General features: G+C 50.0%; 2 protein-coding genes, 1 long non-coding RNA gene and 1 pseudogene across 5 annotated transcripts; all 4 read left to right on the top strand.

The window, feature by feature from the left end:
- The first annotated feature begins 42,843 nt into the window (after positions 1-42,843).
- Positions 42,844-44,940, top strand: LOC143441222 (uncharacterized). The gene is made up of 3 exons (XR_013108450.1): positions 42,844-42,899; positions 44,265-44,340; positions 44,742-44,940. It is a non-coding gene; the product is annotated as an uncharacterized LOC143441222 (long non-coding RNA).
- Positions 44,941-47,431: 2,491 nt separating this feature from the next.
- Pmepa1 (prostate transmembrane protein, androgen induced 1) lies at positions 47,432-98,511 on the top strand. Of its 2 annotated transcripts, none has more exons than XM_034494619.3 (4): positions 47,432-47,553; positions 90,757-90,911; positions 96,711-96,761; positions 97,020-98,511. In XM_034494619.3, exons 1-4 carry the CDS (start codon positions 47,550-47,552, stop codon positions 97,539-97,541), a joined length of 732 nt encoding a protein of 243 aa, XP_034350510.1. In that variant the 5' UTR covers positions 47,432-47,549; the 3' UTR covers positions 97,542-98,511. The 2 variants fall into 2 exon arrangements, with proteins under 2 accessions (XP_034350510.1, XP_034350509.1); XM_034494618.2 differs by lacking the exon at positions 47,432-47,553 and adding an exon at positions 48,264-48,428.
- Positions 98,512-106,422: 7,911 nt separating this feature from the next.
- On the top strand, positions 106,423-119,880 carry Zbp1 (Z-DNA binding protein 1). 2 transcript variants are annotated; one of them, XM_076930328.1, is made up of 8 exons: positions 106,423-106,615; positions 110,049-110,281; positions 111,202-111,390; positions 114,059-114,226; positions 115,634-115,837; positions 116,832-117,041; positions 118,582-118,758; positions 119,356-119,880. In XM_076930328.1, the coding sequence occupies exons 2-7, from the start codon at positions 110,110-110,112 to the stop codon at positions 118,755-118,757; spliced, it is 1,119 nt and encodes a 372-aa protein (XP_076786443.1). In that variant the 5' UTR covers positions 106,423-106,615; positions 110,049-110,109; the 3' UTR covers position 118,758; positions 119,356-119,880. The 2 variants fall into 2 exon arrangements, with proteins under 2 accessions (XP_076786443.1, XP_034351732.1); XM_034495841.2 differs by having other exon boundaries at positions 110,045-110,281.
- LOC117703942 (tax1-binding protein 3-like) lies at positions 107,286-108,055 on the top strand (annotated as a pseudogene).
- Positions 119,881-142,516: the final 22,636 nt, after the last annotated feature.

Below are 142,516 nucleotides of genomic sequence, written 5' to 3'. Positions count from 1 at the left end.
TGGGTAAGGTAAGCAGTGAGGGAAACAGCTAGCCACACCCACCAGACTCTCCCACCACGCGCCCACCCTCTGAAGCAAACCAAGAGGCTGCCAGTGTTCCACCAGGCCTGTGCAAAGCCCTGGAGCTGCTCTGAGGGGATTCACTGAAAGTGGCAGTACAGCCTTCCCTGTAGGAGCAGCTCCCAAGGGACTGAAATCACCATGGCCTTTGCTTTCCTTCAGAGCCACTGACCTGAATGCTAAGGTCTGTGGGGGGGGGGCGGGGGAGGTTCATTTGTATTCAAATGAGAGGAGGAGGAGGTGCCCCAAGGATTAATTGGCTCTAGCAGTCATCTAGCACATCTAATGGAGGGTGCCTCACTGTAAAGTCTCCGGGAACTCCAACACCAGAGAAGACATTAAGTTGGCTTCTCCACAGAAGGGCAGATAGTTGTTGGCTCCTGATGCAGCCAGAACCAGGAAGGAGAAAGCAAAGAAGACAGGCAGGTGCAGGATCATCATAGGTGGTGCAGACCTATAATCACAGCAGTTGGGAGGCTGAGGGTGCAAGATGGAGCCAGCCTGGGCTACTTAGCCTAGGCTGTGCATTTTCTTCTAGTAGTTTCTTTGTATCAGACCTTGGATCCATTCTGAGTTGGTAATTTCCTCCCTTCTGTGTGTAGATATCCATTTTCCCCAATATTGTTTACTGAAGAAACTGTCCTTTCTCGGGGCCTCAGCCTGGAAGGTGACAGATGTGAGTCCACTTCTGGGTCCAAAGAGAGGTAAGCATGGCCAATAACCAGGGTAGAATGCTCACAGCACCTCCAACCCACAAGGAAATACAGGTTAGAGCCTCCATGATAGCAAGCTTCCAGCTTGTCAGGATGGCTGTCCTAGTGAGGGTTTTACTGCTGTGAACAGACACCATGACCAAGGCAACTCTTATAAGGACAACATTTAATTGGGGCTGGCTTACAGGTTCAAAGGTTCAGTCCATTATCATCAAGGTGGGAGCATGGCAGCATCCAAGCAGGCATGGTGCAGGCAGAGCTGAGAGTTCTACATCTTCATCTGAAGGCTGCTAGGAAAAGACTCCCACATGGTAATGAGGAGGGTCTCACTGTCCACCCCCTCAGTGACACACTTCCTCCAACAAGGCCACACCCCCTAATAGTGGTGCCACTCTCTGGGTCAAACATATTCAAACGATTACCCCCTGCTCCACCATATCTCAATCCATTCCAAAAAAGCCTTAGGCTCTCCCGCACATTCACAGTAAGACCAGTTTGATGCCTGAGAACAGGGTTCAGAGTCAGGGTCCCACTTGTATGACATCCATTACAGAAGAGACATCGAGAACACTCTATTAGGCAAGGCCTCATCTCCAGCTTTATATGGATATGAACCCACAAAAAAAATTAGACAGATGTTCAGTCCTCTCTAGCAATCAGAGGAAGAAAGACAGGCCAAGCTCCCAAGACCTGTGTAGAGCCATTGAGGCCAGGCAAGACAGATGGGGCAGAAGTGCACGCAAGAATGGGCCAGCAGGCATCGAGAAAGCATCTTCATGGACAGTGAGTCTGAATGAACCACAGCCTCAAGCTGCCTGCCACCCACCTGGCACTGCCTGCCATCCACCTTTGCCCAGCCCATGCTCTGGGCCTTGAGTCCACATTTCTGAATGGCTGGGAGCAACTCTAGTGACCTTCGACATCCAGCTGTGTGGAAATCATTTGGAGCTCGGATTTCACAGTCTAGACATCAAGTTCTGTGGCTCAGTGCCATACCCGATTGGTGCCACATACTATGGCTGCTGTCAGGCTCTGTTGTAATAGAGCTGTGACTGGGACCCAGGCTGTCCTCACACAGAGCCCACTATACAAACCTCTCTGAGCTCCTGCTCTGAGCTCTCAGGGTCCACGTGGTTCATCTTGTTCTCCCTGCCTTTTGAGTCTTCTGAAGACATGTGAGGAAGGGAAGGAGCAGGCGACACCGATTAAGCTACTGCTGCCTCCCAGGGCACTATGAATCCTGTCTCCATTAGTTCTCAGGCACACCGCACTTCCCCTCAACCCTGACACAGCCCCCTCTGGATGTGCTGGCTGCAGTCCCATTTTACTGACAAGGAAAAGGTGAAAAGGTTTCTCTGAGGGAGCCAAGCAGGACTCTCACACAGAGCCCTCTGGTCCCAGAGCCTTTCTAACTCTGCAGACAGCTGACCTTTGAACCCTGAAGCCTGGGGAGACACCACTCCCATTCAGGAAACTCTTGGCCTAGAGATGATTCACTTTTGAACCACAAGAACAAACCCAGGGTCAGAAGCCTGTCTGGCCAGGCAGCTCTCACTTGAGGGTGAGGAGAGGCGTGTCCAAGGGACCTGAATCAAAGGGCCTGGCCACTGACATCTGTGGCCCTGAGGCAGGGGACAGCAGATGCTCCTGACCCACCCTAACCCAGTCTCAGTAGCTCTATGCACCTTAACTCCCTGGAGCTGGCTGCCTCCTGGGGAACATGCATATACACACACAAAAACATACACACATGTATACATACATGTACACACAAAAATACACACATATATACATACACACACATACACACACTAACACACACGTATACATACATGCATACCCAACCTCAGGGCTTACCAGCTCTCTCCACTGTACCTCGAGCCAGCTGGGTGAGGCCTCACATATTTTAGCAGCTCCAATCCAGCCGCTTGGGGAAATCAGAATCTCAATAAATAAGCAGTCGTCTTTCAGTGTAACCATGAGCTCAGCGTGTCCCAGGCAAAACTGACATGGTGACTCCAAAGAAGTGTCTGGCGCTTACCGGATGTCAGATCCCACTGGAAGCCTGGATTTGACCTTGGACCCCACGGGACACCTTGAACTTCATCCTTCTCAACTCTCCCTCCCAACTGTGCTCCACCCCCTGTGACTTTCCATAACCTTCTAGAATGTACCGTCCTCCTTCCACTGCAGAGCTGTCCAATGGGTCCTTGAACCTCCTCCTCCTCTAGTCCCTTCAGGTCCACCCGGCCAGGTCTCGCCATCATCCCTCACCTCCCAGGCACATCGCACTCCTGTTCTAAACACACATACACACATGTATACTCACACACACACATGCACACACACAAACATACACATACATGCACACACAAGCATACACATACAAACATACATACACATATACATACACATACATACGCACATATACATACATGTACACATAAATATACACACACTTATGCACACATGCACACACAAACATACATATACATACACACAAACATATATACAAACATATACATACATGCACATATAAACATACACACACATACAAATGTATATACAATATACACACACATGTACATATACACATACATACATGCACACACAAACATACACACAAACATGCACATATATATACATACATATACATACATGCACATATAAACATACACACCTGTATACACGCGTATACACACAAATGTATACACACATATATATACACATGTACATACATGCGCACACATACATATATACATACATATATACACACATACAAACATACATGCATATATGCACATGCAAACGTACACACACCCATCTAGTTCTACCCTCAGGTGTGAAGCTATCAGGCTCATGTCCAGCTCACAGGTTTACTTTTTTCGGTTTTTGAGACAAAGTCTCCTGTAGCCTAGCATCCTGATCTGTCTGCCTCCACCTCCTGCTGGGGTTTGGTCTGTTGTTATCTATTGTACGCTAAATTCTGTACCCAAAGGTCTAGGCTTACAAGTGAATTCTCGTGTTTACCAGCTTTTGATGTGCAAACCTTGTTCCTTAATTGAAAACTATTAGTTAAATAAAAATGGTTACAGCCAGTTACTGGAGGGATGAGAGGTTGGAGTGGAGGAATGGAGTGAGTTACCTGGTTGGGGTTGCAGAGGAGAGAGAGAAGAAAGGACACAGAGAGAAGAGGAAGCCACCATGACAGGAGATGGACCATGAACTCCTGGCCAGGAGAAACAGCCAGTTTGGGGGGAACACCACTGGGGAAGTAGCCAGGCCAGCAGTTAGAAAAATAGATTAGGGCTGACCCACCAGTGATTGTCAAAGCCAAATAAAATAAACACAGTCTGAGTCTCGTTCAACTGTAAGCTAAATACAGAGAAGTTTAAACTTGTTCAAGTACAACCTTCCAAGTGTTGGGGTCACAGGAGGACACCAGCATACCTGAACCTCGTATCTACTGTCTGTTTGCTGTTGTGATGGAGTCTGAATACCCCACGTAGACCTTGAACTCTCTACGGCTACAGCTGAGGTTGATCTTCAACTTGTGGTCCCCCTGCGCTGCCACCTGTGTGCTGGAATAACAGAAACGGGCCCCTGTTTCTCATGTTTATGTCCACTCTTTAAGGGCAGGACCCCGTCTGTCCTGCATGTCCCCTACACACTGACAACCTCGGCTACAAGTGCCCTCTGAGCAGACCTCCAGATCCAGGATGGTAGAGACAGGTGGGGACTGTCTCCAAACTCCATTCCACAGTAGAAACAGGTGGGGACTGTCTCCAAACTCCATTCCACAGTAGAAACAGGTGGGGACTGTCTCCAAATTCCATTCCATGCCACCACTTGCTCAGGAATATCTACAACATTCTCCTTGGTCGTGGCCTGGGGAAGAGCCCACTTTGCTTAGCTGGTCTAGGGAAAAAATGTATGACCATTCTAAATAAATAATAACTCTTGGCTCTGAAAGATGTCTTTTTAACCCCTCCCCCTTTTAAAAGAAAATGTCGAATATACACACACGGTTCACTGTGACACTTTCACACATGGTTATATTTCAGTCATAGTCACCCTTTTCACCCTCTCTGGTCGCCCCCCCCACTCTTGCCAATCCCCTTCCTCCTCCTGACTAGCTCTCCTCTCCTGTTTTGTGTACACATATGCAAGAGCGTCCATGCAGGCACCTGCAGAGGACAAAAGAGGGCCTAAGACCTTGGAGCTGGAGTTTCAGGTGCTTGTGACCCGCCTCTGAGAAGGTACTAGAGACTGAACCTGAGTCTTCTGAAAGATCAATGCACACTCTTCCCCAACTTCCCTGCTGCAGCTCTTGCTATGTCTGCCCCTTTTGGCATGTTTTGAGACACAAATGGGTGACAGAGAGACCCCATTTGCAAGAACATCGGTTTTTATGGTTTCCTTTTTCCTAACAGGAGAAAAGGTTTCTCTCTTGAAGCTGTCCATTCGGAGAGCTCACATGTCAGGACAACTGAGCAGTTCCAGCACTGGGGCTCTGGATCCAGCATCGTACAAACACCTTGTCTCCACCTTCATGCAGGCCACACCCTTGACACCAGTCCCACAGCTAAGGAAATGGGCTAGCCTGGGCTCCCACAGCTAAGGAAATGGGCTAGCCTGGGCTCCCACAGCTAAGGAAATGGGCTAGCCTGGGCTCAGCTACCCAAGGCCATGTGACTAGAAACAACACAATCAGGTTGACATCATTCTCTCTCCCAGCAAGTCAAGATGCATAGAACACTCAAAAGATTCCAAAACTCAAGCAGAGATTCCCCTTCTGGTCACTGATGGCATTTGGTGCAGTGTTCCTCTGAAGAACACACGAGGTGCTTGAGGCAACCTTGATGTTGTAACTGAGATGTCATCCATGACCTGTAGCATGTAATTATTAAAACAAAAAAGAAAACAATCCACGCTATGCCCAGCTATGCGCCGGCAACGGCAGTCTCCCTGTCCCCATGGTTATCCCCACGCGGCAGCCCGCCTAAGTTCCCTCGGTTAGCTGTTGCCGAAACGCGTATATTTCCCCAGCCATCCCAAGCCATTCGCCTCACTGGCTCTAATCCCCTCAACCCCCAAAATGCCCACACAGAGAACTCAAAACTCCATTGATATAGACACAAGCTGCACACCTAGATGAGGCAAATGTACGCTACGTGTGTTGCCCTTCTATGGCATCCATTGCTGCCTGTGGCTCTTTCAGGCCACGTGGTTCTCATTCCTCCTCCTCCATCCTCTCTCCGTCCCCATCTTCTCTCTCTCCATCTCTCTGCCCTCTCTAAAACTTTCAGCTCCACCCCCTCCTTCCGCTGTCTAATCACAGGCTCTAGTCTTATCTGACTAAGATTTCACCTGACCTCACCTGAGGCAGGCGCCCCTTTTGAGGGGGCAGAACAAACAGACAGCGATTCACAACAGTGACCTGTAAGGAGGTGGCTAGAAAGCCACGCCCGTCTGTGCTCCATAAGACTCTGCGCGGCGGGCAGTCAGCTTTGAAGCCTCAGGCCTGGAGCTGAGTGCTGCTGGCAAGCTGAGCTGGAGGCTGCAGGGACACCTGAGGGGTGGATACTGTTACGTGTTGGATGTGGAATATCACACACAAATTCATAGGTTAGAACACTTGTTCCTCGGCTGGGAGGTCATGAAGGAGGTAGGTTTAGACTGCACCCCTGATTCAAGTTCTTATCTTAGAAGATGGGATGAGGAGAGGGGCTGGGGTGATGGCTCATTGGGTTAAGACCCCCTTAAGTGAGCATAAGGAGCTGAGTTCGATTCCCAGAACCAGAGTAAAAATATCAAGTGATTGATATGTTTATAAAAAGATAAAGAGAGGAGGAATATGTTTGGTGGAGGTGTAGTCAGGTATGGGGGAAGGGGGTGCCTCAGCAGATCCATGCTGAGGCATCTCTTCCCCCTGAGGGACCAGCCAGGGGTGGGGTGGGGTGGGGTGGGGTGGGGTGGGGTGGGGTGTAAGGGGCAAGGGGACAGAGCAGGAGCAAGAAGGCAAGAGCAAGAGAAAGCGGAGGGGGCAAGCAGCCCCTTTTATAGTGAGTCAGGCACACCTGGCTAGTGCCAGGACACTGTGGGGCAGACTTAAACAATATGCTAACAGTGGTCATGCACACCTTTAACCCGACATGTGAGAGACAGAAACAGGCAGGCAAGATTCTGAGTTCTAGGTCAGCCTGGGCTATATAACAGGTTCTAGGCTAGCCAGCGATGCATAGTGACACCCTGTTAAAAGAAAGAAGAAAGAAAAACAGAAAGATGGGAGGAAGGAAAGAAGGAAGGAAGGAAGGAAAGAAGGAAGGAAGGGAGGGAGGGAGGAAGGAAGGAAGGAAGGAGAGAGAAATCAAATTAAACTTACGTTGATTATAAAAAGGAAAAAAGAAAGCTAATAAAGTCAAAAGCTAGAGTTTTGAAAAGATTAAGAAAAATGAAAACAGGATCTGACTACCTGTCCCCAACATTCAGGTTGAAAAGACACGGTAGATATTTCCAGATCTATAGATTTACCAACAGAGATGAAATAGACAAATTCTTCTTACAATGATTCAGCTCACCAAAACTGACACTGGAAGAAACAGAAAGTTTCCACAGAACAGCGCACATCTGTGAAGGAAGCAGGCCCACTCACAAGCCTTCCCACAGAGGTCACAGCACTGAATGAGGAAGTAGACCTCCATCCCCAACCAAGAAGCTCTCTCCAGTCAGGAACTTCTCAAAAAGGAAAATGTAGTTTCTTCAAGGGAGTCTTACTAGGTATACAAGCCACTTTTTTTTGTTTGTTTGTTTGTTTGTTTTTCGAGACATAGAGTTTCTCTGTGTAGCCTTGGCTGACCTGGAATTTTTTTCTCTTATTGCTTTGTTTGGGCTTTAGGCTTTTTATTTTTATATTTATTTGTTTGTTTATTCATTTATTTTTGCCTTACTTGTCTTTTGTTTGTATGCTATACTTTTCAATTTTTTTTGGGGGGGGGGTTTACATGTGCATGTGAGTGTGTATGTTGTGTGTGTGTGTTTCTCTTTTTCTCCTTTTTGCTTTCTTTCTTTCTTTCTTTCTTTCTTTTTTTGTTCGCTAGTTCATCCATTTTGTTTTATCTTTGCTTATTCTGTCTTTTTTATTTGCCTGTTTGTTCTCTTTCTCTTTGAGAAGAAGATGGGGAGGATGTGGGAGGGTGAGGAAAGAGGGGAAATGGTGATCAGAATATATTGTATAGAAATTACTTTCAATTAAGAACAAAAACAAAAAACCTTCCCCACAATGACATCCTGAGGAGGAAACCAAACTTTACCTGAAGGCTACTGACCAGAGCCAGCTTTTCAGCAAGAGTGAAGCAGCCCTCCAGGGACAGTGCTCATGAGTGACGTTGGTGGCAGGAAGCAAATGTGTTCCTGTTTCCTGCTCCAACTCAGCACAGAGGCTCCATCCTCCTATGGAGCCCAGGAATTCAGTGCTAAATTATTACCCACTTCACAGGTGAGAAAAATTACCACAGAGGGCAAGTGACTTAGCTAAGGTTAAATATTTTAATGTGTGTGTGTGTGTGTGTGTGTGTGTGTGTGTGTGTCTGTGTCTGTGTGTCTGTGTGTCTGTGTGTCTTTGTGTGTCTGTGTGTCTGTGTGTGAGTCTGTGTGTAGGCACAAGTACGTGTGGGTGCCCTAGGAAAAGGCTTAAGATCTCCTGGTCAGAAAAGGGCATCAGAGCCCCTGCAGCTGGAGTTCAAGGTAGCCACGAGCTGCCTGGCACGGAGGCTGATACCAAACTCCGGTCCTCTGCAATGGTAGCGGGGACTCTTAAACAGTGGGCCATCTCTGCTGCCCAGAACCTTACTTCTTGACATTCCTACAGTTTAAATCCAGCACAGACTTAGGACCAGCTATTCACTCATCCCAGGAATCACTGGCTCTGCTTGCAAGCAAACCTGCCTCTCTCCTTCCCTCCCTCCAAGAAAAGATGGGATACCACCCGCACCTGGAACGGAGACCTGGAACACTAACTCAGCTGTCACCTTGAGTCTCCTTACAATATTGGAGCGGAAGAAGCAGCCGGATCTGGAGGGAACTTTAGGTGCTACTGGGAAACAGAGATTCAAAGAGCCAGGTGTTCCTCTCCCTTCTTTCCTGCCTGCCTCCCTTTTTTCTCTATTTCTCCCACTTATTCTGAAGGGGATTGGGATGTGCCGGTGAGTGGTGAGTAGCACACAGAAAGAAGTCAGAGGACAGCTTACCGGTTCTTCCCTTCTACAGGGATTGAACTGGGGTCTTTGGGCTTGGCAGCAAGCACACTGACCTCCTGGGTCACCTCACTTCCCTTCATATCCTTTTCTTTTGCAATACTAGGGACTGGACCTACAACCTCATGAATGCTCTCTCTGCCACAGAGCTACCAGCCATCTTTTATTTGAAGTTTTTATTTCAAGTCTGAGTCTTACTGAGTCACTCAGGCTGGCCTTGAACTCACTATGTGAATCCTCTGCTGTTGAGGTTTGGTCTGCCTCTACGTATGTAACGCCAAATCTTACACCTGAAGGTCCAGACTTAGGAGGGACTTCTCAGGTTTACAAGCTCTTGTGCAAACCTTGTTCCTTGATTTAAAACTATTGGTTAAATAAAATTGGCTGTAGCCAATCACTGGGGGGATTAGAGGTAGGTGGGTTAAGAGTAACCTGGTTAGAGGAAAGAGATGAGAGAAGGAGGAGGAAGGATGAGAGAGAGGGTGGGGGAGAGAGAGAGAGACTGCCAGGAGGAGAGATGGACTGTGAGCACACAGGCAGGAGAAACAGCAAGTATCTGGGGTACACCGCTGGGGAGGTATCTAGGCCAGTAGTGGTTAGAAGAGTAGATTAGTGCCCCCCCCACCCCCCAGTAATTGTCAAAACCAGATAAAATAACCATAGTCTGAGTCTCATTTATTAGCAAACTAGTCAGAGACAACTTAGATTGGTTTTACTACATCCTGCCTCAGCCTCCCAAAGCCCTAGGGATTAGCAGACCCCGGCAGCATGAATCATTTCCTGTCATGCTTCCTTTGGTTCAAAGAGGACAGAACATTCTGGAACTCCAGAACTCCAGTGCAGACAAGAAGGCTGCATGGACCCCCCACCCCCACCCCCACTGCCTGCTAGCAGTCCAATGTGAGGTAAGGAGGGCAAGCTCTCTCTCTCTCTCTCTCTCTCTCTCTCTCTCTCTCTCTCTCTCTCTCTCTCTCTCTTTCTCTCTCTTTCTCTCTCTTTTTCTCTCTTTCTCTCTCCCTCTCTCTCTGCCCATGAACCGCTGACCAATTGACTGTGATCCTAGGCCACCCAGCAGAGGGACCCCACCCTTTCCACCCACATCCCAGGCTACAATTCTGACTGTGAGTGAGTTAGGGCCACAGTGACCGGCAGTGTCATGATTTGAATGTGAAATGTTTCCAATAGGCTCCTGAGTTTTGACACTTGGTCCCCAGCCAGTGCTGTTGTTTTGGGAGCTTATAGAATCTTTGAGAAAGATCTTCCCAGAAGAAGCTGTGGGGGAGGGAGCTTAGAACATGCACACGCACATGCACACACTGCTGGTCTTGCTCTCTGATTTCTGGTCTGCCAGGATCTGAGAGGTCCCAGCTACATACAGTTTTTACAGCCCTGACCTCTACCACACCTTCCTTGCCTTGGCAGACTATACCCACAAAGCATGAGTGAAACCCCTCCCTCAATTGCTTCTTGTTAGGTATTTGGTCAAGGCAGCAAGAAAGCACCTGTTGTGTTCACTGTGTTCACCTCTGTCTCCACACGGAAGGGGCCATGTGTATTTAAGACCATCCCAACCCCAAGAGAGGGTACAGCAGTTTAGAACACAGCAAAACTACCCTGAGTCACATATAATAAGTTCACGTCTTGTAGCCTTTCCCTTAAATGGAAACCTTCCCTGTGTAGAAGTTGGTATCGGGGAAAGAGTGTGACATCACACTGATTGTGGAGTCGTCACAGTCTTCTTGTCTGTGCTACCCAATGTCTTCAGTGGTTTCACAGGTGCCAACAACACTGACGCCCTAAGGCTGTGCGGATCAGGGAGGAAGCACCTGCAAATGCCCATACTTTTACAGAGACTGTCTGTAGAACTTCCCAGAGGTCACCTTCTGGTCCCCAGAGAGTTCATGATGCTGAGGTCCGTCAGCATGGGTGACCTTTGGCTCAAAGATTCTCATCCCAGACCAAAACCAGTGTAAGGTATACTCTCTGCTCAGGCAGCTGTACAGCCTGCCGGCATTTCAAACAAGTCCCTGGTCCTCCCCTCTGGCTGTGGAGCCTGTCCTCTGAGTCCAGCCTGAACCCTCCCCAGAGCCAGTCCCCCCGGACTCCTGGTTTGCTTTTAACAAATAGAACGAGTGGAAGAGAGAGGCACCTAGACCCTTCTTGAAGTTCTCTTTGTACTGCTGGCCCTGGAGGGAGACATACCGTACCCCGAGGATGCCACACACCAATGACGATGTGGAGGGGATGGGGTATATCACACAGTTGAGGTGAGATTTGTGCTAGCACTGAGGGATGCTAATGGTTTTTGTGGCTCCTGCCCCAAGACACGTGACTTCTGGAGACACCATAGGCCATGACCAGGACAGGAAACAGCAGGAGAGAAAGAACAACAGCAAACAAAACTAAACCACCACCACCAAAACAGCTCGTCACTCAGCTCTGCTGGTAGAGATGGGCGATGCTCTTGGAAGGGCATCTTGGTCATGGAGGATGGCCAGTGCCCTGCTCTGACCCTGGAGTGAGAGCACTTTCACAGTCACAGAAGAGACGCAGTCTCCAGAGCCAGAATCACCCCAGTGGAGAGCCAGGACTGTGAGTCAGTGAGAGAAAGAGAGGAGGAAGAAGAGGGAAAGAGATGAGGAAGAAGAGAAGAGAAAGGGTGAAAGGGAGAGAGGGAGGGAGGGAGGGCCGGAGGGACGGAGGGAGGGAGGGAAGAATCTCACATCACTGCTCTGAGCTTTAGGGGCTAAGAACCTAGATGCACTACCAGCAGGAGACTCTGGAGCAGTTTTCCTGGCCAAGATGGCAATGGAACTGTGCTTCTCCTGGGTGGGCATTGCACTGCCTGGGAGGGTACAGACCAAGTCTGCAAGACGATGGTTACCCAGGTATGCATAAATACGCATGCGTGTGCACGCACACGCACAAACACACACAAACATGCACACACACATACAAACACATGCACACAGACACTCACAAACACACACACTCACTGGGCTGCACCAATACAGTTATTGATTTTGCTCTAGCTCCGCAAGACAGAGCATGCCAGAGAGAAGACGCCATTGCCCAGGCACCTGAGTCTCCAGTACTCCCAAGGAGCCTCTGGTAAAGGTGAGTAGTACCAGCAGTCACTGACAGCTGCCTTCCTCCAAGCCCCCTCATCTCCCTCCACCACAGAGACACTCACATACTACCTCTAGCTTAGACCTGTCCTGTGCTCATTGTCTCCAACACTTATCCTGAAGAAGCACCAGGGGAAGAACTGGCCAACCTCTGTTCTCCCCTCAGCTGAGCCACGTAAGGTCGCCATACCATAAGGAGACTGGAATTGCTGGAGGCGCCTGTGCAGGCCGCCTCAGGAAAGTCTGTAGGTTAAGCCAGCCCAGGAGGCAAACACTAGTGAAGAGCCTTCTAGAAGATGGAGGGCTAGGTGAGCCACACCAGACCTGCAGGAATCCCAGGTGCAAAATCAACAGGTTCCATTAGGATCTCAAACTAAGATGCCTCCAAATGCTAATTGGTGGCCAGCTGTCAGGGCTTGAGATACAATTGGAAGGGTTCTAGTTCAACCATGGCTAGACTTGTTGGTGGATCTGTAATCTGACAGCATTGCTGTGAGCAGGACTTTTCCTGCCTACTGTATTTGCAACAGAGCTCTACCATTGGATACAGAAGAGGTAGGCAGAGCTAGGTGTTGGGAGGAGGAAGGAACGAGGAGGAAGAGAGAGAAAAGGAGAGAGGAGGAGAGGCAAGATGGCAGGAGATGTTACCCTCATGTCTCTAGCAGTTCCTCATATCAAGGTTAAATAATTTGGGTTAACAATTCTATTGTGTGGTCATCTTGTGTATTGAGTATTTGTTGATATATAAATCTATTTGGTTAATCTTTAAGCGTTAAGGGTCTTCTTTCTACCGGGTACTGCGAGGATGGCGGTTATTGTCTGGGATTGAGTCGAGCACTATGAGGCTGGTGGAGTTGGCCCAGGGCCCATGCATAGAGCCATGGACTCCACGGAGCTGACGGGCAGAGGCAGCAGTCACGCCAACGTCTCATAGGTCCCGGGCTGGTGCCACTGGCCAGCTGGTGAGGCCATAATGGAACATGGCGGTCAGGCCTGGAGCTAGCATGACCACCCACTTTTTCTAATACCTCACACAACACTGCTGGGCAATGCTAGAGCCTTGGTGCAGGGAAAGGGGTCCCTGGTGCTGGGTCTTCGCTCTTATCACCAGCCTCTCCACAGACCTGCTTCATAGCAAGATGTTTAATGCCAGGCCAGAGCGGGTTACAGGAAGACACTCCCGAACCCTGAAACAAAATAAATCCTTTTCCCTTAAGCTGTTTCTACTTAATGTTGACATTCTCTTTCTGTCATGGTTGTATCTGGTCTCAGTAACTTTTTCTGTCACCCTGACAAAACACCCACAAGATGTAGCTTAACATGGAGTGATGTTTGTGTGGTAGGGAAGATGCTGGAGAGGCTCTCCTGAGGCTCTGGAAGCTTGTGGAGCAGCCATGGCGCTGCATCTGAACACCAGAGAACTGAAGCGGCATCTTAGGATTTTACTGCTGTGAGCAGACACCATGACCAAGACAACTCTTATAAGGACAACATTTAATTGGTACTGTCTTACAGGTTCAGAGGTTCAGTCCATTATCATCAAGGCAGAAACATGGCAGCATCCAGGCAGGCATGGTGCAAGAGGATATGAGAGTTATATATCTTCATCTGAAGGCTGCTAGCAGAACACTGGCTTCCAGATAGATAGGATGAGGGTCTTATAGCCCACACCCACAGTGACACACCTACTCCAACAAGGCCACACCTTCTAACAGTGCCACGCCCTGGGCCAAGCATATACAAATCATCTCAAGAAGGAACCAAATAGCAATGTTGCCTTCAAGACCTACGCCTGATAAACCACTCTCCCTTCAGCTAAGCCACAGACCTGAAGGTTTCTCAACCTTCCAAACCAGCCACTAGCTGGAGACCAAGTGTTCAAACACAGGAGCCTTTGGGGGGCATCTCAGAGCCAAGCCTCAGCATGAACCCACACACACACCAGGGTCAGTATAGACAGACAGCAAGCCCGTGAAAAGACACTCAGCCATGTAATCAGAAGAAAAATTCTAAACAGAACCTCCAGGCGGGTCAGGAGAGAGAGAGAGAGAGAGAGAGAGAGAGAGAGAGAGAGAGAGAGAGAGAGAGAGTGTTGAGGCAGAAGAAAACCTCAGGCATTGTTTACCTTGAGTGTTTTTTTAAATAATTTTTTGAGGTTATAATATAATTATATCACTTTTCCTGTCCCTTTTTCCCCTCCAATTCCTCCTACAGACCCTCCTCCTTGTTCTTGCTCTCTCAAATTCAAGACTTTTTTTTAAAAATCTAATTGTTGTTACATGTGTGTGTGTGTGTATGAGTGTGTATGTGTGCATTTGTGTGTGTGTGTATATGTGTGTGCTAGTGTGTGCATGTGTGTATTTGGGAGTTTATGTGTATGTACTTGGGTATATGTGTGTGAGTAGTGTGTATGTCTGTATATGTGTGTCTTGGTGTGTGTTAGTATGTGTGTGTGCATTTGAGTGTGTATGTGTACGACTGTGCATGTGTGTGTTTGAGTATGTGTATGTATATATGTGTGTTAGTGTGTGCATTTGAGTGTGTATATGTTTGTGTATATGTGTGTATGTGTGTGAGTAGTGTATATGTGGGTATATGTGTGTTAGTATGTGTGGGTGCGTTTGAGTGTGTATGTGTGTATGCATGTGTGGGTGATAGTGTGTGTGTGTGTGTGTGTGTGTGTGTGATAAATGCATCCTGCTCAGTCCATGTGTTACTTGTATGTATGTTTTCAGAGCTGACTATTTGGTATCAGAGAACCGGTTCTGCCCTTCTCTGGGGGAAGGCTCTTTCTCCTCCTTTTAGCATTCTTTAGTTTCTTGTAGTCCTTAGTGTGGGGCTGAGGGCCCCTGGGCTCGCCCCAGCTCACATGAACATGTCTAGTGGTGTTGTCCTGGTCAGGTCATGGTTAGACAGCCATGTTGGTGAGACTTCAAGGGTTTAGCGGCTGGCTTTCCCAGGAGGCACACTTTCCTGTTAGCGCTAGCACACCCCCTGTGACATGGGCTCCTACGATCTTTCCACCCTCTTTTCTGTAAGCATCCCTGAGGGTTCTGTGAGGCGTTGTGTTGTAGATGTATCCGTTGGGACTCCACAACTCTGCATTTTAATTGGCTGTGGTTTTCTGTAATGGTGTCCGTATGTTGCACAGAGAAGTTTCCTTGATGAGGGGTGAGAGTTATGCTTACAGGGTAGAATAAAGGTCACCTTGTCTTTGGAGACAGGTCTCTTACTGGCCTGCAGCTTGCCAAGAGGGGTGGGCTAGCTACCCAGCATGACCTCAGGATCCTCTTGGTCTGGCTCCTGAGTGCTGGGCTTACAGGTGAGCGCCAGCAGACCCAGCCTAGAATTCCTTTTAATGGACAGACAGTAGACTGGTGAGACCGTGAAGACCTTGGTTCACTGTTCCACACTGGTAAGCTTATAGAGCAGCCCAGCTGTTTGGGAAGCAGCTGGTGGGTCCCGGAAATGTACCTACAGGATATGATGGTTACATGGAATGTAACCATGCATGTAACCATGCGGAGTCACTGAAAGTTACTGAAGGGTGAACTTTAAAGTTTATTTACATTATACTAATTGCACTCTGGTTATTAAAAATCAGTAGGGCTGAATCCTTATCCTGAGAAATCAAAGGGAAGCTATCACCTAGGTGAGGATACAGACCTGCCTAAGGAGGCAGGTCTCCCTCTATGGCATGGCCTCCAGCCTGTGGGGCTGCTGGGATGAGGACAGTGAGCCTTTTTGTTAACTGAAACTTAACAGGAAGTGAGGTCATTCAGGGGCTTGGCCTTGGGGACACTGGCTCACACTCCCGCTTCTGAGATATGCCATGACATCCCCAGAGACAAACGGATGAAGCTGAGCAACCAAGACTGGGCTCTCTGAAAACTACCAACCACACAAACCTTTCCTGCTTTTAAAGTGTTTACCTCAAGTGTTTCGTCACAGCAACGTAACGCTGACCCACACACCTGTCTCCGCCACGATTTATTGCTTGGTACTGATATCCAACAGCGATTCCATCCTGTGACAGTTCTGCTGGTCAGAAACCCGACACGGGGCAAGAATCTTCTGGAAAGTTATTCAATCGCATACCTGGCTCCTGGGCCGGGTCACATGAACAGGACCCAGCTGGGTCTGGATGCACAAACGCCTGCCCAGGAAGAACTTCAGCTCCTATTTCTTTTGGCACGGTGACCCTCGAGTGCCCAAGTGTCCAGGCAGAAGCTCTATGGCCACTAAAAGCCCACGATGCCACAGTGCAGCTGGCCGGCCTCACTCTGCCAGGCTCATCCTCCACACACTGAAATTCTTGCCTTCCATTTCATCTTTCTCTGTAGTGGGACCTTTATTATCACAATGAATTTAGATTAATTAATATTTCCTGTCTTGTGCAGGAGCCGCTAAAGCATGAACTTAAAGACGAAAGGTACTGTTTTGTACATGAGAAAAGAGAAGCTCAGAGAAGTTAAGCCCCTTGCCTGAGGTCACACAGCTGGAACTCGTGGAGCTAGGATTTTAACCTGCTGGTGCTGGTCTGGTTCTTCTGTCAGGTTCTGGTCCTCTTACCAGCTGCCTTTCTTTCCAGATAATGACTCATTCTGAGACCCCCAGGCTCTCAACACCCCCCTTTCCCTCCTGCTCCCTCCTTCCTTCTTCTCTCCTCTCCCTGCCTTTCCTCCGGAGATCTCCTAGACCGGCCTTGAGGAAGGTCAGCTTCTTCTGAGCAGACAAAGCTTATTTCGCTGGCTCTGGTTTCTGGAGGAAACCCTGCTCCCAGAGCCTTTAAAATTTATTTATCTAATTAAAAAAAAATCTTTCAGCAGCCAACACGCTTGGAGAGTTCATATTTAACCAATAACCCATCAGGAGTCCAGGAGCATCCCGCCTGGTCCTTGAGGGGTGGGGCGGAGACCAGAGCGTGCATCCATCACTGAGCTGTCTCTAGCTGTGGGCACCCCGGGCAGTGGCAGCCTCCGCAGCCAGCTGCGTTTCCGGCCAACGAACCTGCCGCTCAACGTCTCTTTTTTTAATTAAGTCTATCTCAGGCGGCCGGAGCACGTGGGCAAACTTCTGTCTCCTTCACCGCGAAGCCCAAACATATCCCCATTCCCTTTCTAAGAATAGAATCGGGAGATGGAGGGGAGGGAGGAGGCTGGAATCTAAAAATGAATTTGAAGCCCAGAGCAAAACAACCAGGCCCTGAAAAGGTAGAATAAGCTGTACGCACAAGTGTACACACACATACACACACTCGCACACACACACACACACACACACACACACACACACACACACACGGGGGCTGTCTGCTGCCATCCAGGCGGGACTGGCAGTCAAGCCTGGCATCCTGCCCAAGTGTCTGGCAGGGATGGGGTGGCGGGTGGCACTGTTCATGCCAGGAGCAGCAGCTGGGGATCCCGGGGGAGTCGGGACTGTCTTCTGGGCTGATTGGTTTCCCCAGACAACAGAGGTGAGTCACAGTGTAGTGGGCCCGGCTCAGTGGGGCCTGACAGCCCCAGATGTAGCTCAAAGTTCCAAGGACTCTGCTTCTAAAAATGGGTTGAGGCTCAGACACCAGGAGATCCCACCCTACTAGGCTGTGTAGAGGGAAAAGAACGAGCCAGCACTGTTCAGGGACACTAGAAGCAATTGATGGCACTCTTAGCTGCTGATAACCTTTCAGAACTGAGGATATGATGTGCTTGTCCAGTCTCAGGAGGCCCTGGTGGTTTTCTTAGCACCACACCGAGCAGGTGCAGCAGGCAGGCCTGTAACCGCAGCAGGTGGGAGGCATAGGCAAGAAGATTAGAGGCCCAAGGTCACACTCAGCTACATACCTAAGTTCAAGGCCGACCCAGGTTATACATCGCCAGCTCTGGGGCTCAGTTTAGACTATACGAAACCCTGTCTCCAAAAAACAAAATGGGGTGAAAATCAGTCTCCTGGAGAGTTCGGAGAACTGACACATACCTGTAACCCTAGCACTCTGGAGATTGAGGCAGGAGGATTAGAATTTTAAGGAAATCCTCTGCTACATATAAAGTTTGAGGCCAGTCTGGGCTACACACACACACACACACACACACACACACACACACACACACACGTACACACACATACAACATTTCAAAAACAATACTAATCTTGAGGCTACGGTTTTCTGCAAGACCACTCTGCCAAGCACTGCGCTGGGTACTTCCTTTGTATATTTTGTCTCAGCCTTACAGTGAGTCGTGTGTTCTTACTCTGCTGTGAGGAAACTGAGCCCTAGGGTTTGTGGCAGGCTCAAGTTCACACTTGGACTGAGGTATACCAGGGTCTGGACCACTGGTGCACTGTCCTCAAAGCCTGTGATGGCACATCGTGGTTGTCAACTTGACCACATCTGGAATTAACTAAACCCCAAGATGTTAAGCATGCCGGCGGGGGGGGGGGGGCAACTTTTAAAATCAGATTATTTGAAGCAGGAAGACCTATCCCGATCTGGGTCACTCCTTCTGGTGGCCGCCCACAGAAGAGGACACAGAAGACAGAAGTTTTGCTTTGTGGCCAGCTTTCCCCCAACTCTTTGCTAGCAAGTCCAACAATCCTGTCACTGCAGCCAACACTAAATCCAGTTTCCCTCGGATTCCAACTGAACCCAAGCAGCTCCTCAAGAATCTTCCCGGCTCCTGAACCAGGATGGAACGGCTGAGATACCCAACCTTGTGGGCCAAATGACTAAAGGATCCTCAGTGTTGGTTGTAAGACAGCCATGTTGGACATACACGGCCGGTGTCTCAGTCAATAAATTCTCTTTTATCTGTTCTATACAAAGCCTCACTCCTCGCCACCCTTGCCTGCACACTGGATGACAGACAGGCTGGTGTGAGCCCTGTAGGATGCTCAGGTGGCTCCAAGCCGCTGCACACCCATAGACAAAAAGTTCCTCCTCTTGCTCTCCTCTAATGCCCAGAGAGCAGCTCTGGGTGTCAGCTCCATTATCACTCCCAGAATCCTCCGGGAGTCCTTAGTCCAAGCCTGGCCTGCCTGGGCAGCACTGCCCCACGCTGTTCTGTGTCAATTTTCCCATCGGCAGCTTCTCCTGTAATGTAGTGACACAGAGTTCACAGTAATACCTGTGGGTAGAGCCATGCCACGTCCAGGATTTGCTTTGAAATAATCAGGAATTCTGGGTGAACGAGGTGGAGAGGAAGTGATGTCAACCACAAGAGGAAAGCTTGAAGAGTTAATATATCCATAAAATAAACAGAGATCTCCCTTTCACATGACACATTCTGCATCATTACAATCTATACATGTGGGTCTCATTCTCCATTTTATATGATACAGGCCATTGCAATGACCCTGAGGGTGTTGGGGGTGGAACCCAGGCCCTAGTGTGTGTCTGCTAGACAAGCACTCTATGACTGGTTTGAACCCTACCACTCCTAAAGCTTCTTCTAGTGCTACACAAAAGTGTTTTAAAATTGTCGTAAATCCAAGGTTTGTGAGAAATACGTCAGGGGACAGTGACTGTGACATCATATGTAAAATGTAGCTGACAGGTGGGGGTGTGACCTAGGCTGGCAGAAGAATCAGGTCAGGACCCTGTCTGTCCCTCCTCAGCACGCCTTGTGACCCTGCTCTGTCTGCTGCGAACCCTGTGGGACTTCCAGGGCAGGGCAAGAAAGGAAGCACACGCCCTGCTGCCTTCTTTCAGTGATTTCAAAGAGCGGTCTGGCTCACACACTTCCTACCTCAAATTCCAAACACATGAGGAAAAGTAGGCCTAGAGCCTACTTTTCGTTCACAGGCTTGTCTGCTGGTCTTTCTGTGGGGAGGACTCAGGCCTCCTTGTCCACCCAGAGTCTAGCACCTAGGAGGGTGACCCCATTAGGAGAACCTCATGGAGGGATGTGACTGGACTGGCTGGTCTTCCAGCAGCCCTAGAGATGGCCCCCTCAGCCATATGCAGCTTCTTACATGACAGCAGGGTGTTTGAACTCTTAGCCACTCAACCATCCTCTACTGAACCAGCCTCCAGCCCCTGTAAAACATTGACTGTATGTTGAAATATAGATATCTTAAGTTAAATATAACCCTTGGGGGTTTTTTAGTTTTGTCTGTATTGTTTTGCTTTAATAGAGACAAAGTCCCAGAAAATAACCCAGGCTGGCCTCAAAACTGCAACTTTCTGTCTCAGTTTCCCTAGTGCTGGGATTGTAGAGTTTGTCTGTCTGTCACCACACCCGTCTCCGAAGCATAACTTTATTTATTTATTTATTTTAATTTATTGCTTGTAGAGATCCTCTCCTGTGAGACACAATCTCGCTGCAGACTTCCTGGTTCTCTGGCTCTTCTAATATCTCTGCCCCTGAGCCTTAAGTAGGGGTGTTGTGCTGTAGATGGATCCATTTGGGGCTCATCACACAACAATCAACTGATCTATGCATTTAGACCAGTCATGGCTCTCTGAAATGGTCTCTGTGGCAAAGAGAAGTTTCTTTGATCAGGGGTGAGAGTTACATATATGTGTGAGTTTTAGAGTGTGGTTAGAAAGTATGCTGGTTTAGTCACATGTCGCAGCAGGCAAAGATCCCTGGCCTCTCAGTAGCTCACAGGCTACAGCACCCTGCATGGTTTCCCTCCTGTTAGATGAGTTACTACCAAGATATGACCGCCACTACTTCACTTTTAAGGATATCTTCCCTTGCTGGACGTTACTGCGTAGGACTGGTTGTCATAGCTGGGCAGGACTACTAGCTGCTTCCCTCCCTTGGAAGTCTGTGGAGCACCTCTGGCCTATAAAAGCTAGTCCTCAGGGAGGAGTCTTTCTGGTCATGTCCAGCTCGTATCTTCCTCAGAGTCCTGACTCTGAAATGCCATCTTCAGCAATAGGGACTTACCTTCTACCTCAGGGAGGCAGCCAGGGCAACAGCAGTAGCCTATAGGATTGGGGGTGTTTCTTGAGCTACCTGACCAACAAATGAAAGTAAGTTACTTATGCAAGACAAGGAAAAGTGCACAGGCCCCTTGCAGAGAGTCCCTATCTCAGAGACTCTGAGACAGAGGCTGTGGGGGAAAGGGGCGGGGCTGTGGAGGAGGGGGCGTCTAGCACTGTCTTTGTTGTTTGTTTTTATCTATTAAAACATAATTTTAAAACTCATTATTAAGCCGGGCGGTGGTGGTGCATTCCTTTAATCCCAGCACTTGGGAGGCAGAGGCAGGCGGATTTCTGAGTTTGAGGCCAGCCTGGTCTACAGAGTGAGTTCCAGGACAGCCAGGGCTACACAGAGAAACCCTGTCTCAAAAAACCAAAAAAATAAAAATAAATAAATAAAATTAAATTAAACGCATTATTAAAACGAGTTCCACCTGCATTACTTTTTTCTAACCATGGCCACTGGAAATGTTTGAATGCAAATGTGTCTAGGGACATTTTATAGAAAGGACACTAAGGTCACAGAAAGTCAGTGGGTCAGTACAGGAGGCAGCTCCAGGGGTCACCACAATTACACTTTGCACAGTTCCTAGACCTGTGCAGAGAGCTTCCAATCGCTGGAGGTGATGGGGCACACTGAACACTGCAACCTAGAGGAGCCTGTAGGGCTGAAGTTCAGACCCCGCCCCCTCCTCCAAAGCCCCGCCCCTTTCTCCCACAGCCTCTGTCCCAGAGTCTCTGAGAAAGGGACTCTGCAAGGGGCCTGTGCAGTTTTCCTTGTCTTGCAATCTCCCTGGACTACTCTTTGTATGGTCTAGAACACTCCAACCACCTTCTAGTAGATTCTGCATTCTTTACTTGGGCAAAGCAGCCTAATTAGAAAGAGTCTACAGTGGGTGGGAATATTATTAAGGCACTTAGAGGTCCTTAACACCTTCCATGAGCACGCTGTCGCCTGTCGCGCCTAATCACCTTACCGCCATTACAGTTGCATTAGCAGCCAGCCTGAGATTTTGCACTGTGAAATGTCAGTATGTTGAGAAAACTCATAGAATACACAGCTGAGAGTCACAGCTACAGAGTCAACTCTATTCCCACTCTTACAGACAGATTCTAGTGTCCGCCATCCCCTCACACTGCCATTTAACATCCCCACACCCCCGCTGGTAGATATTCCCGTTGTTTTCCAAGCCTGACTTTTCAGTTGGGTTTCTAGAACACTGGCTCGTCTGGACTTGTGCCAGGTAGATGTGGTCCTTCCATTTGCATGCTGGGTAATGGTAGAACACATCATGGCATGGAGGTAGATGCCCAACACAGAAGTTGAGAGGGACAGGAAGAGATCCCGTCTGCTTGAACAAGACCAGAAGCAATTCCAGAAATGTGGTCTTCTCAAGGTCCTCTTAAGACATGGTATGTAGTAAGGAAACAGGTTATAGAATTAAACTTCACAGAACCTAGAATCACTTGGGAGACAGGCCTCTGCTTTCTCGTGTGGGAGATTATTGTGTTTAATTGAGCTGGGAATTCCTGCCCACTGTGGGTGGCGCCATTCCCTAGCTGAGATCCTGGACTGTTAAATAGAGAAAGGGAAATGGGTAGCGGCATGTGTTTATTGCTCTGCTTCCTGACTCTGGATGTGTTGTCGCTTCAAGCTCCAACTGCCTCGACTTCCCCTCCACGATGGGCCATACCCTGGAACTGTGAGCCAGAACAAATCTGGGTTTCCTTGGGATATTTTTGTCAGTGTATTTTGTCACAGCAATAGCAAAGTAATTAACACAGGGTCCATGCTTCATGGTGGGGTAAGGAGGGGTCCAAACCATCTCCTGTACCCTGCCTTAATTAGCTACAACCATCTGGCTGCATTCCCACAGGGGTGGAGGAGCAGAGAGACCCTACTGAACTCCCCAGATCATAGACCAGGGCTTCATCTGGCCCACAGAGCTGGCTCTCCACACTTGATTTATTTTAACTTACTTTAAACTGGTTGCCAAAATTGAAATATCAGGACATTTCACATATAAATCAGGATTCTGTCTTCTTTTACATACCCAGAAGGCTGAGAAGTGTGGCTCATATCCCCATGAAGGGCACAGACAACCAGTAAGGCCTACACTGGAAGCCCTGCTGTGCGTCAAACAGCCCCATGAACTCGGACACGGGGGGGGGGGGGGGGGGGGGGGAGTGAGGGGGTGGCATGGTGCGAGCATATGGAAACCAGAGTTTGATGTTGGGAGCTTTACTTAATCGATCTTCTGCCTTATTCACTGATGCAGGGTCTCTCCCAGAGCTTGCTGACTAATCTCACTGGTCAGCCTGCTCAGGGGATCCCCTAGCTTCACCTTCCAAGGCTGGAATTACAAGTGGGACACCACACTCACCCGTATTTATGTAGGTTTTAAGAATCTGAACTCCGGTCCAGACGAGAACTGAAGCTCAGAGATCACAGAAAAAAAACTGCCACAGACAAGACAGTTGTTAAGACCAGCACAGACCCACTCCACGGCCTGGGTTCTAGAAAGTTAGAATCCTTAGACTGCCGGTTCACGTGATCTGAGCACGTCCTTTGAAGCAGCAATCCCACCCAGAGGGAGTTAGGCCCTGACTTAGACAGCCAGGTGCCTAGGGATGGCTGCCCTAAGGACCCCTGCTGCCAAATGCGCATGCTCCGGCCCAGAAAGATGACTATCTACCTGTGTTCAGTGCCGTGGAAAGCTGTGTGGTTAAGTGGGGAAAAAAAGCAATCCGCTAACCAGCATTCGTAGTATGGTTCTATTTTTGCTTCAATATATATTTAAACACACACAGAGAGAGATACCCGTGTGTGCAAAGCTGCATAGAAATGAGCCTGGAATAAAAAAAAAATACAGCAAAATGTTAAAAGTAGCATCGCTGGGCAGTGAGATCCTGGATTCTTTCCACTCTCTGTCTCCTTATAATTTTCTGTTTTGTCTATTTTTTGCCACGAGCATGTACTGCTTTTATATTTGGGGGCGGGTGGAGATTTAAAAAAAAAAAAACAACTTAGCTATTTTCATTTTCAGAAATGTGCAATTCACTTTCCGTACTTAGGACAAATCATGGCTCTCCAGAACCACGGGGTGCAGTCAAGGCCCCTGGACCTCTGCTGCTCTGCACTTCCGCAACTGATGCCCAGGCTTGTGGGGGGAGGGGAGGAGCTGTGAGATGCTCCCCCATCTAAAGAGGGTGATTGGGGGCGGGGAGTGGGCAGGGAGGGAGCAGATGGGCGGGTAGGAGGCGTAGGCCTGACTGTGGGGCCGAATGTGCCAAGCAAGGCCCGAGGAGGAGGCTCGGGCTGGTGGCTCTTGCCCATCCACAGCACACACTCTCCTCAAGTCCACAGGCTGGACTAAGACAGCCGCGGCAGAACCGCCACTGTCTCCCTTTAAAGCCATTCTCTTCAAGGATGAACTCTAGGACCCAAGTCTTACAACCTCCCCCCCCCCCACCCCACCCCCAAACAGCCATTCTAACCAGCAGCCCTTGTTCTCATGGCTTGTGTGGTCTGGGAACTCAGGGTGGTGCAGTCGATGATCTGATCTCAGGGCTTCTGACAACGGTGCCAGACTGCTGCAGCTATATGCAGACTACACCGAAGTTCAAAGTCTCTTAAAAGACCCAAGGCGGTCTCTTCACTGCGAGTCCTTGTAAAATCAAAAAGTAGGTTACATCCTTCCAGTACATGGTGAAATAGAATAAGTATTTCCATCGCAAGAGAGAGGAATGGGGGCAGAGAAAGGAAAGAACAGGAACAGAACAGAACAAAACCCAGCAGAGCAAGCCCCAAACCCTGCAGCTCTGTGCCAGTGTCCTGAGGACTGCAGAGGCACCGTCTGGGCACCAGCAGGCTTGGACAGGACCCTCCCTACCTCAGTGCCATCACCTATAGCACACCTAGTCTCCCTTGTGAGCCACTTCTCCTCTGCTTGTAGCTTTCCTCCGTGGATATCACATGGTCCTGGCATCTCCAACATCTTAGGGTCCCCACTGTCACCTGAACTTCACCTTCACAGCCTCACACAGTGACCTCCTAGGACCCCCTGCGGGAACTCCAGCCCTACATATATGTCCTGGCCCCAGACATTTTCCAGAACCTTGGTGCAAGTTTCCATGACCCTTGGATTTGTGTACACCTGTGAAACCAACATCTGTGAGGTTTAAGACTCAGTTTCGGTCTGAGATGTAGCTTTGTCCCCTTGGATTACAGCTGCAACAATCTCTGGGTATCTTTGCCACCAGACTAAGGAAAACACTTCCATACACGCCATTCTGGAGCAGAGATTCCCTATGGTGTTATTCTCATTTCGGGCTCTCTCTTTGCAAGTGAATCTACAGTTTTATAAGCAGAAACCTTCTACGGGTAGAAGCACAATGTTTATCTCTGTGCAGATTAATACCATTCCCCTTAATGGTATCTGCTTTGTTTTTTTTTTAAAACAATTGTAGTAACCTCATCTGCACCCAGTCCGTCTGCCCTGTCAAAGATTTTAGTATCGCTCATGCCCACTTCTTACCAAATGGCACATCTTCCAATCTCCCTGCTTTGAACTGTCACCATAAGCCTCGATAAACACAATGAGCGGTAGCCAGGCCGTAGCCTGAATGCAATACTGTCTGCATTTCCTGTCAAACAATCTAGCTCATTACTTTTGAGCTCAACCTCAACCAGACTTTCAGGATGTATCAGGAGGCAGCAGCACCCAGGACAGAAGCAAGTGGTCTTCAGCCTGGATTCTGCATTCTTGTCCCAACCCACCCCCACCCCCACCCCCACCCTCACCCTCCCAAGTACCTTCTCCTCTGCCTACGTTTCTCTTGCCACTCCCATCTTCCAGACTCCCACCAGGACAGCCATGATGATATCTAATGGCGTCTCTGGTCAAATCTCCAAACTTCTCCACATTCCTTCTATAAGCCAGTCCCAAAGGCCCGTCATAAACCGACAGGTCTGTTTCAGCAACCGACCCATCCCTGGTAGCAAGTTTCTGTATCGGTTCCTTTTCTCATCAGAGTGACCAAATATCTGACAGAAACCTGCTTAAGGGAGGGGCTTATTTTGGCTAATGGGTTTAAGCAGGAACTCCTTCACAGTGTGGAAGACAGTGGCAGAATTCACAGCCTCAGGAAGATGAAGCTGGTACTCCTCTGTCCGGACAGACTGGGAACAGAGTACAGCAAACACTGGTCTTCCGCTCACTTTGGCATTTCATTTTGTATTCGGCCCAGCACCCCAGACCCCGGTACAGTGCTACCCACATCCAGGGTGAGAGGCTTCCCTCATCAGTGAAGCATCTCCGGAAGCGAGCTCGCAGACATCCCCAGAGCTGTGTCTCCTAGGTAGCTCCAAATGCGGTCAGGTTGACAGTGAACATGGATGTCACAGCGTCTAAGGCAGAGTGGCCTCCTGAAGCCTAGCATTCCTGCAAGTGACCACCGGCAAGACCGTGTGACTCAGAGGTTCCTGGCAGTGAAATGGTGACAGAGAAAGGGTGGACGAGCTGGTGGGGCAGACGGAGCTGTTGCCTGAGTTGAAGAGGGAGCAGTGCTTCAAGCCCACGCTCTTTCAGCAGCTGCACAGGGTGTGCAACTGAGCTTCAGGCTCTGCTTAGAGAAAAAGAAGAACGATGTTTCTTTCCCAAGTAAGAAAGCTCGGGAGGAGGGGCACAGCTCTTGGCAGGACAGACCCTAAGGTCCTGTCTCCTGCTGGTCAGAGTCCTCTTTGCTGTGGTCAGGTGACCTGGGGCTTGCTACTCAGCATCTGACTATGGCAACCCTAGAGATGAGTATACAGTGCCTGTCTGTGAAATCCTGTCTGCTGCACACATTCCCACTATATCCCTTCCTTCAGTGGCCTTGGATAAGCCAACAGCCACAGAGACAACATCTTTCCAGGAACCCAGGAAACTGAAGATTGGTTCTTTCCTGTCCTACAGTTCAATGTCAGGGAAGCCCACAACCCTGGCACCATCTTGCTCTACCTAGTAGAAGGACCTTCATCATCTTGACCCCTGGCGCTGACCCCTCACTTCAAGAGCTCAAGGACCACAAAATCATGTTCTACAAGCTGCGAAGTGCATGGTAATTTGTTACACGGCAGGAGATAGCTTATACAAACTCAGACTTAAAGATTTGTCTGACATCTCTCTGCTGGGTAGGACTATCAGAGCCAGCCAATCAGAACACATGATGTCCAGTTAGTTATAGGTTTCAGTGAACAAAGAACTGTTTTTTCAATATAAACATTTCCCATATGACATTTGGCACACACTTATACAAATGCATTACTCATCGATCAACTGAAAGTCAAATGTAACATGGTGTCTGGTATTTAATAACCACTTAACTGAACGTCAAATGTAGCGTGGTGTCTGGTATTTAATAACCCCACCACTAGACCTCTTGATAAAGATGCCCAACCAATTGGAAAGCTGAATATAGGCTATCTCTGGCCACATGGTCTTGTGAGCACTTCCAAGGACCCTAAAGATGATTGTCTAAGCCACGTAGGGAAAGTGTACCATGTCTGTATCTCTGTGTGGATGCCTCCCTGGACATTAGATCTCCAGTACTCCCAACAGAGGACTGAAGCCATTGCCTACCCAGTCCTCCTGTCCTCTGGGACCACACCAGCCACAGCCACATAGCTGCTGGAGACCTGCAGCTCCAGCTCTGGGTAAGATACAGTTAGCCATCACAGGCAGAGGACCCAGCAGAGGACAGGGAAAGAGAAGGAAGCTGGTGAATCCTTTCGCTTCTCTCGGGGCATCATGGGAATTGTACACAACCAGGCTGGGAAATGAGCAGACGCTTCCTGGAGAAAGTGATGGATAAACTGGTGCCTTCTTACTTAGAAGAACACAGCAATTTACCAAAAATTCCCACTCTCATGGTTCTTGGACCTTGCTGGATCCCAGGGGTTGGTAGAACGGATGGTGTTCACTTAGAGAAGACAATGAGTGGGCCACACATTGAGCACCGTTGTCGACTGGTGAGCCAGTGAACATGGATCCCTGAGGGCCAGAGCTTTTCAGCAAGACCCCAAAGCCACACAAGCACCAAAGACTCAAACCCACAGGCTATGCCTGGACACTTGCCAGGGGATGATGCCAAGGGTAACAGCAGGACAGGTGACTTTCCTGCACCTATGGTCCAACTTGCAATTGTACAAGGTTTAAGAACCAGAAAAATGGCAGGCGTGGTATGCATGTCTTCAGTCCCAGCAGCCAGGGCACCATGGGGCCACAGGACATGGCGATTCCCTATGCTGAGGAGACAGGGACAGTGCTCATTGGAAGACACTGTGGGACTTACAGACTCTGCCAGGCAGAACTGGGACTGTTGGTCTGAGATGCAAATATGGATGTGGGTACAGAGAAATTTAGGGGGGTCATTTATCCACAGACAAAGCCACTGGCACCATGCCTGTAGTACCCATTTTTCTCGGCGACTCCACCACCACCATCAGCATGCTCAGTCCTTCAGGCTGAGCCAGGTCCTGTATGCCATCCCAGCTTTGGAGATGGGGTGTGTCTTATGTTTGGCCAATCAGAACACTCCCTCCCCACAGCTAGTGACTGAGTCAGGAGTGGGTGTGTAAGTCAATCCAGGCCAGTACATACCAGCCCTGACTCTGGGTCATAAAATGAACAGGGTATTTTCAGAGTCCCTCAGCCCACAAGGGACACACACAGATCAGACCCCACGTGGCCCCGCCCGGGCTTCATTCCTGGCCTGTGAGGGTGGTTCCCCTGGATGCTGGGCTACCCTTGTTCTTGACACCCATCTGTGGTAAGAAGCTGGCTTCGCCTTACAGGTGGAGGTGATGGTGTCTCCACAGTCTGTGTGTTCATGTCTCGCAGCCCAAAGACCATGGCTTCTCAGAGTCACGGCTTTCTCCATCTGTGATGGCTCACCCAGCTGACGTTTGGTGAGTGGCAAGACTGGACTCTGATGTCAGAGGGTGGCAGCTGGGCTCCGCTCCTCCCCTGGGTTGAGTGGCCTTGGGTGACCAAGGTGATGAGGTTGGCTCACATCTGGACTGCAAAGCAATTCTAATCCCATGAGCTGTGTGCATGTGACATGACAGGTGCCTTGGAACAGGAGGTGGGGACTGGAAGGGACAGAGGTATCGCAGGGTGCTGGGCACATTGGTTCTGTCTTTAAAATAGTGTGTGTGTGTGTGTGTGTGTGTGTTATACATGTGTGTACACAGGGGAGATGCACACCAATGCAAGTGCATGCAAAGGCAGAGGACATGAAGTGTCCTCTTTCCCTATTCTCCACTTTCCCTCCCGAGATGGGGTCTCTAAGTAAAGCTGGAGCCAGGCTGGTGGCCAGCGAGCCCCAGGGATTGTATTTCCACCTCCCACCCAACACGGGTGTTGCAGGCTTCCGTGGATGGTCCCAGTTCCTAATGTGGGTGCTGTGGATCCATCTGGGTCCTTGTGCCAGCACACAGTGCTGTTATGTGCTAAGCCACCTTCCAATCTCTCATGGTGCCCTTTCTCTGGGCATTCGTTATCCCAGGTGTTCACTTGAAGGAAATCCACTCGCCTGGCTGCATGTGTGCTGCATCCTGTATGGATGGTAGACTCAGACAGAAACCTGTTGCATGGCAGGAGGCTGTGGTATACCCTCACAATGGGAGGCTATTTTGAAATAAAAGCAACAATGTATACACCGGCACGAGCAAAGCTTAGAGCAGTTATGGAGAAGAGAGAAACCCCAAGCAGTGCGTACTGAACAAGCCCACCTTGCTGAACTCTAAGGAGTAAAGTCAGCTGCAGCTACAGTGTCACAGGAGCAAGCCAGTGGTGGCTGAGAGAGTCAGGTAAGAGGAGAGCAGGGCCCTCAGGGCGTGAGGAACCTTCTGGAGGTTACATCAGTGTGTGGGATCATCTTTCCATATTGAGTGCATATGGTATGCCTAGACCAGAACTTACCAAACTGTACAGTTTAGAGGTGGACAGGGCCCCAGGAATGCTGCTTAAGGCAGAGGTAGAACCCAGGGTATGTAGACAGGCAGCAGAGTGGGAACAAGGGGGAAAAAGGAGGTATCAAGAGGACCCCAGATCTGTGGACCTAGGGACAGGGGAAAAGGGGGTGACGTAGTCACTGTCATAATGTTGTGAAGAGACACCGTGGTGATTCATAAAAGAGAGCACTTGATTGGGGCTGGCTCCGCTTCAGAAGTTTAGTTCACTGTCATCATGGTGCTGGAGAAGCTGAGAGTTCTACATGTGAATCCACAGGCAGCAAGAAGGGAGACACGCTGGGCCTGACTTGGGCTCTTGAAGCCTCACATCCCATCCCCAGCAAAGACACTTCCTCCAACAAGGCCACGCCTACTCCAACAGGGCCACACCTCCCAATCCTTCCCAAGTGGTGCCACTTCATGATTACTAAGCAGTCACATATATGAGCCTATGGGGGCCGTTCTTATTCAAACCACCACAGGGGATGTCTTTAAACACAGAGCTTATTTACTGCTCTCCTGTCTCTGTTTATCTGGAGACCTGTCACCTCACAGAGTCAAGGCCTGGGTGTGTTTTGAATCACTGTTGTCCCCCAGTGCAGGGCACAAGCCCAGGAACTAGGACTCTTCAGTAAATGCAAGCTCTCCATTTGTGTTTCTGTAGGGCACTGGCCATACTGTCATTCTTAAGGTGTTGGCCTGCGTGTGTGTGTGTGTGTGTGTGTGTGTGTGTGTGTGTGTATGTATGTGTTTCTGAGTTCAGGTCACCTGAGGCAATCCAGGATACTGAGCAGAAGAAAGTGGGAGAGAGAAATGAGGAGATTACAAAGTTCCCGAGCCTGCATCGCAGAGGCCCTTAGAATGTGCACCAGAGACCAGTAACTCGCATCGCTGAGCTCTCTGCATGATGTCACACTGCTCACAGAGCCCAGGATTGCACAGCACAGGCCCTGAGAGTGCGTGCATTTGACAGGAATGGAAACTGAGGCTTGTGGCTTGTGGTTAAGAATTCAGGCTCCAACGTGTCCTGGAGCCACATGCAGCCCTTCACTCCTAGTTGATACCAGCAAATAAAAATACGGGGTACTCAGTTAAACCTGAACTTCAGAGAAACTGTGAATTGCCTTCATAATACAGATGTGGGACATACATGCCCTGTACTAATGAATACTAAGAAGCATTCATCCTGGGTGCAGATGTAACCAGGGCTCTCGTGTTTCATCACACAACTCTAATCCCCAAGGACCAGTGATGAGGTAGGGAGACATTTGGTCATCACACTGAGAAGGAAGATGGGACAGCAGGCTTTGGCAGTCAGGAGAGTGACCACCCAGAGAGGAGGTCTGTCCCCAATATCAAGAGCTCCAAGGTTCACTGTCATCTCACAGGCTGTGGCAGAGAATGTGATAATACTATGTCTCAGGAAAATAAATAAATAAATAAGGAAGGAAGAAAGGAGAGAGAGAGAGAGAGAGAGAGAGAAAGAGAGAAGAAGAAGAAGAAGAAGAAGAAGAAGAAGAAGAAGAAGAAGAAGAAGAAGAAGAAGAAGAAAGGGGAGGTGATGCAAAAAGGAAGAAGCAGAGGAAGAGATAGACAGTGATGTCAGACATCTGGGTGTCTCACTTGTTAGTCACAACAGGATCTCCTAGGTTAGGATAAAGTGTATAAGAGATGCCATGCAGGATACACAGGACAGACATGTACCATACATGATATACCACACATGCAAACACCATGAGATAATATACAATGCCCAGGATGTGATGAAACAGACACCCTGACAGCACAGAGATCCCGTGCAGGCACACGACGACACACAGCAATACACACAACATATCAAATGCTCACACACAGGTAGCTCAGGCAGGTAAAGGCATGCGCCTCCAAGCCTGACACCTGGAGTCAGATCCCCAGCCTCCACGTGATGAAAGAGAAATGGCTCCCATAGGCTGTTCTTTGACCTGCACACGTATGTCATGACAAGCACACACACACAATACATAAAAGTAATAAAAGTCTAAAAGCTCCTATGCACCCAATGCAGAAACACACAAACACAGGCACAATACACAACAAGCATTCACATGGCCCACATACACAGCACAAAACATGTCACATACAAAACATGAAAACAGAAAGACACACTCAGAGGCCAACATACGCAGCACACAAATACACAGACATGTGACACATACAATTATAACACACATGTATACAGAAAGAGCACACAAACATAGCCTACACAATCCATTACACACAACAGATAGCACACATGGAACAACACACAATACAAAACCACACAACATAACACATACATATATGCACAGTGCCAACAATATATAGCACATACATACAATAAATGCCTGTATATCACACATATGACACACTATTCAGTGATGCAAAACTCACATTGCATACCATATATACCATACATACACAATGTCAACAGTACACACACATGCAACACATACACATACAAAAACATATATACCTACAAAAATCATGCTACTATAACAGACACACAGTATATACAACATGAAAACATATAGCACATTACATAGCCACATATAAGCACACAGAAATAGGCACAGCATACATACCACATACAATCAGGGACATATATATGTATATAACCTATAAATCTGTATCCAAAAGCACATGCATATAACGCTCACATACATATAAAACACGCAGAGCTCACACCACATATGCGGACATAGGCACACGACTTCAGGTCTGCACATGTGTGTCTGGTGGTGGCATTTGTCAGGAAAGTGTGTAAAATCACACTCAAGGTCTAAAAACAATTAAATAAATACCAGCAAGAGCAGAATTAGATGTGGGATGGTTTTAGCGTGGAGACTGGGTACAGCTTGCTCTGGGCGTCCTGGTTTCCTTGGAGATGTTGGCCACACGTTAGCTGTCTTGGGCCAAAAATAAAAGATTTGTGTAGAGAAGCCACAGGACGTTGCTGTGGCCACTGCTGAAGCATTTGTCATCTGCAAAGCAGACCAGTCTCTTCTCTGGGCGCCGAGTGCAGGCACGAGGAGCCCTTGGGTGCACAGAGAGCAAGAAATGCTTGACCGGCCTGGGGCTGCCAAAGTCCTGGGTGAGGATCTCTGCCCGAGGTGGCCGGTGGCAGTGGCAGGGAGCAGGTTACGGAGCCACCTCATGTCTCAGAGGGTGGCCTTCTGTGCTTAGCAAAAGGAAAAACTCACCCAGCTGAAGGACCCTGGAGGTGAGCACAGAGCAAGCTTCCAGGATGCAGGAACCACTTTAACCATGGTCAGCAAGTAGGCCCAAGATCAGTGCACAGCAGCTGCAGGCCTGGGCGGTCAGCGCTGCAGGCCCACATGGAGACAGCTGCCCACCATCATGGTGGCTGTGTGTGCATGCTAAGGAGATGTGAGGCCTGAGACAGCCTGCACCTGCTCACCTGTGTGCCTGCCCACCTGCACACCACACCTGTGTGCCTGCCCACCTGCACACCACACCTGTGTCTGTTCCTCCAGCAACCCCACAGTCCAGGCATCAGTCAGCCTGGTGCAGGGCTCAATGTGACACTGGTGTCCTGTGTGCACTCTTACGGCACCCATGGCAAAGAAGAGCCATGGCTTCCAGCAGCTTCTGAAGCAGCATCTAACACCCTAGATGCCCACTAGAGTCTTCTGGAAACTCTTTACATCCCAGGTCTAGGCTACACCCTTAATCAACCAAGTAAGACTTTTTGCTACCAGCTCCTAGGCACCATGTATGATGACCCCTGTGGGTAACCACATGTGACCTATGGGTCCAGCCTGAGAATGAAGCAAGATTTCTTTAAAGGGCCAGAGAATGAAACCATTTTAAGTTCTGTGTGCTGAAGAGTCTTTATCACAATGTTCCTCTCCACCACCTAGAACCTGAAGGTGGTGTCAGGGGGGGACACGGGCTCCCCACAGACATGGGCTTCCCACAGAGTTGCCCACACGCCAGTCTCATGGGGGCATTTTCTCAAGTGAGATTCTCCCTTCTCAAATGACTCTAGATTGTGTCAAACTGACATAAAAACTAGCCAGCACACCACAGAGACAAAAATCAGGACACGTCTATGAAAGAATTTCCAGATGGGTTAGCTGAGATGGGACATATCACCAGCACCTCATGTGCTGGGTCCCAGTCAAAGAAAAAAAGAAAATGTGAGATGAGCCCCATATTCTCCCCACCCTGACTGTGGGTGCCTCAGGCTCCTGCTGCCAGGATGGACTACACCCTCCAACAATGAGCCAGGCACAGCCTTCTTCCTGTGAGTTGATCTCGGCAGAGACTATTCAGTGGCTATAACAAACTGGGTGTGGAGGCCACACCTTTGATCCCAGCACTTGAGAGGCAGAGGCAGGTGGATCTCTGTGAGTACAGCCAGAGCTACATAATAGTGAGACCCCATCTTGAAAAGAAAAAAAAATGGTCCTTAGCACCCATGACAGGTGGTTCACAACTGCCTGTAACTCCACTTCTGACTTCTGTAGGTAGACACACACACACACACACACACACACACACACACGTGCATGCGCACACATATATCTTTTTAAAGAAAAGTAATTATACATCCTGAAGATAACTTCTCTAAATCTAAAGACATAAAACATAGCTCAGGGACAAGCTAGTTTGCCCTTGTCTTGGTAGGGCAAATCAGCTAAGAATCCAGTGAAGAACGTTCTGGAACAACTGGCCACTCTTCACAAGTCTGCGCCTCATTCTGTAAATGAGTTTCTGTTGCAGGCACTGGCTATTTGTTGACATACTGTCCATGGTGATTTTGAATTGGGGGGACAGGGTTCCTGCTAAGACCACGAAGGATGGGTCAGCTCATGGGACCGGAGAAGGAGCTGTAAGTTCTACGCCTTTATCTTCACACAGGACAGAGCTTGAGCATGAGATCTCAAAGCCCGCCCCTACAGTGACGCACTCCCTCCAACAAGGCCACACCTCCTAATAGTGCCACTCCCTAAGGCCAAGCATTGAAATGCAGGAGTCTACAGGGGCCATACCTGTTCAAATCACCACACCCACCATCTTTGCACGCTGCGTTCTGGTTCCAAATCTGCATTTTCTACTAACAGACCAGGGCGTCCACACCCGCTGTATGCACCTATTCATCTGTGTATCATTTTTGCGGTGTTTACTCCGTGACTCCGTGCACAGCACCCAAGTACTCTGCCATTGGAGTGTCTGCCCAGGTCCCTCCATGTTTTAAATCAGCTGCTTGAGTTCAAATCCTGAGCTTACTCCCCTGGGACAGTTGTCAGAGCCTCTTCACATGGAGAGCAGGGGACGTTATTAGGACAGCACATGGCACACAATAGGAACCAAGGCTGGGTGTCCACTGCCTTTGTATTGCTGCTGACGCAGGCAGACACTTGGTGCAGCCCAGTGTCAGTCTCAAGGAAGCCACTGCCGGTTCCCCAGTCTCTTTCCCAAGTGTGGACTGAGTGATGTCAGGAGACTCAGATGTCGTTGGCCATGAACTTGGAGAGCCTGCATGGCTGCATGTACTGACACAGTGTTGCTTCTACACAGAGAACTCCGTAGAAAGAACCCAGCATGCCTCATGCCACAAAGGCAGGTCTGTACACCTGTCCCTGCAGTGCTGGAGAAACACCCCAGAATGATCCAAGAAGGCACTGCAGTTGGCTGCCCTTTGACGCTGGTGCCTTCCTCTTATAACTGTTGTGGGACTGGGAGGAAACAGAGCTGTACGGATCAGAGGCAGGTGTTCAGACACCGAGCTGCAGCCCCAGGCTTCTTTTTATTTATTTTTCTTTACATTTTATTTGACACAGGATCTCATTAAATGGCCCACACAGGCCTTGAACTTTTGATCCTCCTGCCTCACTGCCATTGCAGCTGCAACCACAGGCCTGTGCTAGCAGCCCAGACTTGAGTCCTCTCTTCTAAAGAAAGAGGATGTTTCCTACCAGAGAGACACTTGCAGCCCTGCTGACCTCGGAGAGAGCTGTCTGTCATCTCCCCACACAGGCTGCCCTGGTCACTTTTGGAACCTGGGACCTCACCAAAAGGAGCCAAGGCAAATGGCACTGTAAGTGTGGGGCGTGAAGGCCTACTCTCTGGGAGATGACCGCACATGGAAATGGCTTCCGAAGAGGCCGGCCCCTCTCATCAGAGCGACCCCCACAGCACCTCCACTAAGCCTTCTCTGCGCTGGGTTGGAAGCTGGGGTGACAAGGGAACCACACAGGTTCTTGTCTCCATAAGGGCTAAGTAGGGTGAAGGGAGACAGCAGGCTCGTGAACAAGTACAGATTCTTCTTGTACCCCAAGGAAAAAGAGGGGATCCCAAGCCAGGGATGCTTGAAAGGCTTCTTGAATGAGAACATTCCAGGCACTCACTCCAGAACAGAAGACAGGCCTTGGAGAGGAAGCTGGCCACACTCATGGCCATTGTCATTACTTAAAAGAAGATAGGAGATCAGGTTGTCCAGGGCTGGGTGCTGGCACCCTGAACCCCAGGCTTGTGGTTGGGGACATCATTTAAATCTTGGGGGCTCTCTCTGGGTCACCTGGAGGTGTCCTTGTCTGCCTCCCAGATGGCAGTCAAATCTGATTTGTTTCTCAGCAGGGGAAAGGTGACCTCATCTGTGGTCAAGAGGTAGAGTTGCTAGCTGTTTGGGGTAAGGAGAAGATGAGACAGGGTTTTCAACGGAGTCAGGAGCAGGAAGTTTCCGCTTTGTCTGTTTTCTGTTCTCAGAAGGACAAAGGTCCTGAGCATTCGGGTTGGTGGCATGAGCGACCACGTCTGGTTTATAATGCTCTGGGGACCGAACCCATGGCCTTGTGTTCACTAGGTGAGCACTCTTCTTGTGATTTCTGAACAGAGCCCAGGTTGGTTTTCGTCTACATAAAGCTCCACACATGTAATGTTGAGCTAGACCCTCCATTTCTAGACTGTTCTGTGGAAGAATGACACACTTGTGCCTCTAGGGGTTCAAAGTTACAGAAGGTACGAAGCAGGCCGAGGTAAGAAAAATATTGGTTTTGAGCATCTGCTCTGTTCAAACCCAGCTGCATCTAGAAGAAGGTCAAGGAGCCACTGCGGAGCGTCTGCTGCGTGCCAGGCACCAGGCCACACCCCCTCTCTCCTCCCAATAAACCACAAGGACAAAACCAAAACACTTACTTAGCAGAGGAAAGAAAAAAATCAAGGTTCAGCAGTGTTACCTCAATGCACAGATGCAGTTTCAGACGCCAGTTATGGCTCTTACATGTTGCAGCTGTCACCTACGTGACAACAGGGTTCAGTGGACATTCTGAGACTCCAGGTCCAGACAGGACAAGGCAACAAAATGAAGACAATCACAGCTTGCCCCTGCAGAGGTGTCTGTACCACCTGCAGGCATTTTTCCTAGGTACACTAAGGGACCCAGAGTCCCTTACCCAGTCTCATACTCAGAGTCACTCAAGATGGAAGAGTAGAGACAGATAAGTGTAACAGGAAAATTCGGGTAGTAGCAGCTTATTAGAAAGAGTTTAAAAGAAAAAAATTTTTTTTTGAAAGGCTCACTATGTAGCCCTAGTTAGCCTGGAATTCAGTATGTAGATCAGACTGGCCTCAAACTCACGGAGATCCACCTGCCTCTGCCTCCTAAATTCTGGGATTAAAGGTGTACAACCACCATATCCAGCATGGAAAAAATTTTTTTTTTTAAATCATGCAGGCAAAATGCAAAGCATGTGTGCAGACTGTCCCCAGCCACCAGCTGGTGACTGCCAACTGACACTCCCCTGGTGGGGAGGGCCAGGCTGTGTGCCGGTCATGTGTCCAGCATAGCATAGCCCAGCACGGGCCTGGCCTGTGGAGGTCTGAATCTGGGGGCAGTGGCCCAGCGGCAGCCAGTCCCCTCACACGCCCCTGACCATCACCTCAGCGGAACCTGCCAGTTCAAAGCAGCTGCTTTCTCATGTCGTAGTAGCTCAGGCTGATTCATTAGGACGTTTCCTGCGGCCTTAAAAATGTAGAGCAATGCCGTGGTAAAGATCAAGGGTACAAGCTTATCACATTGGCACTCCGGAGGATCACAAGTTCAAGGCTCCTGGAACTATTCACAAGAAGGAGCTCGGCGAAGGCCAAAAGCTGTTCCTGGGTCCTCAGAAAACCTTGCTGATAGAAACAGCCTCGGCCAGGCTGAGTCACCTGGCTGGGTTCCTAAGCCACGCTGGGGGAAGCAAAGCCGGGAGCTGCCTTGGTCTGCACCACCATCACTCCTGGCCCGCTTCCTCAATTGGACCAGAAGACCGGCAATTGTATCCAATTGAACTAGCCTCTCTCAGAATCCGAGCTTGGGATTGGTCCTCCCCTGTGATGTCATCAGTGTCTGACTCCCAGCCTTTTTAAAGTGTCTTCACGTTTGTTAAAGGAGCCAAGGGGAGAAGAGGCTTGCTTTAGTACAGTTAAGTAGCCTCTAAGTTTTTTGTTTGCTGTGTCCTGGAATTCCTGGTGACCCTCCCTCCACCCTCCCAGAATTAGAATTACAGGCATGTACCACCACCAAGCCAAGGACTTTGAGCTGCAAGCCCTCTACCACATCTGTTTATTTGTTAATATTTATAAAAACAAATTATGATGGTGATGGTGATGATGGTGATGATGGTGATGATGGTGATGATGGTGATGATCCACCCCTGACTGCCCTGAAACTTGCTATGTAGACCCGGCTGGAACCAAGCCTTTGTACATGCTAGGCAAACACTCTCCCATGTATTTATTTATTTGACAGGACTTTACTGTGTAGCCCAGGCTGGCCTGGAACTTGCTTTTCAGGCTAGGCTGGGCCTAACTGACAGAGATCCTCCTGCCTCTGCCTCTAGAGTACTGGGATTAGAGATGGGGCCACCATACCCTGCCTACCCTTTACCACCTTTGAAGTTAACATTTGTCACACAGAACAGAACAAACACTACATTTGAGAGAATAATTCTCATTAGTCACTATTTCTTCAAAATTATTTGTTTTATTTTGTTTGACACAGGGTCTTGCATATCCCAGACTGGAACTTGCTGTATAGTGAAGGCTGATCTTGACCTCTTGATCCTCCTGCTCCCTCTGCCCAAGCACTGGATGACAGGTGTGCACCACCACACCCAGCCACAGCTTTATCTTTGGCTTTCTTTATTCAATTATTCAACTCTTGCCTACCCCACACCCTTTATCTTGAATTTTTTCTTTTACAAATGAGTAGATTCAACATTCTTGTCTTTTGAGGTAGATAGGAAGCTTTAGTCTGGGCCCTATCTATGTCACTTTTCTGGAGGAGGGGGTGGTTTGACACAGGAATTCCCGTGGTATCCCCAGTTGGCCTAGAACTCTCTACCCAGACTTACGTCAGAGCTGTGAAAGCCCTCCTGCCTCCATGTCCGGAGAACGTGTGTTGCTGGCGTGTTCGGGCAGGCCTGTCACAGAGCTACGCTGTGTTCCTTCATCACTCTTTACTGAGCCCTGTCTTGTCCTAGGCACTGTGAAGAGCCACGCAGGCAGCAGAGAACAAAGCAGAAGCTGCCTGCCCCTGCTTTCTAATGCAGCACCAACTTCTTTGTGAGAGCAGAGCCTGGCTATCCTTTCCCAAACTCCGCACTGCTCTCCGACTGAGAGCAGCGTCCCTTTTCAAGAGGCTCCTGCTGCAGCTGCAGTGCCTGGCATGCTGACCTGGCACCCACACTCTTGGGAGGAAGGGGTTGTTGGGGTACGAGGGTGCCGTGGTGCCAGATTCCTCTGGTATTCGGGAGGCCTTGGGAACATCTAAGCTGCTATTCCTGGGACTAAGGACAGGCAAGGACAGCCAGCTGGGGCTAAAGACACAGAACAAAGCACATAGCAAAACCAGGAAAGATGCGGTGAAGGGGACAGGGAACCTGCGGCTTAGTGTGTCTTGCATGGGGCTATGAGACTTTTCTCCAAAGCCTCTCCTAGCCAGGCCTGGCAGTCGTACATCAGTCCCCACTGAATCCTAACAGTGGCCCTTCCAGTAAGTGGCACATTTCAGAGTTCATGTTAAAAGAGGAAACTGAGGCCCAACATCTCCAAATAAGGCCACACTGTTAGTCGTAGTAACAGATCCTTATGTAACCTCATAGTTCTTGAAACTCAGAATCAACGTCTGGGAAAGGAGCCCATGAACGTGTGAGCCCCTCAAAGGGTGAGCTCTGCAGAGGCAGAGCCTGAGAGACAGCTACAGTCACTGTACTGCACCCCCGCCCCGCCCTGCCCCACCCCACCCCCTAAGCCTGGTGCAGAGCCTGCTATGTGGTACAGCCTCACTTGTGATTTGTAGTTTTGTATACTTGAACCAGGCCCTGGCACCCTGCATGCATAGGGGAGACTGAGGTAGGATTAAGACCTTGAAACCAGCCTGGAGAACCCATCTCAAATGAATAAGGGAGGGAGGGAGGAAAGGAGGGAGGGGGCAAAGGGGAGGGAAGGAAGAAGCCACTCATATAGGTGAGAACCACTTTACAGTATTAACCAGTAACATGTATTACTCTTGACAACAGATGCAGATGTTTTTGCCAGTACTTCTGACCCATGAAGTCAATTTGATGATAGTTCTTTCAGGGAGTGTTTTAGATGCAGGTTGAACATCTGGACTCTTTCAGGCAGTCTAAGGCTCAACCTTCGGTATAAAGGTGTTGACGCTAGGCTACTGAAGACCAGCAAGGAGCCTGAGCGGTTGGATCCAGAGCCAGGAGGGGGCCTGGGCTCAGCGCTGGTTTTCAGAACACCTTGCCTAAGCTCTGGTGTCCCTCCTGGGCCTCAGTTTGCTCCTGAGAAGACAGGACTCTCTGAAAGACCCCCTTCTCATCCTCTCTCCTCTCTGCCTCCTGCCTTCCTGCTGCAGTTCCAAAGCCTGTCTTTCATGGAATCCGCTCTCCTCTGGAGTGGGAATGCTGTCAAGGACAGGGACAGACAGATGACATTGTCTTGGGCCTGTGCATAATGGCTATTGAGCCAAATGTATTAGGACCTTAAAACACTGTGACATGTGCCCTACAGGGAAATCCTCATGTTTGCACCTAGCATGTATACACAGGGAACACTCTGCATGAATCTGAAGATGCACACATGCACACGCACACACGCATGCACATGAGAGCAACATGTGTCCACAAGCTCATCACACATGCACACGTACACACGCATGCAAATAGATGCTGTATTACTCCATCTTATAACCAGGCAGGTACTTGTTCTTGGTAGGTGCTGAACAGGCTTCTAGGCACTTGAGACACAGTAACTGGAGAGTGGAGATGAGGCGACAGGGAAGAAGGACCGTTAGCGAGGAGTTACCAAGGAATGAAGTTGCCCCCACTATGATCGGTACGCTTATGTGACCGACCGTCCTCAGACTCCTACTCCTCAGAGAACCACAGAGCCTCTACAGCTCCACAGAGCTCAGTCAAGGCCATGGGGACCCACAGGGAAGAAGCTATATGGGCTTGCCTTCCTGAGACACCCAGGCATGTGCCAGCAATCAGGACCTCACAAGCGTATATAGGCTGCTTCTGCAGGGTTACTATTCTTTACCCTTATTGTGAAATTCTGCCCCACTGCCACCCAGGTTTGGCTAGGTGAGGTCACTGGGCCAGGTCACTCACGCGGCATCCAGAAGTGTCTGTCTCTTACTTTACCAGCTGCTCAGGCTTTGCTGTAGACACAGCCATTCTGTCTTCTAGATAAGCTTGTATAAAGAAGGAACCATGGAGAAAAGTGAACGGAGATTTTGGGGTCTAAGGCTGACCTGAGATGTCTAGCACTACCAAGGCAAAAGGGTCTGGTCAGGGGAGGGATGCAGAAGACCATCATTACTGAGTCCAGGTACACCCTGCCCCACTGTGGTTTCAGACTGAAGCAACCTGCCTTCAAATCTCCTAAACCCACCCTTAACCTCAAACCCAGCATCCCTCCGCTGTCAAACGTGAATAGACTCCAGATTTTGTGGGGCCCAGTGCCTCACAGTAAGAACTAGCTCCCAGTGGGACCCCAGGCATATTTATGGGATTACAAGGAAGAATGTGTGGGGCCGGCGGGCCCAGCTCAAGGCAGGTCCCCGATAAACATTAAGTAAAACAAGCCTGGAGAAAGTCCAGAGAGACTAAGCCGGGCTCAAGGCATGCTGGGAATGACCTGGGGGAAATGCCTCAGCTGGAAGGACTTTCAAAGGTCATAAGCCAGGAGTAAAGCTGAGGTGGGAGTCACTAAACCACCTAAGGCTGCCTGGGACTGCTTCTTCAAAGGCAGCTTGGTCCCCCTGAAGGGGGTAGTGACCAGAGGTAAGGGGGCAGGACCAGCCCCAGTGAACCCTCTCACAGCAAGCCCTTTGTTGACTGAGCCATGACTTTCCAGAGTGGCCAGCCTCTGGCAGCCAGTGGGTACCATGAAGATGTTGCCAGCCTCCATCAGACCCAGGCGAACCCCATGCTGACTCCTGTTCACCCTCATCTGGCAGCTGGTATGGACCTGGCACCTGCACAAGGCTGGCCACAGGATTTTTGAAGGCCCTTGCTCAAAAATTATTAATGACCACACAGTTTGAGACAACAGGGTCAGAGGAGGCAGGAGCTGAGCACAGGATCTTTGGAGTGAGCCTGGGGTCCTGTGAGTCTGTGGTGCTGGGGGATCAGGGGAGGCGGCGGGGGGGCGGGGGGGTAGGAGCCTACCCTGCAGCTGGCTTCACACTGTGGCTGAGAAGAAAGCAAAGCCCCTCAAGGCCAGGACAAGCCCTTTTCTCTCTGCCTGTTTCGCTGGAGCATATCCAGCTCAGAGGTAGGGCACAGGGCCATGCTGTCTGGAGTCCCTGAAAGGCCTGTCCCGCCAGTTGCCTGGGGACACAAAACCGTTTCATAATTCTGTGACCGTAGCTGGATTGGGAAATAGATCCCCAACTCCAGACTTCCTGAGACCAAGAGGGCCCTTAGCTCCAATACCACCCACGGCTTTAAACCCTGGTTTTTGCTGCCTGTGTCACTCACACCTGGCTCCGGCTTCCCAGAAAGGCTGACCCAACTTACTGGCCACAGTCCTGCTGTCTGATCTTCTATCGCATCTGTCTCTGAGTTACCACCAGATTCGTGTTCATACACGTACAGTCTAGTCTGTCTCACTTCCAAGAATATGCACCCCAGGAGGGCCAAGTCCCAGTACAGGATGGTTCCCACCTGGCCTTCATAGCAAGAGAGCCTCTCCACATATGTACCCCTTGGGCCTTGGCTCCAGCTTAGCAGCCATGTCTGTGGTCTCAACCTGTCTTGCTTTTCAGTCCTATGCCAATGATCCCCACGGAGCCCAGCATAGACTAGGGGGGCAGTTTATTATCTAATGAACAAATAAACACAAATAATGAACAAGTAAACTGCCAGGCATGATGGCACAGCTCCTTCAGAGGCAGAAAGATTGCAAGTTCAAGGCCATCCAGGGCAACATAGACCTATTTTTTTTAAAAAGGGGGGAGGGGAAGGTTTTTATGGATGTGGCTCAGGTATTGCAAGGAGAGATGTCAACCCCGGGTACCTGACAAAGGGAGGAAGGAGGGAGGCACACCACTCCTGGCAGAAGGAGTCCCTCACCTTCACTTGACACCATCTTGACACTGCCCCACTCCCTCTGGACAGAACGCACCCATCCGGACAGTGGACCCTGGCCTCACAGTAAGCTCTCAGCACACTCAGATACCAACAAATAACAGCCATCCAGGAAATTTTAAGCTTTAACTAAGACATACATTTTAGGATAGGTGTGACCCAAATACCATGAGTGAGATATTGGTACGGCACAAGATGTATCTGAAATTCAGATTTAATCCCGTGTCCTGGATTTTCTCAGCAGCCCCCACACCCGAAAGCGGCCTCGAGTGCAGCCCATGTTCCTCCCAGAGCTCTTCCCTCTCCTACCAAGGGCCTGTCCATAGGCAAGCCATCAGTTTGTTGGCCTGAAAAATGGACATTACTGACAGCAGACTCCTCCCTCCCCAGGGGTGCCCTGAAGCTTTCAGTGAGCAAGAATTGCTGTGTCAGGCTCCTGACCCCAACACTCTCTCTCTCTCTCTCTCTCTCTCTCTCTCTCTCTCTCTCTCTCTCTTCTGAACTCCCTGAGGCCCGTTATGACCTAGCCATCAGCTGTCCCATTTTGCAGAGGAGGAAACCAAACTAAGGTGAAACCACTTGACTGAGATCACACAATCATGCTCACTGTGCTTGATGCCCTGCAGGTAGGCCAGACACCATGACAATATCCAATCTCATCTTTTAAAAGAGATTTAATTTATGTATGTGAGCACACTGTTGCTGTCTTCAGACACACCAGAAGAGGGCATCAGATCCCATTACAGATGGTTGTGAGCCACCATGTGGTTGCTGGGAATTGAACTCAGGACCTCTAGAAGAGCAATCAGTGCTCTTAACCACTGAGCCATCTCTCTAGCCCTCCAGTCTCATTTTTACTGTGATGGGTGTAAGGTCACACTGTAGCACCCAGTACATGGTGGTCATAAGCTGTCACCTCAGACAGGTCAATGGGAGGTCAAGGCAATGGGAGGGTTGGTTGTTTCCCAACTCATTGAATTTACTGGTTAGTTCTGTCTGCTACCATTTAACCTCCTCTGCTGTGTAGAAGCTACCTCATGGGCCAGAGAGATGGCTCAGTAGTTAAGAGCAGGAATCGCTCTTCCAGAACACCAGAGCTCGGTTTCCAGCACCCACATCAAACTGCTTACAACCACCTGCAAGTCCAGCTGCAGAAGATCTGACGCCCCCTGCTGGCCTCCCCAGGTACCCCACACACACTTAGCATTACACATAAAAAGCCAGAGATTCTCAGCAGGTGAAGGAATTGGCTGTCAATCAAACCTGAGGCCCTCAGTTCAGTTGCAGGGGACCCACATGGCTAGAGAATCAACTTTTGCAAGCCAGTTTTTGACCTACACTCACGTACATGTGATCTAAATGAAAAATAAATAAACAAACAAACGTGAAAGGAAAGAACAGGGCTGTTCCTAGGTAGGAGATCCTTTATTAGAGATATGTGGGAAGCATAGCTGAAGGGAGACACTTTAGGGAGAGTCCAGAATGGTCATGACCTTGAATCATTAGGGAGAGGGGGAAAGGGAAGGGAAGAGGGGAACCAAATAGAGCAGCCAGGAGGTCAAAGGTTCAAAAGGAGGGCAGGGCAGGTAACTAAACTGTATATGCATTATATAGGGAAAAGCCTCTGGGGGAAGGGCTGGAGAGTTCAGGGTAGAGGGCAGGGGTATTGTCCACCATACTCTGTAATGGGTAGGGACTGAGGGATGCTGGGAGAATTTTGAAATGTTAAACAGGCACCTCAGCCTCTTGTCCCGAGTTTGAAACACACGCACATACATGCACCCGCACATGCACATGTAAAGACTAAATTAAAAGCTGTCTTATTTCCAATATAACCAACGGTCAAGATGTTTCCCATGGATGGACTAGCCAGATCTCCTGCAAGACCTCTGAAAGACAAGAGCTACACCACTGAATTCCTTTGCCAAGGTCCCAGGCTCTCTCGGAGTTTGTTGATGGAACGAATTACCGGAAGGAGAGTGAAGCCAGAGCGATCTCCATTGGCCCCGTGGGGGAAAAAATGTTTTGTAAATATTTTTCTATAAAGGTAGCCTGCTAGGGGTCAATATTCCACAACACCTCCCTCAAACTGAACACACACACCTTGTAGGAACTTTTATACAAAGGAATTCAAATCTTTAAATCCATCCAACTTACAAAAAATGTTTTGGTAAATCTCCCCCACCTTTTGTTTTGGCAAAGCCTCCCTCTGACCTCCTTCCCAGAACTGTACAGCCCTGGCGCAGCTGAACCCGCTTCCTCTCCTTTGCCAAGATTCTTTTAAAACTAGCCAATCTTGAAAGGCTGTGAGGCTGGGCGCCCACCCATGGGGGAAAGACACAGTTGCCACCTGTGTTAAAATAAGAACAAATGAATCCCCGGCCCTAGTTTGGGTCATGGTCCAAACTTTTTGGAAAAAAAAAAAATGCCTTGGGAGTTACTTTCAATTTGTTTTTTTTTTTTTTTTTTTTGTGCAGCAACTGAGGTGGGCAGGCCTGGGCTAACCACTTGCAGTCCACCTTCTCCGCACCCTCCCAGGCAAGATTACTTAGAATTTCTCCTTGGGTTTTACAGGAGTCAAATGTCAGCCAGACCTTCCCAGGCCAAAGAGAGAAGATACTGGTGCTGGGACAGAGGCAGCCTCTCATGGTGAAGACACAGCCCTGCCCTGTCGTGGCTTTAAGACTGAGCTTGTAGCTGCAGCAGTGGCTCAGCCTTTAACGGTATTTACGGTTCTCCCAGAGGACCTGGGTTCAGTTCCCGGCACCCTCACGGTGGCTCACAACCATCTCTAACTCCAGTTCCAGAGGATCAAACGATGGCTTTTCGGCTTCCCGCATAAAGTGCGGGCAAGGCTTGCAGACATACATACATAGGCAAAGCATTCATACATACATAAAAAAATAAATATTAAAAACAAAAAGCGAGATTGAGCTGCTATTTCTAACAAATGGACCAGAGCATCTTGGAATCTCCCTCTGAATGGACACTGGACTCCAGGGTGGCTCCTCAAGGAAAGTCCCTGAAGCTTGGGCAGAGGAAACCACTTCCTGGGCCGCTCCGCATACTATTCTCTCATCTCAGCGTCACCTTCTCTTTCCAGTCTACTAAAGACAAAATAACAATGACTTGTAAAAGCTTCCCCTCTCTAAAGACAAGGGGCACTGCATGAAGAGCCTTAAAGTAGGATCATGTGTGGGCAGAGACACGGACTCCATCAGCCTAGGCAGAACTTAGGTTCCTCAGCCTGTGCTTAGCTGAACACTTTTCCAGGCTGTAAAATGAAGCCAAATAATATTTCGTCTCCCCAAGTTGCTATGGGAGACATGACTATCTGGTGTGTTTCTGGCACACAGTAGGCGCACCACACGACCGGAAGTTCAAGAATGTGTCAAAGAGGCACACTTCACATTTGAGGCTGGCTTTGCACTAGGGATGGGAGGCCTCTTATGTAACGGTTTAATATCTTTGAGTCAGAGCTTTGGGTTTCCATAGCTCTCCAGTAATTAATTAAAACTTAATGAACAGAAAGCACACTCCCATGACCCCCTTTTACACTCTGAGCCACACAACCCAGTCAGTCGGTGGCCCTTGGGATCGCAGATAGAGGGTGAGGGTGTGTAACTGCTTGGGTGTCCCATAATAGTGACACCCTCCCCCACTCTCACCCCCAGTCCTGGGCACTAATTTACAAGGCAAGGACCAGGGGGCGCTTCTCGGGGCGTGTCTACAGAAATCCCAGTCTATCCAAAAGGCCCAGTTAAAGAGGCGCGCAGGGGAGCGTGAAGCGAGATGGGGCTCAGGACGAATTCTCAGTCTCCGGAGAAATACTGCCATGGGTGAGTCTTTACTCCGGGCTCTCCATGCTCTGATTTCCATGCATTGAACTCTTCCAAGACGCCCCAGAAACCTTGTAGTGTCCGGGTGCCCCTAAAAGCCTAGCTGATGGGCCCCAGGGGCGGGAGTTGGAGAGGAGAACACCTTAACTTTTTGTCTTGATTTTGGTTTTGGGTTGTGGCCACCGCAGACACGGGAGTCCCCCGCGGACCTGGACTGCGGACTCCCGAGGGCGCCGGGTCTAGCCAGCGCCGGCAACGGGTCTACAGGGACGCGAGGCTCGGGCCCTTTAAGAGCCCGCCCCGCGCACAACGGGCCCGCCCCCCGGGCCGAGGAGGGTGCGGGGGCCGTCGGCGGGGATTGGCGCAGCGCGCGCCCCCTCCGCGGCCCCCGCGCGGTGGGAACCGGCAGCCCCGTCTAGCGCTGACGTCAGACCGTCTGCCTGCCTCCGACCGCGGGCGCGCGGCGCAACCCGATCTCCTTGGACTTGAATGAGGAGCGGGCGGCGGCGCTCAGCTGCGGATCGGCCGGCGCGCAGGCTGAGCCCGGCGGCCCCGTGCCCCGGCCGCCCGCCCGTGCCCCGCACGCCGCCCGCGGCCACGGCTCGCCGCCCCGGGACTCCCGGTCGGCGGCCGGGGGACCCAGCTCGCCCCGGGGACCTCGGCGGCGCCCGGAGCCCGCTCCGCGCCGCTCGCTGTATGCGGGGCCCGAGCCCCGCGCGCCGGCCGGAGCCGCCCCCGCGCCCCGCGCCTCGCGCCCCGCGCCGCCCGTGACCGCTTGATGGGGGTCAACGGCACCGCCGCCGCCGCCGCCGGGCAGCCCAATGTCTCCTGCGCGTGCAACTGCCAGCGCTCTTTGTTCCCCAGCATGGAGATCAGTGAGTGAGCCCTGTTCCCCCCGGGACAGCCCCGTGGGATCCCCGGCCCGGGACATCGCGATCGCGTGGGGACTCGGGGGCCGCGCGCCTGCCTCGCCCAGCCTCCCCGGCTGCGCTCGCCGCGCCCGGGGCGCGCCCTCCCGGAGGCTCGCGGCAGCTGGCGGCCAGCCCGGCTTTGTCCCGCGGCGCTGCGAGCCTGGCACGGTCCCCGCCGCGCGCGCCCCGCCCGGCCCGACTCGGACCCGGGGCTCGGCGGGGACGTCGCACCCCTCGGGAGGGCCAGGCCGGCCGGGTCGGGGAAGTTTCCATCCGGTTTTCCCTTGGGGCCGCGGCGATGGAGCAATTAGGCTCTTTATCAACTTTGGGCGGGGGAGCGGGCGGGGGAGACACTGTCTGGCCCGGGAGGTGTCTGGGGCTCCTGGCGTGTGTCTGGAGTGGCCATGGCGATGCGCCCCGGGTTTCCCTGCGTGTGTAGAGTGCGCTGGTCCGTCTGTCTGAGTCTCGGCGCGTCTCTAGGTGTCTGTGGATCAGAGTCGCGGTTTGTGCCGGCGGAGTGTGTGTCCGAGTGTCCCTGCATCGCAGTGTCTGATTTGGTGTGTGTGTGTGCGCGTGGCGGGGGTTGGGGATATGATCTGAATCTAGCCGGATTTAAGGACCATTTGTGTTCAGGTGTCTGAATCCAGTACTCAGCGCTGGCGCGTCTAGCCCACCGCGGATCCCCAGTGTGTGTGTGTCATTGTGAATGTCTGTCCCGGACTCCTATAAATAGCCTCTGTCTGGACTGCTTGGTTCACTCTGCCTGGGACGGTGGTTACAAATGAGTCAAAGTTTTGGGCATGTTTGTGTTGAGACCTCCTTGAGGTGGTAGACCCGGGGTGTTGAGTGTCCTGCTTGAACCTCAGGCTGTGGCTGGCGTCCTGCACCTCCAGAAGTTGAGATCAGAGAGCATCTACTTCTTTCTGTGGCCCACCCAGGTGGCTGTTGGCTTGGGTGGAGAATTGAAACCTCGTTCTCTGCCATCTGCCTCTAATGTGCACCCTTCCCCTAACCCACTTTTTTGGGCAGGATGGGGCACCGTTTGCCTTTCGGTTTAGTTTCTCCATCCTACCCCAAAGCACTTCGGGCAAAAGGGCACAGAGCTTCCCCCAACCCAGACAGCCTTCCTCTAGTGGAGCCCAGGGGCAACTGCCACAGAACTGGGCAGTCGCTAGGTGACTCATGAGCTGGTTTCCGCAGGCAGCTGCCACAGTTTGCACCCACCCCAACACCCCGGTATGTACAGTAAAGCTTAAGGGGTAAAAATAGCCAACAACCGGCCCCACCTGAGCAGGGGAAGTAGGTGTGTGTGGTGGGGGTCCTCTTGCTGATTTGACTCACGGTCTCCCAGTCTGGAATTGAAAGTCTTGTTCTCCTCAGCTGCCTGACTGCCCCAAGACAGGAGGTGTCAAGAAAACCTGCCAGGAGCTGGTGTTTGTGATCTTTCCCTGGCACCAAACTCTATGGCTTCCCAGGAGCCCCCGTGAGATCTAGAAAGGTTATAAGGATGTTAGTTATCTGCACGTGTCTGGGGAGAGGCTGACCTAGCTCCTGGATTCCTCTTGTCTCTCTCCTCGCTGGCTCTGGCTCGCTGGAATTGCCCTAGGGAACCTCCCATGGAAGCAAGAGACCCACTTCATATGACAAAGACTTCGCACAGTGGGACATTCTGGTCTTGTCTTTTCTCTGCTCTCTGGACTTTAAAAAACAACAAAAGACTTCATTCTTAATTTTGTCCCTTTGAATCAACTCTAGTGCCAGCAAAATGCTGCCAAGCCTGACAACCCGAGTTCCGTCCCTGGAACCCGCAAGGCGAAGGAGAGAACAGACTGGTAATCGGTCCTAATGATGTCTTGGTTGAAGCCAAGATGGCTTGAAGCTCTTGGTGGTACCGGGTGTTTGCCCCCATCAACATTGGAATAAGAGGCTTGCCCAGGGTTAGTGCCTGGAAATACCCTGCCACCACCTCCGTTAGAACAGGATGGTCCCCACAGTGTGTATGCATAGTCTACTTACAGAAACAGAGAGTGAAACAGTGACAGGCTCACTTTAATAATGTAACAGTTTATTGCTAGTGTTCTGTGAAAGTCTGGGTGGAGGAAGCCTTAGGTTGGTGTTTTCTGGAATTTCTTTGTTTCAAAATATAGGAAGTGGGTGGGAAGAAAGACCCGAGAGGTTGTTTTACCTAATGGAATACAAGTTAGTACCTGCAAGGGCGTTCTCCCTGGGACTTCTCTTCAGGACACTCCTCTAGAAGGGACTCTAAAGCCTTCCGTGGCTAAGTAAGGTCCTTCTGATTCCATCCTTGTGCTCAGGCTTCAGTTGCAGTGCTGGTGGCTTCCCTCTGGCCCATTGCTCCATCCCCCTGTGTACTCCTCAGATGTTCTACTGTTTCCCACCCGGGAGGAGTTGAGTGAGCTTGGAACTCTTGTGCTTCAGGTAGACATGAGGTTGGAAGCTTGGCCGAGTTGTTTTTCTTCTTGGACCACATGTGCTGTGCGTTGAATTTGGAAACTTGGATGGCAGGGCTTAACGCCCACAAGAGTTCTTTGGGAATCAACCCGAGTCCACAGCCCATGGCTCCCACAGCTGTTTTGAGGAACCTACCACTTGCCTCAGACACACATTTCTTGGTATTTCCCCCCTCTTTCTCAATCTATAATATCTCAGAGTCTGATCCTGGGTCTCTACTTGTGGCTTGCAGAGCAGACACCCTAAGAGTACTTTCCAGACCGATTGGGGCCAGTTGGTTTTCTAGAGGGTGGCCCTGGTCTGGGCTCACCCTGGTGGTAGGAGATGTAGAAACAGCTCAGCTTGTTAAAACCACTGTCTGACAGGGGGTCCTCTAGCCACCCATCCCTTCCCCAGCCCTCACTCAAACCATCCCAGGGCTCCGTGGATAAAGTGCTTCCAGAACGTACCTGAGGTTGGTGACAGACCCGCTTTGTAATCCCAGTTCTCCGGAGGTGGGGACTGAGGGGGTGCTGGCCAGCCATCCTAATCTGATAGTCTAGGCCAGTGAGACAAACTGTCTCTAGAGAAACAAAGTAGGGGCTCTGCAAAATGGCTCAGCAGGTAAAGGCAGTGGCCACCAAGACTGATGATCCAAGTTCAAGCCTCGGGACCCATATGATGAAAGGAGAACCAACTCCCCAAAGTTATATGTACACTCACGAACCCACACACGTGCACACCCACACACGTGCACACCCACACATTCACCCTCTAAATAAATAAATAAATAAATAAATAAATAAATATTTTTTAAAAAAACATTTGATAGGTAGACAGCACCTAGGACTAATACTCCAGGTTGTCCTCTGGCCTCTACATGCACTCACCCCACCCCACTCACGGGACATCCGGTTTTCCCTCCCCTGGTTTGTCTGATGCACACCATTTGTGTTTAACACTGCTTGAATCCCGGGTGACTTAGCCTCTAGACTGGGCCAGACAGCTCTCCTGTGAGGGGGAAGGCCCTGTGCAGGTGGCCTCTACCCACCAGATAAATGTCAGTACCTTTCTCCTAGTTGTGACACACAGACTGTCTCAGGCCTTCTGCAAGTGCCCTGCTGGGAACCACAGGTTGCTTCAGCAGAGACGCCTAAGAGCTGGAGAGGGACCTGTTCAGAATCAGCTGCTTTTCCTTGAAGTCGACACCTGCCACTCATCCGCTCAGCTTTTATTGAGCGCCCAGTGTGTACCACAGAGGAAGGAACAAGGTGTCTTCTGGAGACGGTTTCAGCCTAGGTGTGTTTGGTGAAGGTTCTGGCTTCAGAGCAGACTGGTGTTTCTGGGTCCAGGGTGAATGGCGCATACTGAACTGCAACTACATCTTCCCTCTGCACTGGGACTTTTAACCCACAGGTCTCCTGCCACTGGGACTTTTAACCCACAGGTCTCCTGCCGTCTGGGTTTTAGGTCATTAGGCAGCAGGGGAGCTGTGTGTTGTGACTGTGGTCTTGGCCAGACAGGCCAGTTTAGTGTTTGTCAAAGTGCGAAATAACCGTTTGCACAGTTGGGGATGAGCTCACACTTGTGCGAGGGTGTGAGCTCACAGGCATAGCAGGTCCCTTGCTGCCTTCCCTCTGAAGGGGAAAGTGGGGAGGGTTCCGTCATCCTAAAAGTCATCCTATAAAGAGAAGAGCAAGGTGACAAGCCCCCAAAGCCAGGGCTTCAGGGGAGGGAGGGGCTGAGGCTGGCCAACCCAGAGCCCTGACTTAAGTGGGTGGCCGGGCCACCAGTTGTTTAAAAGTAAGGAAATGTCCTAGAGGCACCTGCTGGTGGAAAAATCAAAGCAGAGCGCTGTGTGGTGTGTCCACCTCTTCTCGGGTGTCTGACATTGGAACTTGAGAGGCTAAGTCCCTCCCCCACCCCACCCCTCACCACCAGGATCATCTTCTTTAAAGATGCCCAAACTGAGGGCAGGAGTTTGTCAGAGCCGACCTGCCAGCTTGCTTTCTGAAGTCATAGCATAACACAGGCGTCCCCCCCGCCCCCCCCACACACGCACACGTGGAGCTCCGTGTCTGCTCTCTTGTGTGTCCTAAGGAACCCTGAAGAAGGTACTATGCTGCCTCCCAGGGGGCCGACAGGCTACCAGAGACCAGCATAGCTCGATTGACGGCCATCACGGGTCACCCTGTGTCGTACGTAGTCAGGGAGTTAGAGAGCTGGGAAGCATGTCCCTCAGGCCACCGTGGATTGGAAGTGTAGCTCAGTGGTCAGGTACTGGGCTGCTGTGTGAAGCTGTGGTTCTATCTCCAGCAGTACAAAATAAGTGCGTAATTAATTAAGAGGCAGGTTTCCCAATTCCACTCAGCCCACCCGGCGGCACATGTGTGTGTGTCCGTGTGGACCTGACCTTTCAATTACAGAGGGCCTGAGTGGTGAAGTGGCATGAAACTCCTGGATTGATTAATGGGCTGATTTTTTTTCTGGGCTGAGGGTGGAGCGTACCACCAAACCACAGGCTCAGTTGCTCCTGGGTTCAAAATGCTGGCAGCTTTTATTTTATTTTTTTTCTTTCACCAAGAACACCTACAGAACTCACCCACAGACATAGTCTACCATTGAGTGACCTGTCCTGCAGAGTGACCAAAAGTCAGAGGGACGGATGAGCCCAAAGTCATCGCTGCCTTGCCTTCTGTCACGTGACCTGTCTGAATATGGTGGCAGAGCACCCCTGTAGTGGAATAGGGCAGAGATCTGGTGGTCATTGTCTCTTCTCAGGAGAGGGGATGGGAGTGGGCTTAGATGTGACTATTTTGCTCTGTCCTCTGCCCGTCACAACCTGGCACTCTGCTGCCTTAGAAAGCGTTTGCCAAAGGCAGGTTTCCCCCTCCTCAGACCAGCTGGGAGCTTTGGAATCCACAGGCCCACTGGGATGCTGCCCTTGAATGCGGGTAATTGAATATTGGTGTCATAACCCTACTCTTTGCCAGGCCCAGTGCAGATGAGCTGGCGGAAACCCCAGCATGCCTTCCCTGGGCACGGGAGGCCCAGACAGTGTCTTAGGGCTTGCCAGCAGGGTCTTTTCATCTCAGAAGCTTTGGGGTCCGGATGCCGGGGCAGAGGCAGTGCGGTGGCACTAACTTGGGCCATGAAGTCAACACCTCCCTGTGACGTCCAGATACCCCACGGGGTCCAGTTCTAGGACTGGTGCCCTAGGGGCGGATAAGAGACCCACAGTTTGAGAAATCAGGGTTCCTACTTAGCTTTCAATACAGTCTTACATGCTCCACTGGTGCTCTGGGTGGGAGGGATAGTGCCTCTGTTCTGGTTCTCCCCGGCCTAGTTCCCAAAGTGGGCTGTGACCTGTCTCAAAGCCTCATGTTCCCATCCCGGGACACTAAAAAGCCAAACCCTGACAGTGTGTGGGGGTGTGGTGGTCTCACCAGGGCCTTGTCCATCACTGGCTGAAGCCACTGTCACCAGGCTGGGGATAATGCCCAGGGTGCCTTGCTCATAGCATGGCTTCGGCTCCCTGGAACCTGCAAAGGTTTGGGGTGTCAGCGTTCTGGGGGCTGCAGAATGACTTTTCTCCTCTGTTCCTAGGGTGATATGCCAGGTACTACTTACTGATGCATCCCCCAATTCTCCCCCCACACCCTCACACCCCGTCTTAAAAACAACGCAGTTTGAGAAGCAATTGTTACTACCAATCCGCAGATAGAATAATGGGATCTGAGAGGGGAAGACACTTGTCCCAGGTCACACAGCTTTCTACCTCCTGCACTCTACCTAGTGTTCTTTGCAAGATTTACCATTGCAGGGGTTCGATAGTCCTAAGATCACAAGCTCCTGTTGTACATTTGTTGGTAAGTGTGCTTAGCCCATCAGCTGCTAACTGTAAGCTGCTTGGGCCAGGCCATCCCACTTAGCCAGGCTGGAACATTCCCTGGGAATGTGTTTGCCCCTTCAGCTAGAGCAGGGGGGTAGGGGGGTGTTGTCTCGGGGACACCAGCACAGCATGTGTTACGACTGGGTTTGACACAGGATTGACAGATGTCCCAGAGGGACCAAATCTATTCTTGGGGACATCACAGGACGCAGGACACCTAGCATTTGATAGCATTTGTCTCATACTCGTGCTTTGTGTCATTCGGGTGATGGACAGTTGGGAATGCTACAAGAGCTATCGAGAGCCCATCCAAGGGCTGAGATTGGGAGAGCCCCAACTGAACTTCGGGTCCTCTGTCTTTGAACCTTCATACCCGTCCTGCCAGTCACTAGATGTTTTGTGCAGGTGTCACTTGGCATCTGTTTTTTGCCTTTAGTTACCAATGTCAGACAGTCTGAGTCTGGAGTCTGTGTCTGTTCATTGTAATGTCCCCCCAAGCCTGGCGGGCACCTCCTAGGCATTGGTTAGCCAGGGAAGCAGGCAGGGTGGGAGGGAGTTCAGAGCGGCAGATGCTGGGGTCTGCACCACTGCTCTCAAGCAGTAGTCTGTCACCAAACCCTACTAATTAGGGATGAGAGAGTCTGTGTTGACCCCCCAAAGTTTCCAAAAGCTGAGGTGTTCATTCCTGCCTGTTTGAATATTCCAGGCAGATCAGGGTGCAGTCAAGGTTCATGCTTTGAAGACCTTCAGCTTTGAGGCCAGCTGAGATCCTTCTTGCATCTCTGCTTACCCGTCTGTAAGATGGAGGGAGACGTGACACCCACCTTGTGGGGTTGTGAAGACAGCTGATCAAGCTTCCCTGGTACACGTTATTTCTAATGCTCACAAGTTCTAAGTCTTTGGGGCAGGAAGCTGTGCCCTGTCCTCCTACCCACCGCCTCAGAGATTTCAAAGCTGAGTCAGGTGTAGGAGCTGAAATCTGCACCCGTGTCTTCTTACCACAGCCCAGATGTCTCCCAACCTGGGGTTAACCAGCCACTGTTACAGTCCTAATAAAGGTGTCAGAACGGAAAAATACAATACTGTCTCGTGCGTGGAGACCCCGGGAAAGGACTGGGAGAGCCACTGAGGTAATATGGGAGGAGTCAGCTCTCAGGCAGCTCACACTTTTCATCCCAGCACTCGGGAGGCAAAGGCAGGCAGGTCCTTATGAGTCTGAAGAATGTTTGGGGCTGTGTGGGCTCCTCAAGGGGTTAAGCTATGATCATGGACACTACCGCTGAGCTACACCCCCAGCCTGTTTGTTTTTGAGACAGGGTCTCTCTGAATTGTCTAGGGTGGCCTCGTAGCCTACACTTGCTTGGAACTTGTAGTGTTTTTTAGTACCTTAGCCTTTGAGTAGCTGGATAGTCCTGTACTGTCGGGTTCAGCTTTCTCATACCAACTTGTTTCTCACAGAGGCAAGAACAAGAGAATCTTCTAGTTCCTCTGTCCACTGGAGACATCGTCTTCCTTGATAGCACTGGGCTCCCCCAGGGATGGACAGGCACAGCCCATATCTGGAGAGTCATATGGCTCAGGTTTGGAGAAACTGCCATCTATTTTGCCTGTCTCTAATACACATCCTTGGGGTGACAGTAGGGTGAGTAACCCTGCTGAGCAGATAGGACCCATGTTCAATACTATTACAGATGCAGGTAACAGGCAGCCGGTGGGGTGGGTGAGTGGGTGTGTGCTGGTCACCAGGTTTGCCATGGCTGCCAGGGGGCAATGTTCTCAAAGGGATCGTCTAGGGTCTGTGGGTCCGTGGCATCTGTCACCTTTCCTGCTACCAATAGCTTTTCGTTTGCCAGGGCTATAAGAGTTACGTTGTAAGGGATCTGGCTTTCAGAGTGTACAGAAGAAGCGGCGGAAACCAGAGATGAGTTTGTGTGCGTGTCCAGGTTTAGCACCGTCCAAATACACGTCTTACAGCATTTTTATCTTTTATTTATTTTTTATTTTTTTTTTAATTTTTGTATGCATGAGTGTGTCTCTCACTGTACTTGTGTGGAAAAGCCAAAGACAACTTGAGGAAGTCTGTTATCCTTATCCCCTGTGGCTCTAGGGGATTGAACTCAGGATGTTAAGGCTTGGTGGCAAGTAGCACCTTTACCTGCTGAGCCACATAGCTGGCCCTCATAATGACATATCTCCAAGTCTAGAAATAATCATAGAAGCATTTGAATGTGTATATACAAACATGTGCATATATTGTCTGTTTAAACATGTATGAATCCCCCAGAGGTGGTGTTTCTGTGAGATCCCTTGCTCCGTCGCGTCAGACACTGGCCTTCCATCTGTTCCAGTTGTCCTAAGCTTTGGGCAGGTGAAGTCAACTTCCAGCCTGTCCTAGCCGGAAGGGCAGTGGGAAGCCGAATCCATTTTGAAGAAAATAAGGATAAAACCATCTGTCCTTCCCCAGAGAGGTCTTCCAGCCCCAGTGGTCACGGCTACCTAGTCCCCCACTGCCCACCAAGAGTAGATTTCAAGAGAGGCACTGTGTACCACTTATTTCAGTTCCCCCAGAGCAATACCAAACAGAGTCCCACCAGACTGGCCCATATCTGCTGTGGAGCTTTGGCCCCACCAAACTGTGTTCCACCAAACTGTGTCCCACCAAAAAATCACCCACCAAACAGTGTCCCACCAAACTGTGTCCCACCAAACAGTGTTCCACCAAACTGTGTCCCACCAAACAGTGTTCCACCAAACTGTGTCCCACCAAACAGTGTCCCACCAAACTGTGTCCCACCAAACAGTGTTCCACCAAACTGTGTCCCACCAGTGTTCCACCAAACTGTGTCCCACCAAACAGTGTCCCACCAAACTGTGTCCCACCAAACAGTGTTCCACCAAACTGTGTCCCACCAAACAGTGTTCCACCAAACAGTGTCCCACCAAACAGTGTTCCACCAAACTGTGTCCCACCAAACAGTGTTCCACCAAACAGTGTCCCACCAGTGTCCCACCAAACAGGGCCCCACCAAACAGTGTCCCATCGGGACAGAGTGGTCCCTAGGGGATCTGGCTCCAGCAGTCCCAAACCACGGGATCTTTGGTAAGCTCAACCTGCCTTGCTGTTGCTCCCGCTGTTCTGAGAGCCTCCTGGTTCTTGTGCTGAAATGACTAGAGAAGTTATTCGTGAGAAGTAAGCATTTGGTGAATGGCGTGAGGGAATAGGTAGTGATGCCAAGTGGGACTCTGCCTAGGGGCAGGAGACAGGTGGAAGATACAATTAGTTCTCCTGAATCAGAGACCCCCCCCCCCCCCCCCCCCCCCCCCCGCTTACCAGGGTGGGCTGCCCCTGGGTCAGGAACAGACTACAAAAGTTTCTCATGAGATTCCAACCCCACCCCTTGGGGTGACTTGTTGGAGACCCCCTTTCTAATGGACCAGGTCCACAGCACATATGAGGCGTTGAGCTAAACTGCCTTCCACCCAAAGAAGGGCTGAGTTCTGCCTCTGTCTGGACTTGCTCAAGTTGTAACTCCTCTACACGCCAGGTGGCTGCCTGCTCACCTACAGAATTTAAGGTAGTTGGTGAAAGAGGAAGAGGCTCCTCAAACCTGGAACCCTCCAGGAATCAAGTTCCCAGCTCCCTGCGTGGTGAGCTTCATCTGGTCATGGCTCTAATTGCCTTTCCACAAACAATTTAGTCGGCAATAATTCTACAAGCCCATGAATCAACTTTGCGCAAACAGCCTGAGTAATTTCTCTGTTCTTTCCTTCCTACTTTGTAAGTGGTGTCTGCAGAAGCCAAAGGTTTGGTCTTGCGGAAGGTGTGATTCATTTATTGGTGTCTGCACCTCCTCCTTATCGTTCAGTCACTTGGGAATGCAGCCGTGGTGAGCCACCAGTGATTCATGCGGGGGGGTTGGGGGAGGGCAAGCTCAGTGTCCCCAGGGTCATGGCCATAGGAGGAAGATATTTCTCTAATCTATTTATGGGATGGGAGTCAGAGAAGAGGGGCATACCACAACCCAGCCTTGAATGTGGCAGTTGTCTTAGCTAGGATGGTGGAGATCCACTAAATATGACCCTGAGTGTCGATCTGGAGCTCTGTGTGGCGTCTGTGAAAGAAGTCTACTGTGCCTGCCCCATCTCCCCAGCGATAAGTGCTAGGTGTCCTCTGTGCTGGGGTCTTGCGCGGCTGCCGGGCGTATGAATTTGCATGCAGCATTATTGCTGCCTAATTTCACTAGTTGCTTTGGGCTTCGAGATTAAAATGGTCGCTCTGGTGCCATCTTGGAGGCAATTAGAGCTGCTTGCCACGTGGCCCAGAGGTGTAATTATACAGCCAGCTTCCGATGGCCCTGAGTGGAGGCTCCAAATGTAAGTTCAGATCCAAGGGTTGATAATTACCTGAGCTTTTTTTCTCTTCCTGTGTGATTTTCCTCCTGGCTGACTTCCTCTTATGATTCCGCGCCAGCATGGCTTCCTGTTGGGTTGCCCACTCTGCAGGATATATTAGCAAGTCTCCAGCTCCTAGTCTAGGCATGGAGCATGTCAGCAGTATCTGTCCAGTTACAGGTCTGGAGCACAAGAAAGTTCACTTGGAGACTTGCTGGTGACTTTATTGACCTGCCTTGTGACTTTCAGAGTATAGATTGGGGCTGTCTAGTGCCTGCCATTCAATTAAGTACTCCACTTGCTGCTCGTGGTAGACATTGCTAATCGATTGCAGCATCATCTTGCTGGGCTTAGATCCTTACTCAAGTAGTGCTCCTGTAGTGCTTGGAGTGTGTTGGAGCACTGAGACATGGCGCTCCAGGGTGGTGCAGAGCAGTAGAGTCTGCAAAGTCCTGACAGGGAGAGGGATTGTTCCCACTAGAAGTCACCAGGGCTAGAGTCTCCTGGGCTGCTTAACAAGTCACAGGCTGTCCTTTGCTGAGTTCCTGAGCTGCAGGTGACAGAACCCTACCCTCGGCTCTCAGGTCTTTCAGACCCCCTAGTATGTATTTAGTCCATGTACCAAGGTGACATGGACTAAAAACACAGAGTGAAACATCCCCCTGGTCACACTTTGTCTTTCTATAAAACCAGTGCTCCGAACCCCAGTCCAGATAGAAGCTTCTGTTTTCTCTTGCCTGCTTCTTTCACACATGTTTTGAGTTGTAGCAAGGGGGCTTTTTCTCTGGAATAGACTCAGAGATGCTTCAGAAATAAGAGCAGGAAAGGGGAGAGCCTGGGAGACTTCATCAGGAGTCAAGCAAGGAGCAAACCTGACATCTCACAGCTCTCTCTGCTTGGAGGTTGTTCCAGGCACTCCCCCACAGCGAGCGGTGGCTTTTTAAACCCTAGCAGTGGCAGATGCTCACAGCGCTTGGCACGCCCCACCTCATTAATCCTCATGGCAACCTCAGTGCACACGAGGAGGCGGAGCCAAGCCACTTGCCAAAGATCACTCAGCACACAGTTGCAAGGCAGATTTGAACCTGGGCTGAGGGATCCCGGAGCATGGGCTTAGCTTGCCTAGGCAGAGCCAAGCATTAGAGCCACCTGTCATGGTGTCAGGGGTGTGTCTGATTTGAGGCCTCTCTCTTCCTCTGCCCTCTCAGACTTCTCCAGCTGGGTCTGTGTGTGTCCCTTTTGGCTGGCTGGGAAACCTTCTCCTCTGCTATGTCCTTCCCTTCTTGGAAGGGTCACCAGGCCAGCGGGCAGTGATCCCCGTGGCTCGGAGCAAGAGAGAACAGGAACTGTCCAGTATTGGGTTGCAACTGAAGGAAAGGGGGTCACTGTGACCCACAGGTGTTAGGACAAGGCAGAGAGGGAATCACTCAGGAGCAGCAGGCAGGGTTCTGGCAAGTGCATCCTAAAAATTCTGGAGCTATGGCCGAAGCAGGACCTGAGTCCAGGCTCTAACTCCCCCTTTTCTTAACTCTCCCTCCTACCATGTTCTCCCCCTTTTTCTTAGTTTCCTTCTCAGTCAGAGGACTTGGAAGGCTCTCTGAAGACTGAACTCCAGGGTGGGGTAGGGGAACAACTACAAGGATTACAGCCTGAGCCTCTACTGTGACATTCACCGTTAAGTCACTAAATTCTCTGGATTTTGTGTCCCCAGTGCTGTAGGTTCTGTAGTCCCTTGGCTTGTCAGCTCTTTGCCATGGCCTCGTGACTTTGAGACCACAGTATTGGAATGTGGATGACCCCAAGAAGCAGCCACTTCAGCAGAAGGGTTCCCCGGGCCAGGCTGGGCCCTGAGGGAATGGATTCAGTAGAATTCCAGGTGAGAAACACTTTGCAACCTGCGTCGGAGCCTCCGGTCTCAGGCCAAGGCCTCCGGCTCCGGCTCAGCCTGCGGGACTCACAGGACAGGGCCTGTAGTCACGGTAGGTTTTCCATTTCTGGGACTATTGTGGCTCCAAAAGCCACTGTTGGCAGGCCTGAGCTCCTCTGCCTGTACCCGCCTCGCCTGGCCTGCGTGCCTCTGCGGGGAATGAGGGTGTGGGTGACCCCAGACAGATGTGAGTCATGTCTTGAGGAAGCGGTTACTCAGAGTTAGTGAACTCAGAGGCTGCTGTGCTCCCAGACAGCCTAGACCGCAGGATGGAGCTGCCTGCCCTGTGGGGGTTGGACTGCCACATGGCTGTCCAAGTGGATAGTCCAAAGAACTCAGGAGTGAGTGAGACTGACAGACTAAGGTCTCCTCCTCTCTAATCCAGTGGTAGTGGCCTCAGAGTCCATGTGGCTTCAAGCGTGTGGCTCTCAGACCTCAACCCGTCATCTGTGAAATGGACATGTTGGTCCTTTGTCCCCACCTCACCACCATCCACCCACCCCAGCCGCAATAGTCTCAGAAATGCTGCTTGCTTCCTCTATGTGCTCAGTGCCTGCTATAGGCAAAGCATGGTGTTACATGCTATCCTGGCAGTGCCCCTTAACTCCATTGTACAGACGGGGAGACTGAGGCTCAGGGAGAAGGGCACATGGCTACTGATTGGCTGGGCTGGATCCAGAAGCCTTCAGGTATCCACCCTACCAAGAAAGTCCCCGGGGGCCTTCAGAGACATGATAGCCTGGTCCCCTAGAGAAACTTTCACGAAGTGCAAGGGGGGACTGTCTAGTGTGTGACAGACCTGTGCTAGGGGAGATGCCTGTCAGGAATGTGTGAGGAAAACATGGCCCAGGCAGCACTGACTTTGTGAGGCTTGGTGTTCAAGGAAAGGTTGGAAGGTAAAAGTGAGTTTGGAGAGCTGGAGTCGTGGCTCGGTTGGTAGAGCACTTGCCTGGGGTATGGTCCTGAGTTCAGTTCCTGGTCCTGAGTTCAGTTCCCGGCCCTGAGAAAATGGATCTAAGTGTGGGCAGTGACTGTAGCCCAGTGACGACCGAGCACTTGTCTTGCACGTGAAGCCCTGGGTTTCATCCCCACCCCTGCATAAACTGGGCATGGTATAGTGGTATTCTCGTTATACCCTGATCAGGAGTTCAAGGTTATCCTCCACTACAGAGGGAGTTTGAGGCTATCTTGGACTATATGAGACCTGGTCTTAAAACAACAACAAAACCCAACCAAGTACACGTGAATTGTTTTTTACAGTTAGGAAATATTAAGCAATTTTAATCCCTTTCATAGCGCAGTTGGACATAGCAAAAGTAGGGAAGGCTGTGAGTGACATCTGGAAGCCATGTCCAGGATGCCAAGCCCCTCCTGCACACTAAGCCCAGCGCATAGGAAGCAGAGGCAGGCAGATCTCTGTGGTTTGAGGTCAATTGGAGCTACATAAACAAACCCTATCTTAAAACATGGCACTTGCAGAATCAAGACTCCCCATAAGAGCGACCCTAAAAAAGGAAGTATTCCTATTTGGCCTTCTAATGTCATCCAGCCATTAGAGTCGAGGTCGCCAGGTCAGACCCTGGGGGCTGGTTGTGGTTTGTGTCTGGGTGCAGTGGAGGAGGGAAATGGCCAAGACCCTACCTGAGACAAGGGCTAGAGACCCTGCAGATGTGGGTGGTGTACAGCTTCCCGCAGAGGGACAGCGTAGGCTCTTCCTATAGGTGCTGGGGTCACTTTAAACTCAGGGTGCCTGCCACAGCAGACTCTCACCACACCCTAACATGTAGGCTCCCCGTAACAGCCTCCAGAATCGGGCTGTGTGAGATCCCGAGCATTCCTCCCTCTGGAATAGAAAACAAATCTTTTGTTCATTGTGCTAGGGTCTGAATGGCTTTGTGGTCGGCAGGTGTGACTTGCTGGCTAGCCTCCTTGAGCGAGAGGCCAGTTAGGAAGACGTGAAGCAGTATGGCCCTGGACTCTGGCCTTACTTTGAACCTGGCTTCTCCTCATCTCCATCTTCCTTCTCAGGGAGGACAACATGGCAGCTTCAACCGGTCTAGGCTCTAGACTCGTTCTGTAGACTTTCTCCAGCCAGGCCTCTAAACTCCAGTCCAGATCCAGATGAGTACCCAGGCAGGCAACAGACACCCCAGTCCTCGTGGGTCTGGAAGGGAGTTCCGGCCCTTCCCACCTTCCTGCTCATCCCGCTCTGGCCTCCGACCTGACTACCTGTCTAGGAATTTTTATTGCAGCCCACAGGGGCACTGAGGCTGGCTGACTGGAATGCCAGCACGCCTGGATCTGGCAGGCGTGGAGCCGACTTTGAGTAGGCAGATCCTGGCCCTGGGCCGGAGTAGAGGCTAAGAGCCCCTGGCCTACTCCCAAGTCCAGTCGGGGCATCCTGGGTGTGTGTGTGTGTGTGTGTGTGTGTGTGTGTGTGTGTGTCTTAGGGCTTGTCTAGGGATTGTGAGGCTGCTTTGTGCTTTGATTTTTGTCTGGTGAATTCTGATTTCAGTTTGGTTTAACCACTTACCAGGAAGACGATCTTGGGGGACTGTGATGAACAGCCGGTCGTGATAAGCTTTGAAGTCCAGAGGCAGCAGCTATGCAACCCTTCGGGTTCCTGAGACACAGCAGAACACCAAGTATTTAGGGGTGCAGACTCCAGCCATCTCTCATAGTTCTCCATGTTAGGGGGTTCCCTCCTACCACTGTGAACAGTGACACTTGGGGTGCTTGTGCCTGGTAGGTGGCAGAGTCCCCGCAATTAGCCCCAGCACCCTCTCCTCTTTGCAGAAGTGGGCTATGCACTTGATCAGTAGACAGTTCCAGGTTGAATTGACCTTAGCAGCCAGTATTGGTCTGGATGGAGACGGTGGCTCAGGATACCTTGGAGAAGACACAGTGTTTTCGATTTCTCTCTGGGCAGGAGCGTTGTGACAGGGCTGGATGGAGGGATGCAGGCTCCAGACCAACTTTCTCCTAGAACCTGCTGCAGGCCAGAAATGCTGAGCCAGCATTCCAGAAAGCTACTTCTTTTCTTTGCTTCTTAGGAGGGAACTCCCTCCAAGGGTCCATCCCTCTGCCACAGGCCTTGTGTGGTCTGATACCTTTGAAGGAACACACGTGTTGTCTGCAAGGCCAGGATTGGGGGTGGGGGTCGGGGGGTTCCAGGCACCAGTGAGCCCTGCAGCTCCATGATTGCACCAGCATAGCCTGTGCTCTAAATAGCCAGGCAACGCCTGCTGACCTTCCTGGGGAGCAACTAAGACCCAGGACAGAGTTATGGTTGGCCCATTGTTGGAGCTAAAGGATTTGAGTCTGTCCCCACCCAAGGAGAATGTCCACAGGTACAGTTCCCTTCAGAGCCTGCCTCAACATGGGGCGACTCTTCTCAGAGTCCCGTGAGACTGTGGGGCGTGGTGTGGGCACCTTATAGCACAAGAGACCGGTCTGTTTTATTAAGCTGAGGGTTAGACTGAAGGAGAAGTGGAGAGTGTTTGAGGGGCCTCTAACTTCAGCGGGAAAAGTTAGGCTCCTGAAGGAGATGCTAAAGGGGCTGGGAAGAGTTGTCTTCCTAGGGAGAAGAAGGCACTGTACGTTTGCAGGCATGCACCGCTCCCTGACTTGTAGGGACTTCTTTGTCCACATTTGTTCAAGACTGTATGGTGGGGGTAATGCTGCCACCCAAACCGTGGGGTGAGTGTCTCTGAGCCTCCGTGGCATTAAGCTCCAAGTGGGCCAAATACAAAGCTGGAGGTAGCATGGCCGGCCCTGCCGGTATGATGGTGGGCAGGTCTTTTTCTCCCCTCTGGGGGTTGAGGAGAGAGTAGCAGGAGACACCTGTTTAGTTTCTCACAAAGGGTAGAGACCATCTTTAAGTAAAAACTCCAATCCCATCCTGCCCCCAGGGAGAGGCAGCTTGCAGCTAGCTCATCAGACCTTGGCCCTGACCTTGCTGAGGGAGCCCTCCAGCAGCCCCTGTTGTGGAAGGAACTTTCTGAATTTACTGAGGAAGGTCTGAAGGGATGGAGCCCTTCTTCCTCTGCTGAGGAGGGGTCCTGGAAGGGGAGGAATTTGTACCACCTGTGACTTTATGTATGGCCTCCCTTACCTTTCTGTACCACTTTCTGCTTGAAGTGTGTTTTACTTATTGAACACCTACTGTGCGCCTGACCTCAGGTTCTATAAGTACACACAGTGTGACAGTCAAGAAACCAACAGAGAGACCAGTGAGCTTGTACCTCAGCTTCAGAGTCCTGCAGGGATAGCCAGGGTTTTAAGTATGTCTCTATAGATGCCCCGCCTTGCTGCCCGAGAGTGATGTAAGCTGAGTCTAGACCTTGGGCATGAGCCACTGTTTGGGGAGCACAGTGGTTCTTAGCTCAGATGTGGCCATGAGATGGGCAGGGAGGACTCTGACATCTTCACCTTTCACAGCTCTTAGGTCACAGGTTCTAGGAGGAGCCACAGGGCTTCACACCCACTCCACAGAGTCCGCTGATGTCTCACCAACTAAGGAGCCTCAAAGCCAGAGCCTCCTCCCTCCTCTGAGTCTCCTACAATAGGTCAGAGCCCCAGCTGTGCATGTAATACCTGGGGCTCAGTTGTCCCCTGGCGCCCCTGCAGATGGGAAAGATCTGAGGATTTGTGCTGGTGACTGTGTAGACCCCCCCCCCCCCCCCTTATCATCGTTCCCTGAACAGTGGGTCAGAGTTGCACACTGCACTCACTGTATTAGGTCACATGAATACAGGGGAATAGAACTTGGGTACCTTGGATCTTAGCGTGCTCTACCACTGATCAGCCTCAAGCCTTTCTCTCTACTGAAGTGTGCTTCGTAAGTCACTTAGACGGACTGAAAGAAAGAACCCAAAGCATCATGTTGTGGAAATGGGCACAGTGTGTCCGAGTGGCCGTTCAGAGGACAGACTCCAGACAGAGCTGGCTAGCGTGCTTCTCGGTCCGCAGTGACAATAGGCTGATTCTTAGGACTTTAAAGACAACAGAGGGCTCCTTCTTTAACTCCAAACTCAAAGAATTTGACCAACGATAAGGACAAAAGGCAAAGTGCCCCAGTCGCCGGGGCCCTGTCCTGCATGAGATATTCTCAAATGTGGCTGCCTAGGGGCTGGAGGAGGGCAGGCAGTGGGGATTGGGAGCCCGTGGGAGTGGCTGAGAGAGTGAGAGACCGATCATAGGGCGTATGCTGTCCTGGAGTCGCCACAGGGATAGCCATGAGAGGAGTGGGTGACCATGGGGAAATAGGCTGTCACCCTTGGGTGGTATTGGGAGCAGGCAGCCACCTGAGCCACTGTGGCATGGTCAGCCATAGGGAAATGGGCTCCCAGATGAGCTGCCATGGAAATGAGTGACCACTCACATGGGTGACCACTCACGTGAGTGACCAGTCACATGGGTGATCAGTCACATGGGTGACCATGAATAGCCATTGGGGATGAATGAGCTGCCATGGGGTTTAAGTGACCAGGCCAGGTCAGTAGGGGCCAGAGACCACTGCATGTGGCCCCCTCCCTAACTCAAGCCTTCTAGTCAGGTTCAGGAAGACTGGTCTGTCACCCTGGCCTGGCCGCACTTGTCTGACTGGGATAAGAGGGGCCATTTGAGAAAGTGTGGGTACTGTCCTGAGGACTGACCAGTGGCAGGCAGGTCCCAGGCTTTCAAGTTTAGAGACCCAGGTCTGAATCCCTATGCTGAGTTAGGGCGGGGTTAAGTCTGTCTCCAGGAAGGGACAGACTGTGTGTGGTACCCCAGAAGTGGTCCAGTTGTCTTCCATAAGGCCAAGTTCCCCAATCACCGTTTCTCCTTGGGGAGACCAGGCCCTGTCCCCACCACACAGGGCTTAGTCACACATCGAGACTGCCAGTCTAGACATCACTCAGTAATCGCTTGAATTCTGAAGGGTCAGGGTTTTGGGGAGAGCCCAAGTAGGCTGAGACAGGAAAAGGGTGGGTAATGAGCCAGGGAAGCTGGCTTCAAAGGAGGTAGCCCAGCATGGGACCAGACCACCACCGAAACCGCGGCTGTTCCCCACAGAGATGCCCCTGTAGCCCAGTCCAGCTGACATCTACTGAGTTTGTGTGCCCAGCACTGCTTAGCTGACACCGGCTAAATAAAACCCCACAGCCTGTGCCAATAAGTCTGGGGCAGGCTGCCAGTGAACACAAAGGCCCAGAGGCAGCGTCGGGCCAGGGCTGTGCCAGAGAAACTCCAGGCACCCTGTGCCTGCTCTGCCCAGTCTGGAGGCCAGGATGTCTGATGTCTTGGCAAGAGAGAAGCAAGTGGAAAAAGTCCCCAGTGAGACAGGAACCTCAGCTGTGCCGAGTCACTGTGTCCATTGGTGACAAGAGGGTCTGGCAAGTACCATGTGAGAGGCACAGCTGCTCAGGAAGAGGCAGCCCCACCCCACCCCCTCAGCTCTCGGTCTTCACCACTTTGAGCCTCAGTCACCCTGCTAGGAACATGGCGCTTTGGCAGTGTCTGCAGACTTCTTTGTCAAAAGTAGGAGTGTGTAAAGGGTGATGTCAGCGACACTCTATGATAGACCCTGGGGTACAGCTGAACTACCCACACCCACACCCCATTCCTGCCGCTGCCACACTGCCACTATACACAGTGTCTTTCCTTAAGGACAGTCGTCTGAGGAATTTGGGTTTAATGCAGTCCAAGCCCAGAGACCTCATCCCCAGCGTGATGCTGTCATAATTAGAAGAAGAGACGCTAGATAGGAAACTGGTCTGAGCTGGACTGCAAAGTAAAGAAGCAACTGGGTGAGGGAGACCAGCAACTCTCAAATAGGACCTGAGGCCACAGCACCATGGCCTCCTGCCCTTACAGCAGCTCCCAAAGTGAAGGGGCCACCTGGACAAGGAGGGCAGTGAGAAGCTAAGTGGCGCTCACCTGAGCTGTGGCTACTTGCTGTGTGATGTCCCCAGTCATCTCTGTCTTCTAAGGTCACCTGTCCTGTCAAAGCTCTCTGTGCTCAGGAGAAGTCCTCAGGGCTGGAGAGTCACAGGGGTTTGTCACCAACTAAGCCAGTATCTTAGGAGCCATTAATCTTGGGGTGGGATTTGCCTGGTCTTCTGGAGCTCCCAAGACTGTGAGGGACTGGAAGGAACAAGACTCAGGATGGGCCTGACCCTGCAGTGTCTCAGTACGCCTTGGGGTACCTTAGTTACTGGGAAGTGTTATGGAGTTTAGAGCAGAGGTGGGTAGCAGGCCAGTTGGCAGCATCCTCGGCAGCTGCTGTTTGGATAGCAAAAGGCAGAGAGGGGTCATCCACCCAGCGCCAAGACTGGGGGTGGATGACTGGGCCAGTCGAAGGGAAAGTTTGAGGTTATGGTGAAGGTAGAGGCCGCAGGCAGACAGATCTGGCCACCCAGGGTAATGTGCCTAGTTCGTGGATGAGACCCAGGGCCTGGGTGGGTATGAGGTAAGAGGTTGGTCTCCAGGCTGCACACAGTGGAAGGAGAGTGCAGACAAGGCCCTTCTTGACAAGGGTGCTGCTGGGATTGTGGGTGACTCCTGGGACCCACTAATTCATTTGCTCCAGAAGTGATCCCCGAGCCTATTTCCCCTGAATAAATTAATCATTCTCAGATTAGGCCAGAGACCCTGTGTTGGAGGACAACCCTGCCAGACAGGTTTTATTTGCCTGATTGGCCAAGAGCTTTCCAGAGCATTGGGAGGGGAAGCTTCTGAGGCCAGGGCTGGGCTGTTTGGGAAAGGTGTGGTAATTGATTAGTTTTGTCTGCTCTTGTGGCTAGAAGGGGGGCTGGTGTATGGGTGGGGCGGAGATTCCCGTATATGTTTGGGGGACTCCCAGGTGCAAAAGGTGAGTGAGTTCTTTCTCATCCTGCCTAGGGTACCCTGGATCTGACCCTTTTGTGCTGGATTTAGGGACCAACTGCGAAGTGACAGGCTGTGGTAGCTGGTTTCTCCATCTCTGGAGAGCCTGGGGCAAGTCCAGCCTGGATAAGAAGGAAGTCCCTGAACAAAAGAACATGCTGTTCCAGCCAGGGCCTGGTCTGTGCCCTACCCTGGCGGATGCTCTGGGGACCTGCGTATCTATCTAGATAAACTGAGTCGTTTTCACAGCAGAGCCTTGGTTGCAGGAGAAACATGCTGAGCAACCGCCATTAAAGATGAGAGTGCGGAAACCAAACAACCTAGAAAAGCACTTGAGGCTTAGTCCTAGAACACCTAGGCTGTGGCTCTCCAGAAGGAATTCCCAATTCCCTGAGGGTCCCTAAGACTGGCATGGCCTCCTGCACCAGTGGCTTGGTGTAATCGGCCTCTCCTGGGGAATCCTGTTACCTGAGGCTGGGAAGTTCTTGAAGCATTCACTGTGCCCAGCACTACATTCACCCTGCACAGTACTACACTGACTGCCCAGCACTGCACTCACTGTGCCTAGCACTTTGACCGCCATGACCAGCACTATGCCCATCACACTGAATTGCCCTGGTCCCTGCATACTCCTCCCTTGGTACTTCATGTCTCCACCTTACATGTGACCCCAGCCAAGTACAGGCTGTGTGCCTGGCTCTGGAGGGAGGTCAGTGGGCTGCTTCCTGTGGAGCTGCCCGCATGAAGGCAGTAGTTGTGACTGCAGTCTAGTGATGGTTGGAACTGGGCCTCACAGTTGGGGAAACGGAGACTTGGGGGTGACTGGACTTGGATGGCAGCCTGCGGGTGGCAGAATGGGGCTTTGATCTGTGTATCGACTCCCATGTCTGCATGCCAGTATCCGGGAGTGAGGGAGGAGAGGAAGGAGGACAGACAAGGCCCCGTAGGCCACTTCCTGTAGACTGTCATGTGGCTGTCACGTGGCAACAGAGGAAGAAGAGGCACCTTCAGGCACCTTCCAGGCACTAGTCTTGCTCAGGGTGCCATAGACCCCAGGGGAAGAAATTAGAGGTCCCCAATTGGGGACCCTGCCCCTGGTGGCTGCCAGGTTGATACACAGGAGTTGGTGGTACATTGCCTACTGGAGCCCAGTTTCTCCAGGGCGTGGTTTCAGCTCCTTTCGAACCTAGCGTGAGAGAGTGCAGGAGAGTAAGGTCACCCTAAGTCTGCCCTGGGGACACACAGGAGCCGCCTCTTTCTTGGGAACCAAGGACAACTCTTTATAGTGACTCTGTAGACAAGAGAACAAGGACCCCATCTGCAAAATGGAAGGTGCACACCAAAGTCCCTCCTCACCCTGACACCCCAGTCAGATAAGTGCTCTCAGATAAGCGCTCTGCTGTGCATTCACCGGTGTATAGGAACCCTCTGCCTAGAAGCCATTTCTGAGTGAACACCACCACCTCCAGCATTATGGGATCTAGGACAGAGAGCCTGGGCAGCCCGGAGAGCCTGGGCAGCCCGGAGAGCCTGGGCAGCCCGGAGAGCCTGGGCAGCCCGGCTGGATTAGTCTGAACCCTGCCAGGACACTCCAGAAAGCAGCCCAGTTAGGTGATTTTTTTTTTCTCTATCTCTCTCCAGCCCCCTCCCCCTCCCTGCCCACCAGCAGACCCAAACCAGACCCATAACTTAGCATTTTCTTTTAAGTCCATCTGACAAATTGTAGCCAGAGAAAGCAACCGGGGTCTGTAAATGGCTACTTTGTCAGCACGTCTCTGCAAGCTGTAAAAAGTCTTTTGTTGTGTGTCTAGACTGCACGCCAGCGGAATATTTGGTCTGCGTGAGGGGAGAGAGACCTGGTTGGGTTCACTTACCGGCTTATTTCAAGAAGGATTTCAAAACACTGGCTCATAAAGTATCGTGGGCCCTGCCTCCGCCAGCCCACACCAACCTTTCTTGTTTCTGTTGGGTTTTTTTTCCCCTGCCTGCTTGGGCAGTTAGCAATGAGTGCAACGGCCCTGGCAAGGGCCAAGGGACCGAGCTGTACAGCGTCTTTCTTGTGTAATTGTCCTCTTTATGACTGTCTAGACGTCCCGCAGATGCGTGTTCTCTGGGGAAATGGCTTTTCCCTCTGCCTGTGCTAAGTGGGAAGGTTGCAGACGCCACGCTTCCCGGTGGACCGCCTGCCCCTCCCCGGAATGTTCTCTCCTTACCCCCTTAAATTAAAGCACTTTGCCTCCTGGCAGGGTCTTTGTGTTTATAACACATTTACTTGACTGTGCTAATTTTATACCAGGGCAGAGTCGGGTGTGCGCTAGGACACTCTCAGCCGTCTCCTTCCCGAGGGTGAGCAGGGCCTACATTCCCTTCTGCAACTTGTTTTGCCAATTTTTTGCCTTTCTTCTGTTCATGTTTGTACCGGTTCTCCCCCCCTCCCCCCCTCCACCTTTCCTTCTCGCATAGATCCCAGAAAGCGGCTTCTTAAGGAAGTAAATATTGGGACTACTTAAATGGGCCTGAGGCTTTGTTTTGCCAAATAAAGTCATTAATTAGCCCCATTGCCATAGCTACCGGGGGCATTGTTGCCAGGGATAAAAAGGGGTGAGTGCTTTGGTGGAGAGGCTCTGGGTCCCCCAGCCACCCATCCCCACAGGAACTGAGGCACCAGTCAAGTCCCTCGATGCCACCACAGCCAGTCTCATACCCCTCACTGACTTCTCCCCAACTCTTTGTGAAGAGGAAGGCTGCCAACCCTTCCCCTCCCCGGAGGCAGCCACAGTCCCTGGACTAGTAAAGCCAGTGGAGCTGAGACCCAGGAGCTGGGTCTAGTCCTGGAGCTGGGATTGTAGCAGGCCCTGCAGGCCTCTTCCAGAGTGACTGAGAATAAAGGTCTTCCTTGTCCTGGCCAGCTCCAGCCTGACTGTCACACCTGTCCTCACTTCAATGAAACAGGAAACTTCCCCCCTCATTCTCAACATGAGTCTCGCCTTTGTTTTTTTTTAAACAGTGGGCGGGGGGGGGGGGGGGGGGGCACAAAAGGCCGGGAGAGATTTTGGTCCACCAGATATCTCTAGGGACCCCTGGTCTTAATCCTCTTTCTGCCACATAAAGGAGATGGTTCCCCTGGGCTTGAACCCTACATGTATGCACCCCAACACTCAGGACCTCGGGTAAGAGGAAACTGCTCATAGTTCAGCCGTGACTGTGACTTGCAGTGAGTGAGCAGCCACACTGTGTGCTCCCAGGATGAGGCCCTTCCTTCTCTTCCTTTCCCTCCTCTCTCCTTCCTCACACCCCCCAGCCAAAAGGCTAGTAGACTCCTGGGCAGCAGAGGATGGGTTTCCTGTAATTAAGCTGAGGGTAAGAGACATAAGGAGCGACACAGGATGGACAGACAGCACCTGCTTGTCTATAAGGCAGGTGTGCCCTAACTTCTGTGCCTGCTTCTCAGGATCCCCATGGGCATGTGCCTTAAGAGGCTGGGCCACTCCAGAAGTTCTGGGTCCGTCACTGACATCCACAGCTGTGGCATGATTAGCTCCACCCTGCAGTGGTTAGAGGATTGGATGACAGTGACTGTCACCGATCCAACGTGGGATAGCATACCTGTTCTCTCCCTAAATTGGCCTGCTCACCACATCGAAAACACACCCTCAGGCAGGTGAGATGGTTCAGCAGGTAAAGACACCTGCCACCAAGCTCGGGCAACCCAAGCTTGAGTCTCAGTACACACGTGGTGAAAGGGTAGAACTGGGTTTCACTTGTTCTTTGACATCCACCTGTATGCTTGTGGATACATGGCAATTCCCCCACCCTCTGATAAAATGTATAAAATGTTTTAAAAACTGTGGCCTCAGCTGGAGTTAGGAGGGACCCATTATGATGATGGTGATGATATACTTTTTAATAACGATCGTGTCTAGTGACCTCTTTTTAAGTGGCAAGGGACCCCTGCTCCCTCTAACTTCAGTCTCACAGTACTCAAGGAGAGCTGAAGGCCACTCACAGAACAGACACAGGAGAGGAGTTGGGCAAAGTCTAGGATGACTGGGCTCCCTCCCCCCCCCCCACTTTTCCCTCCCTGTTTTCTTCTCTGTAGTTGAGGAGCGAGCTGGCTCTGGGCACTGCCGTGTTTAGGAGGCGAATTGCTGCCCATGTGTCAGGCAAAACAGATGTGGCGGGGAGACAACATCTATTTTCATAATTCGGAACAAATCTGACGAGCCGCCTCCCTTTCCAGTGGGGCCTGCTCATGCAGAAAGCCCAACTCCCTGACAGCTTTAGAAGTATTTATAGCTCCATTGAACTTACATTCCTCTGAGATGGGTTGCTTTCTGCTGATGTGGGGACCTGGACTCTGGATGGGGGTGGGGTGGGGTGGGTGGAGGCTGCTTCAGGAACATCTCTGAAAATCAGAACATGGGACACCCCTATCAATCCTTTACTTTTCGGGGTTGTGTGGTGTCACCTGGAAGCTGACCTTGGGACACAGAACTTAACAAACATCACGCCCCCAACATCCAGAAGGCTGCAGGTCTGAACTGCTTCAGTCCACAGAGACATTGCGATGGCATTGGAGACAGAACTCTGCTGGCCTTTCTTCCTGTGAGAACAGCCAGGGTGGCCTGCCTGAAGTCCCAAGGTGGCCTGATGACCGAGCTGGCCTCCAGCCTCTGACCGTTTGGATTCCATGCCAAGAATCACCTTGTAACACTGGAGCTCCCGCTTCAGCCTGGCCATGCCTGGCCATGCGTGTCAGGGAAAGGAGAGAGGGTGGCGTTGGGAGACTGGGCCATTGCCCATTTGCTTGTCAAAGAAATGAGCTGGGACATGCTGCTGAGGGGGCTGGAGATGTCCCAGTGGTGAAGGAACCTTGTCCCTAAGCTAAGACCTGCAGGCAGAGGAAGGCGGAAAAGGCTCAAATGCCCTAACGTTGGAGGTCATATGAGGTGGTTGTGGGTAGGGGTGAGGAGGCAGTGTGGGGTAGCAGCTGGAGTGAGAGTCTCCCACAGAGGGAGAAGCCAAAAGGGAGTCTCTTGATATTCTTGCTGTGACCGTGCGTGTCCAAGACTCAGCTAGTCTGCCTAGAGAGACTAGTCTGCCTAGAGAGGACCTTCCCTTATAAAACACTCAGGGAGCGTCTTAAAGCTCGCAAGCTTTGCTTGTGTCTGAGGCAGTCCCTAGGTGCAGGTGAAGTGTTTAACACCTGCCCACCTGGTCCCTGTCTGTCCTGCACAGGTTATAAAAAGAAGTTGCCTTCAGACTCTGGTGGATGCAGCATCTTGTACTGATGTCTATGAGCACAAGCCCCTCCCAGGTTCCGAGGTATAAGCAAGGTTCTGTGACGTGCGTGCGTGAGCGTGGATACCAGCGAAGCCATCCCTTATCCAGGCACTGGCTCTGCTCACTGAGCTCTTGACTTCCCTTCTCTGGTCTCTCTTGATTCCTCTGGCCCCAGAAACCCCAGGCATACAGGAGTGTGTTTTTACCCTGGGACACTGAAGGACTTTGGAGCTGCCAGCTGGTCACCGCATTTCCTCTGACATTTGAGCTTTCGGAAGGGGAGCCTGGTGAGGCCCCAGCCAGGCTGCAGCAGGCACTTGAGAGGAATGGGTTTGGCTTTATATGAGGGACTTATGGCAGTGCTGATCTGGAACCTAGACTCAGGTTCTACTGAAGAGTCCTACCTGAATCATTTCCCAGCTCCACTGTCTGTGCTGCCTGTACCTTAACTGCACAGGGGATCACCATTCCCTTCCAGGAAGCCCTTGTGCCATTTGCCTGGCCTCTGAGTAGCTAGCTTTCTTGTCCCTTGCACAGGAGTAACCGCTTTCTTTTCTTTGAATGAGGCCAGTGTTCCTGCCTCAGGACATTTGCACTTCCAGTCTTGAGTTTGTTCTCTTCCCCATCTGCCTTCGTCTTTCACCAGCTCAGAGAGCTGATTGCCCCTGGTGCAGCCACCTTTCTTCCCAGTGCTCACTCACAGTTGCAGCCTGCCCTGAGAGATACCTTGGAAGCTGGTAGAGGATCTGTCCCTGGGGGGTGCAAGGGTGCCCTGCTGAGCTTTGCTTGTACAGGGGTTACACTGACAGTTTATAGAGCCACTTTGCAGATTTTGCTACAATTGTGCTGTAACTGTTGCAGCTTATGGCCATTGGACACATCATGATGTCCTTTGCATGACTGATACATTGATGCTGAGCTTGGTTGTATTTGCATCCGGGTACCATGGCTTAGGGAAGGAAGCCCACACTCGTCTCCTGCCGGGTCTCTTGTTCACCTTTAGGAATGAGGTTGAAGGCTCTTTTCTCAGGGCAGGGACAACAGGAGCCACCACCCTCAGGTGGCTTGGAATTCCCTCTCTTCATTTCTGAATTTTAAATGTTGTGTTTAGAATTAAATCTCCAAACCTGGGAGCCAGGCTTCAAGTGGAAGGGTGGCAGCCGAGGGCTGGCTCCATGTGGTTGCCTGCAGCAGCCAGATGGCAGGTGCTGGGGGGGGGGAGCTGGGGGAGGCTGGGCTGGAAAGAGAGGGGGAGGCTGAGAAGAAGAAAGGAGGAGGCAGCCGTACAGAGGCAGGAGAGGCTGGATATGGGGGGGCTATGGGAGGGGGAGAGGCTGGGACAGAGGGGTTGAGAATGGGATGGAGAAAGGGAGAGGTTGGGACAGAGAGAGAAGCTGGGGTGGAGGGAAGGGGCTTCTGTTGGCCATTTGTTCTCCTGCAGCATGTTGTCATCCTGGGGGTTGGCTGGGTTGTGCCCCAGGGATGGTTGCCCGGAATACCCTCTGGAGGGCAGTCCTAGTGACATAAAGGGATGGTGCCTTCCCAGACCACTTAGTGGGGAAAACCCTAAACATCTTCATTTGAGATGGCAATTTGGAGGCCATAGCACCCACCTTCCAGCAGCCTCTGTGTCTGTAACCCTAAGGCCAGAGGGTCGCTGCTGTCCCAGCTCTCCACCGAGCTGCTGTCCTTCCCATTATAGTCACGGACGCCGCCTCCTCTCCTGACAACGTCTAATCTGCTCTCCGTCTCTGTAATTTTGTCATTTCAAGGATGTTATATAAACGGAATCCTACGGTGTATAGCTTTCTGAGATTGCTTTTTTTTTTTTCCACTCCGAGTAATTCCCTGCAGATGTACCCAGGTTGCCAGGCGGAGCCGTAGCTCATTCCTTTTAACTGCTGAGTAGTATTCCAGGGTGTGACTGTGGGGTGCTCCTCTGACCCTTCACTGTTGAAGGGTACTTAGCCTGTGTCAGGGTGTTGGCTGCGGATAAACCTTCTGTGAATACTGGGCCCAAGGTCTGGGGTGAATAGAAGCCACCATTTGGGGGGATCAGTACCTAGGAATGTGAGTTTCCACTTTTACAAGACCCTTAGCTTCTCAGTAACTCCCCACTTCGCCCTCACCCACCTGTGCCCTTCTGGGTCTTGGAGGTGGAACCCGTCAAATGTCAAGTGATGCTCTGTGGGACCTCACTGTGCTGGCCCGGCACTGTACTGAGACAGACAGTGTCCCTCCCAAGTGCCTCCTAGCAGGTGATACGCAAACACCAGTAACCAGGCAGGAAGGTGGATAAAGATAGTCCTCATGGCTGTCTCCTGGTGAGCTGTTTGCCTGACGCTGGTTACTCTCTGGCAGTCCTTCAGCAAGTCAAGAGATTCAGCTGCCATTTCTACCAGAAAGCAGGAAGGTCAGGTATGGAGAAACCCCAGAATAGACATTATGGAGCCCTTCCTCAGCAAAGCAGACCTCCCACTGACTCAGAGGGGTGTAGCTGGGATGAGGGGCCCGGTGAGGTGAGGGTGCTCCTAACAGGCAAAACAACTTTCAAAGGTCCCAGGATGGGGGTAACAACCAGACCCGCAGGGCTGAAAGGTGTGAGCTGGTGTGAGCCAGTGTGAACCTCTATGACCCAGGCCCTCCGTGAAGTGCAGGGATGAGGAGGGAGAGGAAAGTCTTCCAGGTCTAATGTGCTATGAGGGACCATCAACAGTCCCCGTTGTTATTAGGAATCCTTGCAGTACTGGGGTCAAAACAGTGGGGGAGGGGACAGGAGGCGCAACTGAGGAAGGAGGTGACAAAGGTAGGTAGATAAATCGTCTGCTTCCCTAATCCACAACTAGGGCATAGGGTGGAGTCTCCTTGTGATTGGACCACAGTGCAGAGTCCTGAGTTCATGAAGGGTCACCTCAGCATCTGTGGCCATTGCTGAGCCCCAGTGGGTCTATCCTGAGATGGAAAATTCCAGTTCTTGCTTTCTGTCACTATTCCTTCCTTACTCTCCATGCTAGCTAGCCATTGCCTTGTAAGCTGAATTTGCCTGTCCTGTACCAGCCACTGCAGGTCATTAACACATGGTGACATCCTCGTCACATATGTCCCCTCTGGGTCAGTCAAGCTGCTGGCTTTGTTATCTGATGCTGGCCTCCACTTACGCACCTCCTGTTCATCAGCTGGTGTTGGGGTGGATGGCTGGGACACACAGGAGCCCTAGCAACCACAGGAGGTCGATGCAGTAGCTCTGTGTGAACTTGGTAGGACATTAATTAGTGGCCATTCTGCCCACAGTCCCTGGAGTGGGTGGTATCTGTGTCTGCATTCCAACCTAGAGCTGGGCCACCTGCTGGTGCTGCTCACCACACACACACACACACACACACACACACACACACACACACACACCCCACCTCAGAACTCAGAACAAAGGCTCCTCTGTGGCTTCAGCACTTTCCCCGGAGACCCTAATCAGAACCTTGCCCTACCTGGGATAGAGACTTTTTACTTGGGGAGTTCTCTGGAAAGGAAGCACCAGCTGAGGCCAGGGCCTCTAGGAGATTCAGTTGCCCGAAGCTGGAAGGCTGCACTTGCTTCTGGGGTTGGCTTTGCAAGGTGAGTGTAGAGGGTCAGGAAGAGACATAGTTGCAGGTGTGAGAGAGAGCCCCATGGGCTTATACCCCAGATGGACCTGAACAGACAGACCTGAGCAGCCTTTGGGAGGGAGGGAGGGACCCACACACTCTGTAAACCCTCCCATGTATTCTGTGGCTCTATCTCTTGAGTCTCTGAGGCCACCAACTTAGCCACACCTCTTCCTGTAGGTGGTACCAGGCCCCCTTGATGGCTAGCCATATATAGTCAACACTTCTCCCAGGGGACCTTCCTTACTGAACTGTCAAACAGCCAGAAAGGGTTAGCCTGTGCCCTAGGCTCTTCCTCAGGTTCTGAGTCCTACCTAAGGGGAGGAGACAGGTGCAGCCTGGATGAGCGAGTCATCCTAAGGACATGAGAGGTCTTCCTCAGGACATGTGTTACCATGACCTTTCCGTGCAGTAAGTCAGGAAAAGGCAGGGGAGAGACTATCCTGGGAGTGACAGTAAGACCGGTTCCTGCCATCTCCAGTGTACCTTGCCTCACCCACTGACAGATCGTAGGGCCGAATCACCAGGCCCCTGGGACTCCTGCATAGGGAACGTTCATCCCTATCCATTAAATGGTGTGACCCAGGACAAATCATGATGCCCCTCCAAGTCTCAGACTCTCAAAGGCAAAGAGCTGTCCTGGAGAGCAATGGGGACAATCCTGAAATGACAGTGACCCCTGCTTCTGCCTGTTGCACTCAGTGTTTGTTGTCAATAGTGAAGGAAGATTCTAGATCACTGACTGTATGTCCACATGTCTAATGGAAGCAAGGCCAGCTGGATGCTGGGGAGTGAAACGTTGAGCCACTGTGCTCTAGGGCCTGGGCAGGTCAGCAGTACTCATGTGAATGTGGTACAGCCATGGCCCCGAGGACAGACCTGTCAGCAGGCATAAGCCGTCCATGTAAGATTGTTCTTTGCATGCATGCAGATTGAAGTGGGTTGTTGATGTTATCCCCTGTCCCCAAGAGTTGCCACTGGCTTTTGTAAGTCTGCCTACCCCGTGAATACGCTCCTAACATCCACAGCTCAGCTGATGCCAGTTTTTCTGTCTACACCAGTCACCTCGGGCCACTAGAGCAATCCCCGTGGGGACTTGTGACTCAGGCAACAGACAAGTATCTTCCTGAGGTATTGGGAATAGAGCCGCTTACAACTAGGGCACTGGCATGTTGTGTCTAGGCAAGAACTCTTTTCTGGCTGGTCCTGTGGCTACAACCTTGCCATTCTGTGGTGTGCACAGGTGCAGAGAGGCATATCTGAAGGCTCTAAGCCTGTTGGATCAAGGCCCCGCCCTTAGGAACACTAGTAGCCGCATCTCCAAAGACAAGTGCTCACTGCAGGGATGGGGGTGGACACCAGTGTACAGATGTTGGGGAGATGCTGGGTTGCATGATGATACACAGTCTCCTTCTCCAACAGTAAGCTGTGTCTTGCAGGTTTCTTGTAAGCCGGGCAGCATGCAATCCGGGTTTTTTGTTGTTGTTGTTGGGGTTTTTTTTTTTGGGGGGGGGTGGTTTTGTTGTTTTGGGGGGGTTCTTTTTTGTGGGATCCTCACGCCTACTGAAGAGGGTAGCACCGTTTGGTCGTGGGGTCCGGAGGTGGGGAAGCCCCAGCTTTGTAAACTGTGGGTCGTCACCCCATATGGCGCCACATAACTAGATTTGGGGGTTGCGAAAAATCTGGCATAGGGAGCATGTTTCCGAATGCAACAAGACCAAATACTTAACCAGTTGTTACGGATCTCGGGTGCTGCTCACAGTCTTCCTCAGCCACACTGCTGCCTTAACTCTGAACACAGAATCTGTGTACTTATGTACTGGCCGTGATGTGACGGCATGCGTCACCAGTGGACGGACGTGACCTGAAAAACGCCTCCGCTCATATCTGCAACTACAGTGTGTCACGGATAGTGTTTGACTGAACGTGCGTGCTGTCCTCTGCTCTGGTTGAAACTTGATACCTCGATTGTGGAAAACAAAGGCTTGTACTGTTTCTTTACTACCATCCCTCAGCATATATCAAATTAGTGTATCTTTGGATTGGATTGTGTTAAAATTTTAAAAATTCAAAAAAATTCAAAAAATTTAAGATAATTAACACTTATCTTTATTTCATGTGTGTGAGTGTTTTGTCTGTGTGTATGCATTGTTCTGTTTGCGTGCGGTGTATGTGGAGACCAGAAGAGTGTGTCACATCCTGGAAATGGACTCAGACCGTTTTGAGTCACCTGATACCAATGTTGGGAACTGACCCCAAGTCCTCTGTAAAATTAGCATGCTCTCAGCCAGGAGCCCACTTCCCAGCCCACTTCCCAGCCTACTTTCCAGCCCACTCTCCAGCCCCCAACTTTTTCTAAAAAGAAAAAAAAGCTCTAAATGAATTCTGGTTTGTGATTAGAAGAGATTTTTCAATAATTTCAGAAATGGCCTCCCTACCATTTTGTAGTTAAGTATTTATGCAAATTTGCCTTCTCGTGTTCACTGTTACAACATCAAAATATTGGCCAACTCTAGAAAGCATTGAGGATGTGCAGTGTGTAGTCCTCCAGGACCAGATATTCTTCCAGGATTTAATTCTTTATGTGGAATAAACAGGCATGCCCATCCCATTAGGATGCAGACTGCACTCACACTTGACAATTATACATATGCCAAGAAATACTTTTAAATAAATTTCTTTATGACTTACAATCAATGAATATTTGCGTAGTGTTGTATATACCTGTATACCCGGAGTTACATAATATCTCTCATGTACAAAGGGAACTGCCAGGTTCGGTGAGTTCACTCAGCAGGTTAAAGACACTTGCTACCCAGCCTGACAGGAACCGAATTCAGTCCCTGGGATCCGCGTGGTGGAGAAAACCAACTCCTTTGGTTGTCCTCTGACCTCATGTGCACCGTGCCATGCCCACTAAATAAATAAAACGTAATAATATTTTCTCTTAAGAAGGGGTCAAGGGTAGAGAGTGTTTATACTGGGGAAGCAAGCTCTCGGAGCTGAGGCAGTCACTCAGGGCCACACAGCATCGAGGTATGAGCCAGGAGTAGCCTGTGAGCACCTACAGTGCTCAGTGGTAGGTTCTTGCTGCTTGACTGACCATATGTGGATAGACTCCTGCTTTGCTCGCTGTTTGAGCACCACTATAGCCCCCAATAGTGAGGAGAGGTTGGCCAGGGAGAGTCTCTTTGCAGCGGTCTGGTTTTGTACCACAGTGGTCATGGGCAGCTCGTGAGCTGGCCTTTGAGGGGTGCTAAGAAGAAGTCCAGTTACTTAGTTAGCATGTAGCCTGTGAGCACCTACAATGCTCAGTGGTAGGTTCTTGCTGCTTGACTGACCATATGTGGATAGACTCCTGCTTTGCTCGCTGTTTGAGCACCACTATAGCCCCCAATAGTGAGGAGAGGTTGGCCAGGGAGAGTCTCTTTGCAGCGGTCTGGTTTTGTACCACAGTGGTCATGGGCAGCTCGTGAGCTGGCCTTTGAGGGGTGCTAAGAAGAAGTCCAGTTACTTAGTTAGCATGTTTCTGGCTTGCCAGGCTCATGCCAGTTGAGGATGCCTGCTGGACCAGATTGCCTGCTGACAGACTGGCACCACTACCAGAGGCCACCAGACCGGCCAAGTGGCTGTCACTCCTGACTTAACCGTTTTCTTAGAAGTCCTGGCAGATGGAACAGGTGGTGTTTGCAAAAGTAAGCCCTTCGTGGAAGAGTTTAAAGTTGCCAGAAGAACAAAAGCTGGAGGGTGCTGCAGTACAGGTCAGCAGGAAGAGGGTAGCCTAGGCTGCGGGACTGGTGCAAAGCCATCAGGAGGCCACAGGTGATAAATGGGGGCCAGACACTAGGCAGGTGTGTTAGGCCTGCCTTCCCAGTGGCCCTCATTGAGAGAGCAGCTGGCCTTCTCACCCATAACAACATGCATGGCTCCATTCCTTGCACTGAAAAAGGTTTATTTCTCCGTGTGTGTGTGTGCGTGTGCGTGTGCGCACGGACGCACATATGTGTATATGTGCCCTAGGAGGTCAAAAGAGAGGGTCAGGCTCCTCTGTAGCTGGAATTACAGGTAGTTGTGAGTCACTGCAAAGTGGGAGCTGGGAACTGAACCTGGGTACCGTGCACCGTGGAGCTGTCCTTCAGCCCGAGAGGGCACTTTCCACAGTCGCTGGCTCTGTCAATACTGCAGCCTTACGGAGAAGGTGCTTGGAGATCTCTGCTTTTCCCAAGTGGAAACTGAGGCACAGCGAGGGAGCCTGCATGTTGCGGTGTCACGCACTTGGCCACCGGGAGAGATCTGGAGTTGGGATACAGGCAGCCCCTCACCAGCCCCTCTAACTACCCACTTCTGTCCCAGGCAAGACCAACAACAGCCACCCCTCCTTGGTCCTGAAAGTCAGGGCCACCCCCGGGTGAGCACTGAGACTCCTCCCAGCTGACCCTTGGCTCCTCAGCACGCGGCAGGCCTCAATGAGGCCCCTAGGACTGAATGAGGAGCCATTGAGAAGGGGCTCAATACCCATTGCATTGTGTCCCGGCTTTAGAACTGAGCCTTTTGTCCCAAAGCCTTGGAAACAGAGCCCGGGTTCACTTCCCTTCTCCTGGGTGCTGAAGCCCTGGGAAATGCTAGGCCCTTGAAGATCAGTAATTGAGGAAAATACTTGTTTCCAGGGAACACAGGCACCTCGCTGGGCGGGAGGGCACCATGAGCTACCTCATTGGCCGACACTCATATCTATAAACACACTCATACAGGGGATCTTGCGAGTATGTTGTTAAGATTTCGTAAATCAAAATTTCTTAAATTAAAATGGTGAGTGTAGTTGGCATGGTCACACAGGCCTTGAATCCCAGTACTGAGGAGGCAGGCGGATCTCTGTAAGTTTGAGGCCAGCCTCCTGTCTCAAAAGGTAAAATAAATTATGAATGCTTCTCTTAAAAGGGCAAACAATGGTCCTTAAGGGGTGGATCAGCGGACAACTGTGAGAACCTGAGTTGCCAGAGCCCACGTTAAAAAAAAGCAGGACACAAGGTTTGAAAATAGTACTTAAAATAGGGTTTTGGTCTTTCAGAGGACCCAAGATCGATTCCCAGCACCTGTGTCAGGTGGCTCTCCCAACTGCCTGTAACTCCAGCTCCAGGGAGACCCAACACCTAGATTCCAAGGTTTCCTGCACGTTTGCACACACATACAAACACACACCTGTGCATACATACACATTTGTACACCAATGCAAACAACAGAGTAATACAAAAGATAAAAATACAAGTCTTGTTCTTTCAGAAGTCAACATTCGTAATTCCTTTTTTTTTTTTTTCTTCTGTAAAATGGGTCTCTGTCTCGTACCTCTTTTTTTCCTGTCCAACCACGACTGCCTCCTTCCCTTGGCAGACTTGTGAGCCAGCAACTCTCTGCTGGAGTGACTTGTGCCCAGGGCACATCTGGATATCTAGAACCACATATAGATGTCAGTAAGGAGGTGATAAGACAAATCCCAGGAGTGATGGTAAATACCCCTCAGTATACAGAGCAGCCCCCAACAGTGGGGACCGCCGAGCCCAGACATACCTTACGCCGAGGCTGAGAGGTTGTCAGACAGAGGTCATCTTTTGATTAGTGTGTGAGATCCTGGAATAATGTGTGCCGCGTTTGTTGGGTGCCATTAGGTGACATCTAGAAATACCCCACGCAGTGTGCCCCCCCCCCCCCAACACACCCATGGATACGATCAGCAGGGCATGTTAATGTTAATTCTGTCACGGGCCACTCTGGAGGTTAGCTTTGCAGGGTTGAAAGGTTACAAGCATGCTTGATTTTAACAGTCCCTGCCAGAATGCCCTTCCACAGGAGTGGCCATCCACACCGCCAGCCTCAGACAGGCTCCCATCCTGGACCCTCCCACCACCTCTGCTCAGTAAACCAGGTCCGTCTGACTTATTTTAGATATCTTCTGGATACAGCCTCGGTCACATGGATGGAAGCGTTCTCTCACTGTGAATTCTTTCTGCCCTGCCAATAACTCACGAACAGGATTGACATTGTGCTGACAGCGGGTGTTTAAAGATGTTCGATGCCGGTGACAATAGAAAAAAAGCCCATTAGTTCTTTCCATTTGGGTAATAGCGAGAAAGATAAAAGGTGCGGCTCTGCCCTCCCTTTCTGAAGCAGCGTTTAATCACGAAGCTCTCAAGTGATTAGACAGGCCTGTCACCTTCCCGGGACTCCTTATTTCACAGGCCTGCTCAGCATGCACATGAGATCCCAGTGCTTGAGGCTCAATGCTGGCCTCCTGTGTGGTCACCTCCTGCAACACAGCCTTGGCAGCTTAGCACGGAGGTGGGGATGAGGGCCTGTGTTCCTCTACCGTGAGTGTGGACCTGGACTGCACCCTCTACCACTGAGGGAGAAGCCAGCCCACCTCTTCTTGACAGTCCTTTCTCCTCAAGCTCAAGGTATCAAGCCAGGAGAAACATGCAAAACCAGGCCTCTATTCTGTAGCTCCTAAGTGCCTGTCCCTCCCTCAGCAGGCAGACCACCGTGAAGCCTTTGCTGTCCACTCCCTGCTGGACAGGCCCTGGCTGAAGAGACTACAGAGTTGATGTGTGCCTGACCCTGTGTTAAGATTCCTGCACAGGGAAGGGTTAGCCCAGGGCTCCCCAGTCACTCTGGAAACTTGAGTGAACTGGGCCTCGCAGGAGGTGCAAGGATGTGTAGGTATCGTGATCTGAGAATAGAACTCCTTAGGGCCCAAAGTGTCAGTCATGATCCTAGCAAGGGAAAAAAAGATGGAGGGAGAATGGATGATAACCTGTATAGATGGATGGTTGGGTAATGGACAGACAGATGTAAACATGGATGAATGGGTAAGTAGGTAGATGAGAATGGATGGGTAGGTAGGTGGGTGAGTGGGTAGATGAATGGACCCATACATGGATGAATGGACAGACAGACAGATGAGTGGGTGGATAGGTGGATGGTTGGGTGGGTGGGTGAGTGGATGGATGGATGGATGGATGCAGGGATGGATGGATGGATGCAGGGATGGATGGATGGATGCAGGGATGGATGGATGGATGGATGGATGGATGGATGGATGCAGGGGTGCAGGGATGGATGGATGGATGCAGGGATGGATGGATGGATGCAGGGATGGATGGATGGATACAGGGATGGATGGATGGATGGATGCAGGGATGGATGGATGCAGGGATGGATGGATGGATGGATGGATGGATGGATGGATGGATGGATGGATAGATGGAATAGTACTGAGATATGGGGAGGCCAGGTGGGTCCCGACCACCCATGTGAAACATGATGGGCAAAGAATGGTCTCAGAGCTTCCTCATCCTCATTACACAAAATGTGAAGGCCCAGAGAGAACACCTTTGTCTCTGGAATTCTCCCTGTGTTGAGGATAGGCCATGGGCTATCTCTGGGTGGTGATGTGGGTCACATGTCCCCATCCTCTCCTGATAAAGAGAAAAGGCCTGAGGGAAATGATTAACTCACTGTCTCATGCACCCTGGGGAACCTAGGGACTGCCCAGTAGCCCCTACCTTGTGGAAGGTATATATATATATACATACATACATACACAGTACAGCAGCTAACCAGTTTCCCACCCTCAATCCCACACTGCTTCTCCTGCGGTCCTTGTCACACATGGGTGATAACCTCAGAGGAGAGACTACCTGAGTGTCTTGTTACAAGTTAGGTTGCTTTGGAAGTGGACTTGCTTCTTAATGCTCCCCTCTGTCTTGTTCTATCAGTTTAATTGTGTGTGTTCATAACTGTCATATACAGAAGTGTTTTCATGAAGGGGATAGCTCCTTTCCTGGGTGGGGCAAGATGTCCTCTGGGTCCCCATAATTGTCACTTTGCATGTACCCGCTGATTCCTGTGTCCCCCTCAAAGTGAGATTTGTGTAGAGAAGTCCTACTTTTATTTTTAGCAGAATACATTTGTGTGTGCATGCTGGTGTGGTGTAGAGTGGCTGGTCCCTCAGGGAAGGGATGCCTCAGCATGGGCCTGCAGAGTCACCCCTTCCCCCATACCTGACTGCACCTCCATAGAACATATCTCCCCTTTATCTTTTTACAAACACAACACCTATGCCTAGCTTGGTGTCTGTAATCTCCATTGGAGGTGGAGGCAGGTTATCACAAATTCTGAATTATCCTTGGCTGTATATCAAATTTGAGGCTAGCTTCGGCTACGTAAAAACCTGACTCAAAACAAAACAGGCTGGGTGTCCTGGTACATGGCCTTTAGCCCCAGCACTTGGGGAGTAGAGGCAGGTGGATTTATGACTTTGGAGGCTAGCCTGGTTTATATAAAGAGTTCCAGCACAGCCTGATCTACATAACGAGACTGTCTTGGAAGGAAAAAGCAAACAAAGCTACCAAGAACGGAAGGGCCCTTCCTAACCCTCGCCCTTCCTAACCCTCGTCCTTCCTAACCCTCGTGAGGTTTGTCTCTTCTTTGCTATTAAGGTAGCAGTGACTGGAGGTGCAGGGGTGTGGGGAATGTTACCTGGTCATTCGAGGCCACCTGGCCAGAATGGTACCTAGCAGAACCTGGCAGTTTTCTGAAAGCCTGGCAGTCTGTCCTGAAAACTAGAGCCTGCTGCTGCCTGCTCTCCAATCCTTTCAGGGGAGGAAAGCAATTAAAAAAAAAAAAAAAAAAAAAAAAAAAAACACCATAAAAAGTTCTTACATTAAGAAATGAATGTGCCTTCAGGGGTGTTTGCAGTGGCACCGGAGAAGTGACAAAGTTATTCCTTTGACGGCTAGTCTAATTTTACTTGAATTCAAAGGCTTGGGGGAGCCAGTTCATATTCAAATACAAGAGGCAGTGGGGGGAGGTTGTTGATGGAGTGGCCGGAACCCCAGAGTCTGGGGCTCCTCGGAATGACAATGAGGCCGCCCGCCGGGTCTCCACCAGGCAGGCCTAACGAGATTAGATTTTCATAAATTTCAGACAGTGCCAATTCCTAATTCCTCCTTGTGCGGCCCACAGGCCAGACAGGGCCCTGTACAGGCTGCTTGTTAACCAGGAAGGACGCTGCTACCCTCCCTTGAGGCAGCCCCGGAGCTAGGCTTGGGGAGATCATCCGGTCTAGGAAAAGCCCCACCAAGGCTAGCAGTGGATCTGTGCTGCACTGGAAGCCTGGGGCAGGGCAGCACATCCACCCTGATTCCAGGTGGTTGGAGCCGGTTTGCTCCTCCTGCATCCCAGTCAGCATTGAGGAGTGGAAGGCTTGGGATTCCAGCCCTATTCCTTCACTAGAGCAGGTGCCAAAGACATGGACAAAAGGAAGTCACCTTCTCCTTAACAGCTGGAACTGAAGTGCCAAGTTCTGACTCTTACTGGGATTTAAGGTGTGTGCCACTATGCTCGCCTCATTTTGGTTTTGAGACAGGTTCTCACGTAGCCAAGGCATCATCTCTTAGGGACCAGTCATGGAGGTGTCCCATGTTGCCACACAGTGTGGCTACCTTCTCACTACTCCTGGCTAAACATTTGAAAGCTGTGATAGGATGTCATCGACTTTCTTATTTACTGACAGGTCTCACCCTGTGGAGCACACTGGCCCTGGAACTCATTGTATATCAGGCCGACCTTAGCCTCAGCCCTCCCGCCTCACCCTCACAAGTACTGGGATGGCAGACACAAACGGTGCGCCTGGCTTTACCTCACTTAGAGCCTGTATTTTCTTATAAGAGCCCTGATCCTGAGAGTGTGTTCTCAGCTCTGCTGCAGGCAACATGGTCTGGACACCGTGGCATGGCTTTGCTTGTCTGCCCAGCCTTGCCAGGGCTGGGTCCAGCTGTACCTGGCGTGTGTGAAATCCTGAGGAAGCTGTCCTCATGCCAGGTGTGTCTGTGTGTCGAGGTACAGGGACTCTTCAGTAGTCTGTTCCTAACCCAACACCTTATTCTGCTTCAGTGAGCACTGGGTACCCTGCAGACCCTGTGGGAGAAATGTTGGGGTATCCCCTGTCCTTCTCAATGGCCAGCCACGTTCAACACTGAGCTTGGCTAGACAATTTCATAGACTTCGTTTCTCGTTTTGAATCTGTGCTTTCTCTTCCTGGCTTATGGATTTTCTGGGTCTTTGTCTGGCAAAATTTGATAGTTGTGGAACCCAGTGGCCAAATTCCCTCATTTTGGGGAGCAATTCTACTTTCTGGACACAGGAACTCAGACTTGTCAACCCCAGACCCTGCAGGGCCCTTGCTCATTATCTTCATGTACTGCCAGCTTCCGCCAGCCCTGCTGCCTCAGCTCCTGTCTCTCCAGTCTTCCCATGGCCCCAGACCACCCCAGGAGGAGTGTAGCTGCCTATCCAGTCCCTCAGGCCACCAGAGGACAGGAACAAAGGCTGCTTGCGTCTCCTCATTCCTTTCAGGCCTGATGTGGGCAGAAGCCCCAGAGAAAGCCAGAGGGGTGTCTCGGGCCAGGGTGAGGAGCTCAGAGTTGGCGGGGAGGAGTTGCGGGCCCTTTGGAGGAGTGGGGGTATTGCACAAAGCAGGCCCTGTGTCCCTTGAATGCACCGCTTTATCCTGGGTCCCGACAGCCAGACCTGAGTGCCCAGCACATTCAGGTCAAACCATCCAGCCCTGGACCCGCCTCTCCTGGGGAGACAGGAGCATAGATTCAGTGACCTAGTTATGAACCTCACCGTGGCCCCTCTCAGACTCGATACCTTAGGGTGCCTGAGTGTTCACCAGAAGGGGCCCCTATGTGAGGCATGGGTGAATCTCAACAAAGTTCTTGTAGCTCAACAACCCCACACTGTCCCCACTTGGCTCCTCCCAGGTGAGGTGGGCCACACCCAGAAGTTCCAGGTGTAGCCCAGGCGCCTCTGTTGTGGGCATTCAGACTTTGTGATATTTCCTTCATGGTTCTGTGTTTCATCCGCCCTACAGTGGGGCCTGAGAAAGCACTTACATCAAGGGGAGAGACGGTCTAAGCTTCACCAGACATACAGGGGTCATTCTGTTGTGGGAGAAGTGTCCTGGCTGCTAAGATGTTTAGTTGCCTAGTGGGCCCTGCCTAAATGCAGTCATAGCACTCGCGGTGGTCCGGTGGTGTGCTGGACCTGTGGAGCAGGAAGAGAAGATGGTATTTCAGAGACAGGCTGGGGCTGAGGGATAACCTGGGACAGGGCTAGCCTGGGACAGCTCTGTGAGCTGCTGCCCATTCATGCAGAGTGAAGTGCCCATCTCGGATGTGTTGTCCTGCCCGAGACAACAAGGAAACCTTGATGGTGGCAGGAGAGAGTTAGTCCTGCTTGGGTTTGAGGTTTGGGCTATGGTGGCTTTCAGCCCCTCCTCAGTTCCTGTCTCTGGTAAGCACAGAGCCCAGTCAGCCACCTTGTGACTGAACTTGTGGCCTTGGGGTCCCTTCTCTCTTTTACAGCAGGGAATGCCCCCCCCCCAAGGTCTTCCCTCCATGGCTGGGGAGTCTCTTCACTGTGCCTCCTCCTCTGCCAGGGCCTTTGGGTCGCTTGCTGTCCCTTTGCTGAATCCAGTGTCCTGCAAGACTCCTGGCATCCTGCCTGTTGCTGGGGGCTCTGCTGGCACCAGCTGCAGCCAGCTGCTAAACCTCCACCCGTCAGAGTCAGCAGAACCACCCGCTTAAGCAGTATCAAAATAGCCTTTTCCCTTCCCAGCACCGGAGGGCTTTTCCTCCTTCTAGAAGGGAAATAAGCTAAATCAGAAAACAGGGGGAGGGAGTGTGGAAGGGGCCCAGGGACGGAAATGAGAATCCCAATGAGGGCAGCACCTGGAATGTGTCTTCACTAGGAGGGCCTGTGACCATGACCCTGTGTGGTGGGTCTGCGTTTGTGTGCGCCTGTGTGGTATGTGTTCTTATATGTTACCTGTGTGGCTAATGGTGGTGTGTGTGTGTGTGTGTGTGTGTGTGTGTGTGCTGCCTTGTATTTCTTGGGGTGTCTGAAGTGTGTAGCAGGTTTGACCCATTTTCTACTGAGCTATTTTTTGGGGTGTCAAGAGTATTGAGGTATGGTTTGGGGGCTGCCTGTGGCATGCTGAGGTGTGTAGGACTGGTGGGCTGTTTTGAGGAGGGTAGAAGGGTTTTGGAGTAGCTGAGATTTAAGAGTGTTGACACCCCAACATGGAGGATGTACCAAGGTTAAGCTGATATTCTGGAGCTCATAAGAGGGTTAGAAAGTTTATGTAAAGAACACTGGGGTGTAGGACTGTTATTTTGGGGTGTTGGACTGTTGCTTTAGGGTGTTTAGGAAGTTTTCAGCGTTAGTATATGAGAGTGTTGACGTAGGAACCTGGCTATTTGGCGGATGAAGAGGGGTTGAGTGCTGAAATATTGGGCCGTTTTGGGGGTGTGTAGGAGGGTTGGTGGGGAGTTGGACTGTGTAGGAGTATTGGGATATTCTTTGGCAGATATACAGCCAGGCTGGGATGTTGGTGGTGAGGAGGGTTGGGTATGGCTGGTTTGAGGGGGTTGGGTATAGCTGATCTGGGGGGGGGGGGTGGGTATGGGTGGTGTGGGGAGGGTTGGCTGGTGTGGGGAGGGTTTGGGTGTGTAAGAGCCCTGGGCTGTTTTGAAGGTGGGACGGTTGAAGCATTGCTTGCTGGGATGTGGGTTAGGGTACTGGAGAGCCCCACGCTGGGCCGGGTGTTGCCTCTGCATCTGCCCACACCCTGCTCTAGCCCACATGAGCTCCTTGTCTTCCCACTGTCCCTCTCCAGACCCTGGACAGGGTCTCTGAGCTGTGTTCTCCCCTGTGCCCAAGTCCTCAGCCTCTGGAGCCTGATGTAAAGTCTTACACATCCCTCTGCCCTGCCCACAGCGGAGCTGGAGTTCGTGCAGATCGTGGTCATCGTGGTGGTGATGATGGTGATGGTGGTGATGATTACCTGCCTGCTAAGCCACTACAAGCTGTCAGCCCGCTCCTTCATCAGTCGACACAGCCAGGCCAGGAGGAGAGACGAGGGACTGTCCTCGGTAAGTGGGGCCGTGGCCTAGGTTTCCAGCTGCCCCGTGGAATACTCTGACAGAACCCCTGTGCTAAGGGGAACAGGGAAGTGGGCCGCTGCTTCCTCTAGTCAGTGGAGCAGGAGTTGGAGTGGATAAGGCTCCACATTGTTCTGCGGTTAAGGAGACCCAGGATCGTGTGAAAGTTTGGGCTGGAAGGAAGCTGGGAGTTTGCACCTTCGAGGTAGAAGTGAGGGTGTGTCTGAGCCTGGGGGCCCAGCACTGCCCCAGAAATGGCTCTCGTTACCATTGCAGAACAAGAACAGGAAGTGTCAGGTATGATTCTGTGGGCTCCCCGGAGGAGCCCCACTGTGGGGAGGCGAGGCTGGGAGCTGGATTAACCTTTATAGCTATGGGCTGAGTGGATACAGGTTTGGGGGAGCAGGGAAGTGGGAGACAGTTTAGGGGAGACAGCTACGGCACATGGCGGCAGGTCAGGCCTCCATTGAGAGTCCTGATGAGACAGAATGAGGAGACAGCAGCAGCTGCTTGACTGGGTGCCCACCAGGACAGAGGTGTGGGAAAGGTGCCCCCAGTCTTGGAGCTGTGACCTAGATAGAAGGAGGTGACAGTCCTGCCCTCTCGCCAACACGCCACCAGCACTTGGGCCACATTGTCCAAGTGTCCTGGGAGGCCATGAAAGCAACCGGACACCGAGAGGTCTCTCCCAGGGCCTGAGTGTCTGCTGGCTCCTCAGGGCGCCTCTGGGCAACCCAGGCTTGACATAGTAAGCGAGCCATCTCGGGCTGGAAGGGAACCTCATCCATGTGACGCCTCGCCCGCCAGCTCTCTGCCGAGTGCTCTCTGTGCCCAAGCTCCCCTGATACAGGAGACTACGGGCAGGACCATTCTAGAACTGTGGGTGGCAGAAACTCATACGCAGGCTCCGGCTCCACAGTAAGGGGCTTCCGCTTTGGAGCGCAGGTGAGCCTCTTTGAGCCTTAGAGGTAGAGCCCTGACACTCACCAGAGGGAGGGAGGGAGGAGAAAACACAGCCAGCCTTGGGATCAGGGTTCAGTGTCCTGGGACTCAACCATGCTCAGAGCCCAAGAGGTGAGCATTCTCGTGTGTGCTGGGCCTCTTGTTAGCCTAATCGAGACTGTGTAACTAGTCTCAGCTCATTTACATCCTACCAAGGGCAGTCAGTCACCTAATCTAACCAGAGGAGTGCTCGGTCTCTATACAAGCAAGCAAGCATTTCTATACAAGCAAGCTCTATACAAGCAAGCAAGCAAGCATCTCTATACAAGCATGCGCGCGCACACACACACACACACTCACAGACCCACATGCCGAGCAAACCTGGGGGATCCTAAAACTGCCCTCTGTTACTGAGGAACAATTGCCGCACCAGAGGGCCTCATCCTAGCTGACATTATAAGCCTGTGTTTTGGTGTTTTAGAGCTGTGAGCGTCAGGGGCCACCTGGGATCCAACAGCATCCTCTCTGAACTCCAGAGTCAGTGCCTGGGTAATCTCCTGCAGGTGGGACTTGTCCCTCCTGACTGTGACATCAGGCCCCCTTTGGGAAGCTCTGTCCTGGCCTCAGGTGTTCACAGTCAGCAGCAGTGGGGTGAAGGGAGGCTCTGTGTGGCTCACAGTGCAGGATAGGACGCCTAAGACAGGAGCACATATACAACCCCCATCTCCAGGATGGCTCAGCAGGGGCAGGGAGGATGGAATGAGCTGAGCCATGCTGGGCACAGTGCCCCAGTTTTTTTTGGGGGGGGGTGTCCCAGGCTGGCAGAGGCACCTAGAGTCTAAGGGCTAAGCCAAGACAGAGCTGGCCGTCACCCGAGAAGCAGGGCTGTTCCTGGCAGGTTTGGGCATCTCTGCTTGCGTCAGGACCAGTTTCAGTGCGTCACCAGTTTACCACGGCAAGATCTGTGACAGACACGGGACTCCTGACTGAGGCCCAGGACACAGCCTGAGGGCAAAGCCAGCACCTGCTGTATAGGAATCCTGCCTGCCATGCCCCGGCTCACCTGGCTCATTTGTTATCTCCGTTACCTAGCAATAGGCACTGCCAGCTGCCTGGCAAGTGTTCTTCACACAGCACATAAGCCATGAGTGACGTCTGGGGCTCCCTCCCTCACAGAGGAGCAACTAGGGCTCAGAGAGGTGGGTGGGGCACTTGCCTAAGGCCCAACAGCTTTTGTGGTGAGCGAAGCTCCCACAGCCCATTGTGGGGTGTGGTTAGCCAAGAGCATGGGATGTGAAAAGGAAGGCTCTGGGTACAGATGACAGAGAGAGAGAGAGAGAGAGAGAGAGAGAGAGAGAGAGAGAGAGAGAGAGAGAGAGAGAGAGAGGCTCATTCTGCATGGACACCTGAGCTCAGCTGCTGCTTCGACAGACAAGAACCCGGCCCTCCTCCCCAGACACCGGGGCCTCAAAGAGACCGTCTCCACTGTCTCCCCAGTGCCACCTGGCTGGATAAACAGAGAACCCAGAGGAGACCTGAACAGAAGGTGACAGTTCCCTTAGGAGTCCCTGTCTTTCCGACATAGTGCATCTGAAGTGTCTCCAGGCCTTGTGACTTCCCACAGAGACCTAGATACAACTGTTGTCTGCCTGGGCTCAGTGTGCCACACTAGGCTCGCCTGCCTACCCAGATCTTGCCCTTTGGATGTCTCTGGCAACTGGGGTGGGGGCTCCCCCTCCTACTTACGAGAGTAGGCCACAGATCCATCTCCTCACCACCTCCCTTAGGGGAAGATCACCTCTCTTCAGAGGTACAGGAAGAGCAGGTGAGCCTGTCTAGATTCCTGAAGCCAGGTCTCTGCTTCATTGTCCCCTGCTGTGTCCCACTGGCCAAGTCCTCCCCCTCTCTCCATCCCCATCTCTCAGTTTCTCTCTCTGAGATGCTTTTTCCATGCGATAAACAGTATGAAGGGTGATTGACATGAGGGTCAGGTGTAGCTTCTTAGCATCCACCAACTTCAAGTGTTCATTGAGACAACTGGTTCCTGCCTCCACACACAGCCCGTATCACCCCTGAGGAGTGTGGTTTTTCAATGAGGTCACCTCAGACCAGGAGCTCAGCTAGGGCCTGAGATGGATCCACGCTTTATATTCTGACCAGCCCTTGGCCTAGGTCTCCTGCTCACCGTGGAAGCACTGCCTGTCATGTCCTTGTTCTGGGGCCAAAGGCAAAAAACAAACAAACAAAAAACCCTGTAGTAAAGCCAGATGCAGGGGTCAGCCGGAGCAGAAGCCCAGGCGTGGATCCATACAAAGCTTCAGAGGGATCCAGACCATTCTCAGCCTGGGGCAGGGTGGCTCCCAGCTCTCCACCGGCCAGAGGTTTGCTTTGCAGAATATGATGGTTGACCACTTGTCCACAGGAAGGGAATGATTGTCACTATGGAGTTGAGGGGACAGTCAGAGCCATGTCTGGAAGCTGACCAAAGAGACTTTCCAAGCAAGTTGTAGCTCTCAGTCTGGAGTTGCAGCCAGGAGGGCACCATCAGGCCTTAGCAAACTGGCCCAGCCCAAGCCTGGGTTTATAAATAAAGTTTTATTGACACACAGTTATGCCTGTTAGTGTTTTTATGAGCTATTAGGATTTAACAAAACAGAGACTGACTGTTTGGAAGGTTTTTTGTTTTGTTTTGTTTCTAGTACAATGTTTTTAGTTATTCTTTGAGAGTTCATGCATACTGAAACTTTTATTCTGACCATTTGCGGAAATGGCGGCAGACTGCTTTGGGGGAAGTCCAGAGGGAGAGGCTGTGGAGAAGTCGTAGTTAACTAAGGTATCCTAATTGAGAAGTGATTGTATAATAGGAGCCTGCACCCCAAGCAGTGTGGGAGGAGCAAGAAGGAACCCCAAAGCCAGTTCTAGAACACAGTTCTAGAAGAAGGAAGGGAGGGGCTGTCCTCACTGCTGACTAGGGCTGGCAACATTGGCTACAGAATTGAACCCTGCCTTTCACCTCCCCCTCAGCGGCTGCCTGAAGCCCCAGGGTTAGGGAGCACTGAGAGATGGTTAAGTGGGTGATCAGTTGCTGTGACTTAAGCATGTGCTGTGAACCACACTAGACTGTAGGCACAGGGGACATGGTAGTCTCTCTGGGCACAATTGCAGCTTTGCAGGGAGAGTGGCCCATGTAGACAGGGTATCCTGAGCAGAGATGAGGCCGTGTGTGGGAAGGAAAAGGGCTGGTGTTCTAGGTCGCTTGTCTGTGGCTGAGATAAAAACCTTGTGACCACAGGCAGCTTGTGCGGGGAAGGGGTTGTTCCAGCTCACACTTCCAGGTCACAGTTCATCATTGAGAGAAGTATGGGAGCTATGAGGTTTGCTGGGCTGGCAGTGAGTGGGTGGGGCTGGCATGGAAGGAATATAAGCAGATTTGGGAGAGGATTTGGGTCCAAAGGAGTAGGCCCTGTGGGAAGGGGCAGAACCCTGGGGTGCAGCATATGAGGCCCTGTTGGAGCCTCCTTGTGGGGGGTGGGGGCTGCTGGCTCCTCCTGCAGAAGCCACATCTTCCTAAGTGTATACCTGACTGTCTGCAAGACAGGGCTGGAGGGCAGCTCAGGTCTTTACCGTCTAGCAGGCAGGTGTCCAAGCAAGGTAGGCTGAGTGGCTGTGTATGGGGGGATCCGAGAGAAGGAGGCTGCAGTCGGTGGGATGAGGACATCAAGAGACACCTGTGTGTCTAGCCTGTATGTTTTTAGGGCAGCCAGGGCCATTCACTGTATCAGAGAAGCACTCTCCATCTGCAGGTGCAAGCCCCAGAACCGCCTAGTGGCCACTAGATGAACTGCAGTCCTCTGCGGCTCTGGGAGGAATGTGTTTTCGTCTGGATTGTGGTGATGGGACATTGGTACTTGACCACATTGTAGGCTCTGAGTATTTGAGAGTATTATTTCTGTAGGTACATTTCAATAAAGCCAAAATTAAGGCGCCTTTTCCGCAGGCTGGCGGTTACACTAGAACCATTCCCGACAGCTCAGAGCTACTGGCCCTAGCAAGGATATCCTCTCTCCTAGGAGAGTTTGCTCCCTTCCTGGGACCCCCTCACTGCTGAGGACATGAGTGACAGCCATCACACAAATGATTCCATATCTGTCTATTAATAATAAGGATGTGAGAGACTCTAAATTACAGAGTCTGTAGGGACCCATGCACTGACCATCAACAGAGAACCACGATGGTACCATCGTGACGTGGCCAGTCCAAAGGCGTGAGAGGCACAAGCTTTGCATGCTGAGCCTGTCAGACCTGGTTTCTGTGTGGGAACGGGTGTGATACCTGTTACTTTCTGATGTCCCCTGAAGGTCAGCTGGATTGTGACATTCAACATTAAATTCACTAATTTCCCTTGCTAAGTGTCTATGTCTACATGTTCAGATGCAGATGTCAAAGTTAAGCATTTGGGGCACGATCGTGCAGGGAGCAGGCCAGGCCTGGTAGAGACAGGAGGCAGGCAGGCAGACTGGCCATGCTGGGTTTCCTACAAACCATAAAGATCCTCTGTAATGCCCAGGTAAGCTGTCTGCAGCTTTGAGAGAGGGTGCCCGACAGATCAGACAGTAGCCACAGCTGAGGGAGGAGCCAACGGTGCCAGTATGGCCTTGCCTTTGACCACGCAGATGTGGTAAGTTTGGAGGATAAGAAGTCTATGTGACCAAGTCTTCACTCCAGGGTGACGAGTTCAAATCTAGACAGGACTTCACTCCAGGGTTATGAGTTCAAATCTAGGATAGCCAGCGTCTTGTGTCACCAGCTCTGTCGACTGCTGACCCTGTGTCCCTTTCCATCCTACAGGAAGGATGCCTCTGGCCCTCAGAGAGTACCGTGTCAGGCGGAATGCCAGAGGTAAGACAGAGTCTCGCCCTACCTCTGCTCTCAATGGACAGGCCCCCTCCAAACACTCCCTGACTCCAGGAGGCCCCCTGCAGCAGCATCTGCAGCCAGCCCTGCAGTCTAGGCACTTCCGGGCGCACCCCTGTTTCTAGGGGCTCCCGAGGATTCACCTGGGGCAACTCTCTCCTGAGCTCACACAACTCAGTCTCTGAATCTTGGGGGTCCAATCTCAGACTGCCACCCTCCCTAACCCTGCTCTGCCCTCTCCAGCCACAGGTCTATGCCCCACCTCGGCCCACTGACCGTCTCGCTGTGCCCCCCTTCGTCCAGCGGAGCCGGTTCCAGCCCACCTACCCCTACCTGCAACATGAAATTGCCCTGCCACCCACCATCTCGTTGTCTGATGGGGAGGAGCCCCCACCCTACCAGGGCCCCTGCACCCTCCAGCTACGGGACCCCGAGCAACAGCTGGAGCTGAACCGAGAGTCTGTGCGTGCACCCCCCAACCGGACCGTCTTCGACAGTGACCTTATAGACAGCACCATGCTGGGAGGCCCCTGTCCCCCCAGCAGTAACTCGGGCATCAGCGCCACCTGCTATAGCAGCGGTGGGCGCATGGAGGGGCCGCCTCCCACCTACAGTGAGGTCATCGGTCATTACCCAGGCTCCTCCTTCCAGCACCAGCAAAGTACCGGGCAGTCCTCCTTGCTAGAGGGGACCCGGCTTCATCACCCTCACATTGCCCCACTGGAGAACAAGGAGAAGGAGAAACAAAAAGGTCACCCCCTCTAGGAGTGGGGGCCGGGGCACCTGTAGGCAAAACCGCAAAAAAAATAAAATAAATAAAAACACTCCGCACTTCTTAAGAGAGAAGAGAGAGGAAGGCAGGAGACACACAGGCCGTGTGGCGTGTGCTAGTTCTCCTGTCTGTGTATAAATATTTACATGTTCTGTGTGGTCTGAATGCAGAAGCTCAGAAAGCTTGCAAAAAAAGAAAAAGACGCCATGTTTCTTTGTTGAGCCGTGTCTTGAAGGCGAAAGAGAAAAACGCTCCACTAGTCTTTTCTTGTTCTTAGTTGAGCTCTGTGCGTGAATGCCTAATTTCTTTTGTTTATGATGGTTTTACTTAACTTTAAAGACATATTTGCACAAAACCTTTGTTTAAGATCTGCAATATTATATATATAAATATATATAAAATAAGAGACTCTGTATGTGGGAGAGCCAGGAGTATTTTTGTATTAGAAGAGGCCTATTCAAAAAAAAAAAGTTGTTTTCTGAACTAGAAGAGAAAAAAAAATGGCAATTTTTTGAGTGCCAACTCCGAAAGTGTGTATTACCTTGTAAAGAAAAAAAAAAAATTCTACAAAGCAGGGGTTTAGAGCTATTTATATAAATGTTGAGATTTTGCACTATTTTTTAATATAATATATCAGTGCTTGTTTGATGGAAACTTCTAGAGAGTGTGTTGAGACTTGGAGAAATGTTGAGTTTCAGTCTGAACAGAGCACCGGGGGTGTGTCCCCCCCACCCCCGGGTCTCAGAGGGCCCCCACTGCGCAGGAAAGCCAGGCTCCCCAGGGCCACGCGCCTGCAAGCCAACGGATGCTTCTGTCCAGACAGGCTGTGAACAGTTACACATTCCCTGCCGAAGGGGACCCATGTCGTCCTCTGGGTTACAGCTGAGTCAGGACCGCGCCCCACAGAGGCACCCGGTCCCAGATGCCTTTCCCAATATGAAAAATAAACTGTTACTGAAGGAATCATAGTTTTTTTTTTTTCTTCCTCTTTAAAACACAAAAACTATGAAGGTTCAGTGTTTGGGGGCAAGGTGTGTCCTCAAGTTCAAAGCGACTCCCCGAATTTGGTGCCGGGGGATGCAGTGCTTGCTAAGTGGGTGGGACTGGAGCGTGCTCAGATGTAGGCAGTTCCATGCTGTCATGTAGGAAGGCCCACGGTGGCGGCTGCTTGACCTCAGACCATGTATTCCCCTCAATATTGATTATCATTTCAAGAAGCCAATTAACAGTCAACCCAAGATTGAAAGGGACAAGCCCAAGTGTTCCCCCAGGAAACCCAAAAGGGTTAGCACAGACTGCCACCAACACCAGCCTCTAGTATAACTTTACCTCTCTCCCTGGAATCATCCCCTTGACCTGGAAAGAGTTGTATTTGATTTGGTCATTTGACTGCCTTATCACGTTTGCCGGGTTGGGGACTCATTTCCCAGGATTTAATTAATACATGTGATATGCTGGGACCCCAAGGGGGCTTGCTGTTGTGTCGGGGGTGTGGTGTAGTGAGGTTTCTTAGGGTTCAGCAGGAGCAGAGGCACCCCTCAGGTGACTCTGCTGGAATTCCTGGAGTGGCCCCAACTAACCCTTCCCTTCCACGGAGCGTTCCCATTTTCTGCATAAAGCCAACATATAAATGAGGGGCTATATACAACACTTTATTACTTGAAGATCTTCTGGAGTTCAGGCCACCGTGCCTGTTTATACACATGTGGTTTTTAGAGTATAGGTTACCCTGGTGCTCTGCTGGACCCTGAACCTGGAGCCCTGCAGATCCATCATTACAGAACATTCCCAGGAGACCCCACTCCTCTAGGAGTGGTTGACCTAACATTGGGTCCTCTCTCAAAGAAAGAGGATTCTTGGAAATATCAGTGTGTTGTCGCCAAGATGTCCCATGTTTCCCTGTGTGCATATCTGATGCCTTCCTGAGGAAGAGATCTCCCTCTGGGCTCAGGGTGGGGGTACGCCCGGACAGAGCTCACTCATGGAGCCAGTCCATCAGGGCTACTCTTAGGGTTCAACTGTGCATGTCACTTCCCTTCCCGACCGTGCATGTGCCTGACTTGCAGAGGCCCCTGGCTGTCCCTGCAGCTTCTTATGGAATACTGCATGTGGCTTCCGTCTGGTTGGGGAAATCTAGACAAACCTCATTTGTGTGTGCGACTTCAGCTGAAAGCCAGGCTCTATGTGCCCACTGTCCTTTGGGGTCAAACTGACTGTCCTTGCTTCTTTGAATGGGTTGTTGCAGGAGCTTGCTGGGTTCATTTAGCTTAGGGGTACACCTACCCCCTTGGGTAACAACCCTGGACTGAAAAGTGGGCTCCCTCCGATGTAGGACCTTGAAGGGAGGGGCTTGTCCAAGGCCCTGAGCAAACCAGCAGTGCCAGGCTGCCAACTCCTGCAGGTCGCAGGCTGTGGACCCTGAGCTCTGGCCAAACTGGATGCTGGTCCACACTTCACCTCTTCCCACGACAAGTTAGGCCTCCTGTTAAGTGGCTGTTTGGAGAGGAACTGACCTGGTAGGCTTGGGGAGCAGGAGGGTCTGCTGCTTCATGAGGTGCTGGGAAAGTGGCAGTTCTTGGCTTCCTCTGCCCACCTCCAGTGCTTGCTCCAGAGAGGTCATGACCTCATGGCCAGAGAGGCAGAGCTCCAGGCTATGTAAAGGCAGAAAGGCTTTGCAAAGCCTGGGGCTGTGTGTTAGCGTTGTAGAGCTGGGGTCTGCATGACTTTGCCTCCTGCACAAGACCGTCTTCGTAGAAGTCTGTTGTTTTAGCGAAAAGTTAAGACATGACCTATACCCCACATGTGACAGGAATCAGGGCCAGGCAGAATCCAGACCTTCTCTGTTCAATCTCTGTTCTCGGTCGCTGTTGTGTCCTGCATGACTGACTTCCATGTCCCTCAGCCTCCAGAACCACAGAATAATGTAATGATAAGAGAAATGTTCTCATCTTTGCTCTAGACTTGAGAGCCGCAAATGCTATCACTCTAGTGGGGCACACCTCCTGTGTCACCTGTCACCCCTACCCCGGCACACTGTTGGGCTGCATTGCTGCTTGGCTCTGAGATGCCCTTCTTTGCAGCTGTTCCCCCACCCCAGCCCCCCCACCTTCTGTTCCTGGTCAACACTTGGGATTTCTCCATGCCTGGAGCACAGCACTATGGGAGACTGTACCCAGGCCGTTCTCTGTGTATCTATAATCTTTGGTGCCGATGTTGGCGTTCCGAAAAGATGCAATACACAATAAATTTTACAGTTCTTTAGAGAGTGAATTTTCTCCCATTTTTTGGCTGTGTAGCTCTCCTTTCCTGCCCACCCCCCTCCTCAGGGACAGCACAGGACACGTGGAGTAAAGACAGAGGTTACAATAGCGGCTGGGGACCCTTAGATACTTTGGTCAACCTCTCTTTGAGGTCACTCGGTGCTGCAGGGTGTCAGAAGGAATCCTTGCTCCCACAAGTGGCTCTACTAAAGGAAGGGCGGGGTTAAAGACGTTCCCCACGCGTTAACCACTTCCCTCTTTCTTGAGGAAAGCTCAGGTGACATCTTCAGAAGACACTCTTAGCTGGCCTTCAGAAGTTAACCCTGAGACTCAGGGTGTGTGCAGGAGGTTTGATGTTGCCTCCTGACCCCAGAGGAGAGGAAAGGAAGCTGTCTGCAGGTGAAAACCAACCTCACATCGACACCAATGAGGCCTGCAGGGTAAGTTACACCCAGGAGTGCTGTGTACAAGCTGTCCTGGTCCTCCGTGCCCAGAAGTGGAGCAGAGGGGACTCTTAGCAGTACACGGGTGCCCTACTTCTGGGTGCTAGGCTTTAACATAAGGCTCTTGGAAGCTGGGGGTGGGGCACACAGACTCCCCCAAAAGAGCTCCCCAGTGGTTTTATCTCCCAACACCTACACACAGAGTGCCCAGTTCAGAGACTGCTTACTTCATACAGAGCCATCTTTAAGATGCAGGGTTTTTAAAACCTTCAGTCAATACGGAGGTGGATGCCCGGGGGTGGCTGCCATTTGGCCTCAGGTCCAGGATAACTACGGTTGTGGGATGTCAACGTCCTTTTGGGATTGCTGCAGCTGCCAGCTGGACCAGGGGCCCTTGGCTGCTCACCTTCAATGCAAGTTTCCTGTTGGCAGACCCCGAAGCTCTTCAGAGAACTTAGGAGAAGCCTAAAGAGCTTGCTCCTCCACCACTTGTGGGGAGCACCAGGGGCCACCTGTACCCCTCAGCTGGCTCCTGGGCCATTATCTTCTCCAGGGTCACTCCCACAATTCATCTGTGTCCCCACACACATCAGCCGCTCTTATTAGCACCCTGGCTTTGAAGTTCCTTGTCACCAGGTGCCCCTTGAGCCTCTGGATCATTCACACAGAGAGCCACAGGCACTAAGGCAGAAGACCGCCCAGCCGAGGGCTGTGTGCCTCCTGGGTGCCCACCTTCAGATTGAGAGCCCACAGCACACGCAGGTGGGAGTCTGGTAATGTGAAATGAAGCAAGAGTTTGAGCCTCAAACGATGGAGAAGAAGAAACAAGACAAGACAAAACACAACGTAGATGTTTAATTACCATCTGGAAACCCAAGCATCATGTCAGATTCATTAATCACTCCATTTCGCTGCCATGAAATTTTCATGATCCTTTGCTATGGCTGGAGAGAGTTTATGGTGAAGGATTCTCTCTCACCCAGTAATGTGGTCCCAAGCGTGACCATGGCCAGCTTTGACTAAGAGTATGTCTTGTCTTTTTAAAGTCTACCTGGGTCTAGGGAGATGGCTCAGTGGTAAAGTATCTGTCATACAAGCACTAGCCCACGGTCATATTCCTAACACCCACAGAAAAGCCAGGTATGGCAGCTCCTCTCTGCTGCCCCAGAACTCCTGAGCTGGGGTTGTCAGAACCTGGAAACCCCGAGGCTTGTTGGCTATCCAGGCTGGCCAAACCTATGAGCTCCATGGCCCAATGACTTAAAAATAAGGTAGAGAATTACAGAGAAAGAATCTCACATTCTATGCACATACGCACATGCATGCATGCACGTGTACACACACACATACACACAGACACGCCACAGTGAAATCCAGCTGTGCATGCCTGTAATCCCAGCATGCTTGAGGCTGGGGCAAGAGATTTGCTGCAAATCCAAGGCCAGCCTGGAAAAGAGTGAGATCTCGGCTCAAAACAAAACAAACAAAAAAACATAAATTAAGAAAACTCGAAGTTGCAACTATAAAATTCACATAAGGTATAAGCTGAGCCCAGGGCAGTTGTCTGGATGTGGAAAAGGCAGAAAAATAACTCTGAAACAGGTTGATTGGGTGGGGGGAGGGGAAAACCTCTGACCAATGGCAGCCTTCCCTGTTCCCTGACCCACTCCCAGCTGATAGCTATCCCTACAGTCAAGACCTTTCCCAACTCAAAACAAAGAAGCCTTCTCTAGCCCTTGCATGACTTTCTGGAAAATTGTTTCTCTGAGGGCCTGGGTGGGTGCCTAGCCTTCCTGCCCTGGACTGGTCTCACAGATGGCTGACAAGCCAGGTGCCTAAACTCCTCAGTGAGTGACCAGGTAGATAAATAAGATGGTTTTGTTATACAGAAGGACAGCTAGGGACAGAGACAAGTGGCCTGTGCTTCATGCTCAGCTCTCTGAAGGAACCTTGGATGCAGCCAGTTCCTGGTTATAAACTTTGGGATCACAGTCAATGGGAAGCTGAGACCCATAAAGAGTAGGGCCTCGTTCAAAGCCCAGGGCTAACAAGGGGAGATGCCCAGATGTGTCCAGTGGACAAAGGGGGACACTGAAGCCCACTGATTATTTGCCTTACAGGACCAACACCTCCATAGGACTTAGAAAAGCTTGTCACTCCAACACACCTGCCATAAATGATCTTTTCTCTTTGCTTGAGGTAGGGACCACAGACACCTTATTGTCACCAGCCACCTCTGACCAAAGCTGGCTTGCAGCCTCCCTCGTCTCCCAGAGTGTTACATCACAATCCTGGCTATGGGGAGGGAAGGAGATGGGTTTTGCTAACACAATATGTGGTAAAAATATATCTCTTTTAAAAGAGAGATCACAAAACCTGAAGACGAGAGATCGGTAACATGTAATTATCCCCTGCTTGGGGCGGAGAATTCTAATAGTTTCCAGAAAAACATGGAGTGTGTTCTCCAGGATAAAAAGAGACCAGCTTAGCAAGCCTTCATACATCTCTAGGCCCTTCCTACTTAGAGGAGAAAGCGCTTTCCTCCCCTCCCCCGACTCCCCACCCCCATAAGCCTTGAACCCTGTCAGAGGCTCTCAGGATGCAAGGCTGTGGAAGCAGCTTCATCAGACCCCACCCAGGATCTGCTAGAGAAAGAGGATGGGAGGTGCTGGGTGGAGCAGGGGAAGGTCTCAACCTAGACACAAAGAGACATGTCCTTGATCACTCTTTTAAGAAGAGACTTGAATTGGCAAGGACACGTAGGTCTCTGCCTGTATCTGTTGTGATAGATATCACTGTGAGCTGAAGAAGTGCAACCCCAATTTTATCTGGGTACAGAGTGATCAGGGATACAGATCCCCTTCCTCAGCATTCCATGGGGGACAGAGCGGTAAGACTAAGTTCTGTCTGATAGGTTACTAGTGGAAAGTATGTGCAGCCTGTGAGATGTGTTCTGCAAAGGGGAACATCTACTGTGTTCATTTCGTTCTGCTGCTGTAATATGGGGAACACACGCACGCACGCACGCAGGCGCGCACGCACGCGCGCACACACAGTTATTCAGCTTACAACTTCACAGTCCCATCACGGAGAGAACCAGCTTTCTGATATACAGCCCAGGAAAACGAGCCTAGGAATGGTGCTGCCCACAGTGGTCTGTGTTCTCTCGAGTCAGTCATCAATCATGATATTCTCTCATATCATTGGCTGTGTGTCCACAGCCAGTCAGCTCTGGGCAACCCCTCAACGGCGACTACCTCAGGTAACTCTGTATTCAGTCAACAGCTGAGCCACCCGCCCCATCCCCCATCCCAGTCCCTTCCTCCTTCCTCTGAGAAGGAGTGCACACATGATAGGTAGAATTCCAGCAACCATTCTAAAACTTAAGGCAAACCCACACACAGGCTACAAATGGCAGAACAACCGGATAAAAAGAACCTGGGTGACTGACAGCACCAAGTCCGGGGTGCCTGCCAACTGTTGCAAGCAAGAACAACAATAACAAAATAAAAATACACATCTGCACTGTCTAATCTACGGCCACAGAGGCTGAAGTGGGACCAGTATTGAAGATTAGCTTGTAAGGTTTTTTCTTTTCTTTCTTTCTTTTTTTTTAAGCTTTCCTTTTGAAAAAAAAATTACGATTTATTTATTGGGGCTGGAGAGATAGCTCAGTGGTTAAGAGCACTGGCTGTTCTTCCAGAGGTCCTGAGTTCAATTCCCAGCAACCACATGACAGCTCACAACCATCTGTAATGGGATCCGATGCCCTCTTCTGGCACGCAGGGTACATAAAGACGGAGCACTCATACACAAAATAAATAAACAAATCTTTTATTTTTTTAAAGATTTATTTATTTATTATGTGTAGAGTACTCTGGGGGTCAAATGACATTTTCACAGGGGTTGCCTAAGACCATTGGAAAGCACAGACCTTTACATTATGTTTCATAACAGTAGCAAAATTACAGTTATGAAATGTGGATGAAAATAATTTCTGTGGTTGGGGATCATCACAACAGTGTATTTGAGGGTTGCAGAGTTAGGACGGTTGAGAACCACCGACCTAGGAGGCTCTGACTCCTTCCAGGTCAGCTAATGTAAGGAAGAGAAGGGAAGGATGCTGAAGAAAGAAGTGAGGAGGGAAGGCATGTCCTGAAGCCCTGCAAGTCTGGAGCCATCTTAACCAGGGACCAAGCAAGACCCCCTGGGCAAAAGGCAGTTGGTGAGCAGGCGCCACCTAGTGGTAGGTCTCCAAATGGCGCCTCTAGGGAACCTGGGCAGTGTCCCTCAACAGGCCCAACTGAGAATTCATTTAAAAGTGACCTTATTTATTTTGGGTGGTAACAGGCAGCGCAGTTTCTGTTTTCCTTGGCTGGTTCTGCAGGCACTGTTACCTCCTCCCTGGAAGTCATAAAAATCACTTGGAAATGTTGAAGTTTTCCCATGCACAGGCCCAACCCAAGCTGTGGTGGACCTGGCCTGGTCATGGCCTGTCCAGTGACCTTGTCAGGCTCTGTAAGAGGAAGCTGACTGGGCACCTGCCACCTCCTACTTGCTTTGCAGACATCTTGCAGGCACACCATCTCCTTTTGGTCTCCATTGACTGCTTCTGTCCCACCCTGTGCACCAATGACCTGCACACCAGACAGGTACAGAAGTCCCAAGATCATGCCCTCTCTACTCACCCCACCCCCACCCTGTAGCTGGAACCCAGATTCAGAGATCATGGTGGGCTGAGCGGTGGGCACAAGGTCGTCTCTGTGAGCCTCGATTTCCTCTTCCTTAATATGAAACAAAGATGTCTGAACCGTCCTTGGATCACTGAGAATTTATGAAAGTGAGGAGGGGGCTCTTTTTCTAGAAGGTATTTGGGTAGACCACACTAAACCTGCCCTGTGGACAAGAAGGGGAGGCACACTGGGTGCCTTTCCTAGATCACCGTCTTCCTCCTCACAGGGACTTTCACAGAGTCCTCTTCAGTCTTGTTCTCCCAGTGGGGGTCCAAGTGGGCAGTCCCACACCAGAGGCCAAGACTCGTCTCTTCTCTGTCCCACAGTCTCCAACTCCTGCTTGCTTGCCCACCCGGATTTCGATTTCGACACTCTTTCTTTCGAGAACCACACCAAAGTTTCATTTTCTCTTTCTTCAGAAAGCTGGAGAGCGGGGAGGGGACAGAGCCAGATGGGTATCTGTTTCCGGGATGGTAACAGCTGGTGTCTGAGGTCTAAGCAACCCTTCTTTCCCTGTAGACTCAGAGCCCCAGGCCTGGCCACAGTGTCAGAATCTGCCACCCCCTGCCCTAAAGGCGCCCCAAGGCTACTGTGAGCATGGCAGAAGCTCCTGCTGACCCGAGCACAGGAGGTAAGCTAAACCTTTTCCTTCGACACCCTTGGATCCCTGGTGGGGTTTCTATGGCTCCTAACTCTTTCCTTGGCCCAGACAGCAACAGGACTCTGAGGTCACCACAGGGAAGTCAGCTTGCTTCAGGGACCCTGCCCAGATCCTTCATGTCATTTTACCTCATAGATGAGGTCACCAAGGCCTGTGACAAGCCTCAGGCTCTGAACTGTCATTTCAAGAGAGGACTTTGCTTTGATAAGAAGATATGACTTTGATTTTATATTCAAGCTCTTCTGCCCTAGCTGAACCCTTGCCGCAGCTACACACCCTGCCAGGGGCTTCTGGGCTATGGGCGGCTGCGGGGTGGGGTGCGGGGCTGTTTGAGGCTGAGGTGCTGTGGACAGGATTTAGTTTACTGCTTTTTCTCCATTTTTAAAAATCATGGGTCACCAGGCGGTGGTGGCACACGCCTTTAATCCCAGCACTTGGGAGGCAGAGGCAGGCAGATTTCTGAGTTCGAGGCCAGCCTGGTCTACAGAGTGAGTTCCAGGACAGCCAGGGCTACACAGTGAAACCCTGTCTCGGAAAACAAAAAAACAAACAAACAAAACCCCCCCCCCCAAAAAAAAATCATGGGTCATTCTCGCTGGGGTCTCACCGGGCGCTGTCACCTTGTCAGATTTCCGTCGAAATGTCCTATATCTCGGGCCAGCCTGTCACCACCATAGTGGCCAGTCAGAGTCTTCCTTAAGCTGGAAGCCCACAGTCCTCCAATCTTAATGCCAGGTGCATGCCTGAACGTAAGCGGGCAGATCTGGCTTTTTTTCACCCTGTGGATTGCCCACGGGTGGAGATGCTTCCTTCTCAGTCTTACCGTCTCAGCAAAGAGTTGAAATTCATAAAGTTGCATCAGGGTGAAGTCTTAATCTTGGGCTTCAGTATTGGAGGTGGGGTCAACCAAGACCCTTCCCAGAATCCCTTCTTGGAAGATAAAACAGACAAGGGCATTTACGGCACACGAGTATCTGAGGGAGGTCCTGCTGAAATTTCTGGGCTGCAGGTTGGAGACAAGCTCATGCAGGTGGGGCTGGTAAAATGGCTCAGCAGTTAAGAGCACTGGCTGCTCTTCTGGAAGTCATGAGTTCAAATCCAAGCAACCACAGGTGGCTCACAACCATCCATAATGAGATCCGATGCCCTCTTATGGGGTGTCTGAAGACAGCTACAGTGTACTTACATATAATAAATAAATAAAAACCTTTGGGCCAGAGTGAGAGGAGGCCGGAGCAAGAGGGAGAAGGTGGGGGTTGGGGGCAGTAATCATGTAGGTGAACAGCTGGGACATGACCATGTTCACTCACGACCAGGATCAGGCTCGGCAAACCCTCAAAGGAGGTGGTCCGCCCGCTGGTGACTCGGCAGTCTCTGCAGAAGGCCGACCAGCAGTCCGTGCTGTCTTAGCGGTCAGCCACAGTCTAGACTTGTGCCCGGTGACCTTTTTGTACAGCGAGAACACATCCACGCTCTGTCTTGTATCTAGTTCTGGCTTCTGCTGTGTGCTGGGCCCCAGCTCTGAGGGGTAATAGCTGACCCCAAAAGTCCAAGCCAACCTTCTTACCCTTCAACCCTCAGCCCATGGGACTAGCTCTTTCTCTTGGATATTGAGGATTGGAAAGAAGGGCCTGGAGTAGTATCCTGTCTTCAGTAACCATAGGCCCAGCCAGAGAGCCAGCATGGGCTGGGCTGTTGGGGAAACACCTCTGGAAGCTGCCAAAGCTTGGAATTTCCACTTCTCCCAATTTGTTCTGGTTGAAGGGCTTGTCTCTGCCCTGACACCTTCTCAGTGCCTCTTCCTGTGTTTCCCCCATCACGGTGCCCAGCCTGGGGCTGGACCCACATGTGCCAGAGACAGTATGACGGCCACCTGGATGAAGAGGGTAGGCTGTCGCTTCCTTCATTCCCCCTAATGGGTGCTGGGCCTCCCCGCAAGTTTCAAGTCTGACATTTCAAGGTAGCTCTCAGGATTGTCATTTTTTTCTCTATACCCGTGGGTTTAGCTTTTGTAATTTTTAAGTCACAACTTTGATACAAAAAAAAAAAAAAGCATTTTTATCTTATTGTTTGAATTTAGCTTACTAATTCACAGGCCTGGAAGCAGCAACTTGTAGCATGTGACCAAGCCAAGTTGGTTACTATGGAAACGGGACAGTATGATGCCATCCCATGTTCAACACTTGTGTCCAATAAACAACACTGGAATTAAAAAGAAAGAAAGAGGAAAAAAAGAGAAAGAGAAAGAAAAAGAAAAAAAGAAAATCATTTCTTGTTTCAGATCTCACAACATACTAGAAGTGGTTACTCAAAAGCTATCAGGGAGGGGCCGGGCCAGGTGGCAGGTTCAGAGCCAGGCAAAGAAGACCAGGTACTAAGGTTCCCTGGCTCCTGCAGTTTATTAATGCTACTAACATGGCCAGCCTGTCACCTCCAGCCTTCTGCTTCCTAAAGTTCCACATTCAGACCCTGCGACCAGTCCTTCAAGCTCATCCTATAAAGAAGGCTTTGCCTGCCCTGTGTGTCCTTAGGGGCCAGTAGGGGAGGGCACACTCCCTAATAAAGGTTTTGCAAGGCAAGGCCAAGCCAGGAATAGATGCTCGGTCCTATAATCCCAGCACCGGGGTGGGGGTGGGGCTATAGCAGGAGGATTGTTGTGAGTTCCAGGCTAGCCTGAGCTATGTGGTAAGACTTTATCATGAGGGGAAAGAAAGAAATGTAAAAGCATGGATGAGCAGACAGACATGCTGAAAGGAACGTGAGGTAGAACTTGGGGGGCCCTCAGGGTCAGACACAGAGGAGGCTGGGTAGCTAGCAGGGGTGGAGGGCTCTGGGGGAAGCCTTCTGGAGTTGGCAGCCATCTGGAAGATGGTATCAAGGCTGGGGTAAAGGAGCTGAGCTGGGTTTGGGGGGCTCCTGCTGTATCAGGCATGGGAGGAAAGAGCCATGTCTCTTATCTGCTGGGCTCCTGAGCTGGTCACACCCATGCCTTCATGTGGGCACTGAGCTGAAGAGAAAGGGACTCTCTGGCCAGACTGGGAGAGGCACCAAGACACCACGAAGGGACTTCAGGGACAGACTTGGTTTCGTGACTCTCTCTCTTGTTCCACTGTCTGAGAGCTGAGGGTTTCAACCTGTTTGGGTTCCACGTAGTACACAGGGCAGGCTGCGTATGACTTTACCGTTTGGCCATCCAGACACTTAGCTGTGGGGCCAGAGTCCACTGACCGATACCCTTGCCTCTGAGTGATGTTCTCGCTATTGTCTGCCTGGCCCAGGTCACCAGTGCCTTGTCTGCTCTGGGCTCTCTCAGGAGATCTCTCCTGTCCCTGGAGTTTGGATGCAGGCAGCCCCTAGGGACTAGGTTTGACTCTGCTTTTCTCTGTGTTCCTCCCCAAGACAGTCTGGAGCAAGAGATCCTGCAGGTGTTGAGTGATGCCGGTGGCCCTGTGAAGACTGGCCAGATGCTAAAGAAGTGTCAGGTGCCCAAGAAAACCCTCAATCAAGTCCTTTACCGCCTGAAGGACCAGGGCAAAGTGTCTTCCCCAGCCCCTGCGACGTGGAGCTTAGGCGGGGATGCTTCCAGAGATGGGACTCCTGCAATCCCCGAGGACTCCACTGCTCAGCCTAGCCTTGGTAATCTGTCATGTAGGCACAGCAGACTCCCCACCATTCCCCCCCCCACACACACACCTTAAGCGCCATCTTGCAACAGGCAAGCCCAGATTCAGGCTTGGCTTCAAATCTGAGCTCGGCCATCCCCTCTCTGTCTCTTGATTTCTTCTGGTCAACGGAGCTAACGTAGACCCCAGGGCTTATACACAGTAGGTGTGATAGACACCAGCAGTAGTGAAGACACAACCCAGGCAGTAGTTACAATGATAGTGAGGGCTGATGATACGGCTTCACTTGGAGCCTTCAGGTGACTTTGATAGCCATGGAGCAGAAAGGACCCACAGTTCTAAGCACCGATGCTGCCCCCAGAGCCACCTTGCCTTCATTCAGCCCTCAGATAGAAACAGGAAAGGAAGCAGCCTCGGAGCCTCAACGTTCAGCAGACAGCATCTATGACCCAAGCAGATAGGAAGCTCTGGGACCCAGCCTAATGTGCTGTCCCAGAGCTCTCCTGAGAAACTATTCTCTGTGCTTAGTGGAGCAGGGTGCCTCCCGTCTCCAACTGACACGTTCTTCTCTCAGCCTCGAGACCTTAAGGAGATGTAGGTGCAGCTCAAGAGAGCCCTGGCCTGCAGTTCAGTGCACGCCATAGGCCTCCCCAGACCACTGAAGCTCCACAGGGTTATCAGAGGCCAGACTCACTGCTAGAAGGCAAGAGGCAAGATGTGGGCTCTGACACCCCTATGCCAGTTTGAGCCAGCTTTTAGGGTGATAGCTTCATTCGCATGACCACTGTACTGTCTATGACCCAATATGTGCTTCTGACAGACCATCACCATGTCCCTGAGCTTCATAAGTATCCCAGGCCACAGCCAGCAGGTGATGGGCAGATGCAAGACCAGGACTCTCTTCCCACTAAGCTCCTGCCTCCCACCTTACAGAGAAAAGAATATTAAGATTCCTGGAGGCCCATGAACCACAAAGGGCCCTGCATATCGCCAAGGCTCTGGGAATGACGACAGCCAAAGAAGTGAACCCACTCCTGTATACCATGAGGAGTAAGCACCTTCTCAGCTTTGACGGACAGAGATGGAGCATCTACCACTCAAGTCAGGAAGGCCAAGAGCTAGGTATGAGGGGTCAAGGTCAGTTTGGAGAGGTCAGGGGTCAAGGGTCAGGGAGGTCAAGGATCAGGATTAGATGGTGTAGGGCCAGATTTTTGTTATTGTTATTGTTGTGTTTTTGGATTTTCTTTTAGATTTATATATTTTATTTTATGTGTATGAGTGTATTGCCTGCATGTATGTGCACCACATGCATGTAGTGCCTGCAGAGGGTAGAAGAGGGAATTGATCTTCCGGCCAGAGTTGGAGTTATAGATAGCTGTGAGCCACCATGTATGTGCTGAGTCCTGGATCCTCTAGAAGAGCGGCCAGTGCTCTAACCACTGAGCCACCTCTCCAGCCTTCGGGTCAGCTGTTCCAGGAGGGAGATTGCTGCCAGGATTAAGGAGGGAGGGTCATCCAGCTGCTGGTCTTGGCTGGTATGGGCCTGCCTGCCTCATTCATAGTGCCCATAGCGTCTCCAGCTATTGGAGGAAGAGTGACCCATCCAAATCTTTAATGAAGTCAGTGAAACTCAACAAAACATATGTGTGGTGGAGACTTCATCATCCAGAAACATGGCTGCTCTGACAAGGGATCACATCCAAAGACCTTCCAGGTCTGTGTGATTCCGCTGGAATGCAGACACACCCTCAGTACACACAATGTGAGTAAAGTTAGTCTGTAGAAGGACACAGCCATGTTTAAAAGTGATGTCTAATCAAGAGGCAGACCAAGACAAATCAGAGAAAGATTTGACAGAATGAGTCAGAGACAGGAGAAAAGCTCTCTAAGAGCAGCACAGGGAGAGAGGATGTAGTCAGTGAGTTGGGGGTTGAGTCGGCTGGGAGTCAGTGCAGTGAGCGCAGTGCAGAGGAGCCGAGTTCCTTCCTGAGATCATGCAGTTTAGTGCAGTCAGCAGAGGCAGCTGAAGCCAGATTTGAGGTCAACCAGAGCAATTCAGTGAGAGAGCAGGATTGAATCCGTCAGCTTAGAGAGGAGTTTTAAGTCAGAATTGCTGAGTTGAACCAGCCAGCCAGAGTTCAGAAAGAACTAGAAAGGGTGAGCTTATTCAGCAGTAAGCCTACAAGACAGCAATTATATCTGGCAAATAAAATTCACAGTTACACATAGGAGGTTTCTTCTAGCCATCACTGAGGAGAGAGAAGCCTGGGTTCTCTCTCAACAGAGAGGGTTCTGGAGGCTTCTGAGGGCTGAGATGCAGAAAGTCTGTAGGGAGGGACACACTGGAATTGCTCAGCCTGGCCACAGGGGACAGCCTGAATTTAGTAATGACTCTCTGTGAACACTTTGTTCAACTTGGGGGTTTTAGTCACTTGAAGAAGGCAGGTGTGATAGTGCAGGGCTCTTATCCCAGCATTTAGGAGGCAGAGAGAGAAAAATTTCAAGTTCAAAGCTATCCTAAACTACAAATCTCCCCACAAAACCCAAATTGAAAAACAAGTAAATCAGATCGTTTAAGAGAGTGCTAGGCTGGGTTTGCATAGAAGCCTGGAGATACCAGGAGATCTGTGGGTGTAGCAGTACCAGCTCTGAGCCCTGGTGCTCTCAGGAAACCCGGAAAATGTTCTTTTTAAATGTATCTATCTTTTTTTCTCTTCTTTCTTTCTTTCTTTCTTTCTTTCTCTCTTTCTTTTTTTTTGTGAGGCAGTTTTACCATGTAGCCCTGGCTGTCCTAGAACTCACCATGTGGACCAAGCTGGCCTCGAACTCACAGAGATCTCCTTGCTATAGCCTACTAAATTCTGGGATGAAAGGTGTGCACCACTACACCTGGAAAAATATCTTTTAAAGCCAGTAAAAGAAATGAGCATTTAAAGAATATGTATCTAAACTGTCCCAGCCCGAGTATGCTCACTTTTTCAGAAACATGATTAGAAAATGTGTTGGCTTTCTTTTTTCTTTTCTTTCTTTCTTTTTCTTTTTTTTTCAGATAATCTTGCATAGCTGAGATGACCTTGACCTCCCTTGAACTCCGATCTTCCTACTTCAATCTCCCAAGTACTGGGATTACTGGTGTCTGTCACCATGCTGGCTGGGATACTTTAACTTATGGAGAAAGGAGTTCACGGAGGTGCACAAGCCTCCAGGTGGAGCAGGCAGTGACCCTGTGGCACACTGTGCAGGCTCTGGGCTTGGCTGGTGTGGGTCTCTCTCTCTCTCTCTCTCTCTCTCTCTCTCTCTCTCCTCAGCTTTTGGAGGGAGAGTGAGGTGTGGAAGGCAGCTTTTAAACAAAAGGCCATACCTTAAATCTTCAATAACGTCAACAGAGCTCAACCACCCGTAGGGGACATTTTCTAGCCATTGCTGAAGTGAGAGGAGCCTGGGCCTCAGCAAGGCCCTGGCAACAGGGACAGGGTAGGGAGAGGGTGAGAGTCTCCACCAGCCTCCCAGTGAGCCACTGTGGCTGGGACACACAGGTAAAGAGCCTGCTGCTGGTATTTCAGGAGAGGCTCTGGCCGGTCTACCACTGTGTCCTTCCAACACGAGGAAGGAAAGCTGTGGCCAGCTACAGGCAGCTCCTGAGTCTTACCTTGCACACCCTCTTTCTCAGGCCCCCCCAGGGTGGGGTCCGGGCTCACGTGGCAGCAAGCTCCCAGGGAAGTTCAGTGTTGTTGATGAGAGACTCCCTATGCCGTCGAGACAAAGGACTCAATGGAATATTATTCTGCAGCTCATTCTGGAGTCAGACAAGAATCCTCTACGATTATTTATCAGCAAAATCCGATCAACATGATCTGCCAACAAGGACTCAACAGCCACATCTCCATTGCCAAGTCAGAAAACATCCAGATTGGCCATGGGAATGTCATGTCAAGACAGACCGCCTGTGGTGAACCAGGTAAGAGGAGGGTCGTGGCTGAGGGGGGCGAGCTGAAAGGGGACTTGGTCCTCCCAGGAGAAAGCAACTGCTTCACCTCCTTAGGCATGGTCTTAGGCACGGCCTTTCTCAGAGTGAGACCCATGGGCCACACCTCACCTGCACTCCCGTTAATCTTGCTCCTTCTCAATGAGAACAAACCCTTTTGTATTAGAATAACCCAGCTCCCTCTCTCTCAGCAGGACGTGGTGAAAGGGTTACTGCAGTTCTCACTCTGAACACATCTCTGTCTCTCAAATTATGCCACGAAAAGTAAGGATATCTTACACTCAGTGGCTTCTTTTCTATCTATGTATCTATGTGGCTATCGAATTATCTACCTACCTACCTATATATTTACCTAAGTGTGTGTGTTTGTGTGTGTGTTTGTATGTATTTATGTGTGCATATGTATGTGTTTGTGTGTGTGAGTTTGTATGTGCATGTATGTTTATGTTTGTGTGACTTTGTGTGTTTGTATGTGCATGTATGTGTATGTTTGTGTGACTTTGTGTGTTTATGTGTGTATGTACATGTATGTGTGAGTGCGCATGTGTTTACTGGAGCCCATTCACGACCTGAGAATGACATCAGGTGTCCTGTTCTGTCACACCGCATCCAGACAGGATCTCTCACTGAAACTGGAGCAAGCCTTGCAGACAGTAAGCCCCAGCGATCCTGTCTCAGGGTCCCCCAGCCCTCTGGGTGCAGGTGCATGCAGCCAGGCCTGGCTTTTTACATAGGTACCAGGATCCAAACCCAGGTCCTATGCTTGCAAGACAATGCTCTTACCATAGCCATCCTCTAGCCTCAGCATCTTGGTTTTGATGCAAGTTGGTGCTGTCTAGTGAGTGTTTCTTCTGTAATAAGCATATGGCTTAGAGGGTGTGGGGCCACTTCACCCTCTGGCCCCAACCCATGCACAGGAGCATCAGTCCCAAACCCAGATTCTCCCCATACCCTCAGGAGAAGTCTTCTCTACTTCAGACCCGACCCCCAACGTAAATCCCCTGGTTTTGATGGCTCTCCTGTCTGGCTATTTTCCTTAGGGTGTTAAACCACTCATCAGTTTTCGGACTCAAATGTGTTTGAAAGTTTCTGTGTTCCTTTAATTTGAAAAATCGTAAAGTGAGACTAAAAACTGAGCACCTGAGAAATAAACACAGCCAGGACCCTTCTCAAGAGGCATGGAGGACTAGTTACCCCTCGGGGGCCTTTCTTTTGATGAGGGATCAAAGGCTGAGGAGACCCAGTAGGCAGGTGCCCCAACGGTACCGTGAGCCCCCACTGAGAACTCAGACTGCCCGACTCCAGCTGCTTCTGATGCCCGAGCCCAAGAACAGAGCCATCTGGAGTCTCTAGCAAATTCTTAATGCTCTGTCCTCCCAGGTCCCAGGACCCCTCACCATGTCCCTCTACTGGTGCCAGAGGATGCCTCTGCTCAGGACACGCCCCCTGGTGCCCACGGAGCTCAGCACATCCACATGGACAAGTCCATGCTCCGACGCGTGCAGCTTGGTCATGGCAACGAGATGAGCCTCGTGAGGGATCCTGGGGAACACTCCGCTTATAGCTTTTCTGGCAGCCCCCCAGGTATGGTGGCCTCCATCACTCCACATATCTAGAAAGGACCCGGAAGCCGGAAGAGAACCATGACCAGAAACTCATTTCTGCCCGGACCCAGCGGAGGGGGTATCGCTGAACAGCACCGAGCTTTTAGATCTGCCACTCAGATCCCAGGCTCCCAGCGCCCATGTGCAGCAAACCCCAGTCAGCGCCTACAAATGAAGGCTGAGCGGGAGGAAGCCGGATCATAGGGTGGGTGGAGGCCTGGATGGTGGCCTAAGGACATGGAGATTGAAGCCACTAGTGAATTGTAATAACAGTGTCCCGATGGCACAGTGACTCGAGGACCCTGCCAGAGCCCTGCCAGCCAGCAACTGTGGATTCTTAGGTGATCAGAGGTCTCAGGGGAACTAACAGAGCCAGGGAGAAGTGTCTTCAGAGAGAAACTGGTCAGGGAGGCAGGGTATAGCAGGAGCGGGACCAGCAAACAGGACTCTGCGGTGGCCTTCCATGACAGTTTCTTAGAGTGAAGGGAACCTGGGCATAGGGGTTGGGAAAGCCAACATGGCCATTTCCTGACTTTTGAGTGTGAAAGTAAAGAGAAGACATCAGGGTTCAGGGGATGCTGAGGTGAGGCTAAGACTGGGAGAGAAAAGGTATGAACCATACACAGTAGGATGTGTGAAAAGGTATAAACCATGTCCTTCATCTGCCACCTGGGAACTGGCCACAAAGATGCAAGGCTACAGAGCTACAGAGGTCCAGAAGAAGATGCTGAGTCCAGAGTGGGTTTGCTGAGCTCAGGGTGGCGGGGGGGTGGGGTGGGGTAGGGATTTCCAGTCCAGTGGGGACATGTGCTGGGACAAAGAGGTGGGGTGGCTAGGCAAAGGCTATGAGCCAGATCTGCAAGGTTACTGGTGAGAGTGAAGTGTGAGGATGGGACAGCCGGGTTGGGTGTACATGTCAGGTTGCTCTGCAAATTGCCCGCTTCTCCTGGCTTCTCTCTTTGGTTTACTCCAAGTGTCAACCACCACTGCTGACCCAGGATCTTCATTCAACATGCAAACACCTGAGCCAGGCTCTCACCCTGGGGGAGACACAGCCCAGAGCGTCCACATCAAATCCTGCTTGCTAGAGGATGCCACCATCGGTAACAGCAACAAGATGACCATCCACTCTAGGTCAAAGGGTGGAGTCGTGGAGTCTGGAGAAGAGCCGAAGGAAGACATAGGTGAGCCCGGGCACAAGTGTCTGTGTGTGCCCCGACCTCGTTCATTCATCCTGCCTTCAAGCATTAAGGCAATAGCCTGGTGCAAGTGAAAGGTCCGGGACTTCCCAGAAAGGGGGTCCACTTAAGTCACAGGATAGCACGCACCCAAAGGACACACGAGAGACCGTCTTGCTGTAAAGCACATGAGGTGGTTTATTAAATCAGAGCTCTGGGCCAGCCCAAATCCCCATATCTCACATAGGGGATAGAGGGACTGACCTCGTGGCTCAGGGGCATAGCGCTTATATATGGGCGGGGTGGGGAAAAAGCGAACTTTCCGCGCGGGTGCACAGGATTGGTTGTTTTACCTTTTTTGAACACTAGTAGGCCGTACCATGGGGCAGGGTGTAGTTCTTCCCTTGGCCAGTCAGTTTCTGGGATGTTCTTAACAGGCCTTTGTCCTGTAACTCCCCCTCCTCTGTAACTAATTAGATGGACCCAAACCTGCTGGCAGGTGCTTTTCTGCCCAAGGTCTAAGGCGAAAAATTCACACATATTTCATAAGATGGCCTTTATAATTTTTCATTCTACACAAGGACACAAGAGTCTGGATCTCAGCAAGGAGACCAAAAGCCAGCGTGTAGCCCCGGGCTGCAGGGAGGATGTAGGTGTAGACACCAAGGCAATAAAGAGTCACAGAAGGACTGTGAGCAGGTCTGACGCAGAGACGTTTTGGGTTTGGAGTAGGAGAATTATAAACATAGTCCTACATGTGCATAGTTAGAATTAGCATGGAGAGACCAGGATGTCCGGATGTCAGGTGGCTACAGTATCCCCATGGTGAAGTGCTGTATGGCTCACACAGCGAGAACAGGCCACGAGTGTCGTGGGTCACAGTCACCAGGCCCAGGCAAGGAACACTTAAGGGAGACTTCATGGCTGCTCCCAGAGAGGAAATTGTGAGCCCTGCCAACAAGGAACCTCTGTGAGAGAACTGAAATAAGGAGCCAACAGGGGCCTGCCAACAAGTCTGGGGGAAGGGTTGCAAGTGTAAAATAGGCAGGCACCAAGACCCTGAGGGGAGAGGTGGAGTAACACAGGGTGGAAGTCTGGGGAACAAGAGGGATCCAGGAGCCCAAATCCTTGGTGGGTGCCTGGCCTTTCAGGGTCTGAAAGTGTGTGTAAAATGTCTCTGTCTTATTTGAAATGAACCGGGAGACATGTAAGGTGTGTGGTGTGGTGTTTAAGTCCTCCTGGGCCAGTGAGATGGCTCAGTGGGTGAGTGCACTTGCTGCCCAAGTCGGATGGCCTGAGTTTGATTCCCCACAACCCACATGGTGGAAGGAGAGAGCCAACTCCCACCCGTTGTCATATGACTTCTACACACAGACACACCGACATATAAACAAACAAACAAACAAACAAACCAACCAACCAACCATGTGTTGGGGAGTGTTAGGTTTCCATAGGACACTTTGGGAACAAAGCCCTGAACACACAGGCAAGCAGAAACCTCTCACAGGAGTCTGCAGGATGCTTTTCTTTTCTCCCTGCCCTCCAGGTGGGAGCTCTGAAGCCACGCCTCCCAGAAGCTGCTTGCACGGGCCCAGTGACTCCATGCTGCTCACCTCTGGGCTGAGAACTATGGCTCTGGGAGACAGCAGCGCCCAGACCACAGAACCTGTGCTTAGAGAGGATGAAGTCCAGGACACAGAAAGCTGTCAGGCCCAGGACTGAGGTGAGGAGAGAGGTGGCGAGGGCACAGGTACAGGTAGAGAGGCCTGTGGGGCTTTTGGTGGCTGCACTCAGGGCCTGGACTAGATTTATATTTTTGTGACTCAGATGTGATATTTTCCCTGGAAAGGCTCAAGTACTGACAACTTGGTCCTGTACTGCCTCCAAGTCTCTAGATGGATTTGCTGTCTAATGAGGTTATTGGGTCGGGGTAGAGACTTTGGGAGGGAAAAAAAAAAAAACAGTCACTGAAGACATCAGGGTCTCATGTGGTTCAGACTGGCTTTGATCCACTATGTCACCAAGGATGAGCTTGAATTTCTCATCTCCTGGCCTCCAGTTCCTGAGTGCTGGGATCATAGGCACATTCCACCAAATCGAGTTTATGAGATGCTAAGGATGAAACTCCATCTGTACAGGGCTTCATGCATGCTGTACAAGGGTAACCAATGACGGCTTCATACATGCCGCACAAGGGCTACCCATGCAGCCCCAGTCCTGGCCTACATCATGCCCCTTCCAGTCTCTCTAGTCATCTCTTCTTCCTGCCTGCCCTGACACGAGCATCCCTTTTCTGCCATGCCCTTCTGCCTTACCACAGGCCAGAAAGCAATGGAGCCGTGGAATCATAACTGACCTCTCTGCCACCATGAGCCAAATCAACCTTTCCTCCCTCAAGATCAATCAACAATCAATCAAGCAACCATATGAGCCAGTCCTACCACTCCTGGGTGCTCACCAGAAGGGAAAAGTCAGCTCAGAGAGATCTCTGCATATCCATGTAGGCTGTGGTCCTGTTTCCAGCAACTAAGAAACAGAACCAACCTTGCTGTCCAGCAGTGGAAGATGTGTGAATTGGAGTATGCACAGAGCCACAAAAAAATCCTGAGGTTGTCATTGCCCAAAAGAAGATGCAACCAGAAACCACCACATTAAATGAATGAAAGCCATTTTTAGAAAGACAAGGGTCACATTTTCTCTCTTTTGTGGCTCCTAGACCTTTTGGATAAACTCAGTTCTGCTGGCACCACGCCTGCCTGGATGCTGCCATGCTTCCGCCTTGATGATAATGGATTGAACCTCTGAACCTGTAAACCAGCTTCAATTAAATGTTGTCCTTATAAGAGTTGCCTTGGTCACGGTGTCTCTTCACAGCAGCAAAACCCTAAGACAAATCATATACACAGATGTGACATGAAAGTACACGTGACACCAGCCAGGGAATGAAGGGACCAACAGAAGAATGGGGAGGCGAGGCAGGGCCACAGTCAAGGTGGGTAAAGGCCAAGGAGGGTCACAGCCACAGGGGCGGGGGGTCACAATCAAGGGGGTATCAAAGCCCTGGGTGGTCATGGCTGACAGGGGTCACGGCTGAGGGGGGTCACAGTCATGGCGTTCACTGTGCTTTTGTACAAAGGTGTACCTCTGAAACCCAAGCTAGTGTTTCATTTGACTAAAGAGCATCTAGCCACTCAGAAAATGGATCTAAAGAATTAAACCAGGGGCAAGCGAGATGGCTCAGTGGTAAAGGCGGATGCCCCCCAAGCCCCATGACCAGGGTAGCCAACTGCACCCAGTTGATGCTCTCTACACAAAGCTGAGGGGCCTGTTAGTCTCCTCAGCCTTTTACTGTGAGACTATGGAGCATTGCTCTTAGGCGAGCGCCTCACTAGACCCTGAACCTGCCATTGTGACGTGAGTCCTCCAGGATTCAAGCAAGGCGAACAATTTCTTGCCATCATAACCCACCCTGCTCAGGGTGTTTGGTCAAGGCGGCCTGAGTAGGCAAGGCTGCTGGCTCACTCTCTTCTCTCTCAAGGGCTGCCAGATCCACTTGACCTCTCTGGAACCCTTCCCTTCTGTCTCTGATCTCACTGGAGTCCTCGGCGGAACTTCCAAACAGCAAATGGTTTCCACGCCTCAATCCTTGGCCCTGTAGCAGTGATTAGCTCGCCTATGTGTCAATCAACCAGCCTTGGCCAGTCAACAGGCAGGAATCATTTACTGTGTGCTAGATATGGCCTTGGTGACGTGATGTCATCATCTGATGACCAGGGGGCATGGTCACTAACGCTTTCTAGAAACTTGGGGTTCTGAGTGCTTTGCAGAAGGGCAGTGGAGCTTTGAAAATGGAGGCCAGAGGAAGAATCAGCTGCCAGACAGGCGGCTCCTGAGTGAACCAAGTGTCTCTTAGTATGCACATGTCATGTGCACCATGTCCTCTCTTCTTTCCCACACACCCATGGCCTCTCCTGCTCACCAGAAGCTTCTGAGCTCAGACAGGCCCTGTGCCTCTGAAGGCTCTGGACACCTTCATTCATCCTGTGCACTACTCTGCTTCCAACAAAACTGCTCTCTACAGCCCTGCCCTCTTCCGGCCCCACCCACCCTACATGCTCTCTTCCAGCCCCACCCACCCTACATACTCTCTTCCGGCCCCACCCACCCCACATGCTCTCTTCCGGCCCCACCCACCCTACATGCTCTCTTCCGGCCCCACCCACCCTACTGCTCTCTTCCGGTCCCACCCACCCTACATGCTCTCTTCCGGCCCCACCCACCCTACATGCTCTCTTCCGGCCCCACCCACCCTGCATACTCTCTGGTTCCACCCACCCTGCATACTCTCTTCCAGCCCCACCCACCCTACATACTCTCTTTCCAGCTCCACCCACCCGCACATCCTCCCTGGTCCCACCCACCCTGGATGCTCTCTTCCGCCCCCACCCACCCTGCATATTTTCTGGCCTCACCCACCCTACATGGTCTCCCTGGCCCCACCCACCCTGCATGCTCTCTCCAGCCTCCACTCATCGCACAAGCTCTCTCCATCCTTGCTGTCCACAGTCCCCCCAGCCAGGCTTGCCACTCACCTCTACAGATAAGCACACCGCTTTGCTTGTTGATGACAGAAAGCTGTGATGTGTGTGTCTGCACAAGGAACAAGCTGTAGTTTGTGAGTGTTCCAGGCTTAGGTCCTGCTTCAGGAATATGTGCATCCAGGGGCTCTGGCTGACCCAGACACCTCCCTCACCCCCTTCATTCGGCCCCAGTATGGCTGCCGATGCAGGGAGACCTTCCTAATAGTGAAAGGTGCCTATGACAGCTTCTATTTCCTTCTTCACTCAGCCGAAAGCCACCCCCTAACCAATCATGGGACAGAGCAATAAGACAGACACTTTTTTGATTGGCCACTACTGTTAAAAGGCTACCCTAGAGCCAGAGAGCCACTACGGTCACAGAAGCCAAGGCTGTGGGAAGGTGGAGGGCAGGGATAGGACAAGGGTATGGGGCAGATCTCTGAAGTATTCAGGAAAGATCTGCTTCACAGACAAGAGCCTCAGGAGCCACTTGGGTGGAGAAACCATGGCTCGTAGCCTGGTTTCCCCACTCTCAAACCCCTGGGGCCTCTGGGGCCTTTGCAAGCTGCACTGGGCTACAGAGAGGGAAACAAGGTGACCGAGAGCTGGATATCAATGGCACAGCTCAGCGGGGATGGTTGCAATGGATAATTGATTGGCCTGTGGAACACAGGCCTGCAGCCTCTGAGTCTCAGAGCTGTGCTGCGGGGCTGATGACTCTTAAGTTCTGGTTTCTGGTCAGGTGAGGGAGGAAGTCTGAGACACGAACGGACTCTGTGGGGACACAACCTGACCAGAATATGAAGCCCAAAGGAAGGCAACAGAGATGAGGGAGCACTTGGGGATGAAGGAAAGCCAAGAGCAGAGGAAACCGAGATGGAAAGTTGGCAGGCGAAGGAGTCAAGGCCAGAGGTTGGTTGTACAAGTCTTAGCCATAAACCAGCTTCCCCACAAGAGTGTTCCCTGGAAGCTGGGCCATGGGGCTCGCTGTGGACCGGGATCCTGTGTCAGGGCACAGTCTTCTGGGTCACAGTGCTGTGCGGCAGTCTCCAGAGCATGTTGCCTTGGGGCATCCCATTGTCAACAAAAGCTAAGCGCAGGGTGGCTGGCTCTCTCAGTCATCTTCCTTCTCCACCCAGCTAAAAGTCTGAGGCGATCTCAGAGCCGGCCTGAGGTCCACAGCTAAGCGGGCCCAGTGTCTATGGGGAGCAAACTACAACTTCGAGCTTGCCCAAGCAGAGGCCTCACTGCCCGGCACCGTTTCCCCCTCTGCAATTAATTTCTCATAAATGCGCTGATAAAGCGGGGCGTGGCTAATGGAGTCTGGAGGTGAAGGGCAAAGCCATCTCTCTGGAGAGGAAATTAACGAGGCGCCATTAAAAGCAAAAAGTTACTGAGTCAGCAGTCTTCAGCTCGCCAGCCCACACGCCTCTCCCTGGGGTGATGAGAGAACTTGGCCTTTGGATGGGGGATGGCCCATCCACTCACCCTGAGTACTGAAGGGGCCTTCACCTGTGCTTTCGGTGGAGACAGCTAACATTAGAAGCTGAGAGCAGGGAAGGGGACTTGGGGAGCTCATCCTGGAAGGATCCTGTTGCTTTGGGGAAATGGATACAATCAAGTATCCCAGAGGTCATAGGATATCAGCATTCAGGAATGGCTGTATCCAGGCACTCAAGCTGTGTGTTCAGCCTTCGTCCTCAACAGCTTGCCTTCCATGTGATTGCCGGCCACTTATGACAGAGCTCCACCTGTTAGCAGAGACTTCAAGTAGAAAAATACCAGGAAAATGTCTCATAGAGAATTCTGATTGTCTGGGAACAGGTCACATGCCAATTCTTGAACCAATCACGATTCCTGTGGTGCCAAATTCACTCCTTGCTGGTAGTGAGGGGTGAGCTTTCCTTGTGAAGTGTGTCCCAGAAAAAAGAGAAGCAATTTTAGGCTGACAGAAACCAGGGTCCATTTCAGCTATAGCTGCCGATGTTTCTAGAAGCCCTCAGAATGCAGAAAAAGTTTCTTAAAGGAAGGGAAAACATCTTTACTCAAAAGCAATGAGCACGTGAGGTGCTCTGAGCAGTGGCAAAGACTCATGCTCAGCTGAGGCTTCCCCACGGGTCCAGGCCTCAGGCTAGCAGCCTTACACTGAGACAGCAGATACCAGAGACAGAATACCAGAGAACAGCTTCCTGTGACAGGGCCCTCCCTCGGTCTCTGACACTTCTTGTCCCACACCAGAGCTTTCTCTTACGTATCTTCTGCAGAACTCTGGGGGTTGTGATGGCAGACCGGCATTTGGGGGAGGGCTTGCTTTCCACACTGTCTCTTGTGCATGCCAGGCCTGTACTCTGATATTCAACTGAAGTTTTTTGCACTGGGCTCTGTGCACAGTGGCGAGTTGGGGCGAGTGGCCTGAAATTGCAGAAAACTCTAGTCCCCTTAGAGTATTTCTTTAAAAAGGCATTTTCAGAAAAACTCGAAATATGAAGGGTGGAAGCAAAGTTAAGATATTGGAAAGAGGAATGACAGAGGGCACAGTGGCTTCTGAGCTATTGTGTCAGCGCCTTTGGGGAGGGTGACACCTTGGAACAGGCAGTCAGCCTGGCACAGAATGCCTAGGGGGCAAAGATGGGAACCTGCATGCCACAGTGCAAAAGATGGAACATTTTCAGTGTGACATAAGGGCTGGAAGCAATGATTCACAAAAGGCTTGTCAGACAGTATCCTAGATACTTGAACTGTCACCTCCTTAAAGCCTAGATTCACCTTCGGAAAAAGAGTCTCAGTGAGATTTATCCAGGTCAGGTTGACCTGGGAGCATATCTGTAGCAATCATATTGTCTTGATTGAGTTAATAAAAATCCCAGCCCGCTATGGGCAGCACCATTCCCTAAGCACGGCAAATCGAATTGTGTAAAAGTAGAGAAATCTAACTGAGTGCAAGCAAGCAAGCAAACATGCTTTCACTTCTCTCTGCGCTTGTTGTGGATGTGACGTCACCAATTGCTTCCAGTCCCTGCCTTGACTTTCCCACAATGATGGAGTACAATCTGGAATGGTAAGATGAACGAATCCTCTTTTCTCCTAAATTGTTTTCAGGGTACGTTGTCAAGGTACAGAAATGAAACTAGATAAGCTGGTAAAGTTTTCCTTGTAAGATGGATATCAATGGGCGTGCGTGTGTGCAGTGCGCACGTGCACGTGAGAAGTTTCTAGGGGCTTGGGTTTCTAGGTTTCTTAATCACAAAGTGTGGAAAGATGGAAACTGAATTATATTTTAAAAGTTATTTTATTTCTCTAATTGAGAAATGATGAATTTCTCGAGGGAAATACTCTACCCTCTGATTGGTTCAACAGTCAGCACGTGACCCATGCTTAACCAATCAAAACTCTTGGAGGGACATTTTCCAACGGTGTTCTACTTAGAGAAGTCTCTCTGTTCTTCAACTCTTCAGGGCAACTCAGCCCTGAGTTGGGTAAACCACAAAACCAGAGATGAGGAAGAGTTGGGGGCAGGAGAGATGGCTTGGTGATTAAGAGGGCTTGTTGCTCCTGTAAAGACCTGGAATCTACTACCCAGCTCCCACATGTCTTCTAAGAACCATCCATAACACCCGTGCCAGGGGATCCTATGACTTCTGACCTCTGCAGGCACCAGGCACGCACATGGTGCGCAGACATACATGCAGGCAAAGCACCCATACACATAAACTAAAATGAATCGTCATTTAGAAAAGACTTCAGACAAACAAAAATGGTCAGGCATGAGAAAGTTCTGGAATTCAAATGGTGTAGGATGGCTCCACAGACACATGGTGCCACATGCTTCCCTGCCCTGTGCCCCTACAGAGGGCCAGAGACGGGGCTGGAAGTGGGATCCGGAGGTGTTATGACGACTGGTCTGCTGTGCTTCTGTCCTGGGAAGAGTCTGGAGCAGAAGAAAGGTGCCATGTGGGAATTCAGGTGCTGTGTGGATAATCAGGTGGTTGCTGAGGTGAAGTAGGGGGAGGGAGGAGATGTGTGGAGACAGGCATGCTGTTTGTTTGTCAGCTTGGTAGAAACTGGAGTCACCTGGGAAGAGGGAACCTCAACTGAGGAATCGCCTCCATCAGACTGGCCTGTGGGACATTCTTTTACCTGGTGATTGATGTGGGAAGGCCGAGCCTGGACAGGTCAGCTTGGGATGTATAAGAAAGCAAGCTGAGCAAGCCAAGGGGAAGAAGCCAGTAAGCGGTGTTCCTCCATGACCGATTTAGTTCCTACCTCCAGGTTCCTGTCTAAAGTTCCTGCCCCAACTTCCCAGGATGACGGGCAGGTCCCTGTGAACTAATCCTTTCCTCCTTAGGTTGGTTTAGGTCATGGTCCTCACCACAGCAACAGAAAGCAAACTAGGGCGGAAACTTCCTCCATTTTTCAAGCAGGAAAATGAAAGCCAGTAATTTAAGGTTTTTTTTCTTGGGGGGTGGGGTGTTTTTGTTTTTGTTTTGAAAGGGTTAAGAATTTTCAAAAACTCCTAACAGACTGAACAGAACCAAGAGTGCAGGTCAGCTTGGTCGTGAGCTCTGTGTTTCAGGAACTTGGTTGACCACAAGATGGTTGACTACGTACAGGCTCTTAGAGAATAGCCCATACAAAATGTTCCCCATGAATGGGCTGGGGCTTTCCACAATAGCCCTCCTTTACTCCCCCTGGGTTCTGGTTTTCCCCCTGAGTTGTGGACCTCACGAGGTGAGGTCCTCCCTTCGTGGGGGCCTTACAGTTTTTTGTACGTGTGTGTCTTAGTCAGGGTTTGTATTCCTGCACAAAACATCAAGACCTAGAAGCAAGTTGAGGAGGAAAGGATTTATTCAGCTTACACTTCAACATTGCTGTTCATCACCAAAGGAAGTCAGGACAGGAACTTGGAGGCAGGAGTGGGTGCAGAAGCCATGGAGGAATGCTGTTTTCTGGCTTGCTCAGCTTGCTAAACCCAGGACTATGAGTCTAGGGATGGCACCATCTACAATGGGCTCCCCTCCCTTGATCACTAATTGAGAAAATGCCTTACAGCTGGATCTCATGGAGGCATTTCCTCAAGGGAGGCTCCTTTCTCTGTGATAACTCCAGCTTGTTTCAAGTTGACACACAAAACCAGCCAATACAATGTGTTTGTTATTTTTTATAAAAAAAAGAAAATATAAGATTAAACAAAACCATCACATCAAGGTTGGACAGAGCAAACAAACAAAAGAAAAATTGTCCCAAGAGAAGGCACAAAATTCAGAGACACACTCGTTTACACACTCTGGAGTCCCTCAGAAATACTAACCTAAAACTATGTGTGATTAACCTAAAAGCCATAGTATGTGTGCAGAGGCCCTGGTGCAGACCCTGGCTGCCCCATGCTTGCTGCTTCAGTGTCTGTGAGTTTGTAAGAGCTTTGCTTGATTTCTTCAGAAAAAGAAACCAAGGTTTCTCCTGGTGTCCTCCACCCCTCTGGCTCTTACACATCCAACCTCCTCTTTCATGGGTCCCCTGAGCTCTGAGAAGAGGGATTTGATGGAGACACCCTAGTTAGAGCTGTGTGTTCCAAGGTCTCTCACTCTCTGCATATTTCCTGGCTGTGGGTCTCTGTATTTGTTCCCACTGCTGCAAGAGGAAGCTTCTCTGGTGATGGCTGAGTTAGACACTGATCTATGAGTATGGCAGAGTGTCATTAGGAGTCAGTTTACTATTTCGTTTTGTTTTTAAAGACCAGTGGCATTCGGCTTTACCCTTGTTCTTTGAGCTATCTAGGCTCTAATTCTTGGTCACCCAAGCAGAGAAGAGCGGGCCCTAAGTCAGATCAGACACTGGTGATTCTCACAAGCTGTGCCACCACTGCCCTGTCATAATTCTCAGGCAGGTTAGATTGTAGATCAAAGGTTTTGTGGCCAAGCTCGTGTTTGTGACTTGTGGTAACCTCTGGAGTGCCTTCCCACACTAAAGTCACTAGAGCACGGGGGTAAAAATGTATCTAGACACCAGCTCGACCTCTTCATGTTCCATGAATTGTGTGGGTGTTGTCATCAGCAACAAGGCCTTGCTGTCATTTTGTGAAGAGCAACCTATTGTCTTGGCAACCGGCAGGGATGTTTAGGGTGGGGGGTTTATTGGACACCGCTAGCCAACAACTCAATTGGATGTAACCCCAGTTCTGGAAGCTTCATTTAATGACAAGAGATGGCCATTTGGGACTCTCTCCCCTGTCATTATTTGAAGACTTTATCAGGATCTCCTCGTATATTTTAGAAAGTCTCCACTTGCACTGGGTTTCTATACCACCCCTCAAGCACCCCTCAACTTGAGCTGTCTCTCCCCACATTCCCTCCCTCAACCCATCTCTCCTCCCATCACCACCTGATCGTCCCCTTCCAGTCCACCTATAAAATCTATTCCATTTCTACCTCCCAGGGAGATCCATGTGTCCCTCACAGTCCCTTCCTCTACACATAACCTCTCTGAATCTATGAATCGGACATTGGCATCTTAGGATGTCTCTTGCTGTGAAGAGATACTATGACCATGCAACTCTTATAAAGGAAAATGATTAATGGGGACTGGCTTTCAGTTCAGAGGTCTAGTCCATTCTTGCCATGACAGGAAGCATGGCAGTGTGCAGGCAGACATGGTGCTGGAGAGGTAGCTGAGAGTTCTTCATCTGGGTCAGGCAGCAGGAAGAAAGAGTGAACCACTAGGGCTGGCTTGAGCTTCTGAAACCTCAAAGCCCTCCCCCAGTGACACACTTCCTCCAATAAGGCCACACCTCCTCCAACAAGGACATACCTCCTAATAGTGCCATCCCCTATGACCATTTTCATTCAAATCACCACACTTGCTTATCATTTATTCAATGGCTAGTATCCACATACAAGCAAATACCTCACTCAGGATGATTTTTCTTTAGTTCCATCCATTTGGCTACAAATTTCATGATGTCATTTTTTTAACAGCTGAGTAATACTCCATTGTGTAAATGTACCACATTTTCTTACCTAGTCTTCTGTTGAGGGACACCTAGGTTGTCTCCAGTGTCTGGCTACTATGAATAGAGCAGCACTGAACATAGTTGAACCAGTGCCCTTGTGCTCGGATGGAGCCTCCTTTGGGTGTGTGCCCACGAGTGGTATAGCCGGATCGTGAGGTAGATCCATTCTCATCTTTCTGAGAAACTACCATACTGATTTCCACGGTGGTTGTACAAGTTTTGACTCCCACCAGCAATGGGGGAGTGCTCCCCTTGCTCCACATCCTCACCAGCCTGTGCTCTCACTTGTGGGTTTGATCTGGTATAAGATGGAATTTGAGTTGTTTTGAATTGCGTTTCCCTGATAGCTAGCTAGGGGCGTTAGACATTTCTTTAAGTGTTTCTCAGCCATTTGAGTTTCCTCTATTGAGAATTCTGTTTAGATCTATGCCCCATTTTTAATTGAATAATTTGGGGACTCTTTTGGTATCTAGTTTCTTAAGTTCTTTATGTATTTTAGATATTAACCCCCTATCAGATATGGAGTTGGTAAGAAATCGTTTCCCACTCTGTAAGCTGCTGCATTGTCCAAATGATGGTATCCTTTGCAATACAGAAACTTTTTAGTTTCATGAGGTCCCATTTATTAATTGTTGATCTTAGTGCCTGTTCTATTGGTGTTCTGTCAAGAAAGTCTCCTGGACCAATGCATTCAAGGCTACTCTCCACGTTCTCTTCTGCCAGGTTCAGTATATCTGGTTTTGTGTTGAGGTCTTTGATCCATTTGGAGTTGAGTTCTTTTATGCAGGACAATGAATACAGATCTATTTGTGTTCTACATGCCTTGACCCACACCATTTGTTAACCTGCTGTCCTTTTTCCAGCATGCATTTTTTGCTTCTGTCAAAAATCAGATGTCCATAGGTGTGTGGACTTATGTCTGGGTTTTCAATCCAGTTCTGTTGATCAATGTGTCTGCTTTTTCATGCTAATATAACAGTAGTTTCTATTATTACAGCTTTATAGTATAATTTGAGGTCAGAAATGATGATACCTCTGTCAATTCTTCTGTTATTTGGGGTTGCTTTAGCTATGTTGGATTTTTTGTGTTTCCATATGAAAGCTGAGTATTGTCCTTTCCAGCTGAGAAGAACTTGGGATTTTGACGAAGATTACATTGAATCTGTAGAGTGGCTTTGGTAGGGTGGCCATTTGTCAGTGTTAATCCTACTGATCTATGAGCATGGGAGATTATTTCATCTTCTGATGTCTTCTTCAATTTCTTTCTTCAATGTCTTGAAGTTTTTATTATATAAGTCTTTCACTCCCTTGGTTAGAGTTATCCTAAGATCGTTTTCTTTTTCCGAGGCTATTGTGAAAGGTGTTGTGTCCCTGATTTCTTTCTCAGTCCGTTTGTCGTTTGTATAGAGGAAGGCTACTGATTTTGGTGTGTTAATTTTGTATTCTGCTATTTTGCTGAAAGTATTTTTCAGCTGTAGACGTTTCCTGGTGGAGTTCTTAGGGTCATTTATGTATAAAATCATATCGTCTGCAAATAAAGATACTTTGACTTCTCCCTTTCCTAATTGATTCCCTCAGTTGTCTTAGTGCTATAGCTAAGAATTCAAGTTCTATATTGAAGAGATATTGGGAAAGTGGACCACCTTAACTTGTTTCTGATTTTAGTGGAATTACTTTGAGTGTCTCTCTCTCCATTTAAGATGATATTGGTTATAAGCTTACTGTAAGTGATCTTTATTATATTGAGGTCTGTCCCTTGTATCTCTAAACTCTCCAGTACTTTTTTTTTTTTTTAAATCAGGAAGGGGTGTTGGATTTTGTCAGAAGTTTTTCTGCATCTAATGAGACGATCATGTGGTTTTTGTCTTTCAGTCTGTTTATGAGGTGGATTACATTTATTGGTTAATGCATATTGAACTGTTTGCATCTCTGGGACGAAGCCTACGTGATCACGAAGGATAATTTTTTTGATGTGCTCTTGGACTCTGAAAGTATTTTGTTGTAAACTTTTGAATCCATGTTGAAAGGAAAATTAATCTTTAATTTTCTTTCTTTGTTGGGTCTTTGTGTGGTTTAGGTATCAGGGTAACTATGCCTCTTAAAACAAACTAAGTAATATTCCTTCTGTTCATATTTTGCAAAATAATTTGAAGAGTATTGACATTAATTCTTTCTTGAATTCTGTGCTGAAATCCACCTGGCTCTGGGATTTTTTGAGGGGGAGAGTTTGGTTGGTTGATACACTTTTTACTGTTTCTCTTTCACTAGGGTTATGGGTCTGTTTAAGGGTCTTATCTGACCTTAATTTAACTTTGATAGGTTATGTGTATCAAAAAAATATATCCATTTCTTTTAAGTTTTCCAGTTTGATGGAAGACAGGTTTGAAAAGTATGTGTTATAATTCTTAGGATTTCCTCAGTGTCTGTTCTTATGTCTCCCTTCTCATCTCTGATTTTATTAACCTGGTTTGTTTTCTGCCTTTTAGTCAAACTAAGAGTTTATTGATCTTACTGATTTTCTCAAACAACAAACTCTGTTTCATTGATTCTTTGTCTTTTTGATGTTGTTTCTATTTTATTGACATCAACCCTGTGGTTGATTATTTCTTGTTGTATATTTCTTACTGTTCACTCCTTTTGGGTGCCATCCTCTCTTTTTTTCTAGACCTTTCACGTGTGTTGCTCACACAGATCTCTCCTTGACGCTATGAACCACCTTCATTGCTCCCCATAAGTTTTGGTATATTCTGTTTTCATTTTCATTCAACTCTAAAATATTCTTTTTATTTTCCTTCTTAATTTTTATCTTGACTCATTTTTTTTATTCAATAGCCAAGTTGTTCAATTCCCACAAATTTGTACATTTTCTGTTGCTCTTACTATCCAGCTCTGATCCATAATGGTCAGATAGGACGCAGGTGTTATTTCAACTTTCTTGCATCTGTTGAAACTTGCTTTGTGTCCAAGTATGTGGCCAGTTTTGGAGAAAGGTCCATGGGCTGCTGAGAAGAAGGTATATTCATTTTTGTTTGGGTGAAATGTTTTATAAATATCTGCTAGGTCCGTTTGGTTTACAACACCCTTTAGTTGTAACATACTCAAAGTTTTTATCTGGTTGGCCTATTGGCCGGTGAGAGTTATTGAGTCACTAACTATCACTTTGTGAGGCTCAGTATGTGATTCTAGTTGTAACAGTGTTTCTTTCATAAACTTTGCTGCCTGTGTATTCATCCCATAAATGTTGGAATCGTGAGACCTTCTCTGTGGGCTTCCCCTTTGCTGCACATGCAGTGTCCTCCCCTATCTCTTCTGACTAGTTCTGGTTTGAAGTCTATTTTGTCAGATATTAAAGCAGACACACTGCTAACTTCTTGGATACATTTACTTAGGACATCTTCATCCACCCTTTGATCCTGAGATAATGTCTATAATTTCTGGTGTGTTTCTTGGATGCAGGGGGAAGATAGATCCTGTTTCCTGTTAATTTGTTGTTTATGGTGTGTCCCCATCCTGATTTTACTGGCCTGGGGTTATTCTTTGTATTTTCTTGGGTGTGGTTAACCTGGTCATATTGAAATTTTTCTTCTCATGCTCTCTGTAAAGTTAGATTGATAGACAAATACTGCTTAAATTTGATTTCATCATGGAGTGTTTTTTCTTCTCTATCTATTGTGGTTGATAGTTTTCAGGGTATAGTAGGCTGAGCTGGCATCTGTGATCTCTTAGAGTTTGTAGGACATCTGTCCAGACCTTTCTGGCTTTTCGAGTCTTCGTTGAGAAACTGGGTGTTATTCTAATGGGTCTGCCTTTATATGCCATTTGGTCTTTTCCCATTGCAGCTTTTAATATTCTTTGTTCTGTATGGTCAGTGTTTTATTATGTGCCATGGGAAATTTTTCTTCTGGTTCAGTCTATATGGTGTTCTGTGTGCTTCTTGTACCTTGATAGGTACAAGGTACAAGAAATTTTCTTTAGGTTAAAGAAAATTTCCTTTATGATTTCATTGAAAATATTTTCTATACCTTTACCTAAGTTTCTTCTCATTCCTCTATTCCCATTATTCATAGATTTGGTCTTTTCAGAGTATCCCAGAGAATCCCAGATCCTGAATGAGTTTGTTGTTGTTTTTGTTTGTTTGTTTGGTTGGTTGGTTTTGTTTTGTTTTGTTTTAACATTTTCTTTGACTACGATATTTATTCTCAGCACCTGAGATCCTTTCTTCTCATCTTGTACTCAGTTGGTGAAGCTTACGTCTGAAGTTTTTGTTTGACTTCCTAAGTTTTTCATTTCCAGTTTTACCTTGGTTTTCTTTGACGGTTCTACTTTTATTTTTATGTGTTGAACTGTTTTCATAACTTCATTCCACGGTTTGTCTATGTTTTCACAGACTTCATTAAGGGAGATTTTCTCGTCCTCTTTAAGGTCCTCAATTATTTCGTAATAGATATTTTAAAGTCTGTCCTGTGCTTCAGCTAGATTACATTTCTCAGGGCCCTCTGTAGTAGGGTTGTTAGGCTCTACTGCAGACATATTGTCCTGGCTGTTATTGTAATTTTATGCTAGCATCTGGGCTTGGGATCTTTGAGGTCATTTTACGTGTTGATGTCTGGTCTTGTCTTTGCTGGGTGGGTGATTGCTCCTTGATTTCAGTTATGTCCTCTGGATCTTAGGAAATTGATGGTTATGGGTTGCCTGGTTGGGGTGCTCCTGTCAGCTGATGGGTGGCAGAGGAATAAAGGTGGGTGAGGAGAAAAGGCCAAGAAGAGCTTCCGGAAGAGCTAAGGGATCCTGTTTACAAGTAGAGACAGGGTCCCCAGGGAGTTGGAGGTGTGGTAGAAAGAAGGCTCCTGCCAGTCAAGCAATGCATTGTTTGGAGAGACAGGTATGGAGGGGCTGGGGGACCTTGGGTCTGAACCAAGAGTGAGTCTCTGGGAATGGAGCTAAAGTGGTCTCATGTCTCAGTCAGGGTTTTACTTCTATGAACAGACACCATGACCAAGACAACTCTTATAAGGACATTTAACTGGGGCTGGCTTACAGGTTCAGAGGTTCAGTCCATTATCATCAAGGTGGGAACATGGCAGCATCCATGCAGGCATGGTGAAGGAGGAGCTGAGAGTTCTGTATCTTCATCTGAAGGCTGCTCGCAGAATACTGGTTCCCAGGCAGCTAGGATGAGGGTCTTAAGCCCACACCCATAGTGACACACCTACTCCAACAGGGCTCCACCTACTCCAACAGGGTCACACCTTCTAATAGTGCCTCTCCCTGGGCCAAGCATATACAAACCATCACGGCACAGAGAGGAAGGTTGTTACTGGGCTGAGAGAGATGGAGAAATCATAATGGAGGAGAGGAAGGAAAGTGTGATTCACAGACCTGAGTTTCTGCTAGGTGTGACCACCTGGGGTCCTGTTTATAGGTATCGGGCTCTGACACAAAAGGATTGGAGGCAGGGAGCTGGATCCTCCAAACAAGGTTTGAAGGAGTCTCCTGGGAATGGCAGTATCAGGAGGAGAGGCCCCTGCTGGCAGTCAGCCACAGGGCTGGGTAGGAGAGTGAGGAGGTTGAAGTGGTAGACAGGATGGAGTCCAGGCCAGATGTCACCACTCCCGTTTACCTACCTTGAGCCTGAGGTTTCTCCTGTGATTGATGGGTTCAAAGACAGTGTCCCACATGGTGGTGTAAGGCCCCCACGAATGGAGGACCTCACCCAAGCCTTGGGAATTCGCTGTCACCCATTAACCCACAAGACACCGAACTTGATGTAATCAGCAAGAGGTATATTTTAATCAGTATACTGAGGTCAAGACCTGTAGCCCACGCAGGGGCAATGGGGTCTGACCCCGGGGCTTTGGAGACAGAGAGAATTTAAAGCCCAAAACCACAACTCAAGGGGGAAACCACAACCCAGGGGGAGTAAGGGAGGGCTATTGGAGAGTACAATATTGGAGAACACCTGTGGAAAGTCCCAGCCCATTATTCAGTCTGTGACAGGGTACAAGGAACAGGCTATTCTCTAAGAGCCTATACGTAATCAGCCATCTATCTTGTGGTCAGCCAAGTTCCTGGTATCCAGGGTGCACAGGCATGCTAACTTGAACTCCCAGCTCAAACCCTATTCAATCTATCTTATGGTCAGTTTTTAGTTCCTGGTACCCATGGTGCATGGTCACGATAACCTGAACTCTCAACTCTGAACTCCTATCTTATCTATTTTGTCTTGTGAATAGCTAGTTTCTTAGGACCCAGTGCGCAGAACAAGCTGATCTGCACTCTTGACTCCATTTGTGGAAGGTTTAAAAATTTTTAACTCTTACAATGGGTCTCATTTGTCAAGTGTCTTCACATTCAGGGCTGACCTAGACTGGTCAAAGCTACTGATTCTCACCCAGGCTATTAGAGATAATGAATTCTGAGTTAGTTTAGAAGGTACTTTGCTTTTTGTGGTTGTAGAGCATAGTCAGTTTGCTACCCGTAGGGCAGAACTCTGTGGTTAGAGGGGACTTCATGCAGCACCTGAGAAAGCTGTCAATACACACAAAGAGAAAAGCTCTTTTCCAAAAACAACAACAACCAGTCAAGCAGAAACACTGGCAAAAAAAAAAAAAAATACTTTTATGTCTTAATTCCAAAGTTCTTCCCAGCAGGCAGAGCTCTGCTTGTTTTTTTTAAAAATGCCTGGCTGTAATTTTAACCTTCCTGATTGGGGTAGACAAGATGGCTTCACAACTAAAGGATATTGCCACCCAGCTTGTCAACCTAAGTTTGATCCCCAGAACCCACAAACTGTCCTCTGACTTTACACATGTGCCCCTCAGAACAAAATAATTAAAATGTAATTTAAATGTTTTAAATCCTTCCATTCCTGCCAGGGAAACAGGCAGGCTGACTGAAGATCCAATGACCTGCCTCATCCCTTACTCTGCAGCAGAAAATCCAAACTGATCCTCCTTTCCTCTCTTGACATCATCCCCAGTGGATCACAAACAGCTTCTCCTCCAAACTTCCATCTCCCACTCACCCATTTATCCCAGCCTCTAACACCAGCAGCCATTCCCAGGGAACATACTAAGGCTGGGAAATCAGGCCCACAGCAAATTTCCTCCCAGGCAACACACTTGCCTGAAATTCACAGAGGAAACAAAAAACAAGGAACAAAATACCCACCCAACAAAGACGAAAGCATATACCAGGACCTAGACCCATAATCATCTAATCCCAGTTGGTAGACACCAACATAAACAATTATTAACACCCAGGACAACATATCTCCACCATAGCCCAACAACCCTACCACATCAGGCCCTGAATGAGACCCCAAACAGTCCAACATAGCTGAAGCTCAAGGAAAAAAAAAACTTCAAAACCCCCATATGAAGATCATAGAGGTCCTTAAGGAAGAAATGAATAAATCCCTTAAAGAAATCTATAAAAACACAAGCAGTGTAAAGGAATGAGAAAAAGTGTTCAAGACCCGAGAGTCAGAGTGAAAAGTTGGAATAGGCTAAATCAAGAAAATTTAAGCTGAAAAAAAAAATCTGGAAATAAAAAATTTAGGAATCCAAAAAGGAATTAAAAAGGCAGCCACACACACAGAGTAGGAGACATGGAAGAGAGACACTCAGGTGTTCATACGATGGAAAAAATAGACACATCATTCAAAGAAAATGGTAAGTTGAAAAGGTTCCTGACTAAAACCATCCAGGGTATCTGGGACACTATGAAAAAGTATGAATCTAAGAATAATAGGAATAGAGGAAGGAGAAGAATCCCAGATCAAATATTTTTAACAGAATTATAGAAGAAAATTTCCCTAACCTAAAGAAGGAGATGCCTATCAAGGTACAAGAAGCATGCAGAACACCAAATAGGTTGGACCAGAAAAGAAAGCACATAATAATAAAATCACTAAATGTACAGAACAAGAAAAAATATAAAAAGCTGCAAGAAAACAAGGGAAGTCAGATACTAACTAAGGCAGCCCTATCTGAATCACAGTAGCTTCTCAACAAAGACTCTAAAAGCCAGAAGGGCCTGGACAGATGTGCTACAGACTCTAAGAGACCAGAGATGCCAGGTCAGACTTCTATACCCAGCAAAGATTTCAATCACTATAGATGGAGAAAATAAGATATTCCAAGATAAAAACCAAATTTAAGAAATATTTATCTATAAATCTAGCCCTATTAGAAGGTGCTAGAAGGAAAACTCCAACCTAGGAAGGTTAACTACAACCATGAATACACAGGGAATAAACAATATCAGACCATCAAAATCAAAAGGACAGTGTAGGCAAACACATGCACACACACCACCACCACCACCACCACCAACAACAACAACAACAGCAACAACAAAATAACAGAAACCAGTGATCATGGGTCATTGATCTCTCTCAATATCAATGATCTCAATTTTCCAATAAAAAGACAGACTAACAGAATGGATGGGAAAACAGGATCCTGGGAATATAGGATTTATCTTCTCTTGCTGCATCAGAGAAATACATCTCAACATTCAAGGATAGACATTACCTCAGAGTGAAAAGTTGGAAAAAAGATAGAAGTTAACGAAAATGAAGGCACAACATACCCAAATTTATGGGACACAATGAAAGCAGTGCTAAGAGGAAAAACTCATAGCTCTAGATGCCTCCATAAAGCAATTGGAGAGAGCATACACTAGCATCTTAACAGCACATCTGAAAGCTCTAGAACAAAAAGAAGCAAATGCACCCAAGAAGAGTAGACAGCAGGAAATAATCAAACTCGGGGCTGAAATTAACCAAGTAGAAACAAAGAGAACTATACAAAGAATCAACAAAACCAGGAGCCGGTTCTTTGAGAAAACCAACAAGATAGATAAAACCTTAGCCAGACTAACCAGAGGGCACAGAGACAGTATCCAAACTAACAAAATCAGAAACGAAAAGGGAGATATAACAATAGAAACTGAGGAAATTAAAAAAAAAAAATCAGATCCTACTACAAAAGCCTAGACTCAGCAAAACTGGAAAATCTAGAAGAAATGGATGATTTTCTAGACAGATATCAGGTACGCGTACCAAAGTTAAATCAGGATCAAATAAACCCTCTAAACATAACCATAACCCCCCCTCCCCCAAATAGAAGCAGTCATTAAAAGTCTCCCAACCAGTAAAAGCCCAGGACCAGATGGTTTTAGTGCAGAATTCTATCAGACCTTCAAAGAAGACCTAATCCCAATACTCTTCAAACTATTCCACAAAATATAAACAGAAGGAACACTACCCAATTTGTTCTATGAAGCCACAGTTATGCTGATACCTAAACCACACAAAGACCCAACAAAGAAAGAGAACTTCAGATCAATTTCCCTTATGAGTATTGATGCAAAAACAATAAAATTCTTGCAAACAAAAATCCAAAAATACACCTGGCAGTGGTGGCACACGCCTTTAATCCCAGCATTTGGGAGGCAGAGGCAGGTGGATTTCTGAGTTCGAGGCCAGCCTGTTCTACAGAGTGAGTTCCAGGACAGCCAGGACTACACAGAAAAACCCTGTCTCGAAAAACCAAAAAAAAAAAAAAAAAAAAATCCAAGAATACATCAAAATGATCATTCACCACGATCAAGTAGGCTTCATCTCAGGGATGCAGGGATGGCCCAATGTATGAAAATCCATCAACATAATCCACTATAAAAAACAAACTCAAAGGGAACAAAAACCACATGATCATCTCATTAGATGCTGAAAAAAGCCTTTGACAAAATACAATACCCCTTCATGTTAAAAGTCTTGGAAAGATCAGGAATTCAAGGCCCACACCTAAACATAATAAAAGCTATATACAGCAAACCAGTAGCCAACATCAAACTAAATGGAGAGAAACTTGATGCAATCCCACTAAAATCAGGGACTAGACAAGGCTGCCCACTCTCTCCCTATTGATTCAGTATTGTAATCAAAGTTCTAGCCAAAGCAATTAGACAACAAAAGGAGGTCAAAGAGATATAAATTGGAAAGAAAGAAGTCAAGATATCACTATTTGCAGATGATATGATGCATACTTAAGTTACCCCAAAAATTCCGCCAAAGAACTCCTACAGCTGATAAACAACTTTAGCAAAGTGACTGAATATAAAATTAACTCAAATCAGTAACCTTCCTCTACTCAGAAGATAAAAAGGCTAGGAAAGGAATTAGAGTAACAACACCCTTCACAATGGTCACAAATAATATAAAATATCTTGGTGTTATTGTAATCAAGCGAGTGAAAGATCTGTATGACAAGAACTTCAATTATCTGAAGACAGAAATCAAAGAAGACCTCAGAAGATGGAAAGATCTCCCATGCTCATGGATCTGTAGGATTAACTTAGTAAAAAAAATGGCCATTTTACCAAAAACAATCTACAGATTCAATGCATTCCCCATCAAAATTCCAACTCAATTAGTCATGGAATAAAAAGAGTAATTCTCAAATTCATTTGGAATAACAAAAAACTCAGGATATCAAAAACTATTCTCAACAATAAAAGAATTTCTGGGGGAATCACCATCCCTGACCACAAGCTGTACTACAGAGCAGTAGTGATAAAAAACTGCATGGTATTGGTTCAGAGACAGACAGGTAGATCAATGGAATAGAATTGAAGACCCAGAAATGAACCCACACACCTATGGTCACTTGATCTTTGACAAAGAAGCCAAACCCATCCAGTGGAAAAAAGACAGCATATTCAGTAAATAGCTCAAGTGTTGGTCAGCATGTAGAAGAATGCAAATTGATCTATTCTTATCTCCTTGTACAAAGCTCAAGTCCAAGTGGATCAAGGACCTCTACATAAAACCACATACACTGAATCTAATAGAAGAGAAAGTGGGGAAAGCCTTGAACACATGGGCACAGGGAAAATTTCCCTGAACAGAACACCAATGGCTCAGCCTCTAAGTTCAATTACAGACAAATGGGATCTCATAAAATTGAAAAGCTTCTGTAAGGTAAAAGACACTGCCAATAGGACAAAACGGCAGCCTACAGATTGGGAAACGATCTTTGTCAACCCTATATCCAATAGAGGGCCAATATCCAATATATACAAAGAACTCAAGGAGTTATAGTCCATAAAACCAAATAACCCTATTAAAAATGGGGTATAGAGCTAAACAAAGAATTCTCAACTGAGAAATCTCAAATGGCTGAGAAGCACCTAAAGAAATGTTCAACATCCTTAGTCATCAGGGAAACGCAAATTAAAATGACCCTGAAATTCCACTTCACACCAGTCAGAATGGCTCAGATCAAAAACTCAGGTGACAGCAGATGCTAGTGAGGATGTGGAGAAAGAGGAACACTCCTCCATTGCTGGTGGGATTGCAAGCTGGTGCAACCACTTTGGAAATCAGTCTGGTGGTTTCTCAGAAAATTGGGAATAGTTCTACTTGAAGACCCACCATAGCACTCCTGGGCATATACCCAGAAGATGCTCCAACATATAAGAAGGACACATGCTCCACTATGTTCACAGCAGCCTTATTTATCATAGCCAGAAACTGGAAACAACCCAGATGTCCCTCAACAGAGGACTGGATTCAGAAAATGTGGTACATTTACACAATGGAGTATTACTTAGCTATTAAAAACAACTTCATAAAATTTGCAGACAAATAGATAGAACTAGAAAATATCATCCTGAGTGAGGTGACCTAGTCACAAAAGAACACACATGGTATACCCTCACTGATAAGTGGATATTAGCCCAAAAGCTTGGAATACCCACAATAGAACTCACAAACCATATGAAACTCAAGAAGAAGGGAGACCAAAGTGTGGATGCTTCAATCCTATTTAGAAGGGGAAACAAGATAATCACAGGTGGTAGAGGAATGGAGGAACCTAAGAAGGAGAGAGGAGGGGGAGGGAAAGGGGGGCAGGATCAGGTGTGGGAGGAGACAGGGGAGAAGTACAAAGGGTCAGGAAATTCAATGGAGGTGTGTAGTATTGGGGAATGGGGAGCTGGGGAAGCCACTAGAAAGTCCCAGATGCTAGGAAAGCAAGAGTTTCCCAGGACCCAGTGGGGAGGACATTAGCCGAAATACCCAACAAAGGGGAGATAAAACCTGTAGAGACCATATCCAGTGATTAGGCATGGCCACCAGTTGAGGGATGGGGCCACACACCCATCTCAAAGATATTAACCCAAAATTGTTCCCGTCTAAAGGAAATATAGAGACAAAGAATGGGGCAGAGACTGAAGGAAAGACCATGCAGAGACTGCCCCACCTAGGGATCCATCCCATCTGCAGACACCAAACCCACACACTATTGCTGATGGCAAGAAACACTTGCTGACAGGAGCCTGGTATAGCTATCCCCTGAGAGGCTCTGCCAAAGCAGGACCAATACAGATGCAGATGCTCGCACCCAACCATAGGGCTGAGCATGGGCACCCCAGTGAAGGAGTTAGGGGAAGGACTGAAGGAGCTGAAGGGGTTTGGAACCCCATAAGAAGAACAACAATATCAACCAACCAGACCTCCCACAGCTCCCAGGGACTAAACCACCAACCAAAGAGGCCCATGGCTCCAGCTGCAAATATAGCAGAGGATGGCCTTATCTGGCATCAATGGGAGGGGAGGCCCTTGGTCCTGGGGAGGCTCAATGCCCCAGCATAGGGAGGTGAGGCAGGAGTGGGTAGAGGGGAGCACCCTCATAGAAGCAGGAGGAGGGGGATGGGGGTAGGGGGTTTGTGGAGGGGAAACCAGGAAGGGGCATTTGAAATGTAAATAAATAAAATAACCAATAAAATTTAAAACAACCCCCTGCATCCTATCAGACCACCACAGATTAAAGCTGGGTATCAACAACAACAGAAACAACAGGACACTTAACAAGCTTGTGGGAACTGAAGAACTCGTTACTGAATAAAAAATAGTTCAAGACAGAAATAAAGGAATTAAAGACTTCCTACAAGTCAATGAAAACGAAGGCACAACATACCCAGACTTAACAGAACACAATGAGAGCGGTGCTAAGAGAAAAGTTCACAGCACTAAGTGCCTCCATATAAAAAGGGAGGGGTGGTGCCATGTTAGTGAGTAGCAGCACACCAGAAAGATCTACAACAAAAAGAACTAACTCCAAAAGTAGATGGCAGGAAATAATCAATCCAAAGAAACAAAGAGAACAATACAAAGTATTAAAGAACAAAGAGCTGGTTCTTTGAGAAAATCAGTAAGACAGACAAACCGTTCTCCAAATTAACTTAACTGGCAGAGAGAGCATATCCAAATTAACAAAATCAGAAACTCAAAAGGGGATATAACAACAGACACCAAGGGGATCCAGGGAATCATCCAGATGCATGTTAAAAAAAAAAATCTATTGTCCACCAAATTGGTAAATCTAAAAGAAACAAATAAATTTCTCCATAGGTACCACTTATCAAAATCAAATTCAGACCAGATAAACAATTTAAAGAGACATAAAACCTCTAGAAGTAGTTGTTAAAAGTCTCCCAGCCACAAAAAGGGCCAGGACCCGATGATTTTAGTGCAGAATTCTACCAGACTTCTGAAGAACAGGTAACACCAATACTTCTCAAACTATTCCACAAAACAGGAACAGAAGGAACACTGTTCAATTCATTTTATGAGACCACAGTTACCCTGATACTCAAACTACAGAAAAAAAAAAAAGAAAAAAAAAAAAAACAACAAAGAAAGAGAATTACAGACCAGCTTCCATTATGAACATTGATGCAAAAATACTCAATAAAATACTTGCAAACCAAATCCAAGAACACATCACGAAGATCACCCACCATGATCAAGTGGACTTCATCCCAGAAATGCAGGGATAGTTCAACATATGAAAATGAGTTAGTGTGATCTAGATCTCTAGGGAAAT

The sequence above is a fragment of the Arvicanthis niloticus genome, chromosome 2 (genome assembly GCF_011762505.2).
Source record: "Arvicanthis niloticus isolate mArvNil1 chromosome 2, mArvNil1.pat.X, whole genome shotgun sequence".
NCBI classification, from domain to species: domain Eukaryota; kingdom Metazoa; phylum Chordata; class Mammalia; order Rodentia; family Muridae; genus Arvicanthis; species Arvicanthis niloticus.
The sequence above is the reverse complement of the archived record's forward strand: the minus strand, read 5'-3'. Positions and strand labels throughout refer to the sequence as shown.

Excerpts from the sequence above, each read along its gene's own strand:
- Pmepa1 (XM_034494618.2), top strand. The coding sequence starts at position 48,332 with ATGGGGGTCAACGGCACCGCCGCCGCCGCCGCCGGGCAGCCCAATGTC. Across the intron at positions 48,429-90,756 it reads GTTCCCCAGCATGGAGATCA|CGGAGCTGGAGTTCGTGCAG; the intron begins GTGAGTGAGCCC and ends CCCTGCCCACAG. Across the intron at positions 96,762-97,019 it reads TGTCAGGCGGAATGCCAGAG|CCACAGGTCTATGCCCCACC; the intron begins GTAAGACAGAGT and ends TGCCCTCTCCAG.
- Zbp1 (XM_034495841.2), top strand. The coding sequence starts at position 106,582 with ATGGCAGAAGCTCCTGCTGACCCGAGCACAGGAG. Across the intron at positions 111,391-114,058 it reads TCAGGAAGGCCAAGAGCTAG|CTCATTCTGGAGTCAGACAA; the intron begins GTATGAGGGGTC and ends ATTATTCTGCAG. Across the intron at positions 115,838-116,831 it reads CTTTTCTGGCAGCCCCCCAG|TGTCAACCACCACTGCTGAC; the intron begins GTATGGTGGCCT and ends GTTTACTCCAAG.